The 144,179-nt window shown below is 37.6% G+C and overlaps 1 protein-coding gene across 1 annotated transcript; it reads right to left on the bottom strand.

The window, feature by feature from the left end:
* Window positions 1-69,495: 69,495 nt before the first annotated feature.
* On the bottom strand, window positions 69,496-142,755 carry LOC114652044 (tyrosine-protein kinase receptor TYRO3-like). The gene is made up of 15 exons (XM_028802215.2): window positions 142,375-142,755; window positions 117,881-117,942; window positions 113,535-114,171; window positions 113,200-113,355; window positions 99,488-99,817; window positions 97,638-97,785; window positions 90,780-90,889; window positions 87,100-87,195; window positions 86,420-86,500; window positions 85,975-86,067; window positions 82,201-82,322; window positions 81,475-81,584; window positions 76,980-77,139; window positions 75,547-75,683; window positions 69,496-71,572 (listed from the first exon to the last, which is right to left on the bottom strand). The coding sequence occupies exons 1-15, from the start codon at window positions 142,460-142,462 to the stop codon at window positions 71,329-71,331; spliced, it is 2,574 nt and encodes an 857-aa protein (XP_028658048.2). The 5' UTR covers window positions 142,463-142,755; the 3' UTR covers window positions 69,496-71,328.
* Between the last annotated feature and the right edge of the window lie 1,424 nt (window positions 142,756-144,179).

The following is a 144,179-nucleotide window of genomic DNA, read 5'->3' as shown; positions in this document are numbered from 1 at the left end:
TTTTAAATCTCCATTGGGCATTTCTTTGAAAATTGAACTAAAATTAGAAAAATACCCTCAACAACCAAAATCCAAGTAAAACATCAACTGATATGTCTAAAAGCTATTTCAGCTCCAACATACCAATTTTGTCTCCATTTTCAACAACATTATATTTTAAGGTGCTATTGAAAAAACACATACCATATATACTCACATATAAGTCGGGTCTTGAAATCCGAAAAATCAATCATAAAATCAGTCCCCGACTTTATACGCCCGTTCAAAAATGTGACACTTAATTTTCTTTTTTTTTTTTACACCTTCTTGCCTCCGCCAACCCCGCATCAGTTTCTCAGACACATCGAATTTTGTTGCAGTCACATAGTTACCAATGTCTTTCGCTACTTCAACAACATTTAATTTAAAACCCGCTTCATATTTTCTTCTTATTGAACACTCCATCATAGATAAGGGATGCTCGTACAATAAAGGTGTATGAGGGTGTGAGTTACAAAAAACACAAATCAGTGCAAACATGGCTGTGGAATACTTCGGGTATTACCTTATGGTCACGTAGGCACAATACATAGAATAAATAGGCAGTGTGCTCTGTGGTTACTCTCTCAGGGGGGCGTTAGCATATTATACTCTCTTGGACCAATAGCGTGAGTTTTCCGCATTCGACTTATACGACCGACATTATAACATGCCAGAAATTATACCATTAAAATCAAGTCCCGAATTATCCGGGATTATATACAGTATTTAGTGTACATTACTAACACATATAATTGCATTCTATTATTGTTATTTTTTAATATGACTCACTATTACAACATTTTTTAATAGACAAAATGTGATAAATAATTGATGAACTCACTTTCAAAACAGTTACCTAAGTCTCGATATGCACCTAAATGTAAGCCATGCATATATTTTCTTTCATTTTTTAATCTTTCCATGTTAAAGGCACATTTTATTAATGTATGCAACTTTTACATGAGTTTTAAAAATGTGTGCCCAAAGAAGAATAAACATATAAGGGGGAGGGGAGGACCCAAAAATTCCTGAAATCGGTCAATACCATGGAAATGTAAATCTTGAATATCTCACCAGGTTCTGTAAGCCTACAGTCTAACCAGTGGCATCATGTTGAGTTTATCAAATATGTTATTTCTGTCATTTATTCTACAGTCTAGCACGTGACATGAGAGATTTTGTTTTCTCTAAGCCACCATGTCAGATTTTCTAGAGACAATGACACCATGTGGTGACTTTGACAGGCGTTCTCCATTGACAGACTATTAATCAGTGAGACAACATTTAACTCCTCAGTGTCTATTGGAAATCATCTTGGAAAAAATGTCCAGAGAAGTGATGCTCCCAAACTGGATTCTACACCATGAGAACACACCTGCACACAACACTTTGTCAGTCAAGTTTTTGACCAAAGCAATGTGGTTGTTGCTTTATATCTCCTAAATTCACCAGACCTGATTCCATGTGACTTAGTTTTGTTTCTGAAATTGAAATCGAGACTGAAGGGAAGAAAATTTGCTACCATGGGAGAAATCAAGCAATAAATGTACGAGTGGTAACGAAAGATGAATCCTAGAAATGTTTCCAAGAATGGGAGATGTACTGGGACAGGTGTATTGAATCTCATAGACAGTATTTTCAAGGATATAAAAATAGAATTGCTGTTTATAATAAAGTTTTTTGAACAATTCTGGGAATTTTTTGCCCCATATACTGTATAAAGGGAATGTCCGTGCGTAAGGCTTTCTTTCACTTCCCTAGTTTTGCCCCCTCATTTAATTCTGGACCCCTAATTACACTTCTCTGAGTCACTATTACCTGATTATCCTCACTGATGTTTTAAGGACCTGTTCTTCTTCTCAGTTATATTACTTGCTACCTTCCTGGCAACAACAACAACATTTACTTCTATAGTACATTTACCTTAATAATATGTTTGTCAGTCTTACAAATAACCTAGTGGGCTTGACTGGGATCAGATCATTGGTCTCTGTAAAGACAGGTGGACAGAACAAAGAAATGCACTCCATGTTGGCTGTATGGATATAACAAGACATAATACTGGTGATGATGTTTCCAAAAAACAAAACAAGTATCAATGAGTATTTTTGTTTTATACCAGATTTATGGGTATCGCTCAGCAGATGCTGATGTGTTTATCACAAGTATATGCCAAACAGAAGTCATGCCAAGGCTATCCTATAAAGCTAAGAGAGAAGCTACAGTTTATTTTATCTACTTCAGATATTGATCTTTGTATGACATAATCAGGGTCATAATAGGTCATTTCTCAAGAACGGCGTGGTAGTAATGAAATACATTTACCTAGTTAAAAGGAAAAATTACATTACATATTAATTAACTAAATAACATACAGCTTCCAGTTGACAAGACCATGAATGAGACAAAAGATTATGAATGAGATGGAAGTGCTGGAGCAGTATTTCCCTTATAGTTCAGCGTATCAGTAGCTCCCCTCAATGCACCACCTGTCTGCAGTACAACAAAAGGTGTTGAAGAACATAATACCTGAACAACTGTTTGGTGCATAGGCTAGTCATGCAACATTGACTCATCATAATAAAGAGGTAACCTCCCCTGGTTCGCTCATGAAAACCTGTTGAGAATGCCTTCTCAACTTCAGCTAGTCTTTAATAGGAGCTGCAAAGTATGTGTTACAAATTGTTGAACAAGGAGTGATGCAGTTCTGTAGCACCATCCTTGAAAACAACAGCTAATTGAGATTCGGTGTAGATTCCTCTGAACTGGGTTATATTTCAACATTTGACCCTAGCCTGATGCCAAAGCTAGATGAGTTGAATAAGCAGCAATAGCTCAGCTCTGGTAGCTCTGGTAGAGCTGGCAGAGTTAGACAAAACCTCAGGCACTGTTAGAGCAACATGAGATCGGTTTTATTTTTATGTTATGCTATTTGGATTTTAAAGGGCTATTATAAGATTTCAGCAGATCTTGGATCAAGCATTAAGGTAAAAATAAATAAATATATGCAAGTGTGTAGAGTGACATTATATACAGTATAGTTGTTATTAGGTTATGTTTTATTATGTTTATTATTTGGACAATATATTCTATTAATTTAAATCAATGGGATTAAATCAATGGGTTTGAGTGAAATAGGTTTTCACTCAGGTAGATTGCATTTGTTACATTATTGATTAGGGATGTTATTAAACCTCACATAAATAAAGGTTACTGAGTCCAAAACTTATGTAAATAAAAAGTCTATTCTTTTGTCGAATATTAAGGTAGGAAGAGGACTTAAATTACAAAACAAAAAAAGGTTACTCTATTATGCATGACACAGCCTCAATCAAGAATGCAGAAGCATTTGCCTACCTACAAAATATAATGGTAAACAGTAGAGTATAGTGTTTAAAGATGTATACTATTAATTTCAATTAAATCAAAAACTGGTAATTGTTTTTTAAACAAAATGAACTATAAATGTAAAAACAGCTTTACCAGTCTGATAAATTTAAAAAATTTTCCTCTTCGTTTCCTCCAAAAAATATGAAAAACATTCCTTCATATATTAACATTCTACGCTATATATATAAAATCCTAAGCCTTAAAGTGCAACGGTGACGTTTTTATGTCACATTTTTTTGTCATGCTTTAAATCAGGCTTATTTTAAAACCTACATATACTGTATATGTTTGGTATCATTCTTTTCAGAATTTATCGAACTTTAATGTGATGTAATAAATTATAAACTAAAAAATATCGAGAACTCACGTCTCATGAGACAGGACTTTGTGGCAAAAGATTTAACCACACCCGGGGCCGGAAATAAAAGACAAAGAGTAGGACAGCTGCTGTACAGCCTTTTAAATGTTCAAAGCTCCACATAAGATGCAGATCACACGGCAGCAGAAGCAAGCCAGCAGCTGATCAAGCAAAGAGGAGGTAAAAAAAAAACTGTATTTGTTTCCCGTTGTATCGCCGTTTAAGAGAGGGTTTCAGAGGAGCTACTGCATCTCCTCGGGGTGTGTTCAGCCCCCCCTTCACAACGTGAGTGGCAGAGATGTGAAGTTGCTGGCGATCGAAGCAAGCAGGGGGGAACCTCCTAGTATATATATATATATATATATATATATATATATATATATATATATATATATATATACGCCTGATGAGCCCAGAATTAGGGCGAAACACTTTGCATTATTTGACAGTAAACTATTTCAACCATTCTATGATCTGCTTCTCGCAACTGAAGGAGGGCACCGTGGCAGATGTTAGCCGACTTGCTGACCAACCACAAGCGTTACCTGGTAGGTAACCACCCATACAATCAGCTTGTGACACAGACTACGAATGCAATGAATGTAATTACCCCGATCTACATACTGTCAAATAAACGAACCACACGCCATGGCGCAATGTTAGGGGCTTCGCCTCTAGCGCTGACGTCCGAGGTTTGATTCCAGTAAGGGAGTGCAGAGAGTGTGTATGCATGATGAGCCCAGAATTAGGGCAAAACACGTGTCGCGTACTCTTTGCATTATTTGACAGTAGACTATTTCAACCATATATATATATATATATATATATATATATATATATATATATATATATATATATATATATATATATATATACAAACAAAAACACAAAAAAATGGAGCCAAGACAAAAACAAAGAGGATTCCTAACACCGTCTTAGGTTTCTTTCTCCCAACATGACAAGAAAAATCCAACACTAGCATATTAAAACTGCAAGATACCATCTTTTATAGCAAGTTGACACACACCATTATGTGACCTCTGCATCATGTTGGCAATGGGTATAGTGACTCTAAACAACTTGGCCGTAAACATACAAAATGGTCACAAAATGGTGTCAAACTTCCAAAAACAGAACAGAAATTGAAATTGTTTTAATGCCACTTCCATAATCTGTATATACTGCATAGTATAAAAAAATGGAAAAGTTTGTGCTATATAAATAAAAGTGAGTTATTGTATATAGTGTTTCATTATTTAATAGACAGACCTTATATATATATAAATGGTGGTAGGAAATGGAAAATTTTCAATTGACATTCAATGCACGAATAAACACATTACAAAATACATTTAATGATAAAATGTATTGTACAGGATATGCAGTTAATGATGTTAATCAATATTCATTCAATGTTCATTTTATGTTTTGAAGAAAACATCATGAAGGTGTTGTCCATTTCTCCATACACATTCTGACAATGTCTTGTGGAAATTCTGCATTACTCTGTGTTTTTAGTTCAGCAATAGTAGCAGGATGTGTGCGGTTAACTTGGTTTTTAAGATGTCCTCATAGAAAAAAATGACAAACAGTGAGATCTGGGAATCTTGGAGGCCACGGAATGCCATCATTGCATGAAATGACGTGTCTTCCAAACAGTCATTGAATAGCTGCCATCAATTATCGGTAGCTCCACCTGGGGACTTCTTTTTTAAGGCTGAACCCGTTTCTTTGAAATCACACACCCATGTTGTTATCGCATGAGCAGAGAGGACACGATCATGACGTCTTAACCAGTAATGATGCCAAAATTCCCTTTGCACAGATCACACTATCACCATTCTTATAAAAGGCTTTCACACTTACTCACTCATCAACAAAAACAGTATTTCCTATTTAGACCAAAAGCCGAAATGTGGCAGAATGGTATATCAAGGGCACTAGTTATCAAATAAGAAAGGACATTTCAATATATCAATATTTAAGAGTAAACCTCTCTCTGAAGACCAGCCTCACATAGTGCCAGAAGTATAGTTTGAACATGCTTTATGTGACATCATCCAGATAGGCAGCACTACTGGAATTGTGGATTCGTAGCATTTTATGTACCAGACATTGGAAGGTGGCTGGTGCTCAGTGCAATCCAGGACAAGGTACTGCCAATGTCTACTGGAGGTGCTAAATGTATTTTTTTTTCACTAGGAGATTCTGTTAGAGGAAATTACCATTAACCTTTCATCATGCCAAGAGTGGCCATATAATGTGATTCTCCAAGGCGCTTGAGGAGTTTGTTCACTCAAAGCTTTGCATAGGCATTGAATTCACTTGACTAAAATGACAGAAATAATTGCTAAAAGAACCAACTACCATCAGTCTTTAGGACCAGAACAATAGGGCTAGTCCATGGATTAAAACTTTGCTTAATAACACCAAGGTATAGCATTGGCTTAATCTGATGCTCCACTTCTTGTTTTTTCTCTTGAAGTCTATACAGCCATTCACTGACAATCACTCCAGATTCCGCAACGGAAAGACTGATTATTAGTGTCAGCAAAATCATATGGTAATCACCCTTTGTTGGCCAATGATCTGTTGTTTCACCATGTAGTCTACCAAACTTTTTCTCACTTTGATGTCAAAGGGGCCTGCCAATGAGGTAGCAATTTGGAATGCAAGATGGAGATAAGGACCATGATATGATTATCAGGATTGAACTCACTGGGAGTCATGCCTTGGTTGTATAGGCAAGCAGCACAGGCTCGATATTTTCTTTAGCAAGGGGTTGAATTTTGTCAAATCTATTGTGTAAGTGTGCGGAATAACTCAAAAACAATTTTTTTTAAATTAATTTTATTGTAATCATTCCATACAAATAGATCAATTTTTACAAACGATAGGATTGAAAACAAGTCCCCCCACCCACCAGCCCATTTGAGAGAGAGAGAACATGGCCAGCAGAGTAAAACTTAAGGCTTGTAGACATACCTAAATTGATGAATTTAATAGGGCAATAGAGATAGAAAGGAGAAGAAAAAAAAAAGTGAAGATAATTGCTTCCTTGGTGCATTAAAAGCTTATTCTAAGATATTATTGATTAGATCCTGCCTGATTTTGAAAAAAATTCTGTACAGATCCTCTAAATAAATATTTGATTTTTTACAATTTCAAATAGTATAAAACATCGGTTTCCCACTGACTTAAAAGAGGAGAGTTAGGATTCTTCCAGTTTAGCAAAATAAGTCTGCGTGCCAAAAGTGTAGTGAATGCAATCACAGTTTGTTTGTCCTTCTCCACTTTAAGCCCATCTGGAAGAACACCAAACACAGCTGTTAATGGGTTAGGAGGGATTATGACACCAAGGCTGTCTGAAAGGCACTTAAAAATTTTGGTCCAAAATGATGTTAAGTTGGTGCAGGCCCAGAACATGTGACCCAGTGAGGCTGGGACTTGATTGCAGCGTTCACAGGTTGGATCTTGCCCTGGAAACATTTTGGACAGTTTTAGGCGAGACAGATGTGCTCGATATATAATTTTGAGTTGAATAATTGTATGCTATGCGCATATGGAGCTTGAGTGAATTCTCTGAATTGCTATTTTCCACTCCTTATCTGATATATTGATTAAGAGATCTTTTTCCAATTGTCCTCTTGGATCTTTGAAAGGAAGGGACTGCAAGATATGGGACTGCAAGATATGGTATCTAAGTCCTTGAAATTGAGCAATATTTTTTCCGGCATGAAGGAGGGTGCAACATGAGGAAAATTAGGCAGGTTCTGTTTAACAAAGTGCCTAATTTGAAGATAGTGAAAGAAATGTGTAGCTGGAAAGTTAAATTTGGAGTGTAATTGTTCATAGGATGCAAAGATGTTGTCTATGTAAAGATCTCTAAGCAATTTAATCCCAAATCTTTTCCAGATATTAAAAACTGCATATGTTTGCGAGGGTTGAAAGAGGTGGTTCTCTTGCAGAGGTGCCACAGATAAAAGATTCTCCATCTTAAAATGCTTTCTACATTGGTTCCATATTCTGAGTGAGTGAAGCACAATTGGGTTATTAGTATATTGCCAATACCTTGCATTTATTTGGGCACAAAGCAGGGAACATAAAGAAGTACTGCAGGATTTTACTTCTATTGCGGACCAAGCCTGTGTATGTTCATCTATTTGTATCCAGGTTTTTATAGCTTGTATGTTTGCTGCCCAGTAATAAAACTGAAAGTTAGGTAGAGCCATGCCACCTTCTGCCTTAGGTCTTTGTAGGGTCACTCTTTGGATACATGGGTGTTTTGAGTTCCAAATAAATGAGGTTATTGTTGAATCTAATTGCTTAAAAAATGATTTATTAATGTATATTGGAATGTTTTGAAATAAAAAAAAGTAGTTTAGGAAGAATATTCATCTTAACAATGTTAATTCTTGCAGCTAGAGTGAGATGAAGGGTTGACCATCTATGCAAGTCTTGCTTAATTTTCAGAGGTAGAAACCTCTGAAGATGTATTTGTCTCTAGGAAAAAACTGATTTGTTTGGATATAAATTCAGTAAAGTTCTCGTCTGCTAATAGAAGCGGGTTAAGGCGCCATCTGCGAGGTGAGTGTGTGGGGCATAGTGACTTTAGCTCCAAGATCAGAGGTGCATGGTCGGAAATAACAATAGCATTGTACTTGCAAGATTTAATTGTAGGCAAGAAATTATTATCTATAAAAAAATAATCAATTCTTGAGTAGCAATGATGTACTAGTGAGTAGAAAGAATATGTTCTTGAGTTTGGGTTTAGAAATCTCCAGGGGTCTGATAAACTGTGGTCAGTTACAAACTGTGTAATTGTCTTTGCAGTGTTAGATGTCATCCCCCCGTGACAGGAGTCCTATCTAAGAGTGGATTTAAAACACAATTAAAGTCCCCAGCCATTATAATTTTATGAGTGTTCACATTGGGAATGGATGCAAATACATTTTGCATGAATTCCTTATCATCGACATTCGGTGCATAAACATTTATCAAAATCATTTTACAGTTAAATAAGTTGCCCATGACCATCACATTTCTCCCTTCAGGATCAGATGCTACATCTGATGCTACAAATGAGACTGTTCTATGTATGAGGATTCCCACACCTCTAGTTTTCTTTGTAAAGCTAGAATGGAACATTTGGCCAGTCCAGTCCTTTTGCAGCAATTGAACTGATCCTTGCTTAGTAAGTGGGTCTCCTGTAAAAATACTATTTTAGCGTTTAAACCTGTTAGGTGAGAGAATACTTTCTTTCTCTTTAATTCGTGATTCAGGCCTTTAACATTCCAGCTCACAAAAGTTAACTGTCCCATCATGGAGACATTGATTCTGAATTTTTGATGTCATTTTAAAGTCTTAACTGGAAGTGAGAAAAACAATTATGGCTCATTCTTCCACCCTTCTTTTAGGATGATTAATAAACCGAAAGGTTGTCTTCCATGTAGTTTTTCAATGGGCGAGAACCCCATAGAATAGGGCTATTCAATTAGAAATTCAGTTGGGCCAGATTTTCAAACCAATAAACTTAGCTGGGCCAGACATTTTCAGTAGGCAGTAAGCAGCAGGTAATAACAAATTTTAAACTAACAGAAAAGAATGTACTGAGCAACAAGAATTATTTATTCATTGTTTCACTTTTTAAAATTTTGTCACATTTGACACTGACACATCAAAAAGTACATACAAAAACAATACAAAATTTATATCTGAACAGAATCTGAGGTAGTTTGTAATGCTTTTTTTCCACTTTTGAAATACAAAATTAAACATTTAAAGTATGAAGTTTAATGGAATGGAGATACTGTATATAAAACTGGTGGACTAAGGAGAAGAGAGGAGGAACAAATCTGTGTGCAGTCAAAGAGAGATCTTAACAGAGAGTTCAATGAGTGGCTACAATTTCTTTCCTTCTTCAGTTTTTATCAGAAAAGTGAACTCTGGTCAGTAATATGCTTTGGATAGGCGAAAGTGCAGTTGATCCATTTTCTAAAACCTTTTGCCATATTCTGCTACTGTCTGTGGATTAGTTGATAGGACTTATTTTTTCACTTTTTTCCTGGCACTGTTGAATATTTTCCTTTTTCCTGTCTTAAACACATAATATCATATTTGCCTATACTCCAATATTTGTATTCAACCTGGAATTTAATGCTTCATTGCTGCCTATAAGTTGTTATAACTGTATTGCTGTTTAATGTTAAATGTGTTGCAACAGATGTTTATATAACTGTACATAGATTTTGGAAACTGGAATTTTTGCGCAATTAATTTTTTAATACACCATAGAGTGTATCAGCTGTTCTGTTTAGCAGTTGATAACTCTTTGACTAGGGAAACTTTTTTTTGGCTTGATATTGGCTTTCTGACAATGAAAATAAATGAATTGTAAAGTATCCATCAGATGTTTATGTTAATCTTAGCTCACTGGAGTAGTATTACACCTGTGAGGTTACACCACTTTCAATGACCACAGTGCTTTACAAGGCATACTGTAAAATAAGGCCTGAGGTAGTGGGAGCTATAGTCTTTGTCTTTGCTGTCCTTTAAACTATAGCTTTATTACTGTTGTCCTTTTGACCATAGTACAAGAAGATAAGGAGCAAGGTGAAGAGAGAGGTGGTGAAGACTAAAGAAAGGCATATGATGAGTTGTATGAGACGTTGGACACTAAGGAGGAAGAAAAGGCCCTGTACCGATTGTCTAGACAGAGGGACCAAGCTGGGAAAGATGTGCAGCAGGTTAGAGTGATAAAGGATAAAGATGGAAACATACTCACAAGAGAGGAAGGTGTGTTGAGCAGATGGAAAGAGTACTTTGAGAGGCTGATGAATGAAGAGAATGAGAGAGAAGATTGGATGATGTGGAGATAGTGAATCAAGAAGTGCAATGGATTAGCAAGGAGTAAGTAAGGACAGCTATGAAGAGGATGAAGAATGGAAAGGCTGTTGGTCCAGATATCATACCTGTGGAAGCATGGAGGTGTTTAGGAGAGATGGCAGTGGAGTTTTTATCCTATTGTTTAATGGAATCTTGAAAAGTGAGAAGATGCCTGAGGAGTGGAGAAGAAGTGTAGTGGTACTGATTTTAAGAATAAGGGGGATGTGCAGAGCTGTAGTAACTACAGGAGAATAAAACTGATGAGCCACCGCATGAAGTTATGGGAAAGAGTAATGGAAGCTAGGTTAAGAAGGGAGGTGATGATTAGTGAGCAGCAGTATGATTTCATGCCAAGAAAGAGCACCACAGATGAAATGTTTGCTCTGAGTATGTTAATGGAGAAGTATAGAGAAGGCCAGAAGGAGTTGCATTGTGTCTTTGTGGACCTGGAGAAAGCATATGACAGGATGCCTAGAGGTCTAGAGACAAGTGGCAGAGAAGTATGTAAGAGTTGTACAGGATATGTATGAGGGAAGTGTGACAGTGGTGAAGTCTGCAGTAGGAGTGACGGATGCATTCAGCGTGAAGGTGGGATTACATTAGGGATCGTCTCTGAACCCTTTCTTATCCACAATGGTCATAGACAGGTTGACAAATGAGATTAGACAGGAGTCCCCTTGGACTATGATGTTTGCTGATGACATTGTGATCTGTAACAAGAATAGACAGCAGGTTGAGGAGACCCTGGAGAGGTGGAGATATGCTCCAGAAAGGAGAGGAATGAAGGTCAGTAGGAACAAGACAGAATACATGTGTGTAAATGAGAGGGGGGTCAGTGGAATGGTGAGGATGCAGGGAATAGAGCTGGCAAAGGTGGATGAGTTTAAATACTTGGGATCAACAGTACAGAGTAACGGGGATTGTGGAAGAGAGCTGAAAAAAAGAGTGCAGGCAGGGTGGAATGGGTAGAGAAGAGTGTCAGGAGTAATTTGTGACAGACGGTTACCAGCAAGGGTGAAAGGGAAGGTCTACAGGACAGCAGTGAGACCAGCTATGTTATATGGGTTGGAGACGATGGCACTGACCAGAAAGCAGGAGACAGAGCTGGAGGTAGCAGAGTTAAAGATGCTAAGATTTGCACTGGGTGTGACGAGGATGGACAGGATTAGAAATGAGTACATTAGAGGGTCAGCTCAAGTTGGATGGTTGGGAGACAAAGTCAGAGAGGTGAGATTGCGTTGGTTTGGACATGTGCAGAGGAGAGATGCTGGGTAGGCCTATATTGGGAAAAGGATGTTAAGGCTACAGCTGCCAGACAAGAGGAAAAGAGGAAGGCCTGAGAGAAGGTTTATGGATGTGGTAAGAGAAAATGCAGGTGATGGCTGTAACATAACAAGATGCAGAGGACAGAAAGATATAGAAAAAGATGATCCGCTGTGACAACCCCTAACGGGAGCAGCCAAAAGAAGAAGAAGAAGAAGACTGTTGTCTTTTTGACCTCTAAATCTGGGGTGAAGATGGAGAAAGTTAAAACTATGCATCCCCAGGAGGAAAATGAAGTGATGTTCTGCTCTTCTTTTCAGTCACTTCTGCCATGGAATAATCTATTCTGAATGCAGGTTTTCATTCAAATTAGACTAACACTTCAGATTTGTAATACTACTAATTACCAACACTATCTTTATATTAAAGTGTGTATGTCTGTACATGCAGCCATATTATGCTGCAATTCTGAAAACAGATTCTGGGCAAAATCGCTGTTCATTGTTAAATTTTGAACCCAAATACCAAGGCTGCAGTCATTGTGACATTATGTGAACCTCTTCCATTTTAATCAAGTTATCAAAATCAATACACTTATATAATATGAGACAGGGTGGCTTGGTGGCATCTTTGTGGCACTAAGCACAGAACATGAGCTAAACATGATCTTTGTGCAATTTGCATGTTTTCACTATATCCATGAGGATGTTGATTTCCTCTTCCATCTCAAAGACATGCCGGTCAGACTGGTTAGGGACTTCAAACTGGCCTGGTAAAAGTGAGTTTATGGTTGTTTCAAAGTTGGTTTCAGCTTTACAGTTGATGCTTCTAAGATATGCTCCTGCTTTGTATTGGAAGCTGGTTCAGAAAATGAATGAATAAAAGTTAATAAATAAAGAAAGTCCTTGTAACACACTAATTTCACAATATGTAAAATGAAAGCCAGAGTGACTACAAGTCTTAGTCCCCATCCACACTAGTATGTTTATGTATAAAAACAAAAACATTAATCTCCATTTTCGTATTTAATCCACACTAACCAATTATTTTCAACCATTGAAAATTAAGACTTTGAAAATGTTTTCCAGAGCTGTATACTTTAGAAAACGCTGCCCCAATGTAGTGGTGTAAACAGGCAAAAATGCAAATTTTCAAAAATGCAGCCTCCAATCATTTTCTGATTTGTTTCTGCTTATTACATTTCATTTACTTGATTGGACCCTGCTCATTGCAACGCCTTATTCCCTGACTGGCCACTCTATATAGAAAAAAACAAACAAACATATTCTCATACTGTATAGCGGAAAGAGAAGAGTTGCTTTTCAAGGCACTTGTTGTGTTGCTTTCCTTATGCATCTACATTGTGTTTTGAACACTTTGAATACTGCATACTTGCACAAAAGGCAAATAATTTATCAGTCACTGCTGTTTTTCAATAAATCCTTTTTGGAGGTATTGCCATCCCTTGGTGGATTTATCCGCTGATGCTTAATGCCCAGTGTAATTTAACGTCTATGTCATGCGTTTTAGATCAATTTAATGTGGACAGATATACCTTCATAAATGAAGTGAAAAGGCTGTCCTGAAGTTAAAACGTAGTAATGTGGATGTAGCCATAATCGGTGGCTGAACAATGGCTGTAGGTGAAGGCCATATTTGGTTTTCCAGCTTCCATTCTAACACCTTCTTGGTAGCATGTTTTCCTTCCTAGAGTATATCTAGGACGTTATTTTACAAATTAACCTATTTGGCTTGAATTACACCGTTATCTGTCACAAGCATGATCAGACATGATGTAAAGCAGTACAGATCATTAACTTAAAGTCCATTTCACATGTTTTTACTGTTTACAGTGTAAAATGACAAGAACAAGACAGCTCATTTAGAAAGCTAGTGCTGCCTTTCCCGACTGTACTTGACTTTTTTGTACTTTTTGTTTAATTTTTTACTACAGATTGTGGTGGATTGCCGGGGCCCTTACCCAGCTGGGATGCCTGTGACACAGAAGGACTGGGGTAGAGAACAAACACATGACAGTACCTCCCTCCTGCTGCTAGATGGCAGTCGCCCTGGGTTGCAGCAGTGCCCAGGATTCCCACAGGGCAACCTGGGACTTAGAGTTTGGGACAGCCCTCTTGGGTTCTGTGGGTGCTGCCAGGGGGAGCTGCAGGGCCCTATTTTGTCGGGCTTCCACAACACCTGCGAGTACTTCCGGATCTTGCTAATGAGCCACCTAGAGTACTCCCAGGTGCAGCATGAAAGGAGCTGCCTGCCTTCATTCCGAGATTCAGAGTTGGGTGGAGGAGGATGATGAAGATTGCCGAAGGAAGGACTGAAGGCAGAAGAAGAGAAAGAAAAAAGTGCTGTTTGATTATTATTTGAGTTTTATTTTGGGGACCTTTTTGTGTTACGTTTGATGTGTGGGAAACCCTGAAGGGTAGGCGAAGAATAAAGTGTGTGTCTGCGTCTGTGTCGGGTTTGGGAGGCTTGAGGGCCCCCTGCAGGCTACAAAATATATCCTGTAAACTGCATTTGTTGATTGCATTCAGTTTTGATATTTCATAATAATTTAAGCAGTAACATATATATTTTTTAAATATTTCCACAACGGCAGCACGATGGCACAGTGGTAGCGCTGCTGCCTCGCAGTAAGGAGACCTGGGTTTGCTTCCTGGGTCCTCCCTGCGTGGAGTTTGCATGTTCTACCCGTGTCTGCATGAGTTTCCTCTGGGTACTCCGGTTTCCTCCCACAGTCCAAAGACACGCAGGTTAGGTGCATTGGCGATCGTAAATTGTTCCTAGTGTGTGCTTGGTGTGTGCGTGTGTGTGTGTGTGCGCCCTGCGGTGGGGTGGTGCACTGCCCGGGGTTTGTTTCCTGCCTTGCGCCCTGTGTTGGCTGGGATTGGCTCCTGCAGACCCCTGTGACCCTGTGTTAGGATATAGCAGTTGGGTAATGACTGACATGATGACTCAGATTTATCACTTTTTAACACTACTTTTTTGCAAGCATAGCGCCGCCCTGGTTAACACTTCTGCTTCATGACCCTGTAGTTAGGATATAGCCGGTTGGATAATGGATGGATGGATATTTCCACAACAGAATGTGAACCTGGACAGGGAATAATATAAAACAAAGGGAGCTGCACTTGCCTTTTCATTAGCATTTGATAACTTATAAGTGGCACAGCAGTTAGTGCGACGTGAGCGTTCACATCCTTTCCTGTGCACTTGTCTGTATGCCATTTGAAGGCTCCGCCTGCGTCTGTGTAGGATTGCCTCTAAAACTCATGCATTTCAGATTGATTGCCTGATGAAGATTCGCTGTGTATGGAGCTGTTTATTTCAATTTACATAGTTTAAGTTGCAATGTGACTATTAGATGGTTAAGGGACAATAACTCCCAATCTCTTTATGCTATTATTTGTGTAGAGACATTTTTGTTGACATTTTATTGTTAATTTTATTTATGATTTATAAGTTAAAATACAACAAAAGGCCAAGGCTGGCCACAAACCAAATTTTGACAGTTTTCATTTCTTCCACTGCTTTGCAAAGTGGGGATGCCCCATCTGTGAGCATACCTTCAGCACACACAGACACACGGACACAACCACGCACGCACGCACAGTGACGCACAGACACATGCTGGCCGGTATCTGAAGATTTTTTTTGTTTTGTTTTGTTTTGTTTCAAAGTCCTGTTTCTTAATCATCAGGCTTATCTGCCTCTCTGCTTAGCAGCTGCATCCCCCCCTCCCTCCCCCTCGGCCTGCATTGTCTTTTTTGTTGGTGGTGATGGGGGGTGGAGGTGGTGCTGGGTGCAGAGGGTGATTGGGATTGTCCCAGCCTGCCCTTGGGAGCACAGGAATGTCTTTGATAAGTCAGCTTTTCATCGAGGAATGCGCTTTTTGCACCTGCCGGGACACAGACCGGAATGTTTCAGCTCATTCTCTCGGCAAACTTACGCTGTGCTTTGGGGTCAAAGGGCATTTGGAGGCGAGAACTCTGCTGTCATGTAACTGCTGGAGAGAACTGTGGAGCTGGGGCATCATTAATTGCAACTTTAACCACTGTAGACAAATTTTGTGAAATGAGGGAGGAGGGAAGAATGCATTACTGTATTGAATAGAAAGGATTCTTTATTATTTGAATAAATAAACTCGGTCTTCTTAATCAGCCACAAACAATTACAAATTCACTTTGTGTGTAAAGGTTCAGCAGATACTGCTTTGTTCCATTGTATGGTGGCCGAGTAGTTAGTTTGAATGATCAATTCTGATGTTAGTTTGAATGATCAATCGGTTTGAATCCCAATTCTGCTCACTGTTTCCATGGGCTTTAACAATCTCTGCGTGATTGCCGGTTTTTACAGCACATCTCTAAGATTTAGTTAATGGGAGACTCTAAACTGGCTCTGTGTCAGTAGTAGTCGTAGCCGTAGTGGTAGAATTGGTATGTGTACAGTGAAATTCATACTTGTATCCATCAACAGCTCAGCACTCCTCAGCGCCATGATAAACATCATACTTAATGTTCCTTTGTGCTCCCAGTTCATGAAAGCTGGGGAAAAAAAACTTCTGGATGTAAAAATTAAAAGGGAGTGCATTGAATTGGCACCCACTCCCTTAAAAATAAAGATGCCAGACTGGTTCCATAGGGAAAGCATTTTTGGTTTCCAAAAGAACCATCTACATGGAGATTCTGGAAAGATGCTTTGTTTATTTAGATCAGTAACAGGTTTAATACATAGCCATGAACAGATGATACTAGATTTGTAAAAATATCGATGGCTTCATGATTTTAAAAGGACTCTTGCTGCATACCTTAGCACAGACTAAGTTCAGGTTTTCTCAATCTGTTAGTATGCTGATATGCGGCCAACTACACATTCCAGGTTTCTGCTTTGTCCACATATCAGGTATATTTTCAAAGCCCAAGGGAGCAATTTCATATCCATCCATCCATCCATTTTCCAACCCGCTGAATCCGAACACAGGGTCACGGGGGTCTGCTGGAGCCAATCCCAGCCAACACAGGGCACAAGGCAGGAACCAATCCCGGGCAGGGTGCCAACCCACCGCAGGCAATTTCAAATGCAAAGAACAAATCCCAAAATGAAGAGGTTCTTTTCAAGCAGTTATTCCACGAAGAATCACACAACCCAGTAAAGTGCCATTTTAGAACTGTTACTTTATTATTTTTAAGAGGACAGCCCTCAGTTGATTCCTGCTGGGGGTCCAGAACAGTGTAAATAGGATGGAGCTCCTACAACCCTGAAACAAGACTCTGCAAATGAATTCATGTTTTATTTCAAGTTATTAAAAATTAAGTAAATAATGAGAAGATTGAAAACAAATTAATTTGAGGTAGGATTGATTGAATTCTGTGTGATTAATTCATTATTGGGATGAATTGCTGCAGTTTTCACTAAAAGGAAGTGAAATGGATGGAGGAAAGAACATAAAGTTGACATTTAAACAGGGAACATTCTGATATGGGTGGCACGGTGGTGCAACAGTAGCGCTGCTGCCACGCAGTAAGGAGACCTGGGTTCACTTCCCGGTCCTCTCTGTGTGGAGTTTGCATGTTCTCCCCGTGGGTTTCCTCCGGGTGTTCCGGTTTCCTCCCACAGTCCAAAGACATGCAGGTTAGGTGCATTGGCGATCCTAATTTGTCCCTAGTGTGTGCTTGGTGTGTGTGTCCTGCAGTGGGCTGGCGCCCCGCTCTGTGCTGGCTGGGATTGGCTCCAGCAGACCCCCGTGACCCTGTGTTAGGTTATAGCGGGTTGGATAATGACTGACATTCTGACATTATGACTCAGATTTATCACTTTTTAACACTACTTTTTTGCAAGCATAGTGCTGCCCTGGTTAACACTTCTGCTTCATGTATTCATCTTCCAAATGGTGTGCAGGCAACAGCTTTTTACAAAAGTGCTGCAACTTGTTATAATATTTCTATATTCTTGAGCTTCTGTGAAAGCTACATTTCCCCTTGGGACAAATTAAGTACTGTTTATCTACGTATCTATCCTTTCTGGACTTGAATGCTGTGCCTGGTCATTATCTTCATGTGATTTTCTCCTCAGTCCCCAAAGATGCCCTGGTTAGGTTAATCTGCGATTTTTAGGTTGGTTGTTCGTGACTGTGGGGATCTGTGTGTGTCAGAATGGGCACTGCCATAAACCGGGGTCCAGTCAAGGGCTGATCCCTACCTTGCATTCAGTTCTGCTGGTATACAACACGTAGTGTTAGATCAAGTAGGTTTAGGAATGTTACATGTTGTATTCATTTTTTGGTCTGCGTGTTATCATTTATTTTTCTCTTTACTCGAATGCCTTCCACTTAAAACGATTTATGTGATATAAACCCAAATGCTAGAAGAAATTTGTTACTGAATTCTTTAGACAAGTGCAGGTATATTAAGATTTTTCTTTTTATTACTCCACTTTACACTACAAACTGAAGTCTAAGAATCTAAAAATGAATCAGGCTGTCACTAAGAAGTGACACAAGTGCACTGTTGTCTGTTTTCATGTCAGTCTGTCTGTCCTAATTTCTATATAATGTATGACACCACTTAACGAAAACCTACACTCTACACTACTCATACTGTAGTACAGTATGTGTAAAATGTTATTAAACTAACAAGTTTTCTAATAAAAGATTGAAAGTCAATCTGCCGATGACTGCTATTCCAGAGCTGCACTTAGTGGTAGGGATTCATCAATAGGCAAAGCAATTATGCAATTGCACAGGATGAGGCTGCCCAGGGTGTTAAAGGTCAGCTTGAGCACAGGACCTCACACGCTCCGAATCGAATGCCTAATAGCTCCTGCGGTAAAGAGCCAGTCCTTCTTATGGGGGCAGTTCAAAAGCCTATGTCATTTTATTAGACCCCAACCTTCACCTCCCCTCAGCATGCACCCTTCTAATGCTGCTGCCAGTTTCCTTTTGAATGTCTTAACTGGTTACGGGGTCATAGAGAATGCTAAAAACATCAATGTCCACTTCAAGATGCAACAGCAAATCAAGCAAGTCGAGGCAAAGTAATCCGCAGAGGAAGAAGCCAGTCTTGAAAATGTGACCCCACACATTGTGACACAAGGACCTCATGGGTTTATTTCTAATAGCAGTCTATTCTAACCTCTGATAATGCACTTATTACCATACCACAAGTACTAATTGATCATGCACATTTCAGAAAAAAAGTCTCTTATTTATGCTGCTAAAGCTCTGGCATACTGTTAATATAATGATTATTATTACAAAAATGGCCAGTTAGCATTCAGCTCCTCAGCTTACAGCATGCCATACAAGCATCGATACAGGGTAAGCTTAGGATTTCCTATTCCTTCAGTATGTTTCGAATTAAATTTGGGTACATTTAATAACTTCTGCAATTTTGTTATTTTTAATTACAAGATTTTAAGTTACATGGCCAATTTTTCTAACAGATAAATTGCTACTGTGGCAGCAGACTTTCAGCATTGGCTTCCAAATTTGAATTCTTCAGGTTGCACCAGGGCGGCACGGTGGCGCAGTGGGTAGCGCTGCTGCCTCGCAGTTGGGAGACCTGGGGACCCGGGTTCGCTTCCCGGGTCCTCCCTGCGTGGAGTTTGCAAGTTCTCCCCGTGTCTGCGTGTGTTTCTTCCGGGCGCTCCGGTTTCCTCCCACAGTCCAAAGACATGCTGGTTAGGTGGATTGGCGATTCTAAATTGGCCCTAGTATATATGCATGGTGTGTGGGTGTGTTTGTGTGTGTCCTGCGGTGGGTTGGCACCCTGCCCGGGATTGGTTCCTGCCTTGTGCCCTGTGTTGGCTGGGATTGGCTACAGCAGACCCCCGTGACCCTGTGTTCGGATTCAGCAGGTCGGAAAATGGATGGATGGAGGTTGCACCAGTCAACCCAACTCCATTAAAGCAGAATTCATTTACTAAAACGGTACATTCTACTGCTGCACATGTTTTGCAAATTGTAAACATTCCCAGGTTCAAATGTCTTCTGTGTAAAGAGGTCTGCTTGATTTCTACAGAGTTTGGATTTCCTTCCACAGTCCAAAAACATGCAGTTTAGTTGACTGACAAATACAAAAGTGGCCCAATTGGAGTGAGGGTAATGCAGGAGTTTCTCTTGACATGGTCCAAGCGTCCAATTCAGTGATGTTCTTTCAACCATAACTGCTGTTGTAGGAGCTTGCTTCCTGTCATTTTGACCAGTGGGCATAGAAAACAGGAGACTGGAACAATAGCCTGAGTTCATATTTGCCAGCCTTGGCTCAATTAAGTGTGTGCACCCTCTATTAGCCTTCAACGCTCGCCTGGCCTCGCCTCAGTCCACTTGTCGAGTGTTCAGTCAGCCTTGTAATGACCCCTCTCCTCAGTTCTCTCCCTGTGTCTCTCCTTCAGACTCCATCTTAAAATGAAATATCAAGACTGACGTCTTCTGTAAAAGTTTCTAAGAATGTGCCGTCTTTACACCGGGACACTTCTTTTGTTATAATTCATTCCTTTTGTGATATCCTGCCCAGCTGACTTCTCATTGGTTTTTACTTTTATGTACTTAGAATAGTGGATTACATTTACTTTGGGTGATAATATTACCAGTTTAGTCAATGACCCTTTGAAACTGAGGATTATATTATATAAACAACAATATGCTATTGATTGTCTACATTTCTCAAAACATTCCCTAAAATGTAACGATTCAGGAATGCACAGTGATATGATCATTAAAGCAAGCTTGTAAAGAGGGAGAGGTAAGCTTTACATATAAACAAACTAGTTAAAACACACAAGTTCCTTACAATTCATATTAATCCTAATGCTCTTGATTGTTTTGTATACTGCTCGTCAACTGCAAACAATACAGAGTTCCACATACACAGTATGTCCGTTTCTAACCCCAGGCTCTCTCTAGAGGTATTACTAGGGAGCATTCCTTGCAAATCCAATATAATGTAAAGAAACCAACAGACTTCTGATTATAATCTTTGTCTTGTATACAAAACTTTAGATTTTGGTATTGTGGCTGTTATTTTGTGAAAGCGACGAGCATGTATTAGATAAATACTGATTTACTAAACATGCATTTTATTGTGTAATTTGCAATAGAACATTTGATATATTAATCTGTATTAAAAAAAAACAGTTCTAAAAGATTCAATGGCTGCTCTGTCATTTCATACTTCAGCCCATTCTGTTTAGTTTTGGGTGGCCTGGTGGTGTGGTTGTTAGCGCTGCTGATTCACAGTTCCTGGCTTGGTAGTAGTAGTAGTAGAAGTATAATCATAGTGAAATTCCTACTTCCGTGTCCAACTGGTATTCAGTACATTGCCACTATCCAGCCTCATGTTTAAATTGGTTGTTTGTGTGTGGAGTTTGCATGTTCTCCCAAGGGATTTTATCCTTCTACTTTGGTGTTTTTCAGTAATCCAACAATGTGCTTATTAGGTTAACCAGTCAGTATGTTTACATGTGCTTTAATAACCCAGTTATTCACAGAAACTTGTTCTCTAAAGTTCCATATAATACCTTATTCCGGTTACAGAAATCAGGTTATTGGTCTCTGAAGAACTTGATTAACACACGTAGATTTCTCCTTGAGTAACCATGTAAACTTTTAGCTGGGTTAAATTTAAGGATTATGTGTTCTGCACATGACTCTTGCACTCTGTTCACCTGCCTGTGGTTTAACTTCGCACACACTTTCTGCAGCCACAGGTAACAGCGTCCACAAACATCATTTTCCTGTAGCACAGGCTTTGGCAATCACATTTTTCCTTCTCCTGGTTGAAATAATCTGTCCAAACAGCCACGTTTCTCTGTGTTTTCTGTCACTGAAATGAAATCCTTTAAGATACTCATCATCTTTTGGTATTCCTATTATACAAAAAAATCACTTTCTTTCCCAGTTCTTAGTTATTTAGATAGTTTTGATAAATTACCGTGTTTTAATGAATGTCAATAGTGAGACGTGTAGTAATATTGATTGTGATTTTATGCTAAAACTAGCTGTGCTACCCATGTAAGACAGGCAGAAATCTAAGTGATCAACCTACACCTCAGAGTTAACGTTTGCATTGCATCATCTATTGGAATGCATTTTGTAATGTGTGTAGTAATAAAATGCATTACATTTTTCATTCCAACAGATGGCACATTACAAACATGTGTAGTAAGAAGATGCATTACTACAAATTTTTCCGATGCGCCATTTGTTGAAATGACAAATGCAATGCATTTCATTACTACAAATGTTTGCAATGTGCCATGTGTTGCAAAAACAGGGACATAGCAACTGGACGGACACACAGATACATAGACCCTTTCCCTTTTATTAAGGTGGATTTTTCATCTTCTTTTGTAAATATTTTTCTTTTAGTAACTTCAATTTTTTACATTACATTGAAATTAAGTGGGTAAGTGACCATTGAGGTATTATTACTAACAATGAGAAAAAGGGGAAAAAAGTATTTACTGCACTAAATACTTGATGGGTAGTTATTCAGGTTTATCTTAAAAATAAATAAGTCAAGTCAAGTCAAGCTGGGGAGCATGCACTGGTACAGTGCGTTGCCGCACCCACCACCCAACAAAACAATTCGGGATCTCGGTTGGCAACCCCCCAGGCAGGCACGCGGTCCAGTCCCACCCTCCGGAAATAACTCTCTATCTGCCACAGCCAGGTGTTACGTGGGTGACCCCTTGGCCTGGTCCAGCCACTCGGGTCCCCAACAATGAGGATCTTATGAGCCGGATCACCCTCGCGCCACATGGCCGTAGTGCCTTAACTGACGCTCCCTCACAATGCAGGTAATGTGCCTCATTCGGGACTCCACGAGCAACAAAGTCAAACCAACGATACCCAAGGATTTTCCGGAGAGACACAGTACCAAAGGAGTCCAGTCTTCGTCTCAGGTCACTGGATAGCGTCCATGTCTCACAACCATATAGCAAGACAGGAAGCACCAGGACTCTAAAGACTTGGACCTTCGTCCTTTTACATAGATATCAGAAGCCCCACACACCCCTTTCCAGTGACCTCATGACCCCACATGCTCTCCCAGTCCGTCTACTGACTTCATAGGAAGAGTCACCAGAGACATGAATGTCACTGCTTAGGTAAGTACTTTAAAAAAAAAAAGTATTTAAAAATAAATAAACTACAATCGAGGCTACGTTCACATTACTTAAATTGGAATCTTCTGTGTTTGAAAGCTATTGAGCTACCATAATCCTATTTTGTACTCCGATTTCTGTTGAAAAGCAAGTATTTAACGTATTCTACTAACGCATATAATTTCATTGTATTATTACTGTTATTTTTGAATATAAAAATAGTTAATGAACAGAAATGTGATAACTGGCTATTTGATTAAGTAACCAAAAAATGTAAAATGTACCAACTTTCATATGAGTTGACACAGTCTCCTGAACACACATGAATATTACACCATATAGTCCCAAATAAAGCTCATAGAAGTCAGTGCATACTGGTAAGTGAATTACTGTATACAGTACATCTATAAGAGCCAAACAGTGAAGGTGCATGAAATACAGATGAATCAAAAGAACCAACTATAAACCTAGAGAGACAAAATAGCAATAAGACTAAACACAGAATGCCTTGATACACTGTTTTTAAAATATGGATGCTCAATGCTTTTACATAACACTTTCTGTAGTCTTCTAAGGTAATGTTTAAAATAATGAGTAACTGAAAGGAATTAGACTATTTTTATTGAAATGTACAGTAATGAAGTAAACCTAAGATTCATTCAATGTTTATGATTTTACTTAACTTTAGATTTCAGTTTTGTTCTTTAATTTGGTTTTATATTCTACATGCTGAGTGTTGGGTAACCAAATTCCCTTTTTTTATTAAATCAGTCCTTATAGGGTCACAATGACCTTTCACTTTCACTTTATTGTGCCTCTCCTTCTTGAATATTTTTACAATCAGTGTGTTCAATTCAGACAAACAGACATGGATGCAAAAAATAACATCTGCAAAGTCACTCATCCATTGTTCCCCATACTTGAGTTTTTTCAAGACAAATAGCTAGATGTTTACAAAGAAAATGACAGCAAATTACTAATGAGAAATGTGAATATTAAACTTATAATTGTGAGTCAACATGTCGCCAACTTAATGTTAAGCTTTGATAGTGCAGGCTTACTCTAAACATGGCAATCAGAAGGAAGAGTGAGTTGAGTGAGGGGTTTACGAGAGTGTGATGGTCAGTACCTGTAGTGGATGTGTCTTTATGTCTAAGACTGATTTATTTAATTGAAGAGCCGAGAACTGGAGCTTTGAGTGTCATGATACCTTGACATTCTGATCAGAGCCTAGCCCCCTTGTAGTTTCGTGTGCCACAATGTACTTATATGAAGAATGAGGGGCAGTGGGCTTGGGTATGCAGGATGTGAGCCGGTACTCTCAGAAAATCTACTGGTACACAACAACAAACAGTACCGCTACGCGACTGCTAAAAACTGACAGGTATCAGTACACCGGTGCACAACGGCCCACTTCAAGCCCCGGTGACTGCAATAAAAACTTTCAGCCATAGTGGTCTTTGTTGTTTTTGTTTTGTTTTTGTTTGTTTTTTCCTCAGAAGAGGATAATTTTCTCTGAGTTTTGTTCATTTTGACTTGGGCCTCTGAAATATGTTGTTCCCTCCTTTCGTTTTTGCACTTATTTCCTAAATTTGCTTTTGCTGTTTTGTTCTGCCTCGTCTCTGTCTTGTTTTTCTGTGGGATTTGCCATTTTCAGCATCAGTTGTTAAGAAGCCGAATCGCACGGTGTCGTCTACACAATGTTAATTAAGCCAGTGCACCATAGAGATCTCCATCTTCGTCTGCAGAGTTTTGCTTACTGACATCCTGACTTCTTGTTGTTTTGATCTTGTTTTGCTTTCGCATATTGAGCTTTGCTGCAGTGTCGGTTGAATTCCTGCTTTTAACTCTCACTAGTTCGTTGATGAGTCTTCATCTCCTGCTCCTTGTTACTGGCCTTTGTGACCCTCCAAATTGTTAACATCTCTGGCAGAACAGGAGTGCACTAAGCAATTCTTTTCAATTAAAACATTTATTATAGGAGGAAAATATATGAGTAATTTTCCATTGATTATTTTTAATCCTTTAGCACATTTATTTTTGGATGAAGCATTTCACTTCTTGTGGTACATTCTGCTCATGTCTGTGTGGGCTTTCTTCCTTTGGACCAGTGACTTTAACTTAATGGGTAAATGAAACTGGCCCAGTATGACTGCATGTGTGTGCGAATGTGTCCACTGTGGGTTGGCACCTTGTCCAGGATTGGTTCTTGTCTTGTGCCTGTGACTCTTGGGAAAACCTCCAGCTCCCACCACCCTAAACTGGATCAATCAGGTTAGAACCTGGAAGGATGGATGGATAAATCGATGTATACTGAACTGCTCCAGATGATTTCTGGGTAAGTCTGATGTATTACTTCTTTAATACTTTTTTAATGTACAGAAGTAACTGCTTTTTCTAATTGTAACACTTAGAAGTGTTTGCACCATGTTACAAGGAAAACAACTACTGAAACAAATGTGTGTAATGTGCATGTAATTTCCAAAACAGAAACAAAATCTCCTGAACATCAATGCCTACCAACCTTAATCACAGAAACACTAAAGGGATTTTCTTCAGTTGTGTTTACACTACACCAATAAACCTGACAAACAGCTTCAGCATTAAGCCGTACAAGCACCTTGGCAGCAGCAGCACAGCATGCGGCCTTCTTTTATCTGTTACCACGTGAGAATGGCATATCAATCTGTCACCAAATGCTTTGGTTGTTTTAACTACAGCTTTGATCATGTTACATCTTTGTCAATGGATATTGTAAATACAGTAATTGTATGATACTCATCCATCCATCCCTTACCAAACCCTCAGAGATTCTGAAGGCCTGAGTCTATGCCAGCTGAACTGAGCAGAAGGCACACCCGTCACCTGATGAGTTATTGTACAATAATCGAGAATTATAACATCATCTTTTAGACTGGAGCAGACACTTAGGTGCTTAACTAATTAAGACCTCAGTGATGTCAGTACCAAGTCAATACTTTCACATGAACAAATGAACTGAACATTTGCAGGGTAGAGTGAAGTTTGTTGTCTGTTTCTGATGGTAGACCTCTTATTATTATTATTATGTTCTCCAGTAAACTGAAGATATGCTATTTTATCACAAAGGACTTATGTATAATGAGTACAATTCTTAGCAACTTCCATCGTCTGCTGTTCCGTCATAATGTATACATCTGTAAATTGCATCACCATACAGTATAACCTACAAAGGGTGCTTTAGATTTGCCCAAAAAATGAATGTTCATGATGCATTTAGATAAGGAATGTCCAGCTCAGATCCTGAAGGGCTCCGGTGGCTGTACGTTTTTCATTCCAACCGTTTTTCTTAATTAGTAACCAGTTTTTGCTGCTAGTTAACTGTTTTGCCTTCATTTTAATTGGTTTACTATTTAAAACTCAGGCCCCTTAATTATTTCTTTTTTTCCTTAATTAGGAGCCAAACAATAATGAGATTCAAAATGGGCCAACACATAACCAGCAACCTGTGTCCATCATGCAACATCTGAAAATAACGAAAGGAGAAGGTCTTAGTAATGTTGTTCTGCTCAGGTCCATTAACCATTTTGATGGTGTTTTAAAAAAAAATCAGCTCTTTTGAGAATGTCTCCCATGGTGGAATGCCAGCATCAAAAAGCCAAAATTAAATAACGGGTTTAATTGCCAGCAGGAATCATCTTCTGATTAAGAAACTTGAAGTTTGAAGTTTACTAGGGGGTTTACCCACTGCTGGCTTTGCTTGCCAACCCCCTCGGCCTGCGCTACACTCCAGTCACTTCATCTCTGCTGCTCACGTTGTGAAGAGGGGGGCTGAACGCACCCCCAAAGAGACAGGGTTGCTCCTCCAAAACCCCCTCTTAAACGGTGTCACAATGGGAAACAAATACACTTTTATTTATTACATCCTCTTTGCTCGATCAGCTGCTGGCTTGCTGCTGCCCTGCCGCATGATCTGCATCTCGTGCGACGCTTTGAACATTTAAAAGCCTGTACAGCAGCTGTCCTACTCTTTGTCTTTTATTTCCGCTCAGGGCGTGGGTAAATCTCTTGGCACTCTTGGTTAAGTCACGTTTTGCAGGAAGTGAGTTCCAGATATTTTTTAGTTTATAATTTAAAAATGGAATAAGAATCTGAAAATCTAACAACATTACATTCAAGTTCTATAAATTCTGAAAAGAATGATACCAAACTTATATGTTGGTTTTAAAAGAAGCCCGATTTAAAGCGTGACAAAAAACGTGACATAAAAAATCACATAAAATAGTTGCACTTTTAGGTTTAGGATTTTATATAGAGAGAGTAGATTTGCTTTGTTCTGAATCGAGGGATAATTAGGCTACTCTGTTTCATTTCCAGGTAGTCCGGTTGTGTTTCAAACTGCAATCTTTCAAGTGAACGAACCACAACAATAAACACCCTGCAGGAGTCTCCTGGACTTCTTTCAGTAGGCATTGCCGGGAAAAAATACGAGGCAGGGTTCACAACAGTTGTGATTGCCCACCGTCGCATTATACATAATTATTTAGTTTATTTCCGAACACAGCTCTGTGAGTAAAATAGCCTAATATCGAGCAACTGGAAAGGTTTGGGGAGCATGCGCTGATTACAGTGCATCGGCTCACGCACCACACGACCAACCACCTGGACTGGGACCCGAGGGCAGCGGGTGAATCCTCAGTACCACAGTGGGAGTTTTTTTTTTACAGTGGCTGGAGTGCCAATCCTGCCACCAACCCCCAAGCTTTCCCTGTAAATTGAAGGACCTGCTTACAGGGCTGGATGCATATTAACATCCAATCAAGCGCTACTACGCACGGTTTCAAATAGGCGAGGGTACAATAAAGGCAGGCGCTGCTGTGGGCGCACACTGATGTGCTTCAGTTTTACTACAGCAGGGTTTCAGTGAAGTTTCGTTTAGCTTTATGTGGTTGCATATTCACTATGCAGTAGCAACCATATGAACGTACCTTCAATTTATATCACATCACTGTCTACTGTCTTAACTCTACATAGTGTCTGTTAATAATGTTCATTTTGGAGTGTTTTAACATTTGCAAAGGTCAAAGTCAGTGCACATAGCCACATAGCGCCCGAACAGCACATGCGCTCATCGCTTTTGTGGTGTGAGATTAGCTGATGTTCGGTTCTTGCCACCTCTGTTGGTGTTTTGATCGACCTGCTCACAAGTGAATTTACATTTTGTTTTTTTTTCAATTGCAGTCCGATCGCGTCCTCAAAACGCTTGGATCAGGTTTAACCTGTAATTGTGCGACTTGTTTGATGAGATTTATGTTATATTTTTACCATTTTTTACCTTTATGTTTAACCCTATGACTCATTATGTTGTGAAATAAATTCCCTAAATATGTGTCACTTTGCCTAACTACCACAAACATGCACAATTCCACCCACAATGCACACTATCTCATGTAGTTCGGTCGGTCTGTGTCGGATCACATTTAACACTTCCTGCGATCCGCACGGCGATCATCTTTCCAAAGGGTCCCGGTCCGGTTGTTCTGGTCCACGATTAGCGTGTTCACATCTAACTAAATGAACGGGAATTTCGGAGAAATCGCACCAGAGTTAGAAAATACGTATTCAAACAAACTCGGTGTGAAAACGCCTTTAAAACCGACTTACTTGGTAATCTGTTGGTTTCGTATCTCATTTTTGTTCGGCTGCAATTTAAAGAACAAAAAGAAGCAATTCAGAGTACTGCGTTTTAAAACAAGGCGATTAAAATGAAGGGAAAAGAAGTCAATTATCAGCAGAAATTGGTAGCTGATTAAGAAAAGGGAATGAAGAAAACCTGAAGTCAGTGTGGCCCTTGAGTCGGACATCCCCGATTTAGATATTGCAAGCAGTCATATTTCATGAATAAAATACTGCATATCACATTCCTATTACAGTAAAACACCATTTGAATTATACATTTTGTATTTATATAATTAATATTTTAACTTGGGAACAATTTTAAATATTTTTTCTCTGTATATGTTTAATGTACACCATAAATTGTTTGCACTTCCACCTGATTATTTATTAAAGCCTGGTATTCTCTTACAGTCAATTTATATTGATTATATAAATCAATTTATATAAATTTATTTTTCACTATATGCTATTACAGTCTAACTTACAGTGAAGTGTTATCATTATAGTAGTTACACACTATTAAGTTATTTAATGTGGCATGGTGGCACAGTGATTAGTGCCTCAAATCCTGTGCCTTGCCATTGTCCTTGTGAAGTCTGCCAGTTGTCTTCATGGATTTCCCTCTGCTATCCCCAAAGAGGTGTGGGTTAAATTAATTAATGCCCCCAAACTGGCCCCACTGTAAGTGTGTGTACCCCTTGTGGTGCAATGGCACCCTGTCCAGGGTATTTTACGCCTTGCACATGGCTCCTTGTGGTCCTGAATTGGACTTGAGACTGAAAGTGTATGTGTGATAGCCGACGTCTTTATGATTACTTTAGGAGGACATACAAAAGCACTCTGATAAACATACAGAACCTGACCAGTAGGTTTTGTGCCCTCTTCCCAGCCCTCCGTGGCCTCACTGTGTGTAGAGGGTAGGGCACTCCTGGCACTTGCTGGATTTGTTTCAGTTTTAGCATCCTGGCACAACATAATGTTTTCCCACCATGACCTGCTTCATATGCAGTATTCCTGCTTTTACTTCACCAGGTCGTGTAAGAATTAATACCCCCTTAAGTCTTCATTGTGCCAGTTTGGTGGGTAGTGACTCTGTGTGCAGAAATGTAACCACATCTAAACCTCTTTCCACTGTGAAGTTTTATTAGAAGGTCATATCTCTCCGTGCTTACGACTGCTGCCTCACCATATGGCAATTCCAAGTTCAAATCCAGGCCAGCCAATTTTATGGACAAAGACTACACATTGTAAAGTAAATGTCTTGAGCAGTTTAATTCAATTATTAATTTAATTCAATGGCAATTAAAAGTGTATTTTTGTGCACACAGCTCAAATGAATAGCCTTATCATTTTCAATTTAATAAGAATAAATTGAATTGAGTTTGAATTTTGTACTCTGTCTTTGTCTGTTTGATATTTGCACTTTCTCTCTGTGTCTGCTTAGGCTTTTCTTTGGATACACAAAATTAAATCAAATATCCCCCAAACGTGTGTGACCCTGGGTCTGGGGCCTGATTTATAAAGCTGATGTATGCACAAAAAGAGGCTAGAAATGTATGGACACAAAACTTTCTACGAAAATGTCAGGATTAATAAAAGAAAACTGTGAATGCAACATTTTGGAAGCACTAGGAGATGACACCATCCTTGATCAAGTAGGGAAATACAGCCAAACCAAATACTGTAAATAACGACTTGCACGCATAACAACAACAACGTTGACTTCTATAGCACATTTTCATACAAATGATGTAGCTCAATGTGTATTACAAGATGAAGAAAGAAAAAAGAAAAATATAAAAATAAGATTAGGCAATACTAAGTATCCATCCATCCATCCATCCATCCATTATCCAACCCGCTATATCCTAAGTACAGGGTCATGGGGGTCTGCTGGAGCTAATCCCAGCCAACACAGGGCGCAAGGCAGGAACAAACCCTGGGCAGGGCACCAGCCCACCACAGCAATACTAAGTAATAAAGAGTAAAGTAGGATCTGATGGCCAGGAGGACAGAAAAAACAAAACAAAAAAACTCCAGAAGGCTGGAGAAGAAAAAAGACAAAATCTGCAGGGGGTCTGAGGCCATGAGACCACCCAGCCCCCAGTGGGTATAATAATACATACCACCAAACTGTTATTATGTGTGATTAAATGACAAACATATTACACCTCAAAAGTGATGAATATGATGTATGGACTGCATTTTAGCTCCCTTTTAAGAGGGTCAATGCTGTGTATTCGCAATGAAGAACTTTTTTGGTTATTCGTCCATTTACAATGACTATCTGCTGTCACTTCTCAGGGAACTGGCTGACTGTGCTAGAAGCCATTAACCGACTGGCAAGGTGCTACCTCCACTTTCTTATGGTGTTTGCACAAGGATAAAACTTGTTTTTGCCAGCATTAAAGGGCAATTTGCAGAGGTTTCTGGTTCTCCTAATGTATTTGGAGCAGTTGACTGCACTCCTATTGCAATGAAGGCACCTAGCAAGAAGGAAGCTGCTTTTGGTAACCATGAGCAGTTTACATTCCATTAATGCAGAAGTCATCTGTGATGCCAAGATGAGACTGACAAACAAGGTATCTCAGTGGCCTCGGTCAACCCGTGATTCATTTAGCTTTGATAGACATGACGGTCCTCTACTGCGGTGGGTTGGCACCCTGCCCGGGACTGGTTCCTAACTTGTGCCCTGTGTTGGCTGGGATTGGCTCCAGCAGACCCCTGTGACCCTGTGTTCGGATTCGGCGGGTTAGATAATGGATGGATGGATGGACAGATGGATGGACGGTCCTCTACATGGTGCCTGGCCTTTTGCTAAGGTAACTGGGCTGAAGCTTCAGTGTTTCATATTATCAGTACTATTCATTGTAGCAGCAATCACGTCATTATATGTGCCAGGTGATGTCGGCTACCCGCTCAGACACTGGCACCTTTCGCCTTTCCATGATACCCAGAATACTGAGGACAGGTGCTATAATGCCGCACATGATCTTGTGCTCTCAGTTATGGAGCACGGCCAGATACTCTTAAATACAGGTGACGGGGTCTCAATGCATGAGGTGGGAGATCTACTCTGTCAGGCAGTGAAGTTCGGCAGCATCGTGATTGCATATGTATGAGGTTGATTAGCATGCTCCATATATGGATATTTCAAGGCAGCGTTCGAGGCACAATCATGCAGGCACATTTACAAGGTGATTGTACTTCATAAGTGGGAATTGGGTAGAAATCTGATGATTTTTTTTTTTGGTTTAGGCATTTTCTCTTTTTATAGCGTGTGCATATTTTCATGTTCAAATCCATGTGAAGTTTTCTAAATGAGGCCCCTGGTCTGTTCCCTGCATCGTGTCCAGAACTGCAGGATTGGTTCCAGCTCCCCATGATTCTGAGTAGGATTTAGCAAGTCTGTCATGTTATAAGCTGAATTGAATAGTTTAGTATGAACACTTTTAAAAACACAGCATAGAAGAGTTAAAATATGGAAAATAAAATCATTAATGAAAAAACTTTATTTTTTTATTGCAGGATGAGTACAACTGAGATTTAAAATAGTTCATGCCAAGATCATCCTGTTTGTGCTTTACTCTGATGGAAATACGGTAAGTGTAACCGTTCACTCTAGTACCACATTCTGTTGATCCCATTAGCCTTCTTAAAAGTTATATTTAATGAATTTGAAAGGTGAACCATAACAAAGACAATCACATTTTAACAAGTTCTCTGATGACATCTTTAGAAAAGTGTTCTGACTTTGTTTGGCATGATTTGTCATTACTTCTTTATACTTTTTGCGTCATACAAACCTGAAAAAATAAAAAACGTATGTCTTTAAAACAGATTTTTAGCGTCTTTTTTGTCTCTTGGTAAATGGGAAGAGCAAAGAAAAATGCTAATCCATTGTCGCCGTCTTAAGGCAGCTGATTGATAAAGAGGTCATGGTCCCCCCCTTAACCTGTCCACCCGTGCCTTCGGCCACTATTCCTGACTGTCTGGGTCACTGTCTGGCCCCTAAACTCACTGACCGCCAGCTGGGAGACCAACTGACCTTGACAATGCGACAAAAAGGATCAAGGTCAGGGAGGAGGGGTCGGGCCACAGACCTGCTGTCTTCTTGAAAAACCCAAGTAACCCCGGTGTCAGCAGCCCACTTCTCTTAGCAGTGTTTTCATGTAGACGTGACCTTAATCCAACTAATATATGTTCAGACCATTGCCGGCATAGCAATGACCAGACACAAGTGAGTGGGAGAGTTCAGGCCGCAGAGTCAAACGAGCTCAAGGCCATTCTGATGATGAACATGGCCAGAAACGGTAGGCGAGCAGCAGAAAAGATTAATACAGCTAATGGCGTAATGTTCATTAGCAAATGAATGGCTATGGATTTTTTTTTTTTTTGTTGTCATTCAGAGTCCAAGTGCGAGTAAGTGGCCTTATAGTTTAAAATGAATAAATCTCAGCAATCAATGAATTAATGAATTTGTTCTGTTCCCCTTAACATACTTCAAACTGGTTTTAGTCAAAGGTGTAATTTTTTATATAACATAACCACATTACTTGCACCTTGATAATTTTAAGTACATCTAGAATGTCTATACAAATCATAAAATTATCTCTAGGAAGTTTAAGATAACTCAAGTCTGCTTTGTAGCATTAGAAGTAATTAATTATGAGTTCCAAAATATACTAAAGAATGTTATAAGACGAAATAAGCGAACAATAACTAATGAAAGCATGGAAAAAAATAGGTCTTATTTTAATACTTAATGTACTATGTTTAACCTTTTAAAGGAAGAATCTTCAAGTTATAACAGAGCTGAAACTGACATTCGGTCTGCAATGGCAGTTCATGGTGCATTTCCAGAACGTACTGTAAACTTGCTATTAAGTGTATGGCATCAATGGAGAGAATTTGTTTCCACAAACTATTCAGAGCGAAGTGTTTGCAATCATTTTCATCATTTCAGACACTTCAGTTTTTTCTCATTCAGAAACAGACAACTGTAAAATTGTGAGAGGTATTCAGTTTGAGGATCACAAGTGGTTTCAAGGCTGAGCTCCAACATCTTCCCATGTCCAGCATTAAAAAAATCAGGAACATGTAATGCTGATAGACTCAGAGAAAATAACACAACAACATGGAGGTTCTCAGAGGAGCCATTCAAACACGTGGGGTGAAAATCTCACTGTCCATATTCACCTGCGTTATCCATCCTGGGGATCTTCCTTAATGTTTATGAAATATGTGACACAGTACATTTGCGCGTGCCCCACAGGTTCAGTAAACTTTTCAATCCTGCTGGCCTGTTCTCACATTTCTTTCACACAGCATTGCCAGGATGGTTCTCCAACGGCCCTAAAACAGCTTAAGCATGTAAGACAATTAATAGATATTATATGTTTGCACAGGTAAGTGTACACATATCGTTTGTTGCAAGTTACCTAACCCTGCTGTTTGAAAGTTGCAGGAGGAGGACTTTCGAATTTCAGTTTTTGACATTTTACAGAAGTTTTAAGTGAATTGGAAATGACCAGAAATGTTTGGCCTATTCTTTTGAAAATGTTTCTTCTGCTCTAACTACATTTATTAGTACAACGGGTAGATTTAAAAAATCATTACTCTGTATCAAGTTACTTAAATGAATGGAAATCCTCTCAGTAGCAGACGCATATGTAAAAGCAATAGCTGGGGGCAGAATGCACACACCCTGCTCATGGATCTACCATGAACACAATGAAAGCACTTTTTTTTTTACACAATATTACTCCCATTTTAAATTGCTTAGAATAAATGTGTCAGCTAAATAAATAAATGTAAATTGTATCCTGAATATACAAAGCATAAAAAAAACACTCCTCTAAGTAGACTCAGCATATTAGTCCATCACAGTTTGACAAGCTGCTCACTTCAAGTTCAAGTCAGTTTTATTTGTTGTCTCATCACATACAGAATACTCAGGGAGACTAATTCCTTACTCTTTGGGTTTTCCTACTCAGACTGATGGCTCAGTTCTTATTTAAACAACGTACAACACAAACTGTTATTCAAAGGATGACTTTTTCAGTAGCGCATCTCCCTGTTTGTAGGATTTGTCTCCTACATACCATGAGGATATATCATTACTAAAAATTATAAAGACAAAAAACAAGCAGAATGATAAAGAGAAAATTACCAATCATCCATTTCAAAAAGAAGTCGCTAGTATGTCTTTTCTAGACATTGGACCAAATTTCCTAGTCCAGAAACACCTCAGCTTTCACCATGAAAAAAACACAAAGTTGTAACATCTGAGGTTTTTATATTAAATAAAATACTGTAGATTATTAGATTAGATTAGATAAACTTTAGGCTGTTAAAACTTTTTTCATTGTTGAATTTTCAAGTGCTCCAGAGAGAGAACACTACCTAAGTGAAATGTAAAGCCACTGATTATTTTCATAGACAATGACAGTTCCTGCCAGGTTTAAATAAAGAATTATACCTCAGAAAAAACACATAAAATTAGTTCATCCATATTTTTGCCATTTTAACACTTATTTTCTCATTCATATTTATACTGTGTGTATGTGTATGTACATGTGTGTGTATTGAATTGTAACATTTGTTCCTAAACAATCATCCAGCCTAATTTTAGTTGATTATATTAACCTCGTTTGTAAGTCACCTTGGATAAAAATCATCTGATAAGCATCTAAATGTAAATATATATGATACACATACATTCTCTGGGCATTCTGATGTGCCTTAACTAATTCAATGCTGTTATTTGTTTATTTAGCAGATGCCTATGTTCAAGGTGAGCTGCAGAAAAGCAATTATCAAAAGTAACATTAAATTATATGATTCGCACACATTCTGGCTGCCTTTGCTCTCCTAAGTGCTATAATTTCAAGGCCCGGTCTGTCAGGGGTGCTGAATAATTTATTTTATCTTCTAGCTGTAGCTATTACAATGTGTTAATGGCTTAAATACCTTTTTGTGCAATAATGCCCCAATGATGCAGACCCTAAAGCCTCTTTCACCCCCATTGTGACAGTTTAACTGTCACCATCATGTCCAGATTGGACCGAGCTAGTGGACAGATGTCAGCTCAGACTCCAGGGACTTGAATTACTAATATCTACCCTTCTCTTTACTGATGCTTGTAACTCAAGCCCCGTGCCTCCTCCCTGGTGGCTCTCAAATTAATTATTTACCAACGCAGGGCACGGCACTTCTACAGCCAAGCAGAGGCTAACAGATGTTGGCTCAGCTGCGCACAATGAGGATTGAGTTACAGGTATACCTCGGAGCCTGCCTGAGGGTCGAGGTCGTGCTGAGAATCATTTCTGTCATGTTGCTTTCTGTGGCATGTTAGTGATTTCTGAAGTGCTACTCTTTAAGCTTAAAAGACAGTGACTTTTCTGCATTTGGAAAAACATTTTCAACCTTTCCTGGATTAAACAGTGCAGAAAAAAAAATACTTATTCTCTGCTGTCTTTCTATTCCATCTACACAAGCATATGGGGAAAAGCTACATTGTGTGAAAAAGCATCCTAATAACCAACAATGTCCACTTTCAAATTTCACAACAGAATTACAAAAGAACACTTACAAGTATACAGTGTAAATATAAATATGGTAAAAAAAGATGAAAAATTGAAGTTTGTTAAGACATAACAAACTAAACTCCGGTAGGTGTCTGAAGCTCTGGTCACTTGGCAAACTTTCACAAGTGGCTACTTGGGTCCTGAATACGCCATGTTTGTAGCTACACTCAGTTACACATTAAATGATTTTAGTCTTAGTTATTTTGTCAGATAACTGACAGAATTACATTACTGAGGAAAAAATCAGGATCCCATGACGTTCTTCAGTTATTAGTTTTACTTGTAATGTAAACTTATTCATCTGAAGACTTGAAGGGCAATCATTGTACATGCCCACTTATAATACATTGTAAACTCCATGCAATTAACTGTTTTTATGCCAATAAAATATTTATATTACTTTAAAACTGGCTAATCGTCTATTAAATCAGTATGCATAACATTACATTCACCAATCCACCCAGTCAAGATCATGGGACGTCAGAGCCTGTCCTGGCAGCACTAGGCACAAGGCATTGAAAAATCCAGTCCATTACTGGTCACACACACACTCACATGGGCACCAGTCTGGAATCTCTAGTTAACCTAACATGTGCCTGGAGGAGATCTCACACAGGCACAAGGAGAAGGCACGAATGTCATAAACAGAAGGACCTGAAATTCTGAAATACACACCTGGATAATGAAAATATTATCAAATTCTGTGGGATAGTCTATTTTCTGAAGGCGTTCCTTTGTATTGCAGGTTCTTCTGGGAGCTACAGCCTGAATTTCTAGAACTGCTAGGAGCATGCCAAAGATGGGCTGTCAGTTCATAAAGTGACATGCACACACACACACACCCTCTCTCACATGCCAGGCTAATTTAGAATCAACAATTAAACAAACCACATCTTTCTAATATAGAGAAAAGTCAATCAACTAAAAGGTGAATATGCAAACTCCACACAGGCAGTGACCGGACCAGGGTTTAAAGTTTGGCGGTGTGGTGTATTAGGCATTGAACTATTGAAATGTATCCTTATTTCTGTGTTAAAGCACCTTGTAATGGTATATTGTATGAATTAGGCTGTGTAAAGATTTATTTGATTGATTGACTAAAATAAAAAACAAAATTTGCCAGTTCAACTATATGACTCCAAATGAAACATTAAACTGCCTGTTCTCCAATGTAAATAAATAAATGCATTTCCCTGCTTGCGGCACCTTGGATTGGATTAGGGGCTTTACTATTATTTGATATCCTGAAGCGGCAATAGTAGAAGCAGCCACATCATCTTGTGTGTTACTATGATGTTTTATTAAAGGAGCACTATTGTTCATTTCATCATTTATCTAAGAATGACATTTTCTGCAACTTAGAGTTTGTGCGACCACAGACCTATCTTTAATTTCTACTAAAAAAAATCTGACACCCAAGTTATTTAATATGATTTATTTAGTTGAGGTTTTTACACCAGATGACTTACAAAAAAACTAATTGTATACAGATAAAGTTAAATGGTGCTATTTAACTCATTTGTGAGTATAATATGCTGCTACGATAAGATTCAGCTCTCTGTAATCCTAAGAAGGTCATAAATGGACAGATGGGTGCATATATTGTAAAACACAGCATACATGTTCAAAGAAACATATATAGTGGGTGTAGATTATAAACAGTGTTGTAAACTGTATTCTGAGATTTTTCAGGTAAAGACAGAAGTTTAAAGATAAGGCAGTTATGCTCCACTAACTGTGGTGCTTTAGGATGTTAACATGTTGCAAGTTGATGAACACATGCAAGTAAGAATTTCACAGTACTCTATAAAACTATTCCTTCAACTCTCTCTCTCTCTCTCTGTATATATATATATATCTATATATATATATATATATATATATATATATATATATATATATATATATATATATATATATATATATATATATAGGGTGGCGCAGTGGGTAGCGCTGCTGCCTCACAGTTGGGAGACCTGGGGACCTGGGTTTGCTTCCTGGGTCCTCCCTGCGTGGAGTTTGCATGTTCTCCCCGTGTCTCCGGGCGCTCCAGTTTCCTCCCACAGTCCAATGACATACAGGTTAGGTGGACTGGCGATTCTAAATTGGCCCTAGTGTGTGCTTGGTGTGTGGGTGTGTGTTTATGTGTGTCCTGCGATGGGTTGGCACCCTGCCCGGGATTGTTTCCTGCCTTGTGCCCTGTGTTGGCTGGGATTGGCTCCAGCAGACCCCCGTGACCCTGTGTTCGGATATATATATATATATTAATGAACAATATAATGGCATAATAAACCATTTTGGCACTTAAGCTCTGTGTTTACTCTAAATCACTGATTTTATGCTGTTTTATCATTTATTTCTTATTATTTAGTCCCTGTGAATCCAAGACAGTTCTAAACATAACTGGAAAGTGCTCTTTGGTGTCAGAAGTGATAAACAAAGCATATACAGAGACTCCAAAACAGCTGTAAGACATCCAAACAACCTTTATTTAATATACTGTAGTACCTCTTTGTAGCAAACACACTTTCACATACAATGCTTTCAAATTCACCAAGAAAAGCTTCAGGGTATACAGAAGTACACAAGATGCAAACACATTTAAACTTAAATCAATAGTTTTTCACTGAACTCGTTAATAACACCATATTTCTTCAGCCTAGTAACACCAGAAGCCACACTATGTCTATCTATCTATCTATCTATCTATCTATCTATCTATCTATCTATCTATCTATCTAGAGTGTCTATAAAAGTACTCACCACTTTGAAATATGAAATTTTTCAGTGTTACTGTTATACAACACAATCACGGTTATAGGCCCTGTATTATCTTCCTGACAATATGTATGGCCTTACTGGGCAGCTCTGCGGCAACTGAATGCTTAAACCATGATTTGCTTTCAGTATGGGCTGTAATATGTGTCTAATTTGTATTTTCCCCCTATTTTCACATTGATTTTCATTATGTTCTCTGATATATAGGGTTAGCCAAAATAAAGTACCACATTTCTCAAGGTCATTGCACAAGGTAGAGGCAGCCGAGTGGTTTGGGGTGGGGGTCCTTTGATAGGCAATCCCTTGTAGTTTTCAATCGGCAACATGCCTTTGTCCGTTGCACACACTCCTTTCACTGTCAAAGCGTTCTTCAAAAACAGTGAATCCATCATCACTATGCAACACGCCTTCTGAATGCATTTCAGCATTCCTCCTAACGGTGACGTCCCATATTGGAAACAGTTCTTCAGTGGGTGGCTAAATTTAGACAGATGGGTACAACGTTGAACAGAAAATCTCCCAGCCATCCTCGGACTGTTTGAATGCCTGAAAACATACAAGCTGTTAGGGCATCAATTTTGCAGTCTCCTAGATGTTCATCGCGTAAACATGCTTCTGCCTTAGGCATTTCCAACACATCTTTGAGGAGGATTTTGCATGAGGACCTTAATTTCCATCCATACAAAATGATGGTAGTGCAGAAACTAGAGAGATTGGGATAGCCACAGAGAGTTGTACGCAAACATTTTGCAAACCATTCATCGAGATGCCATCATCATATGCAGTGAAGAGGCACATTTCCATTTAAATGGTTGCGTGAATAAGCAAAACTTTCGCTATTGGGCTCAAACCCATCCTTGTGAACTTCATCAGAGACCCCTGCACAGTAAGTGTGTTACAATTTGGTGCAATGTTACAGAATTTGACATTACTTTTTTTGAGGAAGAGGAGTAACAATCACCGTCACTTCAGAATATTACATTGAAATGCTAGAGAACTTTTTGCGGGCCCAACTGGAAGAAATGGATGTGTGGATGCCTGGTTTCAACAGGATGGAGCAACAGTTCATATGGCACAGAGATCCATGCAAGTGTGGCGGGAGATGTTTCCAGGGAAGCTGATCTCCCTGTGTGGCGATAGCAGGCGGTCTTCACATTCAAATCGAAGGCATACACACACCGACCTCAAAACCTATTTGCCACAAAATTGCCACTATTTCCCTTGAAATGGCTGAACAAGTCATGTGAGCATTCAGAAATCGTCTCAAAGAGTGCATCACTTCACCTTGAAGACATCATTTTTAAAAGCACAGTGAAAAAAAATCTATTTTGTATACACTTTCTTGTGTTGTAATGAAATGTATTTTATCTTGTAACATTTCTGTAGAATAAACGTTTGAAATGTGGTACTACTTTTTGGCTCACTCTGTACTTCTACAGTACAAACTAATTTGAATTGCAACCCACAGTTGACATTGTGGGCGGGTGTGTGAGAAAAGGTTATTGTGTCCCCTGTTACCAAATGAAGCTCAACTACAATTACCAGTCAAAACTTTTAGCAGCACAACTATTTTTCCAGTTTTTATTAAAATTTAGCAGAAGTTAATTAAGCCTTGAAAATTGATGCAAATAATTCATAGAAGCATCCAAACTTTTGTTGATTACTTATAAACATCCTCTCAGTATAAAGGTAGTGTTGGACCAAACTTTGTTGCTACACCCTATTTGGACAATAATGCACTGTATATTGCTACAATCACCGCAGCATTAAAAAGGAAGAGAGTAAAGACCAGCTTATTAAACAATAAAATTAATTAGATGGAAAATGACTCACTGATTGTGAAGTTGTTTTAACAAAAATCTGTAACCACCTGGGGGAACTACTGATATATATTACGTCCATGTACAGAACTGTACAGGAAGTGTGTATGTATATATACACACACATACACAGTATATATATATATATATATACATATAGATAGATAGATAGATAGATAGATAGATAGATAGATAGATAGATAGATAGATAGATAGATAGATAGATATCCATCCATCTTTTAAGCAGCCTTATCCAGAACAAGTTCATGGGGAAGGAGAGCACTACCCCAGCAAGCACCAGGAGCAAGGATGAAAAAATCCCTAAAGACATACATACTGTCATAGGTTAACACCACACACACTTCCAAATAATAGTAATATGCCATATGGGACAACCACACAAAATTAGCACAAAATACCATGCCAGTCTTCCCCTGTCACTTGCTGGATGGGATGGACTGCCTTCCTTGTTAAACCCTGTAAATGACTACAGGTGCCTTGTTTAGCCATTGCAGTTCAATATTATCTGGCCCAGTGGAGCATGCCTTTCATTCGTCACACTGTGTTGAACACCATGAAGAACCTGTCTCTCTCTAAACTGCTTGCTATTACGGGTACACATTTAGTTACTATTTCCTTCTTAATACTAGTAATCCAAAGATTTTTCTCAGTTTTTTAAAGGTCACACTCTAATGAGTAACAACCAAGTTGGGGGTCATACTGTATTCTACTGGCTTATTGACCATTTCTCCATCGTTCAGAAACCTTGTTGCTTTATGAACGTCAGTGTAATTACTGCCATTAACTGACTGCAGATAGTACAATCTGTTTAAAAACAAACTTAAGATTTAAAATATATCCTCCAGCATGTTCATTCCACCATTATTATCTTTGTCTGGTAGCCACAGCTTATCCCAAAGGTGCGAGGCACAAACTTTAGGAGCCAACTGTAGACAGCACAGCAGCCTATTTGAGAGCACATTTATACAAACATTCTCTGTTGGTCATCGAGCTTTTTGTCACAAACTAAACTAACATGCATGTCTTGAGGATTTAGAACCAATTTACCCAGAAGAAGGAATAGGAGTTGCAAATTCTACACAAACTGAGCAAACCCACTATAAAAGAGCCTGTGTCACACTCTAGTAGTAGTAGTGGTCATCATTATTTATTTTTAAAAATCTTCATTAAGTATTTTTTCAGAGGAGGGTGGGTTATGGTAAGTGGAATCTATTAGGCAAGGGATAGCCTTTAAGTAACATAATATCTTTATCTATGCAAAGAAATTCAAATGAATACAAGGATAACATACCCAACATACTTAGGAGACTTTTTAGAATGGACAGAATTTGATCTGGGGTCCATGTACTGTGAGGGAGGTGTGCAGACTGCTGCAGCACTCTGTTTCAAAAATCTTTTGCCCATTTCTGAATCTGCTTACCCAGCCCTGATTTATGGGGAGTTGATGCGTATCCCAGTAGTATAGGGCACAAAGTATTGACCAGCCTTGGACAAATGCATTCTGTAATTATGATTGCTTTATTTGCTAACTAAAACTAGCAACTTAAAAGTTATTAAAATGCCAGAAGGAAATGTAAACATCAGCTGTATATCAGCTGACTGTATATCATTTCAGTCAAACATTAAAGAATGCAGCAACCAACTAAAGTAAAAATGAAAAAATAATGAAAGCACAAGGACCATAACATCAATCACGAAAAATAATCCAAAAAGTCTTAGTAATACTGTCTCCAGCATCATGGGTTCAAATTCCATGCCTGGTCATTGGTTGTGGAGAGTCTGCATGTCCACCTAAGGAACTCAAGCTTTTGTCCCACGAAGTGATCAATTAACTGGTGACTTTTAACTGATTCTGCGTGAGTGGATCCTGCATTACACTGGCACCACATCCAGGGTTGCTTCCAGCCTTACCCCCAATACACTCAAGATTGGATCTGATCCATGAATTGGATTAAGTGAACATTAGCTGAGAACAGGCCATTCAGCCCAGCAAAACCCATCCATCTTAACCACTTAATTCCTCCAAAATAATATCAAGTAAAGTTCTGAAGGTTCCTAAAGTCATTCTGTCTACCACACGACAGTCTCTGTATGAAGAAAAACTTCCTAACATTTGCACAAAATTTACCCTTAACAAGATTCCAGCTGTTTCACAACTAACTCTCTTGATCCACTGCTAATTTGTTTCACAATTTTAAAAAGTTCAAACATGTAACCCCTCATTCTCCTTTTGCTTAAGCTGACAAAGTACAGCTTCTTCAATATTTCTTCACAACTCATTTCATGTAGTCTTGGAATCAACCTAGTTGCTCTTCTCTGGACTTTTTCTAGTGCTTCTATCTTTTTTGTAGCTGGAAGACCAAACCTGCACACAGTACTCCAGATGAGGCCTCATCAGTACATTATAAAGCTTAAGTATAATCTCGTTGAACTTGCACTCCACACATCCTGCTATATAACCTAACATTCTTAATGGCTTCTGAGCACTGTCTATTAGTTGATAGTGACAAGTCCATTACAACTCCTAAATCCTTCTCATAAGCTGTACTTTCAAGTTTCAGACCTCCCATTGTGTATTCAAATCTACAATTTTTATTTCCTATGTGTAATACTTTACATTTATTTACATTAAATTTTATCTGCCACAAACCTGCCCAAGCCTGTGTTCTGTCCAATTCCATCTGTAATGATTTGACACATTCTTGATTATCTGTCAATCCATTATAGACTTAACCAGCTTGTTGTTGATATTCCTATACACTATAATTTATGTATTTTAAAAATAGAGGCAGCCCTAGCACTTACCCCACAGGGACACCACTCTTAACATCACCCAATTCTGATAAGGTTCATAGCACCATAACCTTCTGTTTCCTGTGTTTTAGCCATATTCTGAACCCTTCTACACATTACACCATGATGCCCAACCTCTCATGTGGGACCTTATCAAAAGCTTTCTAAAAATTAAGATAAATAATATCATATCATATCATATGCATATGGTTGAATTGTTTTATTTTTTTGCTTTCTGTGATTGTTTGGGTTTAGCTCCCTCCACTGGTTTTGGGAGCCTCTTGAACCCGACACCGTCGATAGTCATGACCAGGATGAGCTGGACCCACACCATCACAAATGGTGGCAGTGGTGGGATAAGCTGGCAATGGGGACTGAAGAATGAGGACAGAACAGCAAGTGGGATAGGTGCCAGACTTTTTTTAAAGAACCCACGAACTCAAGCCGGAGCAGGACATTTTAAGGACTGAACTTTGTAATGGACATTTATTTATTGATTGTTTTTAATAAAAGCATTGATCACTTTTGCACCTTCCCCTTCCTTCATGTGGTGTCCTCATTTGTCCAGCTCATCTCGGTCATGACTGTTGACTGTGTTGGGTTCAAGAGGCTCTCAAAACCCGGAAGAGGGAGCTAGGAGCTGGACCTGCACCATCACACTTCCTCACAGAATTCCAGCATGTTGTAAAACATGAACTCCCTTGTCTGAGCCCATGCTGATAACTCTTGGACTTGCCATGTGTTGCTCAATCTTCTCCTTAATAATTTCTTTCATTAATTTACCTGTGATGCACATTAAACTAAATGGCCTATAGTTACTTGGATCTGCCCAATCACCCTTTTGATATAATGGGATAATATGCTATTTTCCAGTCCTTAGGAATTGTACCAGTATGCAGTAACTTTAGGGATTGTATGCACCCTCACTAACCTCCTTAAGCATTCAAGGGTAAATGTTATCCTGTCCTGATGAATTATTAGATTTTGTCTTATTTAATCTAAGCAGTATTTCTCACTATACAATTTCCAAATCACTTAGTACCTCCTTAGTAGTCCCTGTTACTACTGGGAGGTTATCTACTTCTTCACATGAGAAATTTTCAGAAGAAATACAAGTTTATAACATTTGCAGTTTTGACATCTATATATTTAAATTCCATCCTTACTATTCCCTATACAGTTCACCTCCTCGAGTGTACTTTTACTACTAAAAAACTTAAAATATTTTCTTTGGGTCCATTTTTGACTTATCTATAAAATTTCTCTCTAACTGCCTTTTATCTTCCCCAATATTCTTTTTAATGGTTGTCCTCAGGCTCTCATATGCCCTATGGTTCAAATTGGAGTTATTAGTCTTGTACACCTTACATAGCTGTTTTTCCTTTCGGAGATCCGTTCTATCTCCTTATTTACCAACTTCCTGTGTTTGAGAGTGTTTTGTTATGAAACCTGTACAACTCTTGATCAACTTAAATTAATCAAACAAACCAATCCTCAATGGACTGATATCCAGAGCCGTTCACCCTTGTGCCCTGAGTTACTAGGATGGACTCCATTCCCCCAACATCTGTGAACCCATAATCGGATTCAGAAGGTTTGATATGCTGTTCTAATTTTAATTCAGGCAATTATCTAATGTGTAGTTTATATTGAAAAAAATATTTGGTTATTTAATAGTTTTTTATATAAAAACTGAATTACCTTTAATATTTCATTAAAATGCCAAACACACCCAATGAATTCCCGCATGTTATTGTGCATTATGTCAAGCAAATAAGGGGCTACTGAAATACTCTTAGTGGCTTCAAAGCCAGTTCTCCTTTTTTGTTCACCTAGTACGTCCATCATCCAAGGGGCAGGACCACGCAAGGTGGGTACCAACCATTAAAGCAGTACCGTTTAAAAGTATTTTTTTACTATTTACAAAAAATCAGTCAAACTAAAGGTCACTGTTGCCTTTTCATAAATAGATGGTGCAAAAAAAATCATAAGGCTTTCCAATCTAAGAAGGCACTGCCTCTAGAAACGTCCGGGCCGCTTTAAAAACGTCCCTAAAATTAAGGTAAATATGTAATATGGATCCCTTCCCCTTTTATGGAGAAACAGACGTTGACAGACGCCACTTAGACAGAAGGCGGTAGAAATGTTAGCATAAGGGGACGGCCATTTTTGTGCTTTTAACGCACACTCAATGCGGAGCGTATTGATCGGCAGGGGAGGCCATGGATGAGCACACAATGAACAGAGACGCCAAATTGCAGCTGTACTAATGCAGAAAACCTCAAGATTAGCATTTTACAAAACTGACCTTCAGTTGGACATCATTGATTAGTTTTGAGGGACCCCGGGAAAGTTTTGACCCTGTGCCGCTCATTTATTTCCGTATACATTTATTTCAACATTGTTTTACGCCCGTTGAAAAGCAGCCTCTAGGGAATACCTTCAAAGTATCAATGACCTATCTCCATATTTCTTTCCAGACAGGTATAATGCAATATTTCATAAAACTGTCAAGAATCACGGACGCACAGTCACCCGCTGCCAGTGTTCAGGGTGAATGGACATGCCCGAGGGTGTCTGCCATTGCACGGGCTGTGATCAACAAGCGAGATCAAGAAATGAAAAAAACTGTTTCAAGTGTTAAAAAGTGCGATTCGCTCCCAAAAGAGTGCCTGTCCTCCCAAACACAACAGCCTTCTCAACTGTCCTGTGCTGGCAGGGGCCCGTGCGACTAAACAATGGCGCGCGTGTGCTGCCGCCCCGGGGCCCGGATTGCTGCCGCGCTCGGCTCTATAATAAGCTAACGAACCGTCCCGGGGCTGCCGCACAATGGAGGCGCACTGCCGCAGCTGCCTTCCTGTGTAAATAGAGCCATATGGCCGGCTCATTATCTCACCCCGGGAGCAGCTCTCTAATTCCTGTGTCATCACCATTTAAAATTCCTTCGGCAAATATTGACCAAGACTAACTTGCAGGCACAAGCCAGAGAGAGCGAGAGAAGCGCGTCAGGCGGCACCAGCGACTTGAACGAACTAACCTCCTGAGAATGAGCGGCGCCGCCCGGGGCGGAAAGCAGTTTGCATCCCAAATCGAAAAGGTGCGTTCAAGAGCAAATTGTATTAAAATATTATAACTTTAACCCTGCGACCAGAGCCAAAACAGATAGTTTCTTGCGGGTTGGATTTCTTCATAGATAGACAGATAGATAGATGATCATTTATTTATTATTACATGCAACCAAATAAAAAGAATTTGATAAGTGAAAAATTAGTCTGATACAAGTCAAGCTTTGACCCAGTCTGCTGTGGTGTAAGTGAAACTGGAAGAAGAAGAAAAAAATCTACATCTACTTTATCCATGACCAAAAAGCTCCGGGGGTCCACACTTAAGGAACACCCACCCAGGGTCCACACACAACATAAAGCATATGCTCAATCACTCTTTCAAAGTTACAGTGTTGAGCCCCTGGAGTGTGGCCTGGCTATAAATGTGGTTAATGACCCATTTAGCTCAGACTCTGTGCTCTTCTTCACCTTTATTTCATTATTCTTCGTGTGGCTTCCTGGCTCCTTGGGAAATGTCACAGAAAAATATACCATTGTTTAGTGTGACACACACTTGATGTGTCCGATTACGGTTTCTCACTAGTTTCTGTGTCTAGTAAGGATTTGTTGGTGTCTGTGGCTGCTTGCTTTGAAGAACGCCATTCATTCATTTTTTCACTCTTTAATCCAATTCAGGGTTGTGACAAGCTGTAGCCAGTCCTGATAGGAAAGCCCCAAGGCAAGGATCTGGCCCAGATATCACAGAGAGAAACGCAAAACTAACTGAATAACAAAAAAATAAAAAAATAAGGGGGCCACGAGTGAGTCTTTTATGTTGTTTTAAACATTTAACATAATCTCTAGACCAAGGACCAGCTGTGGATAAGGTGCCAGTCTATCACAGGGCATACCCTTTAATTTGTATTTTACCTGTAAACTTGTTGCAGCACATTGAACCTCTACTTAATGAAGAACGCTATACAGAAAAAAAATGACTTGACTGGATATTTAATCAAGTGCAAGTCTTTGGAAAAGTAGGAGGGAAACTAAAGGAAAAGTCCATAAATATAAGGGGAGGGCAACCCCTATACACAGAGGATATATGACCAGTATTTAAATACACTTTTTCATGAGCTGAGCCACTGCACTGCAGATTAATGCAATATACACTGTACCTTCTTTTTAATTTAATACCAATGGCATTTCTGCATTAAGGGCCAGCGGGATACTGCTCTACCAGACGTTATACAAAATACTAAGCTTCCCTCAGTAATTTAACTTACTATTAACATGTTCATAACAGCTATTAACGTCTTCTTAAGTATTTTCCAAATTTTTAATCAGATGTGCAATGCAGCTTCTTTATCTAGAAACACATTGCCTGTTTTCTTTTATGTAGCATTTGAAATTATCTTTATGCTGAGTGCTGCAAGCTTTTTTTTTTTAACTCAGGGGGTCAGCTCTATTAGCCCTGTGGTGTTCTAGTTGTACACTTGGAGTTTGGTGTTGTGCATGTGAAACTTGAACTTTTAAGTTTAGCAATCAACTAAATTCTCTGCAACTTTTTTCAATCACTTATTTGCACTTCCCATTCAGGCTTTTCTCAATAAAAGCTATACAGTGCAAGCCAGTGAAGTGATAATGAAAAGTCCAGTTCCATTTGCATCCTTAAAGGTAGCCACAGTAATAGAAAAAAAGATCAAAACCAGGAATGTATCAGACACAAGACATTGAACTGTTCCAAACCAGTGAGACACCTTGATTGTCACCTATCACTGAGGGAGACCCCCTGATGGTACTAAATTTGAAAAAGCCACCAAGGAAACATTACGTGTGATCTTTCCACCACCTGTGAAAGAAACTATCAATATGAAACCCCTCTTAAGAAAAGATCTCTGGTGATGATAGGAGAAGTAGAAATCTTGTTTTTATTTCTTTTGTTTGCCAGACTTGCACCGTCCAGCAGACACCTGGCTGCATGGTGGTTACCTCTGCTAAAGAACAACCCTGGTGTTCCAGTCGTGCTGTGTGTGTAGTCTGCATGCTCTGTCCATGTTATTGGGGCTTGTCTACTTTCACCTCAAAGCTGTTTGATTCTAAACTTGAGGTATTGTTGCTTCATTTGCAAAGGAATTTTTTAGAAAAAGAATTTATCTATTTTAAATATTTTTATATTTAAATATTGGTATTATACTGTGGTGGGTTGGCACCCTGCCCGGGATTGGTTTCTGCCTTGTGCCCTGTGTTGGCTGGGATTGGCTCCAGCAGAACCCTGTGACCCTGTGTTCGGATTCAGCGGGTTGGAAAATGGATGGATTGGTATTATATATACATATATAAATATTAGGACTGGGAATCAATTAAAAAAGTAATTAATTAAATATTTGATTGATCGCATCTAACATTAAAACATGTAATCATAAAATATGTACTTAAATCATGGAGTAAATACACACTAAATCACAAAAATAATATTCAATTAACACAAAGGAATTAAAAAAAAATAAAACTTAAACAATGAACTTAAACCTGAACTTTTACTGCTTGAGCAAGTACATCCTGAATTCGAATGCCTTCCTAAAAGGCAAAGTTGAAAAGAAGGCAATAAGAAAACAAGGCCAATGTATTATAAGCACCTGCAAAAATAACAAAAAAAGCTCTTGTGTTAATTCTCAAACTGGCATAATATATAAAACACAGATGTGTCAAAGTAAAACAAAATAATTGAAACGACTCTAAATTTTGAATGCACTACTAAAGACATATTTAATTAAAAGTATACGCAACTCCTAAATAGGCATTCATTAAAATTGTCTTAAAAGTGTGCCTATGCCATCCTTAATTGTTCATCACCATCAATGACTTGATAATTATACTTTACACAGGTGTTTTTCAAATGATGCGCTGAGGAAACACTCCTCAGGTGGTCGAGACCTATCTGAGAAGGACAGGAGTACCTGGAGAAGCCGACATAAATGCAGCTCTGCAATCACTGTTTTGCAGACACGACACTTATAGTGCACTGTAGTAGCCAGGAGACATGTCGGGGTTCAGCTGCCAGGGCATGTGCTGACCAGTGACTCTGAGGGACAGTGGGCATATAAATGTCTATGAATGCCAGTCTCCAAACTGAATGTTTTGACAGTGTCTCCAGTTGTCAAGACCCTTCAGACAGATTAGCACATGTATGACATTTAATGTTTTTGTAGTTGGTAAAATTGTGGTGTGCCTTGGGACTTTTTGGGTTACAGAAAGTATGGCACCACAGAAAAAAGTCTGGTAAACACTGCTGTAAACCTTTGCTTTTGGCATGCAAAAAGTTCTATGTAGCAGCTATCTTGCCTAAAAACTGACACTATGCATTACTTGGGTGGTTATGTTGCATTCTTTGCATACATTAGTGAAGATACTGGAAATTGGAATAATGTGTAGGGATTATTACACTTCTATTTCATAGAATTTTGTCATTATATTAGGGCAGTCATCCTTGCAAGCTATCTGACAGACTGGCAAGTTAAATACAGAGGTACTAGAGACTTATTTTGTTTTTTGTGCCACTCAAAGATAACTTATTTTGTACTTTGGTATGATATGACATTGATTCGATCTTATTACAGAGACATATAATGAAAAAAAAAGAGCAAAATCTTTAACTTTGTGACTTTTCTCTTGCATTGCACCAGGATTGCCATAACCCCCTCACCCCATCTCCCCTGTATCTATATCAGTATGTATAAATCAAGAAAATGAACACCAGTATGAGGCAATCGATATATTATATATATATATATATAAAACCATTCTATGATCTGCTCCTCACAAACTGAGGGCACCGTGGCGGATGTTAGCAGATTGCTGGCCAACCACAAGCGTTACCTGGTAGGTAACCACCCATACAATCAGATTGTGACACAGACTACGAATGCCGTGAATGTAATTACCCCGATCTACATGCTGTCAAATAAACGAACCACACGCCGTGGCGCAACGTTAGGGGCATCACCGCTGACGTCCGAGGTTCGATTCCCGAGAGGGAGTGCAGTGGAGTGTGTACACCTGATGAGCCCAGAATGAGGGCGAAACACGTGTCGTGTACTCTTTGCATTTATTTGACAGTAAACTATTTCAAACCATATATATATATATATATATATAGATAGATAGATATGTAGATATATATATAGTCACACATGATCATCTGTGGATCACCTTCCAAACTCATCTGATTCTCTTCTTTTCCCTCTGCAGCACAGAGAAGACGCCCAGTAAAGACCATTGACTCCATCCCTTCCAGTCTCTTGTCTTTAAAGACTGCCGCTGATGGAAGGAGGTGGTCATTTCTGAACTAAATGAACCATAAAGTGGAGCTCCCCAAAACCTAACAAAAAATACCAGAAAATCATGGTACTTGCCTTGCTTTTTTGCTGTTGTTTTCTTATAGAGGAACGTATAGCAGCCCCTTTTTTGTTCCATTCTTTTTACTTTAGTAAATGGGATTGACTGGGTTGGTGCCCCAATATTTCCCTGTGGGAACCTGCAGTGCCTTATTTGACCACCATATACATATAGTTTGTTACAGTACAAATGATTTCTTTCAGCCCTGCTGAAACATGGCACTGCTTGAATCAAGTTGTATACTTTAAGTCACTAACTTTTCTAGTAACTTTCTAAAGTTTACAGTATGATTTACTTCTTGTTAGCTGTATTTTGTGTCTATGTCTTTGTAATATTAGGAATATTTTTGTCTAGTCAGAGTGGCAAAAGTGGAATGGGGAGTTCACTGACTTCTCTGCAATAGATCAATTAAGTAAATAAAATATATCAAGCCTTTTGAAGAATGACATTGGAACATTTATTTAAAAGAAGTACATGTTCATAACCAATATCTTGTTCTGGTAGCAGGTTACTGCAAGGCTCTAGATTTACTGAATATTTAAATCTATTTTGCTGTATTTTGTCAAATGATGATGTCAGAGGGTATCCTAATGATTTGATGCTAATTAAGACAGAGCAGGCACCAGCTTTCCATTGTTTGATTGATTTTTTGTTATCAGAATGGTACATGAACTTTTACGTCATGCTAGTTATTAGCTAAAGAAGGGCAGATATTATTAGTTGGGTAAATTTGTGTTAATATTGGAGAAGTCTGCACACATACAGAAACAAATCTGGCATACCACAAATCTCATGCCAAAAATGCCACTGTTCTAAATATCTTTCCCATATCCTAACCTATCCCTTTCTCCCTTTGCCTCTTTGTCTTACCCCATGTAGAATATATGTGTAAAGTCCATACAATTTTAAATATAAGTAATATAAATATAATGAAACATATAATAATCCCTTGACTTTATCACTGTTTTACATTGTATATTTTAGTTATCCACCCATTGCCTGAATCTGCTTTTTCAAACTGATTAAAATGCAGACAGAAAATTAAAGTATAAATATGTTAACACGGAAGTCTCAGTCATAATTTGTAAACAAAAAGTAACATCATTTTAACTTTCTACACAGTAGATCAAGAAAAAAGAAAAATGCAATCTAAACAAGGCATGTCATGATGAATGCCAAAATCCCACTTGATCCTAAAGCATGCATTATGGGGATAAATTCTTTCTGCCCTTCTCTCACTTCGTATTATTTATTAGAGTAAGCAAATAAGTATTAATTGTACATAACAGACACTATTGAAAGCTTTCTGGCATAAGGTTTAACAAACGAAACAAAATGGCATCTGATGTGTATTTTTGTTCAATTATATTTATTTGAAAATAACTTCTTAAGATTACAGGAAAGTGATATAACAAATTTCTATAGCTGTACATTAAATTATTTGGCAATTGTAAAGATATACCTATATTACCAGCAGAGGTTAGTTGATGGGGACTAATCTCTAAACTATGACTTGTCTTGTGCTCTAAGTCTTTGGCTCATTAAGTAACAACTAAACTGACAGACATACTCTGCACAACCTCTTGTATTCAGATTAGCTTCCCAGTTAGCAGAGAAGGAGGTGCAGAGATGAAAACAGATTTTCAAAACATTGTTATTTTAATTTTTTAACATAAATTCATATTTTTGGAATGTTAATATGCATTTTAATCTTTTCTAATGTAAAATGTATGTTTACATGAAGCAAATATTTAGTGATAAGGTCTTAAAGAGCTCTTGGTACTTATCAGAACAAATACAATAGGTAAAATGCATGTCTTTGGATAACACATAAGCCAAATTTATATACTTTTTATATTCAAACTACAGTATATACACCCATTGGCGACTTTCCCAGGAGTATGTTTGTTAATGGAGCTGGTCTGCTTCCCCAAACAGCCAGTCATAAAGCAGCTACTCAATATATGTAGCATGGAGACCTGAGGCCTCATATATAAATGGGGCATATGCACAAAAATGTTGCATACACCTATTTCCACGCTCACATCACAATGTATAAAAAGTACAAAGCTACACTAATTCTCATGGCAGCATCCCTCCCCCCTTTGCATACGCACGTTTCTGTTTGGATTTGCAAACTGGCGGCACCCAGCGTCAAAGCAGTACTACTGTTTCTGTGTTGTCTCCCTTTTTTCAGATTCACATCAGTGATGCGGGATTTATAAAATATATTGAAATTAATTCTGTATCGTTTACAAATTTAATACATTTGATTGTAATCATTCTGTAACAATATAAAGGTGCACAGAATGAACAAACTATTCCAAATACCATGGCTGCTTTAGCGTTTTTACTCTCAGTGCACCAATGGGTATTTTAACCCATTGTATATGTGTGTGGAATCATAGCTACAGAGCAGCTGATCGGAAAACTCAGAAGCAGGTTGTGTCGAGAGTGCAGAGGATTATCGGGATACAGCTTCCAGCCCTGGAGGACATTTATAGCGCGCACTGCCTAAAGAAAGACACCATCATCTGCATGAATTCCACTCAGCCATGCTGCAGTCTGTTTGAACTTCTTCTTGCCTTGTCTGTTTGAACTTGTTCCTGCCTTGTGTTTGATGCTTGCTGGGACTGGCACGGCCCTGGATGGATGAAATACTTAAACATGTATAACAAAGATTTTTCAGTATTCCATAAAAGTTTTGAAGAATTGGCTTTCTAAGCTTACAGCTGGCTTTACATGTATTACAGATCTCATTGTATGGTGATTGATTGCATGGAGAAAGAAAACAGGAATTGGGGGTTAGTACGTTTGACAGAGACAGTAATGCTGCATTAAATTATTCCATTCAGGGTTGCACGTGTCCCAGCAAGTATCTTGTGGGAGGAAGGAACAATCCCTGGACAGTAAAGGTATTAACAATCCGTGGATAGGGCACCAGCTCATCACTAACGTTGCACCACCAAGTCCCCACATGTTTAATACATGCTTTAATGCATTTCATCATGAAAATGATATCAAGTATACATCTTACTATTCTAAATTGTTAAGAGAGTTGTAATATCATGAATGTAATGTATTTGTGTGGCGAACAGTGCCTGCAGGAAAAATGTAGTGATTAGTGACTGGGTTGGGGAACACAAGCTAGTTTAGTTACGATGGAATTTGAGAAACTCTAGTAAACATCGATTTTAAGACGAAGTTTATGACATTCTACTTTAATGACAAATTAAACTATGAAATTAAAGTGAAATTTTGAGATTAAAGTTGACATTACAACCTTTTTTTCTACACCGTGTCCCCATTTTTTTTTTCCCTGTGGCCTAGTACACTTCTGTATGACACTCTGATTGTGGCTAGGACTCACCTTTTCACCTTGACTTTGACATCTGACCACTTCTTTTTTATTTCAGGCACTGTGCGACTTTCTGAAATTGAACTTTCAAGTGTCTCTGCCATGCTGTATCACTTCATCACCTTTCTTTTGTTGCTTATAACACTGCTTAAGCCAACATATAGTATGTTTTTCCTACCCTCCACTTCATATACACTGACTGAAGTTTTTTTTTTCCTGGGCTTTTGCCATTGTCTTTTCACAAAATGCTGAATGTAACAGGATAGTTATATTGATTTGCATATTCAAAGGGGTGTAATTCTGGGAGGGGCAGCAGGTGTGTTCACTTGTGTTACTTTTCACACTGACCAGGATTTATCAAGCTGAAGTGCATGGAAGTTGGCTTATACATGTTTTTGTGTATCTGAATTTTTTTGTGCATACGCACATTTCTACTTTTCTCCATGTGCCATGTTTTAGTGTAAATTCTATGCACAGTGTTATACATGAGGCCTCTGATCAGGAGGTTTAGTTTTTTGAGCAAACATGAGAATATGCAAAACCTTAATCTAAGCAACTTTCACAGCAGTGTAATTGTTAGTGCTAGACATGATAATTCTAACATTTTAGGCTATGCCCAAACCACTACATTTTTGTTTACAATTGCAGATATCAGTCTCTGTTTTTGCCTTTAGTCCACACTACCACAGCATTTTTAACCCCTGAAAACACAGACTTCTAAAAGTGCTCTCCAAATCCATACGTTTCTGTAAATGCCAACACAGCACTGCAAAATGGATGGATGAAAACAAAGACTTTTGAAAATACAGACAATAATCACACTCTGATTGATTCATGCTTATTTTGTGGCCCTTCCTTGAGATGAAGCTTATTCTGATAGCACACAGACAGACATCAGTCTGGGGGATACCTTCGATGAGGTGATAGTCCATATTTGCACTTGGTCCTTTTGGGGAGCCAATAATCAACTCAACAGTAGGAAACCAAAGCCTTTGAAACTTCAGCTTTTATCTTTCTTATAAACAGATGGCTAATATTTGTTAATCATAAAAGTAAATTGTTCATAATAACTCCTAAATTTCTATATATCTTTAAATTATCCTTTCATATTCTGGGAGCTGTCTTTACCTCATGCTTGACCGCAGCCATAGCTTTGAATCCTAAGTCTTGTCTGAAGGCAACATTTAATTCACTAACTGACAAAAGCCATCCAGAATGTAATATTCCCCTGCCATCTTATATATGGTAGTACTTTGTCACACCTTTATTATGCCTTTTTGTATTAATGGAATTCTCTTTTCAGTGAACAGAGTAGGGAAAGCTCAGAATTCTGCTGGGAGATCTGTGATGAACCACTCTTAATGGCTATTTGAACACTGATTTATCATCTGTTTTGAAATCAAATCATATATAATAATTTCTCAGCTATACTGTATTCAGATACATCAGCTAGCATTACTTTTGTTTCCATGCTAATCTGTGCAACACCTGAACTCCTGTATCATCAATGCTCTTCCTATCCAGCAACTTTCAATAAATGCGCATTATTTTCCTTAAATCATTCTCATATTGTTTTCCAATCGCACTAATTAAATTCTGTCTGAAAGGCATACACTGTTGTTATTCCTGTATGTATTTCTAGCTGAATAATCTGTTTCTTTATGGCATAGAGTGTGTCTTAAGTAGAATGGGGTGCATGCTTTTCCAGTGATTTCAAAAGTTTGAATATCTTGTCTAACCCACAGCACAGTGTGAATATTCCCATTTCTCCAAAATTTGTTCCACCTTATTTCACTAAAAATCAGCAATATTTTACGAGAAATTTCAACACTTGCCAATGGTTCACTGGAGTATTATGGCTAGAACAAATGGATGCTTTCTGACTTCCATATTTTCATACTAACCACATTGAAGTTCACAACTGTACAAACAGTATTACTGTAGTAACAGGCTGCTGTGTCAATGACTCAATGACCTTTGATGCCTTGGGATTACAACCACATATGACATCTCATTTCAAGGTGGCACTGGCAGAATAAAACAGAAAAGGTGTAGTAAGATCGTTACACTTTTATTTTTAGAAAACCAAAACAAAATATAAAAGGATTACCTGAATGTTCCAATTAAGAGAATAAACTGAAATGCATGTAAACCCATTTTGCTTTATGGCCTCCACTCTCTGTAAGGCATCTGTCCGTGACTCCTTTTTCTGCCATAGCAAGGCTGAAGATCCACCTCTTGCATACTTTTAAATGTATAGAACTTATACTTTTAGTTGTTTTTAAAATGATCCAGCAGTATCCTGCTGTGCTAAAATTAATTTTCTTGTACTGTCTATTAGTTCTAAGTATCAATCAAGTCTTAAGAACATTTACTACTTCAATATGAATTTTAAATAATGGCAAGGACATTCACAAACTTGACGTTTTTGTATTGATTAATTTACTTCTAATATGGAGTACTATAAAAGCTGTCAAGCATAAAAAAATAAAGATTAATTAATGTTAAGTTAATTAATTATATTTATTTAACACTGTTCCAGCTACTCAAAATGTTTTACATAGGCAGTGAGGAGCCACTTCAACCACCACCAATGTGTAGCATTCACCAAGATGATGCAACAGCTGCCATTATTGTGCCAGTACACTCACCAAACATTAGCAAATGTGGTGAAGAGGCAAGAGAGATTGCCAATTAGTGACAGGGGTGTTTAGACTGCCAAAATGGACAAGGCTGTGATGGGTAATTTAGTCAGGTCATTAGGGGACATTTTACTCTTTTCAAAAGATGCCCAGATATCTTCTGTAGCCACAGAAAGTCATGGCCTCAGTTTTACATCTCATCCAAAGGATGGCACCAAATTTTTTCAGCATAGTGTTCCCATCAGCACCCATTGATACCCTCACCATCACCTCTTCCAGCAGCAGCCCAAGCTTTCCTGGTTGGTCTCCCACCCAAGTACTGGCCAGGCTAAACATACTTAGCTTAATGTGGATTATTTGTTCTGAAGTACATGTGGTGTGGCTGCTTACCATTAACTGACTATTAATAAAAGTTATCTGTAAATCATGTGACTTGCAATGTATTGCTATTCTGCTATTTTCTTTATAAATTGCATTATTAGAATGCTCAGTGCTAAAGGTGTATTTGTGTGGCTGCTATAAATTTCCTTGAGGATATCATTCTGATAGGATGGAAACCTAAAGATACAAGTCCTCAGAAAAATGTATCCACACTGTTGTATTGTATTGAAAAATTCATAGATCAGCCATTTACTGTTTCCAATTAATTGGTCTTTTCAGATGAACTGTGTAGAGGTCAATCTTTAACCATTCTAAAGTCCCAAGACTTTAACTGGTAAAAACAGCTGTTTTGATCCCATTAAAAGAAACTATGAGATGCCATAGAGACTAAAAGCATATTCCAATGTGCAATATGCAGAAATTCAACCATCCACTCCTTGTAAGTAGTTTTGTTTATGAGATCACTCATAAATCATGGCATCATCCATTTATTTTATGACTTGCTTATTCAATTTCATAATTGTGGAGAGCCAGAGCCTCTCCCTGCAAAACTAGGCACCAGGAGGGAACCAGTCTGGAGCTCTAGGTAAATTCCTTAACAGTTTAATAATGTGGTAGAACTCTACACATTTAAGGCTAGTGGGGAGCTGAAGCATACGAGAGATGCTTTGTAAATATACTATTATTATTTTTGTTTAAAATCATATAAAATTGCTTTGCTACTCTGTCCATTCTGTTCCTATGGGAAATAGCAACGGGCCAAATTTGGAGCCAATAATTTGGTTTAATGGCTAAATATTTAGACTGTAATCTACAAGCCTGCCATTCATCTCACCACATAGACTCTTTGTAACACTGAAAATGAACTGATTTGCTCAAGGATTTCAAATACAAAAATAAATAAGATGAATAATGAGCTATGATGAACACTTTGAATGGTTTTCACCAAAGGAAGATGCCATATAAAATAAAAATCGATTTTTAATTTAGTGGAAAAATCAGTCTATATCTGTCCATCCATCCATCCATCCATCCATCCATCCATCCATCCATCCATATTCTAGCACTCCTGTGCAGTTCTGGGCAGCAATGGGCAGTGCCTGGACAAGGGGGGCTGGGATAAAAACTGGGATTTGAAGTATTAATTTTTGTATTGTATAGAAAATAATAATAATGCAAAGAAATTCTGAATGTACAGAATGTACAAAATTCTTAATTTATAAGAAAAAATAGAGTGCTATATAGCCTTGCAATCCAATATACAGAACAAACAAGTACCAACTAACTGTCCTTTTCTTTTAAATTAGTAGGTTGATGAAGAATATGGAATTTTAATAAACATTTGTTTAAGGACTTGAAAACAACACAAATGATTTGGAAATATAAGTCAACAAGTGAAGGAGGTTAGATAAGTTACTCAAGCATGCCACTTTTTAATACTGTAAGTACCTTAACATTCCACTAACTGGAAAGTACCAGAAACTTTTCACTGAAATGTAATAAGAGATATTAGTTTAATTGATTTTATAAATGCAGATAGATTTATGTAATTGGTGCTTTCAGAGGTATCACATCAATGAGTTAATGGAGGGTCTTGCAGGATTTCTAGACATTTAGTAATAATAATAATAATAATAATAATTCATTTTATTTATAAGGCGCTTTACATTTGTAGTAAACCTCAAAGTGCTACATAAAAAAAAAAAATAAACAGACACAGCAAGATAAAAACAAGGATAAACAATAATTAGAGGTAATTTTGTTAATATGTTTTCCTAAATAGAAAAGTCTTTAACTGTTTTTTAAAACAGTCATTTCTTTACAGATCATCTAGGAAAGTGTCATATTATGGTCAAATGCACAAGTAATATTGTAGTTTCACTGTATTCTGCTCATATAATAGTATTACTAGTACTGCTCTGTCAGTTTGGTGCAGACTATTAGCTTATGATTCGAGAGCAAGCAACATTTCCACCTTGTTGTAAGCGTATTCTGTATTTTGTATGGAGTTTGCTTTTTCTCCCCATGCTAATGTGAATAATGTCCAGGTTCTTTTGATGTTTTCACACAGTTAAAGGAATACTCCACCTACAAATGGCATTTTTTTTAAATGTTACTTACCCCATGTAGTTTGTAGTGATGGCTGAGAAAAAAAAAACACCTCTCCCCCTCATTCACTGGTGAAGAGGCCTGTCTTCAATTCAAAAAGTCAATTCAATGTGGCTTTAGTTTCCTGTTTGTGATTATTTTTTTATTCTGGAAGTATCTATTTAACAATATTTTAAAAAAACTCTTGTAAAAAATCATTCGGCATACAACTGGATAACCGACATGTGAATAGCGTGATATGAGTAATATCCTTTTTTCTCTTTTTTTCCATCTACATTTTTCACATTATTTTCTGTAATACAGCACTTATGGCTTCTCTTATCCTAATTATTTTTTTCATTCCATTCTGCATGAGATTATAATTTTTTCTCTGGCTATCTCTACAAACTTAACATATAAAAATATTTTTGGGTGGAGTATTCCTTTAAGCTGATAGGATGAATGGTTTGTAGTTCAACAGATAATTTTTTTTGTGCATCTAATATTGCTATTATAATAGTGTAAATGTGAATTCACATTCTGCTTTAGTCAGTGCATTTTATTCATCCTAACATTTTAAGTCACCAACTCAATCACCAAGAGACAGACAGATTTGTACATTGTTTTGTTTGAGCAATTATTTAACATGGAGCAAAAAGATACAAAACTGTGCTCTTTTAATTGTAGTAGAAACATAGTCAGTTGGTCAAATGCTTTTCCACTCACATTTAGGGTGACTGTCCATGTCTAGAACACATCATTTTCCAAATACTTTCATACTCACTTCTATGATTCATCAGGATTTTCAACAAGATGGTGACCCCTGGGGATTCCTGTAGTTACTGTCACAGTCAGGCTTCGTTTTGTGATCTGTCACACAGTTGGAGACAGTGGCAGGTGCTGCATTTGAAAAGTTTGCCATGCTGGAAGTCAGCAGAATGCAGACTGTAAATGAGTGAGATGTGACAGGAAGAAAACAAGACTTGGAAAGAACAGCTCTACTCTGTATGCTATGGATTATGATAGCAAAAAAAACTATTATCCTTCTTACAACTTCTAATGTTATTTTTGAAATGCTTTTAAAATAAATGCAAAGTTAAATACATCTTTTTCATTGAATAAATATGCAAATTCAATTTCTATGCTGACAGATTTTGTGTGCCTCTTAATAAGCAGGACAAGTGCAAAAGCACAAATGAGACGCACGGCACATGTCTCATTGAATGCCACAGTTACTTCCCCGGTCTATTCATGTGTCATTTGAAGACTGGTCTTTGAAATCAGATATCCACCATTTCATGTGAACAATAATTATATATACAGTACAAGTACACCCCATCACGTGTATTCAGGGGTAAATAAGATGGGGGTATATAATGTAGCCCTCCACCTTTAAAAAAAGAACACAGGAAAAAAAATTTACAGGCCAATCAAGGAAAAGGTTCTGTACAACAGCCCAACAAATTAATCAAAAGCTGTCGCCTTGCTGGCTTTGCATCACAAAAAGAAGAAGTTTTGTTTCAAACATCTTGCGGAATGACCATCCGCTCGTAACAAGAAAGTCTTTCGTATCCCCTAGAAACCCCACTGAGAAGAGAGCCAGCTCCTTTGTCCGGGGCTCTACCGTGGCTCAGCTTACATCTGCCACCATTCCACTGCACCCCGACTGTAAGACAGGTCTGTTTCCCACATGACGAATTAAGATTGGGAAGGGGGAGGTTTGATCAGAATTAAGCTCTCTAGGACTTTTTTGTAACAGAAGGTAAGATATAATTATGAATGTATTTTATAAAACAACACATTGCCAAGCACAGAAGAGGTTTTATAAACACATATCAAGTCTATCGTTTATGATATAAAGTACACTTTGTAGTGAGTGATTAAGAAAACTTTACATTTTTATAAAACACAGATTGTCAGTCTATTGTATGGAAATAATTTTCTGTTTTAAACACAGCATTGTAGCAGCATAAACAGAAAAGACTTATGTATTCAAAATAATGAAATAAATTGTTAGTTCATATTGGGTGCTTAAAAATATGATCAGAATTCAATTAGTCTTTGAAACATGAGCAGAATTATTTTTGTTCATACAAAACGTAACTGTCAACTTTGGCAAAATAAAGAATGAATGCCATGAATGAGTCTGGCACCTATAAATACAACACAAGTAGATGTCTACCTGGAAAGACTGCCTCAAGGCTTATTTGAAAGTTATATAAAAATTAAACAAATAAAACCCTCAGCTTTCTGTTTTCACATAAACATCAACCTATGCGTTCATTCATTTCCTGATTTTTCCCAGTGTTGTGTGCACAGGCAGCCAGGGCAAAATCAGGCCTCTTTTTATATAAAGTTATAATGTAAGGGCAATGTAATAATGATAATAATAATAATAAAAGACTAAATCTTGCAAAAAAATGGGGTCTTTGTCTTTACAAAACACACAAATGTACGAGTGCTTACTGACAGCTGAATAAGGAACGTCAAGAAATAGACTTGCTGCAAGTACATGAGGATAAATGCAAAATAAACATAACTTTTTCAAAAGAATATTTCATAATTTAAGGTAACACAACATGACACAATCTTACATTAATTTGGAAAAGTGTACATTTATAAATAAAATGAAAACTTAAGTCAATGTTTTAGCATGTCATCTCCGAACTTGCCTAGTCATTTGTTCCACTGTTATACTAAGACATCCAGAAGAAATTGGTGTCAAGGCCCTAATGCCAGAAGGTTAGTGTGATATACATCAAATACATCATATGAAATCGTTTTGGTGTCACTTTGTACAAAGAGACCAGAAATGTTCACGTATCGTGTTATAACAACTGACAAGGACTGATCAAAATGTAACATGACTGTTGGAGGATACATCTCTACTAGTTAAGTGGTACATCAGGTAAGATGATTTGTGAATTCTTTTAAACAAATTAAATCATGTATTTTAGTACATTCTTGTTTATCATGGCACAGGAGAGTGGAAATATGTTTCAGGTAGGCCAGACTTGCAAGTAAGATTTTTCACTGTACACTTTAGAGGTGATAACACTTATTCTACTACTAGTCAGTTTAAATTGTGTTTTTGACATGCAGAAATCACATCACACTATGTCCTTCTATGTTTGACCATGTTAAAGTGACAGTGGCAGCACTAGACACTCAATAATCACACCTTCTTATAGTAAGACTCATAACCTTGCATGATGTATTATAGACTATGAATATGCAGACAAGTCCCAAAAGTGTATAAATTCAATAAGTATGTTACCTTATTTTTTTTAAATGTCCTTTAGTCATTTAGTCATCACTGCATGCATTGGATTTCAATCATTATGTGCTTAAACAAATATTTCTGACCTTATATATCGAAAACAACACACTTTGCATCTGTGGGGTACCACACAGAACCTTTTCTGGGCATTCAACTTATAAGTAAATGCAAACATACAGGATCTCTGTAAAGCAAAATACCACAAACAATGAAAAAATGAGGTGTACAATTTGCTCCAAAACCACAAAAGCATTTGAAATAATATACTGATGTAGAAGTAGAGAGCAGAAATGCAAACATTTTTTCATGCAGACCTCTATGAGTATAGTGGAGATCTGATGCAAATTTGAAGCATAGATAAATGAATGTGAAAGGATGCAAACATCAGTCATGTTCAGCCCTAGTTAAGGAGACAAAACAAGAACAACAAAAAACAGATTGTGAAGTGTTTCGAAAGGCATGGTTATTGCGTCATTGACTGCCTTTGACTAGTACACAGTGTAGAGTAAAATAGATCTGATAAAGAGAAAAAATAAGAAGCTGCAAACAGTGGCTGACAAAATAATGACTAGCAGCTTAAGAAACATTGATGTTCACTCTGTTAGCTTTACATTTTATATATTCATATTGTATTTATATAGGTATAAACATTTTTCAGCACAGTGTAGTGCTGTCATCAATGCACTCAAACTCTTGTCAGTGTTCAGTCACAGAACTAAGGGTGGTCCTAGAGGCCAGCTAACCTCCATGTCAAGTTCTTCTTATGCTGTGGGTTTTTTGGTAGTGCCAAGTCTGGATAAGTATGATGTATACTAGGGTACACAAATATAAACTGCCTCATGATTTATAGTTTTGTGATTTATTTAAAATTGATTCTGTGAATAAATTTGCATGTATATTAAATTATTTCTTTATGTTTTGGGAAGTTAACAAGACAAGTGCCACCATCCCCCAATAGTATGTAAGCTGACTGCTGTAAAAATAATAATAACAATTAATATCCAAGTGTAAAAAATTTTCCCTTTTAAATTGATTTGTGCCTATTTTATTACCTCAGCTTGGGTTAAACATATTATACAGTATAAGGACTGAATGTATCAGGCTGAGCGGTTAGTTTTCTTAATATAATCCAATTATATTTTCAGAGTAATCTACCTAGCTCTTTTTCAAATACTATGAGTCATGACAATAGAAAACACCTTCTAATGCATATTCAAAGAACAGAGGTCTCAGACTTGAAGTGATAATGACCTGAAACATGTATGTTCATGTAATCGTGTTTTATTTATCTATTTTGTATGTTATTGTTTAATTACTTCTTCATCAAAGAGGGTAGCATGGTGAGTGTTGGTTAGCATGCAAGTCATGTGACCATCTTACCTGCTTGGAAAATTAGGTTATTCCTCAAGAATTTTGTATAGTATGTCACCTTGCATTTTCATAGATTTCCTGCATAGACTACTACACCCTCTCACAGTCCAAAGATGTGCTGAGAAGTTGCTAAACTATCCCATCATATAACACCTTCATTTCCTTTATACTGCTTCTCTTATGTCTATGTGTACACGTATTTGACTCGTGTTGAATGAGCCTTGCATTAGGCCTATGCACCTGTCCAGCTCTGGTTTCAAGTTTACATTTGTTGTGCCTAAGACAATGCAGATATACAAAATGTCATGAATTAATGATACCGGAAATAGCAGGTTCAGAAAATGGATGGGTCTTTGATGATTTAGACACTTCAAACAAAACAATTAATCCATAGTGTGAAGATCTTCCAATGCATTTTTCATATTTAAAATTGTGAACAAAGTTAACACAATGAAAGAGTATTTGCAGTTTATATATCATGGATTGTAAAAGTGTTGAAACAAAATAAGGAAAATATGACAAATGAAAATGTTTGCTTTATCTTCTATGTCAATATCATTTTTCAGTAAAAGTTGGTACAGTAATTCATACTTTAAGGAATCAAAGCAAAAAAATGTAAAACGTGAATATGGCATTCATCCACTTCAGCTGCAAGGGTAAATTCCATTATTCTATTTTATGGAGTCCCAGATACCAATTTCACATATCATAAAATATTTAAGCTAGTTATATATACACTAGTGATCAAACTTAATCTTAATTATCTTATCCAAAATATTTTTTAAAAAAGCGATAACGTACCATTTGCTTCTCTTTGTTTTTAGCTTTGCACAATGCTTGTGTTTAAGTTTAACCTGGAATTTTTACTCTGTCCCTTTGGTAGCATGCTGAATGGTCAGCGTTAATACTGAATATATGATTTTGTGAGGTTAAGGTAAAGTACATCTACAAAAACAAAGTGTTGATGACTGAAAACTTGAAAGTCTAGTCTGGTTTTATGAGATCCTCTTGATTAAAATTCTTAGATACAAAACCTGTGCTTCATTTTAGTCCTGTGATGTGCATCACCCCAGTCAAATTTGCAATTTTTATTTTTGAACTTTTGTTTTATGTCTTTTGTTTATTTTTCAATGAATATAATGTACATGTGCATCTTATTAATTTATTAATCCATTGTTTAACCTGATTATTTCGTTATGGGGTCACATTTATAATTCAGTACTCAAAATTTGTATATTTCACTCTTAGAAACTGAACTTCATCAATACAAACCTACTGCCTCTTATTTTACTTCTCTTATATTACATAAAGACCATTGTAGAATACCAGTAAAATGGAATGTTAACAACACTACTTTGGAACACTTAAAAAAGTTATATTCAACAGGGGAAAAAACTACTTCTCAAGCAAATTTCATAAAAACAAAAATCAATTATGTTGTATTTGTTTTATTGAAAATGTTTCTTTAGTACATGTGCATGTAGTAAGTCCTGTTAGCTAAGAAATTGCAAAGCTCCTGATTCAATCCTCACCACCAAATATCTGTATATCCCTAAACAAGTCACTTAATATGCCACTGCTCTTGTTTGTGTGAAAATAGATATGCACCTTACCTATAAAAAATCGAATTATTTATGGGAATGTAGTAATACAGGTTAAGAACATTTTTTCACTCTACAATACGTATTTTCATATGCATATATACTTTCTTTATACTCACAGTATCATGTCTGGCACCCGAACAGTTTTAAATTTACAACATTGCTTTGCTGTTAAGAGGAACTGAATTCGTTCAGTTCAAGTTGTGTTATTAGGACTGCTGTTCCTTTTGCAACACTCCCACCTAGTGGTCAAAGTTCGAATTGCAGGAAGGCATCAGTCATTTTGTCTGACCATCTGAAATTGGCTAAAACATGAGTTCTTGTAAATGCTTATCTATTAGCAGGAATCATGACGCATATTCGGGTAAGCAAAATTCTCCATGTATGTTACATTCAAGGTTAAAACCAAAGGAAAACACTCTAAAGCGAAAATAGGCCTTTCAAATAAAACACATCAGTAATTGGATCACATTTCACTGATGTAACAGAACTACATAGACAATAATAGTTACAAATACACTAAGTACATTTTTAATGCATTTCAATATACAGTCCAAGGAGGAACAGCACCCCATACAGGAAGCATGATGTTAGCTTAAAAAAATCGAAGGGCATAGTGAAAAGTTCAATGTGCAGGTTCATTTGTTTTACATAGCGGAGGGTTCGCCTACATTGGTGAGTAAAATACCCACCTCTTTTCACCTTCCAAGTGCACAGTGAGAATTGAGGAAACATTTAACATATGTTTCATTGAAGTTTAAGATTTTAATATTGCAACAAAAGCTGTTGATATGCATGTTCAGGTCAAAGAGAAACCACAAATTGGTTGTATTGGGAAAAAAAAATACAAATAGTCCAAAACACAACTTTCAACATGAGACATCTTCAGACAAATCTAAAAAACATCCCAGCATCTAGAATCTCTGCCAAAGTTGGTTTGTTTCATTTTATGATAGCTTTACATACATACATTCATTAGTTCTTTATAATAATCTTGATAGCATTTCTGTACAGTACAGCAATAACTACATGTACCATAATAATAATAAACCAACATACTGTATTTTAGATTTTCATGATTCTACAGTAGCCCAGAGTAACCTTCTGTATCCTGAGAAGATCTGCCTCCCAATGCTGCTGAGATAGGTACCAGCCCTTCCTGTGACACTGAACATGATAAGCCAGTTAGAAGGTGGATAAATTTCAGCCAATTTGTATGTTCAACCAAGGTCACACTGGGATTCCCAAAAGTATTACTCAGGAGACCCAAACTAGACTTAATTTTAGGTAGAACGTTCTAGTAAGCAGCACCTAAATAACTTCAGTATTTCCACATCACTTACTCTCATTTCACTTGAACAATGTTAGGTGAGATTTGTTTCAAGATTTAAAACTCCACTGAATCATCCTTTAGAGTTACTTATAAACATGTTATAGAATTGTTGTATTTTATTCCACTATTAATACTTTTCAAATTTTATTTTTATTACTTTCCTCAGATATTTCCTTCATACAGGCAAATTACTGCAACATTCATTTGCTGAGCACACATAAGTGAATGGAAGTAAATGGGATGACCTGGTTTAAGACATAATGCCATTTGCACTAGTGTCTCCCATTTGTTATCATTTTAAAGGAAAACTAGTGCAATGAAAATATCCCATTTTTAAAATAATTCTAAATTTGTAAAATATATCGATCAATTATTTTTCTTATCCCAGTCAACAAATCTCGATAAAGAAAATACAGTGTTTCAAGTCTGTTACACTGTTGCCTGTTTCTACACCTACATCATAATAACAGTAGTATGTTAACTATGTAGACAATGACAAAGATTAAAGAATAGTGGAAAGGTAGTCAGCACTACTGCCTCACAGCTTTAGAGAGCTGGGTTCAATTTCCAGTCTTGCCAGTGTGGAATGTTTGCTTAATCCAAGTTTTATTTTTAATTATTTAATCAATTACTTAATTATTGATATATTAGATGTAATATAATACATCACTCCAAAATTAATAACAATAATTAATCAATATGCTCTTTCTGTTGAATTCCTTCACTGAAACAGGTTTACATGAACTCAACTAAAAACCTCCACTTGTGTCCTTGACCAAATCCCAACAGGCTTTTCCAAAGTCCACAGTGCTGACAGTACCTGACATAGTTAATTCATCATTATTTAAAGGGGTCTTCCCAGATTTTCTGAAGACTGCAGTAGTTAAACCTCTGCTGAAGAAAAGTAATCTAGACTCATCTGTCTTTGAAACTTTAGATCTATTTCTAGCCAACTTTTTAAGTAAACCTTCAGAAATAGCAGTTTTTCATCAATTAAACAATTCTTTAAACAGACATTTTATTCTGGAAAACTTTCAGTCAGGTTTTAAGAACAATTTATTGTATAGAAACTGCACTGGTTAAAGTAGTAAATGACTTGCAGATTAATGTGGACACAGGCAACATATCCTTTCCTGTTCTTTTAGACTTTGGAATGCTTTAGAAATAGTCTTAGACAATGGGTGGGTTTCTGAGGGAGTGTTTTAAACTGGTTTGAGTCATAGTTAACAGACTGAAAATTCTTTGTTAGTTGTGGTGATTGTAGTCTGGGAATTCTTGATACTGTATATGGTGTGCTACAAGGATCTATTCTGGCCCGTTGTTATTTTCAATCTACATGGTCCCATTAAGACAGATTATTTAGAAACACAAGGTGAATTACCACAGCTATGAAGATGACATGCACTTATACTTATCTTTAGTACCTGATGACACTGAAGCTTTGGGCTAAGATGATCCAATAAATCTCAGAATTAATAAGTAGTCTTTTTCTCAAATTAAATAAGGAAAACACAGAGATTTTAATGGTTTGCAAAATTGAAATAGTGAAGGTCATAGATGTAAACTCGATCCCATAGCATTAAAAGTCAATGTGGAAGTAAAAAATTAATCATGTTCTCTGACCTAAACTTTAAATCACACATTAACTATATTACTAGGATTGCATTTTTCCTTTTAAGGAACACTAAAAAAGTTAGACCTCTTGTAACATTGCAATTTGCTGAGATTTTATTCACTCCTTTGTTTTAGTCAACCAGATAACTGTAATGCACTCCTAACAGGGCTACTTGAGAAAGACATCAGTTGCAATTAGGTCAGAATGAAGCAGCTTATTCAGAAGAAGAGCATTTGAGCACATCTCACTAGTTTTAGCACACTGATTACCTTTACAATTGAATTTAAAATACACCTAATGTTATATGAAGCTTTAAATAATCTTGTTCCTTCCTATATTTTGGAGCGCTTTTCCCCCTGTATTACAAGTTATAACCTTAGATCCTCTAAAGGTGGTCTGCTTATTATTCCATGAGTTAAGTATAAAAGAAATGTTGTGCACCAAAAAGTCCTTTTCCAATAGAAAATGTGTCATGCAAACATCATGGATCATTTTAAAAACTCATAAAAACACATTTTGTTAAAATTTGGCTTATTCTTGGCTGCATTTTAGTTTTACTTCTAAAAGATTATACATGCAAAGAATTATAATATTCTTCATTAGATTTGTAATCATTATTAATCTCAACATTTCTCTGCTTTCTTTTCTGGTTTTTCAGTGGTGGTGTTTTGCTCCACTGTCATTTGATTAAGGCACTGTTTAGCTGGCTGTGATGCTTGAATGAAGGTGGGTGCCCAGGTTGTTGATGAGACGCACTGCATCAAATCCACTAGGACAAAGCCTAAAAACAAAAAGTAACAACTTAAAAGAACATTTATGTTAGATAGAATTCCAAGGGGGGGCTGAGTAGTCTTTCAGTTTTGGAAGTTGAAACCCTTGCAGAATGTGTTTTTTCTCTAACTTATCTGGAGTATTTTTTTTATTTCTTCTGTCCTCCTGGAATCTGACCTTATCATTATACTCATCTTTAGAGACATAGAATAGGATACTATATATAAAATTATACCTTTCTACTAAATATGTAACTATTTTATGCAAGTCCATATTGATTTTTTTTGTTATTTATGCATATTTATTCTTACCTAATTTTAATTTGTTTTTCTTTACTTGTAACTATTTCTTTCACATCTTGTAAGGCACTTTCGAGTTACATCCATCAAATTGTGCTATAGAAATAAATGTTGTTGTTGTTGCCACAGTCGGTGTGGCCTTTCTCTTGGCAGCCAGGTTTCTTATGACATCCCAAACCACAGCCACTAAACTGGCCTGTTATGTGTATATGTAGCTGTGTGGAAAAATGTGGCTCTTGATGGACGGGTGGAAGGGATTCCACCTGGTGCCATTGTTGCCTGAATATGTTCTGGCTCCCTGTGCTCTATAATAGAAGAACCAAGTTCAACAAATGGATGGATCATTGGATGAATTAAGATGTAGTGACTGGTCATGGAATAAGAAGTGGATTAAAACAAAATCATCAGGTATTGTATTGAGAACCATTGCTTCAGAGCAACTTTATATTTTAATGCTGGGCCCATGGATAATAACGATGATGGATTATTACTGAATAATCAAGTTGATTACTACATTATGTTCTTATCAACATATGCCCTCAGTCTTCAAACCATGTGTCCTCTGTTAGCTATGCAAAGGCCAGAATAGTAAAACCAACCTCCTCAGCTGGCAAGCAACATCTCCAAAACAGTGGTTCTCTCCCTAGGAGGGCGCGAACTAACAAAAAGGGGGGCACAAAGATGTGAAAAGAAGAAAAAAAGTACATCTATTGAAACCAAAACAAATGAACTTAAACTACATTCTGATAATAGAAAAATAAATATAGAGTTATATAAATGTGGATAAAAGTTATGTAGGTATAATAAAATATGCAACTATGATATATCATTAATTAAAAAAGAACAAACTGGAATTAGTGGGCTCAAACCAAAAAAACGTTAGGGGGGCGCGATTAAAACTGTTATGAAAACTCGGGTCGCAAATACTTAAAAGCTAAGAAACGCTGTCCTAAAAGCAGATGTATATATTCTTTTAACACTTTTCATTTGTAAAACAAAAGGTGTGACAAAATAACACACTGTTTACAATTCAAATTTTAAGAGTATGTTTGAGTACTTGTACCCAGTTTGGATTTTGTTTTACTATAACTATGATTGTAGATTATAATCATTTTCATAGTAAGCACTAACAATATGTATTAGTAGTTAAAGGTAAAAAAGACACTGTTTTAAAAAGTGCATAACTAAAAATTCAAAACCATCCTGAAAAAATACTTTTCAAAAATATGTGTAAAAAATGAATTTAAATTTGATTATATGACCAGCAAAAATTCATTAAATATTAAGTACTGAATGGCGACCCATATATTTTTAAATACATCCCCTTCTTTTTTCTCTCTCTATCCAGTAGAGCCAGCAACTGGAAAAGTAAGCTGCAAGCAGGTATGTGCCTAAATGATCCACATTTGGATTTACATGCATCTGCCCTGAAAGTGTCAGTGTCCTGCCAACCGGTTCAGCCTGTGCTGTTCGGAGAGGCAGCTTTGGGTGAGGGCAAGTACATATTTCCCATATCTCCCTCGTCTAAACTTTCTCCACCATATGCTGCTGCTTCTAGGCCCATATTGATGTAATATGCTTCTTCTTTGGCTAGGACAGGAGGCAGAGCATCTAGTTGTCTCCTAAGGTTCAAGTTCAGGTATGTGAAGTCAGGTCTCTCCACCGCATCTGCTTGCCAGCAAGAACACATCAGATCATATCTGAAATGCAATTAAAAGGAAATTTTCTTTTAAGTGTAAGAACACATGAAAAAGCCAGTGCCACACCTTTATCGTACTATAAAAAAAATCTTTGACATTTTCAAGAAAATGTAAAGTTTATTACACTTAAATGTGATATTCATTTAGTAATGTATGTTGCAATTAAAGAATAATAACCATCAGACAACAGAGAAAATATACAGTAAAATAAAAGATAAATCATCACATATATACTTTACAATACAGTACATGTCTAACCAATTTCAGGAGTTGCTGTGCTGAAGAGGTGTGGGTGAGGCCATCAGGGAAACATTTACCCTGTGGTCTGTGTTGGATCCTAATACTCCAGTGCAGCGACAGGGACACTGTTCTGTAAAAACTGGTCCACTGCTTCAGATGAGACGTAAAACTGAGGTCCTGAATCTCTGTGGTCATAAATGCTCAAAAAAGAGTAGAGTGTTTCCCAATGCCCTGGCTATATTACCAACTAGAGCCTGGTCATTCTGGCCCTCTAATTATCCCATCTTTAATTGGCTAACTATTTCTCTAATCCCTGTATTTTCTAATAGCTAATGAGTGGTGAGCGTACAGATGCAAAAATGGCTGAGTTGCAGAGTCCAGGGTGGTTGCTGCATGTTAGTGGTGATAGAAGTGGTTCCTCATTGTCTATGTAAAGCTCTTTGAATAGGTTCAGAAAAATGCTGTATAAATGTAATTAATTCACTAATTAATTGCTCTGATTAACAGATTTTTCCCACAATTTTTTGTGATGCAGTCTTTTTGTTCTGTGCTGGAGCAATGTATCACTAGTCAAACTCCTAAACATTAAATTTACAGTGGAGCTAATGAATGGGATCATTAAGGGTCTGACTGAGGCTTTTTTAAGACAAGGTCTGCATATCCTTTAGTCTGTTCATCTAGACCACCTACAGAATACATACATTTGAAAGGCATTGCAGTTATTGCAGAAGTCATTCAGTACATAAAAACAGTCATGCTGGAATTTCTTAACCATAATCAGGACACATTCAAAAAACCTCAACTGGTTATCAACCTAATTTCCCAAATATTTGTAAGATATGTTAAATCAATTATCCAGTGATTTCAGTAACTGAAACTACTCTCTTTTTTGTTGAAAATGTACATTTTCTTCACATTTACTTTGAGAAAGTTATAAGAGAACCATTAAAAAGCAACATCATACTTTTAAAAACACTTACACTGTGTGTGTAAGTAGATAACAATATATCAGTTATAATCAGTGGACAACAAACACTCTGCCGGGTGGTCAAAAAGTCCCAGCAGTGACTGCATTTTCTTGACTTCTCCGGAAAGTGGAAATGAAGAGGAAGCTGCTGTTGACCTTCTACTGCTCAACCATTGAGAGTATTTTAGCATATTGTATTTCAACATGGTGTGCTGGCTGTACAGCAGCAAACAGGAAAGCTCTGCAGAGGGTAATATCCACATCAGAGAAAATCACTGGCTGCTCTCTGCCCTCCCCGGTAGATATCTCCTGTGTGCAATGCCTCCGCAGATCCAGTAAAATCATTAAAGACCCTTCCCATCCTGGCCACTTATTGTTGACTCTACTGCCCTAAGGCAGGTGGTACATGAGCATTAAAAGTAGAATAAAATGATTTGCATAGTTTTTTATCGCTGGGCCATAAGTATTTAAAAAACTGTTATGATTTTTTTTTCCAGTATGTACGATAATTACTTCAGTTGATAATAATTTCCATCGCTTATTTATTTAGGTGAAGTATTTATTTGTTATAGGATGTGTGCTTTTTATATTATTTGTTTGCCGTTGTTTGTTGTACTTGCACCATTTACAGGTGTAGCCTGTACAGTTTCATTGTACTGGTACAACGACAATAAAGGCTTTCTAATTCTAATTCTAATGTAGACACCCTTCAAAAAAGCGTTGCTGAAATTTGTCTCATTATATTAATGTTCTCTATGCTTTCGTTAAGTAATCTCTAAAACAGCCACCACTTCAAATATATCAGTACATGCTAATTCAGTCAAGATAACATCGAAACTGAATCGAATCGGGGCATTGTGAATCAGAATTGAATCAAATCAGGACGTCATTGCCAATACCCAGCCCTAATTCCTCCATGATGTACCTTCTAAAATAAAATGAATATTTATACAACATGCATTTACATGTAAAATTGATGTGAGGAAAACTTTAATCATCATGCTTCACTTGCCTAGTGATCAGCCAACACATTTTAAATATCACACAAAAATGCACAAACTTATACAGTACCATTTAAAATGCTTTTTTTGCTACCATTGAAAACACAAGAGTTTTCTTTGTAAAAATGTTAATTTCTCTTTCTTGAATCAACTAGATGTCTCTTGAAGGGGACATAGGATTGCTGAAGAGTAAATCCAAAGTAAACTGACAGCACCAAATAATGTTGTGATACCAAAGATAAGGTGCAACTACCAGAGTTGCAGAAAAATTTTTTTTTTATTAATTTCTTTCCAAAAGTTTAGTGAGAGGTAAGATGAAGCTCTCAGGATTCAAGTGACACACAATGCTATAATACTCATGCTGAATAACTATTTACAATATGTAAACAGCAATGTAAACAGTTAAAATTTCAAGTTATTAATATTATAAAAAGGAATAAGTGAAATGGACAATGCTATTGGCCGATTCATGCATTTAGCTATCTCTGTATTGTCCTTTTTCATGTTAATTATATATTATATGTTAATTGGCTGATCCATCTAATAAATGTATTTTGCTCAAACTAATTTAACTGTTAACTACTCACACTTATGCATTTTGTACACCAATCTCAATTATTTTTGTCTAATGTCCTTTTACTTGAACATATCAACAGCATTTGCCATCTATCCTCAGCTTGGTTCACTACAAGTACAGCGTCACAATGGTTTTTCTCCAGTGTGCCCCCAGCTGGTTTTATGAGTGGAAGCGCAGTTGCAAGTTCTGTATGGTGCATATGGTACATTGCGTGGGTACTTATGACAACAATGAGATGCTCTTCTCACAATCACTTTGTCTGCAAAGAACATTCAATAACTGAAGTGAAATGTGATACATGTGCAAATCCTGCAGTGGATGAAAGTGTGACAATTGATGAATGAGCACTGGAGAAGTGGATCAAGTTTATTTTCAGATAAGCCTAGACTGTGTCATACTATTCAGTAATATGGTATTAAATTATATTAAAAAATGCAATTTAAAGTGCCTGCGGTGGGTTGGCACCCTGCCCAGGATTGGTTCCCTGCCTTGTGCCCTGTGTTGGCTGGGATTGGCTCCAGCAGACCCTCGTGACCCTGTGTTCGGATTCAGCAGGTTGGAAAATGGATGGATGGATGGATGGATTTAAAGTGCATTTTAAAACTATTGCAATATTTTATATTACAACCTCACAGCATTAATATAAATAGCCATTTTAACACTGGTGCATAAAGTATATCGTGCGAGTACTTATGAGATGAGAAATGATGCAAGTAGTTATGGGTTAATGGCATAGACAACCAATGATTAGCTTGATTCCCCACAAAGTTAAATTAAGCAAGGATGCTTTTTCTTTTATATTTTTAACTGTCAGAACCATTAGAGAAATAAAGCACATATCAATGAAAATAAATTGGTGCTCCTAAATGAAACTTCAGTTGCTTTTAAAACTGCGATCTTGTGACGATTGTACAAAAAATAAATAATGCAACTGATTTCTTTTTTCCACAGTCTATTCTTTATTTTCAACCAGTTTCAAGGCAGACATATAAACCAAAAATTAAAAAAAATGACACCACTCCCTCAAGCTACTGAGAAAAAATAGAATATGGCTGCTGTTAATCTTAACAATAGAGTGTTAAGTTACCTGTGGATAAATAAAACCTAAAAGTTGATTAAAAACCAATACTTTAGGTGGATGTATGTGTGCATTTTTAAAATTTTGAATGTTCTATAATTTCAGACTCACAGCTTTTGGTCACAATCTGAAGGCATCTTCAATCGATTTCCTGCTTCTAGGTATTCAAGCAATTCATGATTCTGTAACCCGGGATATGGGATTCGTCCTCGCGATACAATCTCCCACATGGTCACTCCAAAAGACCACTAAAAACACAAAATATAAAGTTAGTCTCCTGGAAAGTAATTAGAAATGCTGAGTAAACTGCTGTGTGTCATCCTGTATGATGGTGGAGACTCAGTAATTCTTTAGGGATACAAGTTAACTCAGCCTAATGTGATTTTACAACGAAGTCTAGACTGTAAAAACACATTTATTCTAGTTAACACTTGTCAACAAACCTAAAACACTAAAGACACCATTCAACCCCTTGCCTAATCTTTTCTTTTTCCTCTTTTCTTTTATTTTCAGCAAATCACTTCTAATAAGAAATAATAATCGGTATACAGTAATCCCTCGCTATATCGCGCTTCGCCTTTCGCGGCTTCACTCCATCGCGGATTTTATATGTAAGCATATTTAAATACATACCGCGGATTTTTTGCTGGTTCGCGGATTTCTGCGGACAATGGGTCTTTTAATTTCTGGTACATGCTTCCTCAGTTGGTTTGCCCAGTTGATTTCATACAAGGGACGCTATTGGCAGATGGCTGAGAAGCTACCCAACTTACTTTTCTCTCTCTCTCTCTTGCGCTGACTTTCTCTGATCCTGACGTAGGGGGATTGAGCAGGGGGGCTGTTCGCACACCTAGACGATACGGACGCTCGTCTAAAAATGCTGAAAGATTATCTTCACGTTGCTACCTTCTGTGCAGCTGCTTCCTGAAGCGACATGCTGCACGGTGCTTCGCATACTTAAAAGCTCGAAGGGCACGTATTGATTTTTGCTTGTTTGTTTTTCTCTGTCTCTCTCTCTCTCTCTCTCTGCTCCTGAGGAGGGGGTGTGAGCTGCCGCCTTCAACAGCTTTGTGCCGCGGTGCTTCACATACTTAAAAGCCAAACAGCCCTATTGATTTGTTTGCTTTTCTCTATCTCTCTGACATTATCTGCTCCTGACGCGCACTCCTTTGAAGAGGAAGATATGTTTGCATTCTTTTAATTGTGAGACAGAACTGTCATCTCTGTCTTGTCATGGACCACAGTTTAAACTTTTGAAAAAGAGACAAATGTTTGTTTGCAGTGTTTGAATAACGTTCCTGTCTCTCTACAACCTCCTGTGTTTCTGCGCAAATCTGTGACCCAAGCATGACAATATAAAAATAACCATATAAGCATATGGTTTCTACTTCGCGGATTTTCTTTTTTCGCGGGTGGCTCTGGAACGCAACCCCCGCGATGGAGGAGGGATTACTGTATATCAAAAACAGCAACCTACTTAATCCTTATTGAAAAAACCTTTGTGTTGATGCCATCTCAGATCACCTGCCAAATATTCTACTCACCACATCACTCTTACTGCTGTACACAGACTCTGCTAAACTCTCTATAGCCATCCACTTTATTGGCATCCGAATGGCTATTTTCTGGCGGTAATAATTGCCACTGTAGATTTTTTTGGAGAGGCCAAAATCAGCAACAAACACCCTGAGGTCATCTCCAATCCTGTGTGGAATAAGTAAAAAAAATGATTACACATATATAGGGCAGGCTCTGACCCCTGCAAATTTAATCCCTGAGGTGGATTGATTACATTTATACACAAATGACTGTCAGGTCAGGTCAGGGTGCATGAATTGGTACACCGCGTTGCCACACTCACCACACGACAAAATAGCTCAGGATTCCAGTTGGCACCCTCCAGGCAGACACACAATCCCCTCCCATCTTCCGGAAATGACCATCTATCTGCCACATCCAGGTGTTATGTGGGCGTCCCCTTAGTCTGTTTCAGCCGCTCGGATCCTCACTTTTGAGGATTCAGCGAGTTGGATCACCCCCAGAAAATTGCACCCCATGGCCGCACTACCGTAACTCACAATGCAGGCAATGTGCCTCATTCGGGACTCTGTGAGCAACTGCTTGTTTGAGACAAAGTCAAACCAGCCATACCAAAGGATTCTCCAAAGAGACACAGTACCAAAGGAGTCCAGTTTTTTGTCTAAAGTCACTGAATCCATGTCTCGCAACCATATAGCAAAACAAGAAACACCAGGACTCTATAAAGACTTGGACCTTCGTTCTTTTGCAAAGATTTCTGGCACGCTACACACCCCTATCCAGCGACACCTCATGACCCCATACTCTTTCAATCTGTCTACTAACTTCATAGGAAGAGTCACCAGAGACATGAATGTTGCTGCTGAGGTAAGTAAACCTCTTGACATGGTTGACACTTTTTCCACAGACAGACACACTGCTGATGGCTGTGCCCATGAGGTCATTTAAGGCCTGGATCTTGGTTTTTATCCCGGACACTAGCAAGTCCAGACACTCAGACTCCTCACTTGTCTCTCAAGAGTCCTGATCAGAGCCTCGATCGACTCTGTAAAAATCATGGCTTTGTTGGCAAAGTCAAGATCAGTGAATCTTTCTTCACCAACATATACCCCATGACCCTGCCAAACACCCAGTGCATGCAAGCATTGCTCAAGGTAGGAGCAAGAACACACCCCTGAAAAACCCCAGAATCAACTGGGAAAAACACAGAGGTTCTGCCTCTGCTCTGCACAGCACTCATGTACCAGTGTACAGGCCGGCCATGACATCCAGAAACTTTGGGAGGATCCAGTGAAGTGTTAGGATATTGTACAGGGCAGTTCAATCAATTGAGTCGAAAGCTTTACAAAAACTGACAAAGACTGCAAAGAAACTTTTCTAATATTCGTGTTTGTGATAGATGAGAACTCTCAGTGCCAGGATGAGGTTGATGGTAGACTTATTAGCCGTAAAACCAGACTGCTCCAGTTGCTGGTACGTGAGTAAGTTATAACGGATCCAGTCGAGGATGAACCTAGCAAGGACCTAGCTGGCACCAAGGACAGTGTTATCCCCCTGTAGTTGCCACAATCCAGGCGATCACCCTTCCCTTTCCAGATAGGGACGATAAGTCCCATTTCCCAATCAGTTGGGATGTTGCCTGTCTCACAGAAGGAAGTAAAGATTACTTGCAATTCCAGAAGGATAGCCTTACCACCACCCTGGAGAAGCTCACCCTGGATACCACAGATCCCTACAGCCTTCCCTATCCTCAGCTGGTTCACCATTTGTGCAATCTCAGTGAAATCGGGTGGTTTACAAGTACAGGTAAAATTACATTACAACAAACTTCCAGGGACCTAAAAAATATTTCGTTGTAATGAAAATTTCATTGTAATGAGATTCTGTATTTGTAGCTATAGTGCTTTCTTTAACTTGCATCCAGGAGTCTGCAATCATTTCAATTGCTTCTTTCGCATTAATTTTAATCTTCTCCTGTCTACAAATTATTCTGACGAGAATTTTTCTCAGCATTTCCTTGCAATAATACACTTTCAGGGTGCGAATGATGCCCAAATCCAATGGCTGAAGCTCTGCTGTGCAATGGGGTTGAAGGAATTCAACACGAACATTATCTAAATGCGGAAGCATGTTGTGGGCACATAGTTATCAATCAGAAGTCAAATCATCCTTTTCTTCTTCTTCATATTGTGAGGTTTCTGAACTGTTTTTGGGATCCAACCAAAAGCCTCACATTTTCTTGAATGAGTGGCACATTAATAGGAATGTTTCTTGAATGAGCATCACTGAACCACATAAAAACTGCTTTTTCGACATCTTCAAATGCAGCAGTTCGCATACATTTGCAATCTGAGATTTTTCTTCTTATTTTTGCTCAAGAAAGTTGACAGTGTCGATGGCAAAATTCTGAATTCACTGGTAACGTCTTTTTTTCTTTTTGCCGCAATCGAGAGCTGCACAAATGTAAAGTTTTTTTTCTAATATGAACTGTTATCGTTTTTTCGTGTCTGCCGTTTCTATAGGAGGGTGACAATGAGTTAAATTCTAATGGATGTTTTTCAAATGTTGACGAGCAATAAGCAAAAGGTATCACTGAAAACCACCGAAAACAAAAACAGTAAAAAAACAGTACGAGCAAAGTTTGAAGAAAGAAATTTTTTTACAATGTTTCTGTTTGGGGATCGTTGTGCACAACTGAGCTGCGACCACAGAAAAACTGCTCTGTGGATGATCCATTCAGGCATTTCAAGGTCTTTTGGGCACTTCGTTGTAATGAAAGTATCTGCTGAATGTACTTCGTAGTAACGAGATTTCTATAGACTTGTGTCATATGGGGAAGCTGTCGGGACCATAAAAATACTTTGTTTTAATGAAAATTTCGTTGTAAAGATATTCATTGTAACGTAATTTTACCTGTAATTGGAGGATCAGCCTTAAGAACTATGGAACCAGAGATGTGTAGTGTCCTAGTCAAAGAATCAGCTTTAAACAGCTGCTCGAAGTAGATAGCCCAGTGGGTCACAACTACAGCATCACCTGTAAGGATCATTCCATCACCCGCCCTGACTGCGACTCTCCAAGGAACTATTTTGGATGTGGGCAATGATTCAATTACTCTGTAAGCAAGATGTGGGTTGCTAGACCATAGACAGTATGTCAGTTGCTCACAGATTCCTCTAGAAAATGCCTCCTTATCTGCCGTCAGAGCCCTCGAAGCCATCCTTCTCAGTTCTTGGTACAGACCAAAGTTGCTAACAAGCCATGTGTTGGGATTCCTCTTGATAATATCCAGGGTGCCCTGTGAAATTAAATACCTTCTTCTGGGAACACCGGCGATACCAACACAGCCCTCCGGAACCTTCAAGGTCTTGTTACGGAAGGTCTCCCACATCAAATTAGGATCGGGACTGACACCCAAGTCTGCACGTTCCTCACACAAACTGTGTGCAAGCTTATTAGAAATTGCCTGATCATGGAGTCTGGCCAGGTCTAGGCTCATTCTCTTAGTAGGTGGTAGTTATGTAATTGACTAGTCTAACTGACTGTACTGTAATAGTAAATAAGCAGTTTGTTGAGCAAACATAATGTAAAATTGTGTGTTATGTGTTGAATCTAGTTTTTTATTATTATCACTTATACTAAGTTCAAATCATATTCTAGCAGACACGCAAGAATCCAGAACGTTACAAGAGGTAACAAGCTTTTTATCACAGCTATAATAATATATATATATATATATATACAGTATATATGTATAAAACATTTTCAGACCAATTATTCCATTGTCTCACAGACAGTTTAGAATAGCCAATCAACCTTGGAAGAAAACCCACACAGACACAAGGAGAACACGCAGTCTCTACAAAGACAAATGGTTACATGCAGGATAGGTTGTGGAAACACTGCCCACCCACTGTAACATCATGTTACACTTAAAGATACGCTTAAGTATGCAAATGACTTTCAATATTTCAGCAAATTGCTTGGAACAGTTTAAAATACTGTTTAACATTATGAACAGCACTTGTCATGTGATTTGTATCTTTTATTTAAAATGTGGTCTGGATTAAAAAAATAATGATGACACAGAGTCAGTAGTAAATCACTCAGTAAGGCAAGATGACATGCAAATATAATGCTTTTGCTGGAGCTGTCTTTTTATTTTTATTAAGAGCTGGAATAAAAAAATAAATCCAACAAAATAAGTGCACAGAAATACTTTGTTATTAATGTTATAATTCCAAAATTTTATAAATGTGTTAAAGTGGGAGTCATTTTGGATCTCTGTTAAATCTGGACATATACACGACAAGTATATTTTCATTTTAAATATTTTTATATGTGTATATTAAAATATAACTTTTCTGTAACACTTTCTTTTTATTTGTTATGAACTCTTAGTATGAAGGCAAAACAGACCTTAGCGATAAATTTCCAATAAAATCTTAGAGATATCAATGCAACTATAACATAAAACAGCATTTTTAATCTTGTACTCACATACAGTTTCGTGCAGCCAAATCACGGTGCAAAAATCCCTTGAAAGAGAGGTACTCCATCCCTGAAGATATATCAATCATAAAACGCAGAAGTGTCTGATAGGGTACAAACTGTAAGAAAGATGTAAAAAAATGTAATCTATGGAATCTCTTTGATTTTTAAAATAAAAAAACACTGGTTAAAAACTCTTGAGTTAATTACGTAGAAATATACTGCATTAAATAAGCAATGCAGTAGTACAGTGCTTTATGGATTCAGCATCCTAGATTTTAGCTCAGTACCTGGTCATTATTCGTTTAGACACTGTGTTTTCTTGCCAACACTGGTTGTGAGGGAGTTTCTTGGGGTCATCCAATTCCCCTTGCACAACCCAGATGATGTGGTGCCTGTGTGGGTATGTGTGAGAGTAGGCCAGGAAATGATCTGGCACCATGTCCAAAGCTGCTTAGTGCTCTGTGCTGTTGGGAAAAGCTCTGGCCACCTACAACCCTGAATGTCATGTTATGACACAGTATGATAAAAGCTGACAGTGTGGCATAAAAGCCAATGCTTCTGCCCTGAAAGACCTGCATACTAAGCACATTTTTGAACAAGGCTGAAGTCTGGGTTACCTCTGGGTCACGACTGCTTTACACTAAACTTCACCTAAGATGTCTAGTTATATTTCTGGACAAATACAGAAGAAGTAATATAAAACAGAATTGTAGCAAAAGATATCAAGCTCACCATAGGAATTTCTCCATGTCGGGTCGCTAGTAAAAAACGTCGCAGATCTCCATGATTCATGAAGGGTAGAATGACCAAAGGAATCGGGATTTTGCTTTCAGTTCTTGATTCAAGTGAGACTCCTATAAAATATATTTTGGTTTTACAGTGTTCAAGCTGCTTTACAATCAAGCATTTGTGACTATAAAAGAAATCATAAATGCTCTAAAATTTTATGTCACAAACTACTGTATGCTGGTGCATTTCTATCTTATTTGCTTTCCATGTGCACTTCTGTGCCATTTCAGTTACCTTAAGATCTCTTCAGCTGGTTCCACAGAATGTTTGCTTCTTTAACCTAATCAAACTTTCCTTTCTTGGCTGTTCAACTTTAATAATAAGTTAAATTACTGAAGGAAGACTATTACTTGTTTTTGCACAAAATCTGGTGGGGATATACCCCACTAGTCCCTAATGCAGAAACCCCACTGATGTCTCATAAGCACTGCATTTTATCTCATTTTGTTGTAGTAGTAGTAGTACAGTCACGCATACAATTAAATTCTTACTTGCGTGTTCAACCAGTATGCAACATGTTGCCATTCTCTGGCACAATACTAAACTTCATTTTATGAAACAGAAACCACAAATTAGCTTAAATTAAGTTCAGTTGTGCTCCCAGATAATAAACCCTTAAGGAAAAACACTTTAGAAACACTTTATCCATCTCAAAATCAGTGTGGCCACACTAGGCTCTTTGCTGAGATCCTCCACAAGGCTGTCTTACCAGCATCATAGGCCCTGGACAAAGTAGTACTATGAGACCCCCGTTTTGATAACATAACAGAAACATACATGGCATCATAAATATCGTGGGCTTCTGTGCTCCCGGGGTCCCCAGCTAGTGAACAGGAACACATGTGAATGGCCAGGATTGTTTCCCTTACTCATCCTTTCAGCAATAAAACAGTGAGGGTCGATTCAAAATCTTACCAGCTTAGTAACACAAATCCACATTTCCAGCTCACTTTTGTATCATTCCTTTATACTAAATACAAGAGGAACTTTTTAGCAGCTAACTATCCTTTGCCGTCATTGAAAGACAGGGCTACAACACAAAATACTATTAACAACAATAGGTTTTAATTCTATCATTCACCCTAACAAGTCCACAACCTTCCCTTTTCACCACACATGCACAACAAAAACATCTCACTCCAGTCTTAGTTAATAAAAAACTTTAACTTTGATTATGTGATTCTAAATATTCAAGATAAGCATTATAGGAAAAACAACAGTAAGAATAAACTAACACGTTAAAATTTTAGCAGTAAAATATTACAGACCAGTGTGTGCAAAAAAAAAATATCTGTGTTTAGGAAAATTGTATAGAGTGATTCTGTTGAAAAATCAATCAATCTAGCATTTACATTGCTAATAACATTGCAGTGTTTAATTTATTAATTATTGGGTATAAAGATATGGACAAATATACACACATCAGTCCAAAAATGGTCAAATGGTGTTCAGAGATACCTAAACCTGAATGTATAATAAATCTGTTTAAAAGTTAAAGTTAATATTTTGACTACTTTCCCTATATATACTATATATAAAGCTAAAAGTTGCTGTTGTCACTTGGTATATTGAGTTCCACTTTTACTGAAAATTCACACGCACTGATGTGGAAGATAAATATTTTGGCAATGACATTTAAGGAAAAATCCTTAAGAATTTACTTTAATATTGTTCACAAACAGAAAGATAAGATAAACAGACAAATGGAAGTAACACAAAAAATGCCAAACACATCACATAATCTGTTCTCTTTGTATTGTATACTGTTTACCTCACAGTCAAAAGCATTTCTTAATTCTTTCCAAACATAATCAGATGAGACATTATCCAGTTCTCAAAACAATCTTCAAGTGCATCCAACACTAGAGTAGACTTACCGTGTTTCCCCTGTGGGATATGGCCGGCCATTCATCCCGGCCAATAACCCCAGGCCGCCAGGTGGAGCCCTTCCGGCAGCATGGAGGTGCCCCGAATTCCAGCAGGGCATCATGGATATTGGAGTTTTCCTTCACAGCCCTGCTGGATGCCTTGGGGGCCAACAGAGGACGCTGCAGGGAGGCCCGGAGACTCTTACGTGCCCTATAACCCGGAAGTACGTCTTAGTCACAGCGACGGGAAGAATGACGTGCTTCCAGGATGAAGAAGAGTTTTTATATGACCTGGAAGTGTTCCTAGTCACATGGACAGAAACAGCGAAACACTCTGAAAAGTAAGGCGCCTAAGGCAAGGTTTATACTTCATGCGATGCGACGTGTGTGCCCAAAACATCCATCAAATTCCAAGGACACCTTGCCACAATATCTCTGAAAAGGGTGTTTAATGATTACATCCATCAATTCGGGGATGTGCCCATTCCAGCAGCATCGGCGCAAGACAGAAACAAAATTTCTGGTGAACACAAGCACACACATACACTGGATTCATTGTAGCTTCACCAAATCCACAAACCGTCATGTCTTTAGATGGAAAACTGAGCACACTGTGGAAACCCACCAGGAAAAACATGCAAACTGCAGGCAGGGATCACAAGGGGCGTGACTCCCTGCGAGACATGTACAGAGAGCTGGAATATCATAAATTTAATGTGTTCTGTGTGGCAATCTATTGGTGCTGTCAGGTCAGGAGGAAGCCCCAGAAGCACGTAGCAATTTAACAACTGGGTCGATTTTAAGATGACGTTTACAACGGTCTGCTTTAATGATAAAGTAAACTACGAGGTTAAAGTGGACATTTCGAGGTTAAACCCGAAATTTTTACTTTAATCATAAAATAGACATTTTCATTATGTCCTTATTTTTTTCTCTGTGGCTCAAAAACGCCACCATACATTCTGACGGTATTGTAAAGGTGCAAAAAAAATAAATAAATAAGATGGCACAGAAGATGGTATGTGAGACTTTTAAAATGTATTGTGTCATTACTTTGGGGAATATGCGATGCTTGAATATAAAAGCACCACAAATGCATTTGTATGTCGGCATTTTGCTTCACTACATCGAACCCTTAATCAAACATCGAAGCGTGCACCTCAGTCCTGTAGGATCCTTAAAACAGCTGATGTAGCAAGAAATTCAGTCTGGAATTCAGAGTTTGAACGTGGAGAGTTATGACGATATTCCAGAAGAAGATCACATGACTGTATTTAGATAAATGTATATTGTTGTACATGAATAAATATAAGACATCCTCTGAAAATAAGCCCTAGTGCATCTTTTGGAGCAAACATTAATATAAGACCCTGTCTTATTTTCGGGGAAACACGGTATCTATGGTGACTTTGCATCATGAGCAGAATTTCAAAACCTACACCATCAATGCCATGAACAGCACCAATTTCCAAAAAGTAGAACATGTAACATATTAGTTTCTAATCTTTCTGTGCCTTGGGTGAGTAGAGTGCAGATGTTTAGACATCCCCTTAAATATTACAAGAAACTGCTGGACAAAAAATATCAATAGCATAACCAGGCTAAAAAACACTTCCATAACAGCGTATGATGCTTAATTGCTTGTTGATATCCAAATCAGCATATTGGATAAACTTAAATCCATTAAAACCAGTTTCAATTCTTATAACAGCCTGGTGAAATCCAGGCTTGGCAAGAGATAGTTAAACTAGTCTTTGAACAGGGCCAATGTTCTGGACCCTACCTTTGATTCTAAGATAGAAGATCAAGACATGGTTTGATATTTCACTTCAAAAACGTGCTATCTTACCTAATAAACTCATCACATTGGGATGGTCAAAATTCTGCATAAGCTCAGCTTCCTTAAGGAATGACTCCAGTTCTTCCAAACTGTAGATCCCCACTAGAACATTAAAGAGAGGGCTCTTACAGGAAAATGTGCCCAGTATATTCATTACATTATTATCATGTGTACAGAGCACAGAGAAATTATTACTTGCACATGCTAATCAACTTAATAATAATAATAATAATAATAATAATACATTTTATTTATATACCACCTTTCCCATGCTCAAGGAGCTTAACATACAATTAGTTTCTGCATTGAACAATAAACATACAAATACAGAATATATAAAACATTAAACAGAATAAAAGAAAGAATAAACCAGAGTGTAATACTAATACAAAACATAACCATTCTCCAGTGCCAAGATTAACACAAATAATAAATAAAGAAACAACACTAATACCTTTCATGGTTTTCACAGCCACTTCAATTTGATGACTGTTTTTTGCTTGGAATATTCCTTTGTAGACATTCCCAAACTCCCCTGCAAAGTAAAGAAAATAAAACAGAACTGCTACTGCAGATTCATTTATATATATTTTAAAAGCAGAACTTTTGTTTTTTCTTTCAGTTATACACTACCATTACTCTAATGTGTTGATCTTGCTTCTTAAAATCTTAAATTTTAATGAATTTTCTTTATGTCTTTGTGTCTTCCTCTGAGTCTCATTTATTTTTACAGTAATAATCTCAGAGAGACAAAAACATAAATCTTTATGTAAATATTTGTACACATTTTTTAAACATATTTCATTTAGCATCATAAATATTATTAAATCTATCTTATGTTCTATCAGAAGTTATACATTTATACTTCTCTATGCATGAATGAAAATAAAATGAATGTGCAAAATTATTAATTCATCCACATATGCATTTTATAAAACCAGTTAATGGCATACTTTTCAGGGATCAGATCAAGTATTCCCTGACCTCAAAAGGAAAGAAATAACACTTGCATGTTTTATAATATATTTTGAATTACCTTGATGTAATGCAGTTTTATAGAAATGTTACATTGCCTTATTATAAATTTAACATCCTCATCTTATTTTAGACTGCCACTAGACTATACCCACTCACCTGCTCCCAGGTCTCTTCCCAGAGTCAGAAGACTGCGATCCACAAGAACCCCTTGAAGTTTTGTTTTTAGTTCCTCACTGAGGCCAACAGTCTGAACTGTTCATAAGACAAAGAAATAATATGAAATTAAAAAAAAGGGTTGAATGACAATTTGCATGGCATTTAAAACACAATGGTTATAACTTAATTCTCAAAGCTGCTAATTTATGTTCCAGCCCTTTCAGCCCTAAATAGGGTTAAACAAGTTTGAAAATGGGAAAAAAAACAATAAAACAACAAAAAAAACCCAAAAAAAGCTAAACTTGTTAGCATGCAGGCAATAACCTTCATAAATACTGTAAAATGCATTAAATTAATTACTTAATTGGAAATAAACTACATATTTTAGTCTTTTTACAAATTTTATGACAGGGAAAGAAAAAAATTCACACTGAATATTATATAAACCATAGGTACATGTACAGTACATTTTGTAATACACAAATAATGAAAACTCAATAAAACACCTTTTTGAAATTATACATCAAGTCCCATGACTTTATATTTCCTTTAGGAAATACTTCTTGGGCAATCCATTGAACTACTTTTGGGGTCTAGAACATCCCCCAGGAATTTCTGTGGGTTTCCCTGAAGAATTCCATCTCTCTGCATTCCATGGTCTTTCTTAAAGGGAGTGTCCCTACATTTTTAGGGGAGATCACAAGATTCTCACTACATTGCCACCCTGTGGTTTGTAGAACCACTTCTTAATTCCTGAAGATTCTGTACATCCTTTCTCTAGTGCCTTCAGAGTAACCACCGCTCAGAGAATGTTTTTAGTAGTGTAAGGGGTGACATCTACAAACAGATGCGAATACATATAATGTTGCCTTCTCTTTATAAATGGGCAAAACTTTAATATAATCATGATAATAATTATATATATATTATATATATACTATATTATACTCGTGGTTTCTGCTAAAATTCCCTTAAGTTCCCTTTCCCTGTCCTTTTTACTCCTTTTACCATTTTCAAATGCTAATACCTTGACACAATATATAGATACATATAAATATATTTTTTCTCAATTCATTTCTTAACAATGAAACACACTCCTAAAAATGTATTAGATGCCGCTAAATGACTCTTGAAATTTGGCTCAGGTGTATCCTATTCTATTGAGCATCATTATTGAGAGGCCTTGATAACATAAGGTCAGGGAGGGTGTGACGAATAAGTGACTCCTTTCCGTGGCAGAACCCGGATGTGAGAGAGCTGCTACAACACTGAGGGAAGGAAGCCAGTAAAAGGTACACACTATTGTAAATAAAAGCATTTGATTTGAACCCAGGACTCTGTATGTGTAGTTGTGTATGGGGTATGAGGTGCTGGTACAGTCCCTAGAGGTCACTATATATAGTTCTGCTTATTTGGGAAAGAGGTTTCAACAGTTCCTTTGTTTCTACTAAAGTGTCAGGCATTTTTGAAAGATTACAGAATTGTTGGACCCAAAATCACAAAAATAAAGGATAGATGCTTTCAATTGGGTGTAGAAAGCATTAAGTACACACAGAAGAAAAACATGAACATTATTAAATTAGACTTTAGTTAGAATGCAATTTGGATAAGGCATCTGTAAATTTGGCCAAAGTGCATGTACATCAGGAATGTTACTATGCTCAGTTTCCAGCAGCTTTTTTGCTTTCTTCAGCTTGTACATTAATTCTTTTATATTTCTACATTGCTAATATAAAATACATTGCTACAGGCCTTTGGTAACTTTCAGATATCACTGGTAATTCACAATTTCTTATTAATAAATGTGGATTGATTTTAGATGATCTTAGCAAAGCTGGTCCTTGTAATTTTTGCTATAAAACACATAAAACTTTTATCAGTAGATACAATTTATACAGTATACATGAAAACTATCTAGCTGCACTGCAATTTGTTAACAGTGGTAAAAATAAAATTATCATTAACTGAGGTAGAAACCAAAAAAAATTACTTACATGCAAACTTATGGTTCTAATGCAGTGGTCTCAAATTCTGGTCCTGGTGGGCAGCAGTGGCTGCAGGTTTTCATTCTAACCATTTTCTTAATTGGTGACCAGTTTTTACTGCTAATTAATTCCTTTTCCTTTCATTTTAATTGACTCGTTTTCTAAGATTTGTTCCCCTGAATGTCCTTGTTCCTCTGAATTGCTTCATTTCTTTCCTTAAATGGCACCCAAACAGAAATGAAACATGAAGTGAGCAAGCCAACAGAAGACCAACTAAGTCAGGGTCTTAATCTCCAACCAATTTCACTCCAATCAGTTGCTTAATTAGGTGCCAATTCTTGTTAATTAAACCTGTTCTCTAATTCCATGGCTTGTTGCTACTCTCATTGTGCAAAGGCATACATTTCCAAAATGATTGATTTTCTCTTTTCTACTATTTTCTTTTTTTCACTATTAAAATGTTTTGTGGACCTGAACATATCAGCATTCCTGATACCTTCATCTTTCTTTATTTTCAGATATTGTGTGATAGACACAGTTTGCAGGTTATGTTTTGGCTCATTTTACATCTCATTATTGTTTGACTTCTAATTGAGGAGCCTGAGTCTTCAAGAACAAGTCAATTAAACTTAATTCAAAAGAAGTTTATTAGCAGCCAAAACAGGTCACTAATTAAGAAAAGGGTTAGAACGAAAACTCTGCAGCCACTACGGCCCTCCAGGACCGGAGTTTGAGACTACTTTTCAACATAACACATGTGCTCTGATCAAGTAGAAAGGAAGAGTATTAGATTGCTATTGCCTCCAAGGAGGTCCACAGTGTGTCCCATAACTGAACCTGCTCTTATAATTAGACCGTTGATTCAGGGGGCCTCTCTTGAAGTGATGTTATCAGGCCAGCACACCAAAATGTAGAATATCACCCTGGCCATCACAGAGTTGTAGAAGATGTGAAGGAAGTCACTACTCACATTAAAGGAACGCAGACTTAAAGGAAACGAAGAGCCTTATCTGCCTTTTCTTATATAGTTCTGCTGTGTTATGAGAACAGTCCAACCTCTCATTGATGTGGACCACTAAGTACCTGTAGGAGTGCACTACCTCTATTTCCATTCCTGAATAATGACCAGACATTTTTAGCGAGGCAAAAGTCAATAATCATTTCTTTGGTTTTGACAATGTTAAGTTACAGACAATTCTTTCTGCACCAAGAAACAAAGTTCTTCACTCCAATACCCTGTCTCATCCCCCATATCAAAACATCCCATGCACTGTCATATGAAAATTGCTGCAAATGATATGACCTGGTGTAAAGAGAAAATTCTCAAAATATATATATTTATCAAACAAACAATAACTATCACTGTAATAATTTCATTAGTGTGTTTTTTTTAGGAACAGGCATCCATTCCACTATATGTTGTTTGATCGATAGATGGATTATGCTTTCTTTGATTTATCAGTCTATATAAAAATGTAGTATACAGTAGCTTAAACACATTGAGTAAGAAGAATTTGTAATAACATGGATTAAATGAAAAAGATATGCAAAATTATTTTTGGCTTAGTTTGAATAAAAGAGCTTGTTATCCCAAAATGACAGTTTTTCTTGCATCACTTTGCTTTGATTAATAGGTTTGTTAATTAGAAATGCAAAATGAACACCTTTATAATGGGTTTCAAAGTTAAAACTTACAGTTTTGGATTTGTTGACACAGCTCTTGAGAAGATGCCCTATTCTCCTGAGGATGTCGTCTGTAGGTCCGCCCAGAGTTGAGGAGCTGCAGCTCCACTTCCCCTTCAGACCTGTATCAGACCAAGAGTTGCAATTAAACAAGGACAGGATATCAGAATTATTCATTTTGCTCATTTTGGTTGTTTTGGTTCAGCTTCAGGATCATCTCAAAAATTCAATCTGTTTGAAAAATTTCAATCTGGTTTCCAAACTTCTCACAGTACAGAGACAGCCCTGGTCAGAGTCACCAATGACCTCCTGATGGCTGCTGACGAGGGCTCTCCATCACTTCTTATCCTCCTGGACCTCACAGCTGCATTTGATACGGGAGGTCATAATATTCTCCTTCATCATCTTCATACACAATCGGACTTTCTGGCTTTGCTTTGGAGTGGTTTGAGTCCTATCTTACAGATAGGGCTGAGTATGTGGCCTTGGGGGATGCTAAATCTCGTACCCACACTGTCACCTGTGGGGTCCCACAAGGATCAGTTCTTGGGCCGACCCTCTTTATGCTCTATATCTATATGCTACCCCTGGGTCACATCATCCACAAGCATGGAGTTTCATTCCATTGCTATGTCGATGATACGCAGCTCTATGTGAGACCATATTCGACTTCAACTCTTTCCTCTTACTTGGATGAGATTGAGGCCTGGATGTCCATGAACTTCCTCATGCTGAACAGCACCAAAACTGAAGCTCTTTTAATTGGCACCCCCAATCAACTTCGTTCCTCTGTAAATTGTATTTCCTTTTCTGACCATACCCATTACCCTCTCCCCTTCTGTTACAAAAGGTGTCAAGTTAGACTCCCATCTGTCATTTGATACACATGTCCATCACCTTTGTAAAATTGCATTCCTTTATCTCCGAAACAAAGCCAAACTCCGTCCCTACCTCTTCCTCTGTGATGCTGAAAAGCTGGTTCCTGCCTTTGTCTCATCCAGACTGGACTATTATAATGCAATCCTCATCAGGATACCCAACAAGAGCCTTCAAAAGCTACAACAAATTCAAAATAGTGCTGCAAGAATCCTGATGAGGGTGCGGAAATATGAACACATTTCACAAATCCTTCGGTTGCTTCATTGGCTCCCTATCCATCTCCGTATCGAATACAAACTCTGTTTGTTTACTCACCAGTGTATCCATGGAAATGCTCCACAATATCTTAAATAACTCCTTATACTACAATCCACTACAAGAAACCTCCGTTTTGCAAATATCTTCGCCCCCATGTGACCAAACTTCATGCAATGGGTGACCGAGCCTTTGCAGCCGCAGCTCCATGATTTTGGAACGCCCTACCAGAGAGCCTAAGAACACAGCAGATTGTGGGCTGTTTTAAAAAACAGCTAAAGACTTTTCTATTTAGGAAAGCTTATTAACAAGAATACTATAATTATTGTTGTTTTATCTCTGTTTTTTGTCTTGCTTTGCCTTTGTTTAAACTTTTATGTTGCACTTTGAGATTTACTGCTAATGTAAAGTGCCCTATAAACAAAATGCATTATTATTATTATTATTTATTATTATTATTATTATTATTATTATTTTGTTGCAGCATTTTCCTTAAACCATTTAATTTTTACACTAGTGGTTCCCAAGTTCTGCGTGGCTTTAGGTTTTTATTCCAACCAGTTTCCCTCATTTATTTTGCATTCAGAAAAATGTGCTAATATGATATTCACATTTAAGAGAAATTCAGAAATTTGAATTTTTGCCATAGTTTAATTGTTTAACGCTTTATGCAATTTTTGTAATTCACAATTTCTAGTGAAGTTTGCTCCCCTAATTGTATGCCAAAACTAACAATTAGTGACAAGCAGTATACAGAAGAACGAAACTGAATGCTAATGGGGAGAAGTTACTTCACTATAATATTGTCTTGGATGTTAAAAAATAAGAAAAGACTTAAATAACCAGGGGTCTCATGTATAATGCTGTGCATAGAATTCACAGTAAAATATGGCATAAGGACAAAAGTGGAAATGTGCATACACACAATACAATTCAGATGCACAAAACCATGCATAATCCAACTTCCACACACTTCCACTCCATAAATCCCAGTCAGCATGAAATGTAATGCACATGCACGTGCCTACCACCCCACCCTAATTCCTCCCAGAATTTTGCATATTTTAATATGTAAATAAATATAAATAGTCCTTTCAGTTGAGTGTTTTGTTAAAAGATAATGTCAAAAGCACATATAAAAAAGAACAATTTTACCAACTGTGAAATGGAGGTCCTATTCGGTGAAGTGGAGGCAAGGAAAAACATACTTTTTTGGTGGTTTGGCAATGGGATGAGCAACAAAAGGAACTTGTAGCGCTCAACAGAAAGTCACATAGCGCTCAAAATAAAAAAGAAGTGGTCAGAAATCAGTGGTCAAAATGCAAGTCGTAGTCCACTGAGTGTCATATGGAGACATATTAGGGCACAGAGAAACAAAAAGGGACGCAGTGTAGAAAAAAAAGGTTGAAATGTCGACTTTAGTCTCAAAATTTCCATTTTAAACTCAAAGTTTATTTTGTCATTTTGTAAACTTAACCTTAAAATTGATTTACTAGAGTTTTTCAAATGCCAACATAACTAAAGTAGTAAGTTTTACGTGTGTTATTCACTACGTGCTTCTTAAATGGGCTTTCTCTTTTGCAGTCAGGAGCTCGCAGCCACTGATTGCCACACAGAATACATTACATTCATGATTTATAGTTCTCTGGACATATTAGAATACTAACATGTATATATTAAGGCATGTATTAAACATGGGGGCACGGTGGTGCAACGGTAGTGATGAGCTAGTGCCCCATCCAGGTATTGTTCTTGCCTCTACCGTCCAGGGATTGATCCTGCCTTTTACAAGATGCTTGCTGGTACGCGCTCGAACCTCGATGAAATAATTTACTGCAGCAGTACTGCATCTGTCAAACGTACCAAGCCCCAATTCCCATTCTTTCATTTTCTTTCTCCACGTAACCAACAATGCTAAAGCAGCTATGGTATTTGGAATAGTTTGGCCATTGCATGCACCCTTATATTGTTACAAAATTATTACAATCAAATGTTTAATTTTGTAAATGCAAATTACGCAATTAATTTCGATACATTTTATAAATCCTGTGTCATTGATGTGAATCTTGAAAAAGGGAAACAACACAGAAACAGTAGCAGTGCTTTGACGTTGGGTGCCGCCAGTTTGCAAAATCAAGCAGAAATCTGCGTACGTATGGAGGAAGGCTGCCGTGAGAATGTGCATGGCTTTAAGCCAAGTTTAGTTTTTATACATCTCGAAGTGTGCATGGAAACAGGCATACGCAACATTTTTATGCGCATGCGCCATTTATACATGAGGACCCTGAACATTAAGAAATATTTTTATTATTATGTATAATTTTTAAGTGCCTCCTGAATATTATTTCTCTATTTTTGAGTATTACTTACATTTCAGATTTTAGTTAATTTAGATCCATCTTAGTTAAATTTAGAATTTTTAAAATTTCCTTTTGTTATAATTTGCACATAATCCCTATCTGAATACATATGCTGTTTGTCTCTTCTGTTGATTTTTGGTTTTAGAATACTAGCAAGCAGTTTCTAGCTATGAGTTTTGCCTAGTGTTTCAATTTTGGCACCTGCATTTCTAAGCTTCTGGCTTTGATTTTTGCTACATTGAAGGTTTTGACCTGTCTCCTAATCTCTTTATGCTAGCTTCTTTACGTAGCAAGAAAGTTTGAATTTAGCAGGTGTGCTTAGCCTAATGTAAGCTATGACACAGCTGAACTAATAGTGTGCATATATTTGTAGCCAAAGGCAATGATTAAATTTTTTTGCCTGAAAGGAACACATAATGCAGGTCGCTTGGCTGAAGTACCAGAATTTGGCTCAGGAGGTAACACAACTATCCATATTTGCAGTACATCAAGGCTTCATCATACAGGTTATACTTTACATACACACACACACACACACACACACACACACACATATATATATATATATATATATATATATATATATATATATATATATATATATATATATATAGGGCTATTTAAAATGAAAGAGCAGATTTCAAAAAATTATTTCAAACAAACTGTATAAGACAGAAACACATTCCGCACATCACTGGATAGAGGAAACTTCAAAGACTGGTCCTATGGTCCTTGAGGTTGTATGCACTCAACATGGTAGGTCAATTTGGCTAGCTCCATTGGCTTTGGGACACAGGAAACGATCTTGTTACAAATTCCTTGAAAATTCAGCCATTAACATCAACCTGTCTTCTACTGTTAATATTAAGAAATAGCATTCTGACATGGGCGGAACGGTGGCGCAGTGGGTAGCACTGCTGCCTCGCAGTTAGGAGACCCAGGTCCGCTTCCATGGTCCTCCCTGTGTGGAGTCTGCATGTTCTCCCCGTGTCTGCATGGGTTTCCTCCGGGTACTCCGGTTTCCTCCCACAGTCCAAAGACATGCAGGTTAGGTGCATTGGCGATTCTAAATTGTTCCTAGTGTGTGCTTGGTGTGTGTGTGTGCCCTGCCCAGGGTTTGTTTCCTGCCTTGCGCCCTGTGTTGGCTGGGATTGGCTCCGGCGGACCCCCGTGGCCCTGTAGTTGGGATATAGCAGGTTGGATAATGGATGGATGGATGGATTCTGACATCAATTTTGTATGCTGGTATCCTCAAAACAAGTGATAGACAGAATTAAATTTCTTTAAGGTCAGGCCATTTTATTGTTCCCTAATAAAACTTAGTTTTATTTGGCTTTGTTCTGATGCCTGCACAAATGTGCTTCATGTACATCTCTTACTGACATTCTTAGCATTTTCAGGTGGTGGTTGCCAGGGCTAGGCAAGGTAGATGGGGAGAGGGGTTTGTGGTTATGCCTACTTACTGTATATTGGTTTTGTTTTATATTTTTTACATCAAATATTTGATAAAAATGCACTTAAATTTGAAACAGACTGCCTCTCTGGTGAGACAAACAAAACATGATGAGGGGAGGAAAAGACAGAGAACTTAGTGTTACAGAAACTGCTCTCAAATGGTAACACCACTGATCACTGTAATCTATGATCTGAAGACTGGACTCCTCAGCCATTTAAGGATATACAAATAACCTTACTGACAATAATTCTTGTTTCAAGTGACCATTGATGATGATGCCTTAAGAGGTTTACACACAGAAATGTAAAATATCACATCTAGTGGAAAATAATAACTTGTTAAACTAACAATTTTGCTTGCCAAAATGGAAGATCCTCTGTCATCTGGGGTTAATTTGTCTGTCTGTGGACATTTATGTAATTTTAGAGACTTTAGAGGATGACAGTGTGTTCTGAGGAATGTTGTTTGTACAGCATACAAAATACAAAAGATGCAACTGAATTCATAATTTGAAAGGAGTAACGTCTTAGGGTTCAAGCTCAGATAACCTCTCTTACGTGAATGAAGTAAGTTATAGAAAATACAGAAAAGGCAAGGTATAAATCACACTATAGATCGACATATGGAATTGTCATGATTCAGATGGAAAAAATGTAATTAAATTTATTTAAAATATATAACAATATAGTTCAGAGTTATTTGACATCTGGAAGGCATTGGACATCAGCAAATCTCCTTATATGGTTATTTTTTACTTTCTGTCACTAGACACAGGTTACATCTTGTGATTGTTATGTTTTTGCTTTACTGAGATATCATTTTGTTTTATCATGGCAAGACCTTTTTTTCATGGTCCCACTGTTACAACACAATGCAAGATTGCTTGAAGGAGAGTCCAGGAAGTCATATAATGTGATGTAATTGGGACAACACTTTGAAAGTTGGTGCTTCATGCTCATTGGCATCTGGGAGTGTTGGTAGTAAGGTGTTTGTCTCTTCTGTTGATTTTTGGTATTAGAATACTAGCACGCAGTTTCTGGCTATGAGTTTTGCCTAGTGTTTCAATTTTGGCACCTGCATTTCTAAGCTTCTGGCTTTGATTTTTGCTACATTGAAGGTTTTGACCTGTCTCCTAATCTCTTTATGCCAGCTTCTTTATGTAGCAAGAAAGTTTGAATTTAGCAGGTGTGCTTAGCTTAATGTAAGCTATGACACAGCTGAACTAATAGCACTTCTATCTGGTTTTCTTTTTCTCTGTGTTTTAGGCTTTCCTCTGTGTCAGTACAGAAATAAATAAGATGTATATCATATCCTGAATTTTTTAGAAACTAATTTTACCCTAAGAATGAACCCTGTTTCTTGATCGACTGAAAGAGCCTTGAACTTTGCATATATGATGTTCATTATTAAAAAGGATGAAGGAGTCAAAGCAGGTGTGGCAGTACTAAGCTCTACAATTTTCTGGACAAATAAAAGCCAAACAAAATGAAACCTTTAATTGGCTAACTAAAAATATTACAATATACAAGCTTTTGAGGCAACTCAGGCCCCTTCTTCAGGTACATCTTGTCTGAAGAAGGGGCCTGAGTTGTCTCGAAAGCTTGCATATTGTAATCTTTTTAGTTAGCCAATAAAAGGTGTCATTTTGCTTGGCTTTTCTCTACATTCATAATGGCTAACATGGTACAACACCCTAGTACTACTGGACAAATAAGATACAAGAACAAAAATAATCATTAATTAATCAATAAGCTGAATCTAAAAGAATGGACTGGTCAGAATGATTTACTATTTACTTACTGAATTTGTTCAATTTGATCTCACTCTCTTTTCTGTTTCAGGAAATACAGATTTGACAATGACAATATGACAATATGTTTGCTTAATGTGATTTGGGTTATTGGGGTTAGAAAAGTTTACCAAAGTTTCCTGGACTTCCGAAGGGCCGCTACCAGTGAGATCACAATCAGGACTACTACTAGCAGAAGTCCCACTCCACCAATAATATAGTAAAATATTCCTCCTTCTTTTTGCTGCACTACTGTTGAGGATAAGATGGAAGACTCTTCTGAAAAGCACAAAGGGAAAACAAATTACAAAAGAAACCATACATGTCTGATCCAATTTTAGATCTTCAATCATTTACTATTTCCTAAAAAATTCTAAAGACAGATACAAATGCAAAATGTGAAGAATTATATATTAGTCATTAAACAATATTCTTTAAGAAATGGTACAATCATTGAAGTGGTACACACACTGCTGCCTAACACCTTCTGTGACCATTCAACTTCCAGTGGTGGTACCATCTAAAGTGTGTATATTTTCTCTGTATCTAAAAGGGGAAAGCTGGATTCCTCTCACAATCCAAACACATACATTAGGTTAATTAACAACTCCAAACTGGATTGAGTAGTGAGTGTGGGTGTGTGTTTGAGCATGGACTAAAATAGACTGGTCCTCCATCTAGGGTTTTGCTCTGATATTGTGCTGGGATCACAATATTGAAGTAAGGATTCATTTCTGGCAGCAATCCAAATTTTTCTCTTTTTTTAGCAATTGCCTAATGAGGCAGCACTATACTGTACATGTTGAATGTACAATACTAGAAATGTGGCTCACTGGAATCTAATATTTCTAAAATCTAAAATAAAAACTTGCAGCATAAACAGTTATGAAACAGGCAGTTATGTGAATGTTCATTCAGAAAACATTTGCCAAATGGAAGAACACAATCAAAGGAAAGTGTCAGGCATCTATTACTATTTTCTGATATTTTTTGCTTTAATATTTATTTATTTTTGCCATTTGAGTTTTTATCATTCTATTTTTGACACAGGTGATATCAGCATGGCTGAATTACTGTTTTTGAATTTTGCTTTGTCTTAATTTTTAATTTTTTTGGTTATATTATTTTTCATTGTAATTTTGGTTCACATGATAATTTGCACTTATCTGTTTAATGTTCATAACTCCTGACTAGCAATTTCTAAACCTCTGCGACTCATTTCTTATCACAATAGCACATGAATTTTATATTCAGATTAGAGATTTGCCAATAAACACAACATTTAGGATTCAGTGCCTATGGCTGAGTTTAAGATGACAATTTCAAAGCCATCTGTAAGAAAAATCTAATCCAACAGAGACTGTGTTCATACATGACTGTCTGACATTACAGAATGGAAAAACTCTGTACAAAATTATTATATAAAATGAATGTATTAACAAAAACCTGTAAGGGAGGGATAAGGACAGAGACAGCAAAAAAATGTAAAGTAAACCTTATAAAAGTAAAAAAAGAAGCAAACCTTGACGCCTCTTACACCTGCCTCAAGTGGTCCCAAACTTCTCCTTACTCATTTGTGTGGTTCACCCAACTAACCACCCCTCCTGTACTTTGAAAAACGTTTCCTTCATCATTCTCTCATTCCTGCCTTTTTAAAACTCCAAACTTTGAACTTCTTTAATCCATGCTTCATTCTTCTTTCTTATCCTGCTATGACAGTGCATGCACATATGCTCTTTGTGATAGCAGATCTAGAAAATGTCCATCTACGGATTCTTTAAACATATTATGATAAACTTCTTACTGCAAATTAATTATAAACTATTAGTCATTTTAATTTTTGATATTTTAACTTTTATTTTCTCATTTAAGAATTGTATTTAGTAAACATGATTCAAACTGAAGTGAAGCCAATATATTTTGCTTTTTGGATTCATTTTTAATAATATTATTCATTCAAAAAATAGCAATATCAACTTACTATTGAAGATGTTAATAGAAATTATAGAGCTCCCCCTGGACTCAAAAGTTGATAATCCATTGGCAGCTTCAACCTCAAAATGGTACTCATACTCCATTTGAAGACCAGTGATCCATACAGTAGTGTTGATTAAATTTTGTCCCTGTGGTGAATACTGGATAGTATTCCCACATGTCTTCCATTCAATGATCTCAGGCTGAGCTATAAACATACAGGTAACATGATATTCCAAGTCATCTCGCCCTCCGGTGTCTCGTGGAGGTTCCCAGGACAATTTTATAGAAGTTGGAGTCCGTATGAATGTAAGATTGTGAGGTGGAGACGGAGGCTCTGCAAAATAATAAGTTATGACAATGCATGTAGAAATATGATTCTGTTGTCAAAAATTATTTTGTTAAACAGACATTATATTTATAAAAAAAGCAGCCACACAATTTTTTAACTATACCTGAAAAATGCAAGTAAGTCCAAATTCCTGTACAAGAGTACATTTAATTGTAATGATTATTACTATTGACGTTCATAAAAACACAAACTCAATGTACAAAATGAGCATATAATAATAACAATAATGCCAGTCTACCTTTACTCTTTCATGAGGAACTAAACCCCTTACAACTTTAATGGATTTTTCCTATTGATGCCTGTTGGACCAGAGGAGATTGCTTAATCTCTTGCCTGTATTCCTGGACTTTCTCTCTCTGGCGGCTTTACCCGAGAAGTTACAACAACATTTATTTGTATAGCACGTTTTCATACAAATGATGTAGCTCAAAGTACTTCACAAGATGAAGATAGAAAGAAAAAGAAAAAATATATTAAAATTAAAAAGTAAGGTCCAATGGCCAGGGAGGACAGAAAAAAAAACTCCAGAGGGCTGGAGAAAAAAAAAAATCTACAGGGGTTCCAAGGCCATGAGACTGCCCAGCCCCCAGTAGGCAGTTACTTCCCTAGAAATAAACATCTTTCTACACTAGAATACAGAGTTGACTCAGATTAGATTAGAACCATACATTTTCCCTTATTTCTTATCCATGCTAGGCTTTTCCATGATTCAGTGCCACCTTTATGTCATCTGCACCCCTTGCAACACTTTGCCAACTAAGCAATTTTCTATAATTCCATCTTAATGAGGATCTGTCAGTTTCAGACCATATTATAATTCTTTAGGTGAGTACCCTCCACTGAGCCAGCACCTTAATATGGCGGTATGGTTTGCAGGATTAATGATCCCCTGAGTAATGCCGTTGGAAGTTGTGTACTCCTGGTAAAGCCACCCATGGTGGCAAGGTCAAAGGTGAGGTCCTGACTAAGGCTGACTCCATCACTCCCCCCACTGTCCCACCAAGGGCCCATCCAAAGTGGTGCAACTTCCTGCCATCCCTCATTGCATGGCACACGGCTTGCCATGTGGAGTCTCAATAGGAAGTAAAGTGATGTGATTGAAGATTGTGCATACTCAGCTCCACTGATATCAACACCTCCTTTGCACAGGCTCTTCCTTCTATCCATCTATCTCATCCGGAGTGACTAGGCAGCCTTTTATAAGGATAACACTGCGCATCTCTGATGGGGTGGGGACAATAAAAGGCATCCAAAAACAAGGCCTGTTCCACCAGTACTTGGCCAGGAAAACGCACCTACATGTGGTCAAAAAAACTTCAAAATCTCTCATTCTCACTTCTTGGAGCTTCTGCACACTGTTGGGTTGAACACTGCCAAACAACCACCTTAGAAAACAGCCCAAGTTGCCTCACAGCTAAAGTGGTATAGGATAGTCATCTGCATCCCAAGTCTCACTGATGAATTATCCATTACTGAAACCACTGGCAGGTATACGTTGTTCTGGAAAGGCCAGTCTTAATCAGAAATCCAGATCCATGAAATTGGCTTTGCTGTCAAGTATGAACTCTTGTCCATTACCAACACAACATTTCAGCTCCCCGACAAACAAAAGACAACATGGATGTATTCTCCATCAAAGAACGGGTACATTCTCGACTACATTGCTGTCCATTGGTGTGATCTCTAGCATTTTTTGATCACATGAGCAATGCAATGAGCAGAATGTTGGACAAACCATAAACTTGTCCAGTACATCCTCCACACTGTACTCATACCACCTACTAGTAGACAACCCTCCAAGCCACACATCAACGTGGCATACCTTGCACCATCGACATCACAGACACATTGACAACTCATCTTTACACTCAGCTTGAACACTAATCAATCCCAACTATGGATAGTGACATCACAATTACCAATCCAGATGTTAATAAAGTGTGGAACTCACAGCTCACAACTCTCCAAGAAAAACAAACTGACGTCCAAGCCTTGAGGAACAAGAAAGTTCCCAGGGAAGACATTGTACTTGCCAAAATATATAAATTTGGGGGACTTAATCATCTTGTCAAGTTGACAGAATTCTTCTGTGTTGGAAGCTCAGCAAGATTCCCGACTCATGAAAACATGCTACCATCATTGTCATCTACAAGAGGAAGGAGGACTGATTGGTCTGAGGAAAGAGACTTGGTATTTCACTATTGGATGTTGTTGGAAAAGTCACTGCATGTGTCATGCTTCTCCAGCTAATCTGTCATGCTGCCTACAGGGTACATCTGGAGTTGCACACTGGTTTTTGGCCCAAACACAGAACAATTGATGTGATCTTCATCGCTCAGCAACTCCTGGGGTCTCATGTTTAAATGGTGCGTACACACAAAAATGTTGTGTATGCCCATTTCCAGGCTCACATTGCAGTGTATAAAAACTAAACTTGGCGTAAAGCCATGCACATTCTCACGCCAGCTCAATCCATTGCATACGTAAGTTTTCGGCTCTGTTTTGCAAACTGGTGGCACCCAGCGACAAAGCAGTGCTACTGTTCTTGTGTGGTTTCCCTTTATTTTTTAGATTTACATCCCTGATGCGGCTTTATCAGATACACTGAAATGAACCACATATCGTTCATTAGTTTAAGGCATCTTATTGTAATTAACCTGTAACCATATAATGGTGCACGGAATGGCCAAACTATTCCAAATACCATAGCTGTTTTATCATTGTTACTAGACATTAAGCCCATTGCAATAACGGGTGCTAGAACAGTAGTGCATAAACATTAATAGGAACAGTCTATATTAAATGGCAAGGGACCTTGACCTCATTCTGTTTCTTGTCTTAATTTTTTTTTGTCAAAAATATTTTTGCAAGAAGCCTAAATAGATAGAAGTAAAATAATAATAAAAATAAAATAGAAACGTATATGACAATACAGTAAGTATAATTAATATTACATTTATCCTCTCCTCTGTGGCTGTTGATTGATGTGTTGTGTCTGTTTGAAGATCTCCTATCCTGCCTCTCTTTATTTTAGCTTGCTGTGGCATCTCTCCAGCAAGTACTGTGCAGTTCCCCAGCAAGTATTTTAATCTGTGTTGGCGTGCAGCTGATTATTGTATGCGTGGCGTCTCCCCAGCAACGGATTTTATGTGCGCGAAAATAAATCTACTTTTAAAAATCATCCTATTGTAATATCATGAAAATTCGTATATTTAGGAAAACCCCTTCAACGACTGACACTTTACACTTTACTGGGCCAAGCTTCTTAATCGCAAATCTGACATCCTCAGAGTGAACACTTGCACAACAACAAACACTAATCCCACCTCTTTGGGGAAGCTGGTCTCCGCGTCTCAGTACCCAATTGGATTTTTCGTGCCTTATGTTTTAGGTGTTACCTCATTTACAGAAATCCGATTGGATCGGCTGCGCGATATTTTATAGGTCCCGCCCTCTCTATCTTGTGTGACGCGTCAGTCGTCTTTTGAAGCATCTGCTAGAGGCCGGTGACTCTGCCACTCATTCCGCCCTTTCCTGTACTTCCGCCTTGTCCGTAATATGCGTTTAATTTTCTGTCACAACAGTAGGCAATTAGCAGAGTCTCCCCAGGAACTGATGTAATGTGTGGAGTGCAGCTGATAATCGTGGCTGTGACGTCTCTCCAGCAAGTACTGTGCAGTTCCCCAGCAAGTACTTTAATCTGTGCTGGCGTGCAGCTGATTATTGTATGTGTGGCGTCTCCCCAGCAACGGATTGTATGTGCACGGCCGTGAGTATCCAATCAGCACTCTCCCCAGCAATGATGTCCTTTATTAAAGAGTGCCCCGTGCATGCGCACTTCACCAGAAGACACACAGTCACGGACACACACAGGGATTTTATTAAAGAGGATTCTCAGTGCACCACTCAGAGTATTTTAACCCACTTTATCTAAGTGTTGAATCACAGCTAAACAGCAGCTGATCAGAAAGTTCTACGGCAGACTGTGTCGAGAGCAGAGAGAATTATCAGGATACAGCTTCTAGCACATGCTGCCTTGGGCACAGTCTCTTTGAACTTCTCCCATTTAGCAAAAGGTTCAGAGCCTTCTCTGTAGGGACCTCGTGGTTTAGAAACAGTTTCATCCCAAAAACTATAAACGCACTCAATCAGTCCATCAAGTGCTCCTGGTAGAACTGTTTGTACTTATAAATACAATTACCTCACTGTAAACTTGCACTACAGTTGTAATATTACACAACCTGAGCTACTTATGCTTTCATATTGTATATTTTTTATTGTTTTCTATTGCATTACTAGCTGTTCCCCACGGCTCCGCCCGTGTAGCAGTGGAATAGGACAATGAACAAACAGGTATCGCTAGCTAGTGGGGGGGAGGTACACATCAACACATGGTGATACGTACAGCGACTCGAACGGAGGCTGGCATGTGAGTGAGGAGGGTCCCATCCGGCTCCCTACTCCTGACGTCAAGCTTTCCCCTCCCCTCGGCCCACAGCCTCTGTCTTGGATTAGTGCAAATAAATCGCTGTCGCAAGTGAACTATGATACTTAGTGTGATGAGGGAAGTCACAAAATCAACTGGAATGTTCAAGCAAATTATAGAAAAAAAACGAGATCTAAATCCGCTAAGTAGTTCCCTTGTGAAAAGCGGACAGACATACAGACTTTGGATTTTATAAATATAGATTATTATTATTATTATTGTTATTGTTGTTATTTTATCATTTTAAAGGAAAATAAGTTTATGGAGGATTTACATATTGAATCACATTGTACCATACAATAGCAATAAAGAAATTCAATTCAATTCAATTCAATAGAAGAGAGCACGTATTTACAGATGATGACGACTGGCTTCTAAGTCGATTTAGATTTCCAAGAGTATTCTTCTTGGAGCTCTTGATTTCATTTTTAAGATGAAATGCAGTAAAGTATGTATAGTACATTATACAGATACACTTTTAAATTCATTTAAATAATATATACTGTTAATAATTAAATGTGTGGGCATGGTGGCGCAGCAGTAGCAATGAGCTGGTGCCCCGTTCACAGATTGTCCATGCCTCGCGCTGTATGCTTGATGGGACTGGCGTGACCCTGGATGGATAGATGGATGGAATAATTAAACTTATACTATGAAGATATTTCAAAGTTCCTTAAAATTTTTTGAAGAATCAGAATTCTAAGCTTATAGATGGCTTGACATTTATTACAGAGCTGATTGTGTGGCGATAGGTTACTTGGAGAAAGAAAAGGAAGGACAGGAATTAAGGGTTAGTACGTTTGAAAGAGGCAGTTCTGCTGCAATAAATTATTTCAATGAGGGTTGCGCACGGAGCAGCAAGCACCTGGTGAGAGGCAGGAACAATCTCTGGATGGGTCACTAGGTCGTCACTAGCACTGCACCACCGTGCCCCCATGTTTTATACATGCTTTAATTCCTATCATCATGAAAATGATATCAAGTACATCTTAGTATTAAAATTGTTCAGAGAGCTGTAATATCATGAATGTAACGTATTCTGTGTCCTGTCGGTGTAAGAGAAAGCCTGTTTAAGGCCAGGTTTATACTTCACGCGACGCATGCTGCAGCGGACGCTCCTGCTACGCAAGCGTTGTAGTGTTTATACTTGTGCGCATACTTTACGTAAATCTGGAGGAATCCGCCAGGTGGAAGTGCGAGATATTATTATGGTGAGAACAAGTTCGGCTTCTCTGTGTTGTGAATTGCCTAGAACACCCATTAAATTCCGATGACACCTTACCACAATATCTCTGAAAATGATGTTTATTGATTAAATCCAGGGATGTGTCCATTCCAGCAAGCATTGGGCACGAGTGAGAAACAATCCCTGGACGAGGCCTCAGCTCATCGCAAGGTGAATACAAGCACACACTACACTAGCGTCATTTTAGCGGCACGAAATCCCCAAATCTGCATATCTTTGGAAGGAAACTGGAGCACACTGAGGAAACCCAGCAGGAAAACATGTAAACTCCAGACAGGGAATATCAGCAATGTGACTCCCTGCAAAACAGCAGCGCTAACGCTCCGCCACTGTGTCACCCCCATGTGTGTAATTATTAACAGTATTCATTATTTAAACAAAATTACCGATTTATCTGTAAAATGTAATATACATACTTTAATGCTTTTCATCATGAAAGTGATATCCAGTATAAATATAAGGATTTTAAATGTGCAGATTTGGAATATCATACATTTAATGCACTCAGTGTGGCGATCTATTGCTGGCGATCCGCTGCTGTCAGGACCAGAGGAAGCCCTAGAAAAAAAGACAGCACAGAAGACGGTATGTGAGATTTAAAATGTATAAAAATTAAAATGTATTGTGTCATTATGATCTGGAATATGCTACGCTTGAATATAAAAGCACCACAAATACATCTGTATGTCAGCATTTTGCTTCACCACATCGAACCATTTATCAAACATCGAAGCGCGCACACCGATCTCGTAGGATCTGCAAAGCGGCTTTCTGTCACATGTAGATAGTAAACAGAGACTCTGACGTCACATTTCAACTTTTAGCACACTGCGCCCCCCCTACTTTTTGCTGGTACTGCAACTCATACACGCGTCACGTTAATTTCTGAGGACCTGCTCAGAGGACGCATCAAATGAATGCTGAGAATGCGTGGCAGCCATGATGCGGGCGCATGTGTGTTCTGAGCGTTAAGTATAAACGAGCCCTAAGAAGCAACAACAACATTTATTTATATAGCACGTTTTCATACAAAGTATGTAGCTCAAAGTGCTTTACAAGATGAAGAAAGAAAAATATAAAAATAAGATTAGGCAATACTAAGTAGCAAAGAATAAAGTACAGTCCGATAGCCAGGAGAACAGAAAAAAAAAAAAAAAAAACTCCAGAGGGCTGGAGAAATAAACAAAATCTGCAGGGATCCCGAGGCCATGAGACCGCTCAGCCCCCACTGGGCAAAGTAGTGTGATTCACACACATAGAGTACATAGAAGAACACATAGAATACGAAGCATTTAAGGTGCTACTTTTGTTACGATGGGATTTGAGAAACTAGTAAATCAAATGATGTTAAGATGAAGTTTTACTTTAATGACAAAATAAACTACGTGATTAAAGTGGAAATTTTGAAATTAAAGTTGACATTTCGACCTTTTTTATCTACTGTGCCCCTATTTCTTTTTCTTTTCTCTGTACCCTAATACGCTTCCATATGACACTCAGACGGTGAGCTACGACTTGCCTTTTCATGGCGATTTTGATATCTGACCACTTCTTTTTTATTTCGGGCACTGTACGACTTTTTGAAGTTGAACTTTTGACTTTCTCCGCCACTCTATGTCACTTGATCAACTTCCTATTGCTGTTTATATCACTTCTTAAACCAACAAATAGTACGTTTTTCCTTGCCTCCACTTGGTATTTGCTGAAATTCTTCTATTTTCCCTGTGCTTTTGCCATTGTCTTTTCACAGAACGCTGAACTTAAGGGGCTATTTATATTGATTTGCATATTCAAAGAGGTGTAATTCTGGGAGTAGTCGGGGAGGGGTGGCAGATGCGAGCACGTGCGTTACTTTCACGCTGATCAGGATTTATATAGCAGAAGAATGTGAAAGTTGGCATACGCATAGATTTATGCATCCAGATTTTTTTTGTGCACACATTGCTGTTTTTGTCTGTATGCCATGTTTTAGAGTGAATTCTACACACAGCGTTATACATGTGGCCCCTAGAAAAAGCCCAGTAAAACTAGTGTGACATCAGCTTTGCCTTCAATTGGCCTATGGAAAGGAAATTAACACTGTCAACCATAAGATGCTTTGGGAAGAGCTCTGTAAGTTTGGATATCACCCAAAATTCCTTACTGTGCTCAGCTACTCCCTTGATGGAAAGAGTGTTCTAGTTGGAAGAGAAACATTTGCTCCCTTTGAAATCATAGTTGGTGTTGGGCATGGTTGCATCCGGGGTCTTGCATTCTTCAACATATGCCTTGTCACCACCACTCTTCTCTCCAGAAATGTGTTGAACGTCACTGATGAAGTGCAGATTCAGTCCCAACTGAATGGCAATATTTTCAATCCCCAAAGATTGTCATGCACTTGACAACCTCTCATGCAATCATCTATGAGTTCCACTATGCTGATGCTGTTGCTGGTATAGTTCTTCACTCAGAAAGCCTTCAGAGAACTGCCAAGTCCTTACACTAGACCTATTCCTGGATGGGCCAAGAAATCCGCACTTCCAAGATGCTGACCCTTCAGACTGTTCCAGCACATAAATCGGCACCTCTGCAAGCATGACTTCTCTAACCAGAATCCATGCATGGCAACCAAGATTCTAGTGTATTACACATTGGGTATATCAGCTCTTTTATGAATGTGAGTCCTGGACTCCCTACAGCAATCAAATCCGTATCCTAGAAGCATTCCACATCCACTGCCTCAAGAAGATCCTGGACATCACTTAGGAAGACAGGATTCCACTCTAAAATTCCAGAATACTGCTCATCAATCATAGATGAAGCCATGATGCTCAGCTGTGTGTACTGCTGGACTGGACACGTTATCTACATAAGATGTAGCTTCCCTAGATGGTCCTGTATGGTAACTCACAGAAGAATCCTGACCTTGGGATCACCTGAAGAAACACTGGAAGGACCATTTAAAGCGTTCTCTAATGTCCTGCTCCATTTCACATAGGCAGCTCAAGACATTTACTCGGGATTGTGTGCTTTGGAAGAAGACCATCATTGAAGGGTCTGTCACTTCGAACAGCAATGGACTCATCAAAAAGAAAAGATAGTGGTAACACATCTATTGATACCAACTACTGCACCTGTAGGGGGGGGTGGACCCGTTGTGTCCCTAGGTCTTCCTTTCCTGAATTGGGCTGTTCTCCCACCAGCTAACACATAGGAGGGGGAGATGTCAGATCTGATCACTGTCAGATTGAATGACAGCCATGACTGATGGGTGGGTAGCACAGACAAAAGGGATATGTTCAGATTTTTAACAAACATTAATTTTGAAATAACTTACAATATTTCTATGGGCAGGATAATTGACAGCATGTGCAGAAAAGCTCAGTATGCAAATGATTACATTGTATTTGTAGAACATAAACTATATTACACTAGTAAGTCACAGAAAAAGGATTTAATAAATGACAGCTTCCTAGACACATTAGGAATTTCTCATTACTATTCTATAATATTTCAGTAACTATTTACCACTCTGATGCTGATCTTTCTGATCATAAAACAGGTAATAGCAATTGACAAGAAGATTAATTAATGATTAATTAATCATAATTAATTACAGAATTATGGTATTTGAGGGTTCCTCTACAGTTCAAAAAACTGTATCAAAAACAGTTATCAAAAAACTGTGACACACAGGCACACACACACACACACACACACACACAGAGAGACAGACACACACCCATCATTACAGTATCAATGTTTTCGGTATCAGGGGACCCTAAAATGTTGAGATCTGTCGAAAATTGAAGATCAAAATTTTTGACGAATCTAAAGCTTTTGCTACTCCACCATAGGTGATAGGTTATGGTGGGGGAAGGCACGAAGCAAAAGGGCCGTCTTCACTTAGTACCCAGCCCAGTCTAAAAGGAAAAAAAAAATTACAGCAGATGACAACTTTTTAGACATAAACCTAAACTCAAATATTACTCAACTCAACTATTACTCTGTAAATATGACTGCTCAGAAGGTCTTTACAATAACACTTCAAATGTTAACATGCCAACAGCAAATAATGTTTAAAAAAATAGTCTAGAAAACATTATTGAAAGTTCTTATACATAATTATTTGGAATATTGTCTCTTTGTGTGATTCTATGCTGATAGTCAATATTTCCTCAGGAAAACCTTATACTTTATACATAAACCGTTTTAGTAAATAATGCTCTTTCATCACACAACCAACTTATCTGATCCATTAATTTGGTTACATACAGTATGTCAGAGCAGGTCTGTGTCAGTATGCTGCTGCCACATGGAGATAAAAAATAAGAAAAAAATCAGAAACAAGCTGTTATGGCTATTGACCTATTATCATATGTGTATCTGAAAATAATCAAGCAAATGAGATAAATGTAGGAATGTATGCAAAGAAAATGACCAGAATGAGAGCTTGAGACATTAAAAGATTAGTCCTAGAAAGTTGATTCAGTTCATCTGGACATAGTTCTTTTCCAGGGAGATAGGTTACATCACTCATCCAAGTGACTTCCTCAGTCTCAGTTGACTGCAGGCTTCTCCAACCTTATAAACAGTACCTTTGCATAATGACCAAAACTAGCACCATTGACTAACAATGGGCCGTGTGATCAATGATATGCAAATTGTCCATTGGTCAATGGCCATGAGTACCATTCACAGAGAGTTGGGGAATGCCTGCAATCACAGCATTGTAAGGTGAAAGATGTACCCTTAGGCCCCCTCCTTGGTTCAAAGATGGTCGTTCCTTTTTCACGTAAATGGCCTCCTTGACTCCTCGCTCAAACCAGCGTTCCTCCCTGTCCAGGATTTGCACATCTTCATTACTGAAAGAGTGACCACTGTGCTGTAGGTGTAAATAGACTGCAGAGTCCTGGCTTGATGAGGTAGCTCTTCTATGTTGTGCCATCTGCTTCGCCAGTATTTGTTTGGTTTCCCCGATGTATAATTCACGGCAATCCTATTGGCACTTAACTGCATAAACTATATTACTCTGTCTGTGTTGGGGCATCCGGTCCTTGGGGTGGACCAATTTTTGCCGTAGCGTGTTTTGGGGTTTGAAAGCCACCGAGACCTGGTGTTTTCAAAAAATGTGTCTCAGCTGTTCCGATACACCTGAAATCATTAGGGATCACCAAAGGTTTTCGCTTAGGCTGCGGTTGTCATTTTCTCAGGGCCTTTTGGATGTGATGTTCTTCTGCTTCCCTGGCCGCTGCGTCTGTGGGTATGGTGTTTGCTCTGTGTTGTAGAGTCCTGATGACACCTATTTTGTGCTCTAGTGGATGGTGAGAGTCAAACCTTAAATACTGATCCATATGCGTTGGTTTACAATTGCATATCATTGATCACACTGCCCATTGTTAGTCAATGATGTGAGTTTCAGTTATTATGCAAAGGTACTGTTTATAAGGTTGGAGAAACCTGCAGTCAACTGAGACTGAGGAAGTCTCTTGGATGAGTGATGTAACGTATCTCCCTGGAAAAGAACTATGTCCAGATGAACTGAATCAACTTTCTAGAATTTCCTTACCTGGATTATTGAGCATGCATCGAGACATAAAAGATTAGTCATTTATTCAGAGCTGAAGGAATTTGGGCCAGAGTTTGAGGATATGTTTAGTTTCTTCCATTTTTTCTTTAACGTTGTCTTTAAAACCCTGTGAAAGGGTAATAACAGAAAGATCAGTGTAGCTATGATAATATGTAGGCAGTTCTAATTTTACGTGATGCATTTACTGTGAATCATTTAACCAATTAAATTATACAGGTATTTAACCTGTATTAACAATCTTTCCCGTAGAAAAATGTTATTAGTGAATGGCGCTGGTTGTTAATGGGCTCCCTTTTAAAAATTAACAACGATGTTTCAGGTTTAATAAATGTTTTGCTTTGCAGTGACGAGGCACACAAGGTCCACATTTGACTCTTCCGTTATAAACTCAGCACCTACAAACCTGGGTAGAAGAGCAGGCTTTTTCTCAGTTGCAACGAGCCCTTAAAAGCAGGTCACTCTCTTTTTATAAAAGTGAAGTTAACCTTCATCTCAGAAGGAGGCATCAAACTAGTAAAAGGTCTTATGATTCTGGAGGGCACTCACTGTCCTACTGCAATCTCAGCATACAGCATCATGGAGGATCTGGGCTCCTACCTTTTGGATAGAACTTTAAAATAAGGCTCAGTTGTTCTAGTGTGGAATGTAAAGTGCCATTTCATTATTGTTTGTTTTGTTAAAGAAAAAAAAATTAGAGGGGAATTGAACAACGATAGGAATCAATTAAAACAAAAACATTAAAACAAAACAACTATATTCTGAATGTTTTGCCAAGTTTAACCATGGGAGTCGGTTTCACTGTTACAAAGGCAGTAGGGTCTATAGTAAAGACAACTGTGAAAGTAAGCTCATTTTTAATAAACATCAGTTTCTAATGATGGAAAGATAATATTAGGATTTAAGGTAAAATGGCACAGAGGAGAAAGAAGCATTAGCTGTAACTAGGGAAATATTCAAAATATTCCTTAAACTGTCTTCCAGTGTATAAGCCAACTCCAAAACAATCATCAATATATGTTTTTACACAATTCAGCCAGAAAGGCTGAGTAATCAGAAGAAAATAACAATCCTCTGGCAACTCTGTGGATTTGGTAATAAAAAGCATTAATAATAAGAACTAGCTCTAAGTGTAATAAGAGTACACATAAAATAGTCCTTAACCTGATGTCTGCTACATAACCCTCCCATTCAACTTTACTTTCTTAAAAATAACCAACATTCTTTTTACTTTTTTGGGTCGAGGTAAGTTGTACTTTGCAAGATGTAGTCTAATATTATTGTTTCTTTAAAAGTAGGATGGCCACCTGGGGAAACTGATGCTTAGACAAGCCTTTTACAACAAGTGTCTGTGAAATCAGCAATGACCAGATGGAGAGAGACCCACTGGATCAGATAGACAATGTATATATTTCACTCAGTGCAGTAGAAAATTACTTACTTAACTATGATGATCTGGCCAACATTAATCTTTGTGTGCAGCCATATTTTTGTTTATTTATTTTATTGATGTTAGTGCTTTCCTTTGATGTGTATGCCCTTATTTAAATAGTAAATATGCTGAAATCTACAAGAAAGTTAAATTCAGTCCTCAACACAATGCACATCTTAGGTAAAGTAAATCTATAAAACATATACAGTATATTTTATTTTATTAGATAGAAAATGTCTTATTCAATATACAGTATTGCTGACTGCTCAATTCAGATTATGTGGCTTTTACTGTTAATGGCATTTTAATTGATGATCTGTTTCTAAGCCTGTCCATGTGGCTAATACCTGCCTTCTTTATATAGGACTATTACCATGATACTTATTTTACTTGAAAGCCAATGAAGTCAAAGTAGTTTAGAATTGACATCCATTAATCTGTCATTTGATTTTTTTCTGTTTCAGACAAGACACCTCCACTTCAGTTGCTTGATTTGTCCCATGAATAATATCTTACTATATTTGGTTAAAAAAAAAACAAACACTCCAGTCTTTCTATAGCCATTTGTGAGTGAGACTGGGACAAAGAAAAAGAGAAACAGTATAGAAGGTTATTCATTATGTACACATTGACTTACTAGTACAGCCCATATCTAGAGGATCAGTGTTCAATCGGCTGAACCCTGTAATGCAAATGCACAGCTCTGCTCCATGTTTTGTTGTTATGGTGTTTGGTGGACATTGACGACATGGGCCAGTCTCATTTGCTGGCTTGTAGAACCCCATCTTGCAAGCTGATAGAAAAAGATGCATTGCATATGTTATTTCTTAATCTTATTTTTGGCAAAAATCAAACTAGCTGATTTTTTTGATATTCAATTTAAAAATAAATCAAAGCAAAACAATTATATGGTATTTTTTCTGATAAAATGAAAAATGTTTTATAAAAATTCATATAATTTTATATACGGACCTTGACAGATATGTTCTTTTTGTTCAAAGCCTTTGTCACAGGTACAGTATCCTTGCAAATTCCCCCAAAGCCCATCTATTTGACACTCTCTAGTTGGGGGTGAATCCTCCAAGGCATTTTCTACACAGGTACCAACAGTGTTACCAGTTCCTCCAATGCTGGTCTGGAAGGTAACCAGGTTCTCAGTATATGCGGGACACTTTTTATAATACAGCCTTGACCTGACCAGGAATAGACATGGTCCATCATATTCAAATGCCAAATAGAATCCTGACCTGGAAAGGGATCCAAGATAAATACCAGAAAAAATGTTGATATGTTCAAAAATCGTTTGTACATCAGCATTATACGCAACATATTTTTCACTGTTTACTTCAATTTTTTTTGCCTTGGTGAAACTAATTCTCTCTTCATTTTCTGACTGAATCAGGTAGACATGCAGTTGATTAGTGCAAACTAGAAAACCTGGTTCACAGGTTTCAATAGCAAATTCCAAGTCTAGAAAGAGATGTTGTGCTTCTCCCTTATCTGTCCAGTCACTCCAGAACCGCTTGTTCTCTTGTTTGTAGAGAGAGTTGCACACTTGATAAACTATTTGGTTATGCACTGATTTGTAGGACATCTTTGTGCCTTTTACCTAGGAAAAAATAAAGAATATATTGAGCTTCTGTAAAATTTTAATTTTGCCTTGGAGACAAATAAAATATCTATCTTTCTAATACTCTTCCTTTGTACTTGATCACAGCACATTTGTTACGTTATATATACATTAAAACCATAAGTTTGCATGTAAATAATTATTTTTGGTTCCTAATTACAATACCTCAGTTAATGATAATTTTATTTTTACCACTAATAACAAGTGGTAAAAAAATCCAAGCTTTGGTTTTGCTTCCTTAAAAAAGAAAAACATTTTTAGTGACAGTTGTGGGTAATTAAGCTAGTCATTATGTAGTCCTTTTTTAGTTTTTAATTCTTGCTCTTCCAGTTTGGTCTTGTTGATTGAGTTTTCTTGTCTTCACTTGGTATTTAGATCCTTTTGCCTGCAACTATATCTCAGTCTACCCCATTCAATTAATGTCCATCTCTTGGTCTTGTTTCTCTTTCTTCTCTGCCACGTTGGACTTTAAACAAATCATAATAAACAGATCCTAAGCACTTAACCAAAAGATTACACCAGGGGGGTATTTTTCGTATGTGGATTAGTCGTTTAGCCAGATGTAATTGTTGATGATTTGGTTTGACTCTGAAATATTTCCTTCGGGTTTTCATAGTGTTTCCTGGACACCTGTGTGTGCAGACAATAAAAGAGGCGTTTCATGCCATTGCAGGTAGGTAACACACAGGCTGAAACACCCACAGTTCCATGAAGAATCTCAATCAGCCTAACATTCTCATTACCAGGATTTCCAAATGTGATTGGGGCACATGGGAGTTTGATCAAACATTATTTGGAAAATGTACCTCTCCTCCTGATGAATAATCAGACACAGTGTCTTTATCAAATATTTGACCTTCGTCAATATCTCGTTGGTCAGACACAGGTTCAAGGGATATGACATTCCCTGCAACTGACCCAACAAAAAAGAGGGCTATATGAAACATACCTATGGCACACATGGAGGACAAATATATGCAATGACCATCCTTTACCTGACATTAAGTGACCACTGCATCTTGCCACTGGTTCTGAGGAGGAGCTGGAATGCCCTCAGAAACAGGGCAATGGGCATTTTGCTGGAGAGCCAACTCTTCTGCAGGGGTTAGGTGTGGACCGCGTGGACCTCCACCTGTTTTTTGCTTGTCTGCCTTCTTTTTAGCTTTAAAATTAATGTTTTTTATATTATGATTATTTATGTCAACAATTCTTTAAATAGTTATATACCAATATTTACCAGTTTGAAGTATATTCTTGTACTTCACTTTAACCTGTTCCCATGTTCTCCTTGTGCTCACGTTTGATCTGGAATTATGGTATATTAAATAATAATTAATCTGACACATAGCAAATGAAACGCTGCTTTCAGTAAGTACAATGCACACTACTTAGCGTTTAATTTGTCGGCCACTTTTTGCCACCCATCTTTTCTGGTCTGGGCGGCTTTTGCAGTGTTACCCCTTGTGCATATTAAATCTTGACATTCTTCATGTCCTTCGAATAAAAGGTCTTGCGCCGCTTCTGTGAAAAAAAAAATGTGCCCGTTCTTTCGTCATTTTGTTACAGCCTATCAAAGACTTGCTGATCATGTTTGCTAGACTCAATATATATGGGCTTTTCACTCAACGTGGGCGCGCGCATTCATCTCATATGATTAGATCCAGCTAGATTAATCTAATACACGGCTGCATTTGAAAAACCGACCTATCCCGGATGAGTGTCACCGGCATTAACTTATCCAAGATGAGGCACCTGATCTCGGATGATTTAAGCGATGTACGAAAAATACCCCCCAGGTACTATAGATATCCAATAACCAGAGCTGCTCACAATGAAGATAAAAACAACAAACAACAATGTTAAATTTAAGAGAACAACCAATGCAAAGAAAGTTTTGAGGTTTGAGGAGCCGATTTTATTAGAGTTCAGGTGGCTTCCATCATTGGTAGCATACTTGATGAATTGGTGATAATCTGAGACATTGCGTAAAGGGCTCAACTCACAAAGGGTTAAGGAAAAACAATTAATAAATTAAAGAAACATGAAGATAACACAATCAAAAAACTGGAAAAAACAGTAGAGGAACCTGAACTCCAACTAAATTATAACACACCCACTGGACTGCTTTGTACAAAATCATCAATCCTGCTATATGTATATATTATAATGAAGAGTAGCTAAGCTAGTTCTGTAGCACTAACTATCAAATAACCTTTAATTTACCTTTAGGTAGATGGTTTCCTTAAAAAAAACTCACTAGATACCTATGATTGAATCTCAAGCAATGACTTAAACGTAAAAGGCCAAATAAGAAATAAACTGAAATTATCTTAATATCGAGGAACATTACTTATTAAAGATTTCTTTGATTTAAAGAGAATGAGAATACACCTGAAAAAGGGAATATACAGTATATGCATCAGTTCCCAAACTGTAACCCACATTAATGCTAAAAAGAACTCTGTCTATTCCTGTAGGAAAGATTAAGAAAATATTTAAGAAGCCAATTCCCCTCACCAGTTAAAGTTACCATAATTAGTAATCAGCTAGTAAAGTAATTTCTTTGCTTAGATATGTATGACCATTGGTTCTAACACCATTAAAAAGACTCTGATAAAGACTTTTTAATGGTGTTAGGTTTTCTAATGTATTGAGTTACATTTTATGTAGCTATATGAACTCCAGTACAATAAGGAGAAACACAGTAACAAATAGAATGCATTAACTTTGCTGTTCTTAGCCACAATTCCGTGCATCACATTAAAGTCTGACATTCACTTACACTGAATTTTACGAAGTTATTTATTAGTTTACAAGATTTAAAAGTAATTGGTAACTATTTAGCCAAGAGCACATGAAGAAAGACATCAGAGGTACTCGAGTCAGTTTTATAATACTCTAGGTTATCTATGTAGATCACAGGATTACAAGAACTGATACCAATGGTTAAAATTGTTCTGCTCTGTTACACCTATAATAGAGGTGTAGCCTGCAAACTTAAACTCAGATGTTGAAAATGTCTTAACTTCACTATTTGCTTTGTTATCCACATGTTTCCTTATTGAACCAAAAGGATCAGTAATTTAATTTGAAAATGAGATTACAAAGTGTATATGGTAGAACATCCATCCATCCATCATCCAACCCACTATATCCTAACTACAGGGTCACGGGGGTCTGCTGGAGCCAATCCCAGCCAACACAGGGTGCAAGGCAGGAAACAAATCCCGGGCAGGGTGCCAGCCCACCGCAGGGCACGCGCACACATACACACACCACGGATAATTTAGAATCACCAATGCACCTAACCTGCATGTCTTTGGACTGTGGGAGGAAACCAGAGCACCCGGAGGAAACCCATGCAGACATGGGAAGAACATGCAATCTCCACGCAGGGAGGACCTGGGAAGCGAACCCAGGTCTCCTAACTGCGAGGCAGCAGTGCTACCCACTGCGCCACCGTGCCACCCATGGTAGAACAACAGACTAATATTTAAAAACTATTTTAAATAATAGACTTCAAAACATAAGCAGTTCCACAAAAAAGAAAACCAATCAGTCCTAGAGGCATACTTGGTGCATTTGCTCATTCTCTGTGGAATTTCATAAACACAATGCTTATAATTCTTGTACAAAAGGATATTGCTGCCTTCAGGTTTTAAAGATGCATTTAGGTAAAAGGACTTACCACTCTTGGCATTTCAGTATTCCATTCTTTAAGAGGTTCTTGACTGAAGTCAATAAGAATGCCTACAAGAGAAAAGAATACTATCAAATACGTATATACTATACACTAGCCGACGCCCACTGTACCATACGGCGGTGTAAGAATAGGAACGGAAAACGGTGAGAAGGGAATTCAGAAATCAAGAAGAAATAAATACTTTTGGAAAGACGCAGTTGTGAATAGGTATTTTGGTGGAGACGACAGATAATGAGTCGAAAGATCTAACCCTAGAAAAAGCCATGTAAAACTGATGCTTCTGAAATTCGATTACGGAAATATAATCAATAACAACCCCAAAATGATGTTGTTGTAGAATGTCTCTAAGTAATTCCTGCAGCTTAATCCAAAAGACTCGTACTACAATATCAGGTATGTGCTCTAGTCTTTGGGTATCCAACAGTGCATGAAGAATTTCCGGCCAAGCAGGATTACATGTGAAAGTGATAAATAAATCAGGCTTTCTGAATTTACATACTATGGCCATGGCATCATGATAGTTTTGTTGCATGTATCTTGGACTTCCTGGAAATGTGGACGGTAATATGATCATTTTGCCTACACGTACATTGTTATTTTCAGCGTTTGCTTGTAGTGCGTCTGATAGTCCTTTGTATTGTTCCAGGCGCAGATCTTGTTGATGTAATCTGAGATAGTTGAGAAGCGCGCCCACTGTTTTAACATACACATCTACGACGTACTGCTGGAATAGTTTGCAGCTGGAGTGCAAAATACTAAATGTATTCCTCATTGCTAATCTGTACGCGTAAAACTGGCATTGAGTAAGCCTTATTCGCTTGGCGGTTCTTTTATCGGGAACATGTTGTAAATCTTTGTGCCAGCCAATGTCTCTGTAAGGGAATAAAAATGGGTAAACCATAGGATCGCAATTCATATTGAACGTGGAAATCTGTTTACAGGAGTTACCTATGGGATAGATGCAAATGTCCCTTTCATCAGGTGGTTCGCCATCTTCTCCAACGAAAATTGGTGTGACATGTCGTAAATCCTGCTTAGGGTTTTTCTAGAAAACCATTCGTACAGATGCTGTTGGATTGGACTGAGCAATTTCATGCATGTGTTTGTATGATTTAGTGAAGGTGGTGAAGGTTCTCAGCATGGAATCTAGCTGGAGAAGTAAATTTTCGCTGCATGCAGAGTTTGCTTTATTTTGTAAGCGTACTTCAGCAGCTTGCGCTGTGTCAAAAACATACAACTGTCCATATCCTGGAGAGGTAGAAGTGTTAGCATATAGTGGAGAGATTTGGTGATAAATTTGTCCGTGTATTTTAAAACAGTATGGTCAGTGGCCAGGAGGTAGAGTTATGTGTGCACCCATGGAAGCAAACGCTAGAGAAGAGCTGTATTCTCGAATGTGTTCACAATAATTTTTAGCTTCTGATGTTTGCTGTGTAAGAAGCTGTTGTAAAGACACAGGTGGCTACCGCAAAAGGTGGTAAAGCTACTTTACCATTGTGGCAGCACCTCGAATACTTATTAGATGTATTATGCAGGCAGCGTGGGGAAGGGTTTGGAAGAGGACGAATAGGAATCGAGAAATGCTGTGTCGGCTGCGTGTGGGCGGGACCGGTTTTGAAGTGGAAGCAGGATGAACCAGAAGAGAAATATGTATGAGATTATTTGTTTCCTACCTGTGTTACTATATTTACTCTAATCTCAAGTCAAGTGTCCCTAAACATCATGAAATTTTAGAACAATATTTCACATTAAAAACATAATACTTTTCATTCTTCATCTAAGAGTCACTTTTAAAATTCTGAAGTTTACATTTTAGCTTTGATTATTTCATACATAACTAACATAACATAACTACAAATATAACAAACTTGATTATAATGACCATAGCAAGAGTATAATGAGTATTGCCCTTACAGCCAATGAAGCATGGCTAATTTGCATGCATAATCAGCCACATGCAGCAAATAGACTCAAAACAGGCATAGCCCCCTCCTCCTCATCAGAAAATCCGGACCCTAAAAAATAATACTAATAATAATAATAACAATAATAATAATAATAATAATTAATAATAACAAAATACATATTACTGTTTCTTTCTTCTTGATAGAAGAAAAAAGTGTAAAGCATCTGCACATATACATGGGAAACAAAAAAGAAATTTTAGCTACGCCCAGTGCAAAACTATGGAACAAGCCATACCAACATTGCCATTTTGTGGCATGGCCAATATGTACCCCAGGACTGGAACTCTCTGAGCACAATAATATATATTTTATTTACTTATTGTTAGTTTGTGGACATTTGTGGTATTTGTTACGCTTGCATCTTTTGTTGTTTAAGGCATAGTGATGCAGTTGTTAACACCGGTGCTTTACATCATGGATCACATTTTTGGCCACAATAATTGATCCAAAATATTTAGCAGATATTTCCCTAGCTCTCAGAGACACTTAAAAGAACTTTACACCATTATAATCCTTACTGCAAAGCAGCAGCACTACCACTGCGCCACCTGTGAGGACATTCCCATTGCCTTCCCCATTGACTTCAATCCCTTTCACAGAGTCCGGCCAATCTCACAGTGAAGCAAACTCCACAGGGTTTGTTCATCATTAGTACTTATTGGAGTTTATCTCACAATTTTTTGTTTTTCCTGACTTTCAAATTTTTATCTGTTTGATTGGTCCCAATTATTCATTAGAAAAAGTATTTAATTTGTTTGCCTTTTGTGATATTTTTATTATTCTCTATGCTCTTTGAAAATTATTATTCTATCATTAAGCTTTCAAAATTGTTCTTCTCAATTAAGGTCATGTGAATTGAGATGCAACTGATGTATTTTCTATTATATGTAGCTTATTTATGTACAATATTTTAGAAAGTTTTGTTTCAAAAAGCTTTTCAGTGCATGACACCAACAAACAAAATTCTATCTGTGTTGCTGCTGTTTTCTTATTTTTCTCTTGAAGAAGATTTTTCTTCTGAAAAAGACTAACACTGTGAAATAAAACATAAAATTAAGGATCATAACCAACAGTGCAGCTGAGTGTCTCTTTTGTAAACTGTGAGATGGGTCACATATGTTTAGAGCTAAATGGGGAAGTTTACTTACCAGAAGAAGTGCAAACTGCTAACATCAACAAAATGTTGTCTTTTGCAAAAAATAAATATGACTGAATTATCAGTCACACGCACATTTTTAGAAGGGAAATGCACATTGTGTAAAAAAATTTCAGTGCTTATTAATTATTGTAAGTAGTATGAATCTAGTATAAGTTTATCTATATTAATGTTCTTTATATTTTGAAAAACATAATAAAAATGACAAAAAAGTTGATTTAAATTAAGATTTTTTATTCTTCTCAGTTATAAATATATATTCCCTAAGAGTTGGTACAAAGATGAGAAATGATTATAAGGAAATATTTTTCTAATGTGGCAAACAGGAACAAAATAAGCAAAAAACACACACATCCCTTCTCTGTCTAACCATCATCCATCCATTTTCAAAACCCACTGGTATTTGAGTTGGGTCTCAGGGGATCTGGAGCCCATCCTAGCAAGCACAGAATGCAAGGCAGGAACAAAGAAAGAACACTAGACCTTTTTAGGGTAAGCACACAGACTCATATATATTGGCACAATTTCTCATTGTCAATCCACTTAACCTGTATGTCTCTGGACTGTGGGAGGAAAAAGAAAAACACAGAGGAAATCCACTCGCACATAGGAAGAAAATATAAACTCTACACATGGAGCATCCTTGTTGTGAGTCAGCAGTGCTACTACTGCATCACTGTGCTGCTCTGTCCTTTATGTGATACACTAATATAACAAAGACATTACTGTAATACTGGAAACATACAAAGTGAGCACTAATCTCAATGTATACTATCCTGAAAGTTTATGTTGCCATCCCAATTGCTTCTCTCTTCTGAACTGAACATGGTTTATTAATTATGATATAATGAAAATGTTTAGTAACTGAGATGGCACTTCAGATTAGAACCTAATACTATAGGTACTACTATGGATGTCACTTAATAATAATTGTATGAGATATATCTAACATAAATCATATATCATATACAGAAAATGACTCAGACGCCGCAGCGAGTGGCAGCTATTCCAGCAGCTCCGTGTATGACTTTATTTTTCTACCTTTTTCTCTATTTCACTGTTAACTCCTACCACTTTCTTTTATGTGGACTCGTTCCCTGGACACTTTTCACTACTTGGACATGGATTTTTACACGCCGAGACTCGTCTATTCAAGTAGTCATCTTCAAGTGCTGAGAACAAATGCCCGTGCCGGTGTGGTTCCCTATTTACCTGACGAGGTAAGAAGGCCGTATCGTGGCAGCAGAGCCGGTGCTAAGATAAAAGCCATGCGTTTAGCGAGAAAGTGGCGCTACAAACCTTTGGTGCCTTCTGTGATCCTGGGAAATGTGAACTCGCTACCAAATAAAATCGATGAACTGGCTGCGCTGGTGAAAAATGTCAGGACCTACAGAGAATGCAGTTTGTTGTGTTTTAGTGAAACGTGGCTAACAACTAACATCCCAGATGCTAACATGGAGCTACCCGGGTTTAGCACAGTTAGAGCGGACAGAGACACAAATACCTGCGGAAAGCAGAAAGGATGTCAATACAAGATGGTGCAACTCTGGACATGTTAACGTTAAAATCTCCACTTGCTGCAGGGACATCGAACTGTTGACCGTAAGTCTGCGTCCCTATTACTTGCCCAGAGAGTTTGGACACATCATTATTGTTAATGTATACATCCCTCCTCGGGCGGATGTGGAGATAGCGGGTGACATCATCCATTCCGATGTGGCTAAATTACAAACACAACACCCCGAGGCATTTGTTCTAATCGCTGGAGACTTCAACCATGTAACGCTGGACAAAACATTACCTGCCTTCTCCCAGTATGTGGATTGTAACACCTGGGGAAATAGGACTATTGACCTACTGTATGCAAACATTAAAGACACATAAAGCGCCACCCCGCTGCCTGCACTTGGGAAAGCAGATCATAACCTGGTTCTGCTTCAGCCTCACAACAAACCAAGAGTGAGGGAGCTACCTACAACCACACGCTCATTCAGGAAGTGGTCCCCTGAGGCAGAGCAGGTTCTGAGAGACTGCTTTGGAACTACAGACTGGGATATCCTGCAGGGATTTTATAGTGAGAACATTGAGGAGGTTGTTGACTGCACTACTGACTACATCAACTTCTGTATGGACATTGTAGTTCCAGTAAGAACTGTACGCTGCTATGCTAACAACAAGCCATGGATTACAAGTGACATCAAGGGCCTTTTGAACCAGAAGAAAAGGGCTTTTAAAGGCGGTGATCAGCATGAGCTCAAGCGCATGCAGAAGGAACTCCTAGTCCAGCTCAGGGCGGCGATGAAGCAGTACAGTAGAAAGCTGGAGCAGAAGTTGCAGAATAACAGCATGCCAACAGACCTAATCAAGGACTTTGTTAAATGGTGTGACTCAAACCACCTACACCTGAACACAAGCAAAACCAAGGAGCTGGTGGTGGAGTTTAGGAGGCCCAGACCCCTCATAGACCTCGTGATCATCAGAGGTGACTGTGTGCAGAGGGTGCAGACCTATAAATACCTGGGAGTGCAGCTGGATGATAAATTGGACTGGACTGCCAATACTGATGCTCTGTGTAAGAAAGGACAGAGCCGACTATACTTCCTTAGAAGGCTGGTGTCCTTCAACATCTGCAATAAGATGCTGCAGATATTCTATCAGACAGTTGTGGCGAGCACCCTCTTCTACGTGGTGGTGTGCTGGGGAGGCAGCATAAAGAAGAGGGATGCCTCACGCCTGGACAAACTGGTGAGGAAGACAGGCGCTATTGTAGGCACTGAGCTGGACAGTTTGGCATCTGTGGCAGAGCGACGGGCACTGAGCAGGCTCCTGTCAATAATGGAGAATCCACTGCATCCACTAAACAGTATCATCTCCAGATAGAGGAGCAGCTTCAGCGACAGACTGCTGTCACTTTCCTGCTCCACTGACAGACTGAGGAGATTGTTCCTCCCCCACACTATGCGACTCTTCAATTCCATCCGGGGGGTAAACGTAATATTTTCTTTATCAGTATGCTGCTGCCGGAGTATGTGAATTTCCCCTTGGGATTAATAAATTATCTATCTATCTATCTATCTATCTATCTATCTATCTATCTATCTATCTATCTATCTATCTATCTATCTATCTATCTATCTATCTATCTATCTATCTATCTATCTGTCTGTCTGTCTGTCTGTCTGTCTGTCTGTCTGTCTGTCTGTCTGTCTGTCTGTCTGTCTGTCTGTCTGTCTGTCTATCTATCTATCTATCTATCTATCTATCTATCTATCAAAATAGAAGAATGTGTTTGTGCTCTAGCCCTTTCATGATGACCACTGTCTACACTTCTGTTCTGTAAGGATCACTTATTATAAGTGTTCTTTCTACAAATACATTGAACTAAATTAATTTTTACAATAAAATATCAAAATAATATTTTCTTTGCTTTCTGCTACAAGTTTATTGGTTTTATTTTTTCACCATAGGTAGCTGTGGCTAGTATAAAAGTGTTCAAATATCTCTCCTCAACAACAAGTGCAAACCTCTTCCTAAAACATTGGCCTAATTACTAACTCCAAATTCAAATGTGTCAATAAAAGCCCTGTCACATTACACACATTTTCAGCACTTTCTAGTTGTAGACTTTAATTACAAAATTTTAGTAAGTCTTAGGCAGTCATGGCATAATACTGTGCCCACCTGTCATATAATCTGACATACCCAGTTTCTCAGTTCTGCGACTTTCTCCAACAAATAAGTTATAGGGGTAGAGACTGTGTGTGAAGGTTGAGAACCAATGAGTGCTCACTGGAAGCACAATGCATATAATGTAGTGTAGTGTAGTGACAAGGAATAAGGAACATGGGTGTTTTGAACCTCGCAAACAGAAGAGAGGCTCATGTCTCATGTTTTATATACCAGGACAGAATGAAAAAACGAAAAAAAGGGGAGAGATTGCAGCTGAAACTCACCTACTTGTACACCTTTAGCATGGGCACCAGATTTGATAGGCAGCATGTTATTGCCTATCAGAAAAAGGGGGGGAGGTTGTAAAAATGTAGAAATGTGAAAGTGTGAAGCAAAGTCTTCACATATTCACATAATTTGAGAGTGATTTCTAATCATGTATTCTGACATATTTAGACAAAGAGATCTGCAACTCCGTCGTCAAATTTGACATCCCCTCTGAGTTGCCAACTTGAAGTAGTGTAATATGATATCGGATTAACCATTATCATTAATTTTCTTTTTCATTATAAATATTACATAAATTCTGAAATTCCCACTCAGCTTCTGTGACCACCAGTTTTTACTACAACTGAATTGTTTATTAACTCTTTCAGGACTGATGTCGACTTTTGTCAAAATTCAGGAGTAGAGGATGGTAATCAGCTGTAAACTGCAACAAAACTCACCCTTATGTTTTAGTTCGACTCTCTTTGCTAGAAGGAAAGTTACATAGCTTTGTTGATTTTACCTCGATTCCCTATGAGTGCATGAGTAGCGAAGAGCAAACAACCTCTGAAATGGCACTAACATCTGGCGAAAGACCAAAGCGACTGTGCAAAGCATAATACTCCATGGACGTTTTACGTAATTTCATTGAATAGGACTTTGACTTGTTGGACTCCGAGTTTGATGCGAAAAGTGGTGGTGAACACTTTTGTGTAGCTGATGCGCCTACAGCAGCATTTGCCTGGGAGGACCACCAGTTATGATGACAAGAGGTCCAAACCAGAGTGCGTCACACTGCGACCGCCACTGCCACCCACCTGCTGTGCGAAGACAGCCAGGCAGCTGGCCCACCATGCATTCTTACTGATCATCGGGGTGCCCCCACGCAGCCACTGCTGCCAGAGATGACGAACATGCACCAACAGCAGCCACAGCACATAGCAACAGACATTTTATGTTGACTTACGTGTGAAACCATTGCTTTGTGCGCTTTTCAGAAAACTGAATTTTTTGGAAAAAATATTCAGCCCTCAAAGAGTTAAAAAGGATAATCCTGCCTCAGTTAAAGCTTGGTAAGTATACTGGAGTTCCTGAGTAATGAAATCTGAGCTTACCTGTTTCACAGGCCTAACTCTGGCACTTCCTTGTTCTAATGTAATTCTTACAACTACTAGTCCAATTTTTTATTAATCAAAGGTTTGATCTGTTCAATCCCTTCTAAAATAGACTAAGCCCCAATTTGACATTCTTGTCATCATAAATACCACTATTACTGTTTGTGTTCATACATTTTAGATTTACCTGCATCAACTTCAGGGAAAGCTTCTAGCATTATACTAAAATGTTTGAAACTTGTTTTCCTATCACTGGGGTTATGCTTTGTTTTTTGAAAGAACTGAAAACTAATAAGGTTTAGAATTTTATACAAGTAGATTTTCTGGTGTACAATCTGAAATGATAGGCTGCATACACAAGAAAATGGTAAATAAAGTATATAAGCTGAAATTCTGAGAAGAAATAAAACCTTCCTTCACAAATTCCATTGGCATTATCTATGAAGCAATAATTGGCACAGATTTCACTTCCATAACATTTTAATATCAATATATATGAACATTCTCACATGTATGCTGGAACAAAATCAGATCTCATATTTGTTTAGCTACTGAGAAAATGTCATCATTCTGCATTCTGCCATACTGTAGAATGTATACAAGCAGAGCCCAACAGTTGATGCTGATCAATATATGGCTTTAACATCTTCGCTGTTAATGCAAAATATTGTCACAATTGACAGAAAGGTACTCCAAACGTAAAAATGCAAAATAAATGAAATACAGATTTGGCACTATGTATTTTTGGGAGCTACTGTGGAGCCTGTGTAGTACATAGAAAGAGGTTGTAAGTTGAATGTTTATTGTAGACTAAGCTATGAATCTGATAATAGAGACAGACATAACTGAGAAAGAAGAAAACTAATTATGATGTTTGTCAAAAACATTTTTCATTAAAAATTGTTAAACAGAGGAAAAATGATACATGAAAAGACTATATAGTATTTAGACATTGCTCATAATTTTATGTACTTAATTGGTACTTAACTTGATTCATTTTTTTAGCTGCTTTATAATACGTTCAAAACAGATTCACATCGGACAGATGTAAATCAAAAGAAGCAAACCTTTTCAGTGCCAGAAAATATAGTGACTATTCCTTTTACAAAATTATATAACCTTTCATGCATTTGGGCATATTTACATGAAGAAACCACCTAAAGAAGACCAAGGTAATCAATTCAACAAAGGTGAAAAGAGTAATAGGTGAAAAATTAAATTAGAAGCACAATAATTGTGGTGACAGTGGCGGCGCGGCATGGTGGCACAGAGGTAGTGCTGCTGCCTCGCAGTTAGGAGACCAGGGTTCACTTCCTGGGTCCTCCCTGCATGGAGTTTGCATGTTCTCCCCATGTCTGTGTGGGTTTCCTCCAGATGCTCCAGTTTCCTCCCACAGTCCAAAGACATGCAGGTTAGGTGCATTGGTGATCCTAAATTGTCCCTAGTGTGTGCTTGGTGTGTAAGTGTGTGTGTGTTCTTCAATGGGCTGGCGCCCTGCCCGGGATTTGTTCCTGCCTTGCACCCTGTGTTGGCTGGGATTGGCTCCATCAGAACCCCGTGACCCTGTGTTAGGATATAGCGGGATGGTTGGATGGAATAGTTGTGGCACAGCTGATGATGTTAATTTTTATCAATATGCAATTACTTTTTACCTATTTTTCTATGTGCAAATTAATGCAGCAGTAGTTCAGTGTATGCTATGCTAATAATTAAGGCTTAATCAAAAACATTTAGAAATTTGCACAGAAAACAGTAGCTATACCTTGATGCCGAACTGCTACTTTAAAGTCATAATGTAGGGATTTAAACAAAAATTAGTTTCTTACCTTGCATATAATGGATAATTATTTCAGATGCTAAGAGTTTTTTGCTGAACATCTTTTTTTCTCGTAATCATACTGACAGAATAGGCAAATTGACTTGACTATAAATGATATACCTATAGCTATAGTTTGCTGTCCCACAGCAGACATAATATTCATATTCAAAAGTCCATGTGTCTGTCATGAATATGACTTAGAAAGTGTCTTTACTAATTATGTTTTCTTATGATTGGGTTAATGCTGAGGAGGCAGCATGTGTGGCTGTAATCCACAAAAACACAAATCTCAAAATCATTTTTAATACTCTTCAGATGGCCTACTAATAAAAAAATAAATTTCATCATATATATGTAACAGAAGGGGGCATGTTGGTGCAGTGGTAGCGCTGCTGCCTCGCAGTTAGGAGACCTGGGTTCGCTTCCCAGGTCCTCCCTGCATGGGGTTTGCATGTTCTCCCCATGTCTACATGGGTTTCCTCTGGGTGTTCCGGTTTCCTCCCACAAGTCCAAAGACATGCAGGTTAAGTGCATTGGCGATCCTAAATTGTCCTTGGTGTGTGTGCGTGTGCCCTGTGGTGGGCTGGCGCCCTGCCCAGGGTTTGTTTCCTGCCTTGTGCCCTGGGATTGGCTCCAGCAGAACCCCGTGACCCTGTAGTTAGGATATAGCAGGTTGGATAATGGATGGATGGATGGATGGATGGATGGATATGTAAAAGATGCATTTAATATTTACTTTCAATTAATTATAATGAATACACTTTGGTGTACCATGTCCTGAACATATAGGCACAAAAAAATTAAAGAATTAAAATATGATCTTCTCACAAGCCATCATGTAATATGATGTAATTGTATTCTTTTTATAATTACTGTTGCCAGTAAAGTTGTGAGTGTTGATAACTTAGCAATATTGTTCTAAAGAGGTTGTACGTGTCTTTGAATTCTTGACTCCTGTGGGTTGTATTTGTTTATTTAACTTTAAATGTGCTTAAAAAAGGTATTTTAAACTAAGTGCTAAGAAGGAGAAATGTGTGTATGTTAAATTAAAGAGGTAATAAAAATCAGGCTGCTCTGGGCACATTACACTGGGAGGTGTCCCTGCAGAATACTTAGGACACGTTGAAGTGATTATATCTTTCAGCTGCTTGAGAAGGCCTGCGATTTCCCCAGGAACAGCTGGAATGTGTAGCTGGGAGCAGAGAAATCTAGGTTGACCTGCTTAGCCTGCTACTGTCATGATCCTCAACAAGAAAAGGGGTTTGAGAAGACGAGAATTATGTTTCATTCACCATTGATCATTTAAAGGGTGCAGTATGTATCTTTTATATTAAAACCTGTAATATAATAAACTATTTTCCCTTACTACATTATTCTTATGGTTTGTTTTGAAAACAACTGTGAAACTAAAAGTGTTGTGTCACATGGAAATTTTCACATTATAGCAGATAAGCAGAAATCAACTTTCCTGTTAACATTAACATTCTATGAGTCATTTCATATTTACTGTATAATTAAGAAAGATTTTGTGTGTATACTTTTCCCAGAAGAATTACATCTAAAATCTATTTTGCATCATAAAAATCTTCATAGACACCATTAGTTCAAAAATACTAAGAAAACATTACATTTCTAAAGAATATTTTAACAGTAGGCAATGTTATTTCCTCAGCACTCCATTAAAGTTAATTTGAATCCTAGCCCAAGTACTGTGTGTTAAGTTTCCAATCCTATATTATGAATTACTGACATTGAGTCTCCATAACATACAGAATATTTTTTACCTGATATATACAATTTAAAGCATTATAGTGCATTGTCAGAAAGTCGAATCCATTGTTTAAGGCAAATAATGAGAATCTCATGGATTATGGTATCAAGAACTGCACCCAGATCTAACAGGACAAAAAAAGAGATGCTGTTGGCATGTATAATATTTTATTTGGCAAATGATTATTTAGGGTGGTTTCAGTACTATGATTAGATCTAAAAATCATGTGTGAAAATTATCAAGGATGATATCAAAAAATCATTAATGTCTAATTTCTTGAGATTCAACATAAATAAAGCCAAAATGTTGCTTTTTACTGTCTAATTTGGGTCACTTAACAGTAAAAACTAATGTTACCACTTTCCAGGCTTCTGTTCTAGTTAGAAACTTGGAGTTATATTTGGTTCTTCCTTGGCATTTGAACCACAAATTAATAACTTGCCTCATAGATTCTAAATTGAGTCCCTTGTGGGTGTGTATATAAGTGAGCCCTGCAATATACTTATAGCCCCTTCCAGGGTAAGTTCCTGCCCAATGCACCAGAGTAGGCTAATGGATAGGAAATAGATTAAGCAAATATGACGTTATATTTCTGTAATCTTTGTAAAAGCTTTATGTCTGCTTTCTCTTGGACACAAATAACAACTTAATGGTAGTTTTTGAAGAGAGATAACATGGGCTTGTAACTACTTTCTGTCAAGACAGTACTTACCAAAACCACATTTAAACAATATTTATTCAGAAAGGGATTTCTGAGTTAATTTGTCAGTAGTTTTTGTGTTCTTTATATTTTATTTCTCAAGCAGCAGTGTGATCTGTCAGCCCATTGCCTTCTTTCTCATGCTCTCCATTGCTTTCACATTAGTCCCTGATTCAATAGCCAACAGTACACTTCTTGTTCTCTAAATGTCTTTTTTGTGCTGCCCTAAATTGTCTGTTCATTATTTTGTGTTTGATGTAATGACTACTCATTCTACATACTCTCACCAATCACCTCAAAAGTGACCTACCCCAGAAGCCTTTGTATATTTATACAAATTAAGCTTGGCATTGGATGAATGACACCTGTAGCATCCTTTATTAACTAGCATATTGCTCAAAATGCTGATCTTAATTAAAATATGCATTTAAAACACAGAATCACATCCAGTTTTTGAGTAGGACAGATTAATCTAGATAAAGCCCTAATATCCTGCCACATACATTTGTTTATGGATAAACAAATGAAACTCCTGTATACCTATTTAAATAGATAAACCTGCCAATTTTGCCCATCAATTTACACTCAATAACTTATAATGACAAAGTGAAAACCTGTTTTCTGAAAGATTTGTTAATTTATTAAAAATCAAAAACTGAAATCTCTTATTCATATAAGTATTCAGACCTTAAATTTGGTACTTTGTAGCAGCCCAATTGGCTGCAATTACAGTTTTGAGCCTTCTTGGGCAGTCTCTGCAAGCTTTTCATACCTTGATTTGGGCATTTTATCCCATTCTTTCTGGCAGATCCTCTGAATTGCCATTAGATTGGATGAGAAGTGTCTGCAAAGCTGCTATTTTCAGGTCTCACCACTGATGTTTTATGGGTTTTAAGTCTGGGCTTGGACTGAGTCATTTTAGGACAGTGACATACTTGTCCTGAAGCCACTTGCATTGTCTTGGCTATATGCTTCACGTCAACGCCACACTGACAGATGAACTGTCACCCCAGTCTGAGGCTGGTGCACTCTGAGGAGGTTTCTTCAAGAAACCCTCCATATTTGGTTGCATTCATCCTTTCCTCAATTCTGACCAGTCTCCCTGTACCTGCTGCTGAGAAGCACCTCTATAGCATGATGTTCCCAGTATGCTTTACTACAGTTCAATTGCTGTCTCATCAGACCAGAGAATCTATTTCCTCATGTTCTCAGAGCCCTCTAAATGTCATCATATGCTTTTTACTGAACAATGGCTTTTGTGTAGCCACTCTACCATAAGTGCCTGGTTGACAGAAAGCTGCTGAGATGGTTAGCCTTCCAGAAAGTTTTTCAATCTCAGGAGAGGACTTCTATTAGTGAGAAGCTCCACTGGTGTGGCCATTGGATTCTTGGTCACTTCCCTGACTAAGGCTCTTCTTACCCGGTTTCTAGGTTTGGCACATTAGCCAAGTCTAGGAAGAACTCTGGTGGTTCCAAACTTCTTCCAGTTCACAATTATTTAGGCCACTGTGCTCATGGGGACACTCAAACTTTTAGGAATGGTCCTCTATATTGTCCTGATTTATGTCTCAGCACAATTTTATTGCAGAAGTCTACAGAGAGTTCCTTAGATGTCATGGCTTGGTTTTTGTCCTGACATGCAGTCTGGATTATGGGACCTTGTATACACAGGTGTGTGCCTTTCTAAATGATGTCCAATCAGTTCAATCCATAAGTCGATTCCAATCAAGGTTTAGATAGATAGATAGATAGATAGATAGATAGATAGATAGATAGATAGATAGATAGATAGATAGATAGATAGATAGATAGATAGATAGATAGATAGATAGATAGATAGATACTTTATTAATCCCAAGGGGAAATTCACATTCTCCAGCAGCAGCATACTTATACAATAAACAATATTAAATTAAAGATTGATAATAATGCAGGTAAAAAACAGACAATAACTGTGTATAATGTTAAATGTTAACATTTACCCCCTAGTTAGGTTTAGCACATCTCAAAGATAATTAAAGCACATAGGATTCATCTGACCACAATTCAGAGTAGCACAGCAGGGATCTGAATACTTATATAAATGAGAGATTTCAATTTTTGACTTTAAATAAATTTCCAAACCTTTTTCACTTTTTCTATAAGGATTTTTGAGGGTAAACTGATGGGTAAAAATTGCAGTTTGTACATTTAAAATGAAATCTACAACACAATAAAGTGTGAAGAAAACGAAGGGATCTGAATACTTTCTGAATCCACTGTAAGTACATTGTAAGAGTGTGTGATGTTCATCTATTTGTTACTTTTTGATCATGTGGCAGCAGCTAGAAAAATGATTCAGCAAAGGATATCCAAGAAAGTTTTCATTTGATACACACACCACTTCTTGGGATGTGTGTATCAGAAGTCTGCAAATTATACTTTACTCATATTTGTACATATGCCTTAATGATAGCAGTGGCCATCTATACTATCACCTTCAGCAGTAGCTGTTGCTTAGTATAGTTTTTTTATATAATATTTTATATCTTATTAAGTTTTTAATCCCAAGTCATGTCCACATAATTGATGAGGTGCTTTTTGTCTGAAGTAATTCCTAATCCTCACTTGAATGTGGATTGAAACCAACTGTGGGATTTCATTTTTTTCCGTTTTTGTACTCTTTTAGTCAAGGCTGTGAAGTCAGAGTCAGATTCGGAGTTGGAAGCAATAATTAAGTTTCTGAAGTCCAATTCGGTAAAAATTTACTGACTTTGCCTTCAGGAACCCAATAACTGCTTATTGTAAATTGTAATATTATGTGTTAGAATTTCCAATTTCACATGTACTAATTAGATTAACCTATTTTTGTCTCTTGTTTAATGCAAAGTTTGTAATTACTTTAATAAATTAATATAAAAAGCCACAATGGCTTCAGCCTTTAAACTCAAAACTTAACAGGTTATTATACTAAAAAGTAGTGTAAAGATTCACAATGGCAGCAATGAAATGCCTTGTAATTTGCATGCTTTCAGTCAACATAGTAAACATATAGGTCTAATTACAAATAGAGGAGGCAGAGTTGGAATCGTTGGTGCCATAAATTGAGAAATCAAGTCAAAGTTAAATGTTTTGTGCACAGATGTAAATCTGAATTGATAGATTTTTTAAATTACTTTTCAGGTTAACCCACAGGTGATTATGCAAACCAAGTTTTAATCCTCAAATCCATGGTGTAACTTTGTATGTAAGTAATTATTGCAAGCATGAAATGTTTTCCTGATGTACTGTATAAAATGCAATATCAGTATAAAGACTGGAGGAAAATCCCCAGTGCAGAAAGGATCTTTATGAGTATGATGGTTAAAAACACAGACTTGAACCTGCTTAAACATTTACAGGAACCAACTATGGCAGGAGCATGTCAAAAGATTCACTCAAATTGAGCTATTTAAGGATATCCAATTAATTTACCTGTGGGTGATAGAGGCTTACACATACACAGGTCTAGTTTCCATGATCTGGAAGACAGCAGCATTAATAACTGGACCACTTGGCCACCTTGATATATGCTAGCTGCAATTACTTATCAACAATAATAACCTGTTAAAGGCAACTTCCAAACAAACATATTACATGTTAGATTCTGGCTTCTACTCACCTCAAACTAGCAGTCATTTTCTTTAGAGATTATGCTCTGGCTTGTGGAGATATTACACAAAGCGAGATGATGACAAGAACAGCTGTGTGGTAGATTTTAAAAAGTATACCTTTTGTATTTTTTAGCAGCTAAGCTTTAAATTTGTTTGTAAATATTAAATGTCATATTTTTTGAAGCAACACACTTTTTTGCATTTTACTCACAGATCTGCAGCAAAGGAATCTGGTCCTAATTAATAATTTGTTAATTTCTATCAATATGTAATAGAATCTCTGACCTACCACACTATTTATGTGTTAAAGCTGTTATATTGAATTTTACAAGTTGAAAATGGAGATATTCTTATTTCAAAATCTCATTTCAAAATTCAGCTTACAATTTTTAACACTCATCAAAAATAAAAAAACACTTAATCCAGACTACAATTTTAGGCCTTTAGCATGACCAATGGCTTAGACACATAAAACAGTCTTAGTTAATTAAAGTTGTATTAATTGTTTTTAATCTCAGCAAATAGAAACTGTTCATCTGCTTTTAAATCTTACCACAGCCAAGTATTCCTATCATTTTGCAATGAACTTATAGTTCTTACTCTCTTTAAATTAATGTATTTCATACAAAGAAGATGAAGCAGAAGAAAGTCATGCTTTCAGACTATAAAAAAACCGGCGGTAGTGTGGGGCACGTATTCCTGCAGGGGAAAAAAAAGATAAAACAGATATTGATGCTGTGCGGCTGTATATTAACTAGTTACATGTTTTGCATGGCAGCTGTTTGTCTTTAACCTTGTTTTGATTGACTTCTGTGAGGTAATAACAAGTTATTTTAAAAAAAATTAACTTCGCCTGATGTTTTTGTGGAAACATCTATGACCCAGATAATAGAATTGCCATCTGGTGAAGCATCTCTACTTTAGAATGTATCTGGTGCTTCACTACAGGAAAGCAATGGTATTAACCACTGGCAGGCTGAATAGCTAGGGACACCACAGGAATGTGGGGAGGTTCATATTTTTCCTTTGCTTGGCTTAAGAGCTATTTCACAACTAGTAGAAGGACAATAATAAGGTTTTAATTGTGATATTAGCTATGCTTTTAATGACAGACACATGCAGAGGGTTATGACTATTGAACTCATTTATCTACTCGTCTATGTAATTATTTAGTTGTTTATTTTTAATGAAAAAGGTAAAAACCCTGAAAAAACTTTAAAATAATGGTAGTAAAATGTATGCCGTTCCTTTACAGAAGACACTTCAAATTAGATCTATTTGTAGCAACATGCTATCACAGCAGTTAATGCTGTCATTTCACAATGTTTGAGCCTTTGGCTTAATCCTCAACAACAGAACTGACTGCACCAAGTTTAGGTTTGTTTTTATTGCATGTGAAAAAGTCATCCCCGGCTGCAAAGCCAACCTATCATTGTTTGTGTTGCTGCAGAAACATTCACTACATATTTTAGCCTAAAAGGCCATACTCTTGCCTATAGGGCAGGTGATGGCCCTTCTAAACTATATGTGAAAGCTAACTCATTTAATGTTCTTTTGTGTTTGTGCATGATCACTCCTTCATACTGTCAGTGTTGGTTAACTGTACTGGTTTAAATGTGTCTGTATACACCCTTGCATCACATTCAAAAGGCTTACACACCCATTTAGGTTTGAGAAAAATGAATGGGTTCTAATATATTTTTCCAGGAATTCCTGGCCCATCAAAACAGCCTAATAGTTTTAAAAATACAAAGTGTACAATGGCCGCAGTAATTCTGAAGAATACTTCCTTTATTGTTAAGCTATCACTACCCAAACACTTGTGCCCCCTATGATTAAAATACTGTCCTTTTTAAGGTTAATTGATCTGACCATTACCACAAAATCTTTGGAGAAATTTTGACCTCAAATTGTGTTTTGAATAATTTTACAGAGCAAGTAAAACAAAACTGCAGGAAATCGAAGAAACTGTTCATTGGCTTTTATAAAAAAATGTATGTAAAAAAACAGTACCTTTAGAAATACATAAGGATATGAAACTACCTGTATAATCAGGGAGTCCAAATAAAATATTATACCAGTACATGGGTCCAAGTTACTCTTGTAGGAACTATGATACACTTATCTGTTAATAAATGTGTGTGATTGCTTAAACTGAGGGAAAATTAAATTCTCTGAAGCACAAAACCAATTCAACATGTAAAGTACATGCAAGGTAGCTACATGTTTCATGAAAATAGAACACTTTAAAATGAAGTTAATGCCAACAAATCAAATACTGACTGCTACTCCCCCTTTAAATGTTGACTTATCTCCTTAAATTTTGTACCTTACTAAGCCATTAAGATCTACACTTGATCTTCTCCTTCTCAGCACACACTTTACAATGACTCATAGTGCCTTCATCATTATATGTAAATTCTGGGTTTTGTAACAGGCTTCCCAGTCTCTGAATGAATCTTTTTTCTGGTCATGTTCATTGTGGAGATAACACTGTGACTCCTTGGTTATTGTTCCTTGCCTCACAAAGCCAAGCTGTTGGATTTAGATCAGTGCCAGAGTGCTGCCTATGTGGCGGTGGAGTTTGAATGTTCTCCCATTGTCTTTATGGGTTTTCTTAGTTACTACCACAACTCAAAAATCTGTATTACTATAACAACAACATGCAAGTTACGCTGACTGGTGACTCTTACTTGGCCCAGGCGAATGTGTGTGTGTGTGTGTGTGTGTGTGTGTGTGTGTGCACAAGTGTGCCCAGTAACTGACTGGACACTGAACACCACCCAGGACTGGTTCTCACCTTGTGACCACCACTATAAGGATAACCTCTAGCTTTCTGAGACTATGACCTGGATACACAAACTGGAAAATAAATTAATTTTTACACAATAAGCTTCACATTAGTGAACTCATGTATACTTGTGAAAGACCTTATCTGTTGCAGGTTATCTGCTTTTGACCCCTTCATTAGGAATAATTAAAGCACTGTTTTTATTCTTTTTTTACAGCTTTTATATTATTATGTTATTTTATTAAATTGGTAATTATATTTTAAAGAAAAATAAAATTCTGACAGTTAACTGTACATTCTTAAAGAAATAAAAATATAAATTTAGAAATTACAACCCCAGAAAGAAAAGTATCACCTTAAAAATGTATTTGAATTAAATTCAATTATTATCATCTTGTTTGTAAGCAAGTGTGGCTGAAATGTATGTAATCCATCCATCCATTTTCCAACTCGCTGAATCCAAACACAGGGTCACGGGGGTCTGCTGGAGCCAATCCCAGCCAACACAGGGCACAAGGCAGGGAACCAATCCCGGGCAGGGTGCCAACCCACCGCAGGACACACACAAGCACACCCACACACCAAGCACACACAAGGGCCAATTTAGAATCACCAATCCACCTAACCTGCATGTCTTTGGACTGTGGGAGGAAACCGGAGCGCCCGGAGGAAACCCACGCAGACACGGGGAGAACATGCAAACTCCACGCAGGGTGGACCCGGAAGCGAACCCGGGTCTCCTAACTGCGAGGCAACAGCGCTACCACTGCGCCACCGTGCCGCCCAAATGTATGGAATGCATTGCTAAAATATACAAAAATATTTTTAAGTTTGTTCAAAGATGTTGCATAGCTTGGCTAACAGGACTGCTTGAAAAACGTAGTAGTTTGGATTTAAAAGATGTGTAACCTTAGGGACAGTACTAATTTTCTTAGCTAATGTTACGCCTGACACAGACTAGAAGATTTTTTAAACTGAAATTGTTACTTTTTAAATTGGAAATGCAAGTGTCCCACATATAATGACAGATTTCATTATTTTTTCTGTCCTCACTTATTAGATCATACAAACTAGAAAATTTTGTCAACAAACAACATTGCATATTTGCTTGCTGAAAATATATTACAGTGCCAATATAAGGGATACCTGAGATGTTGCTGTCAGTTGCTCCCATGTATGATAATCACATATTCCAGCCATTGGTAACCTATACAGCATTTAATGAATAAAAGTCACTTGGTGTCTAGACTTTCAGAGATCTCTGGATTGACAATAATTTGTATCCTTTGAACAACTGTGCCACAGATATAAAGTTCCAGTAACATGCTACGTTCATTATTTCACATTAGAAGAAATGTGCCCGTTTTCCCATTAATAGCTGCAATATAAACTATACTGACAGGTAACCATGATAATGCAGGCAGCATTTTTAGACCCAATCAACTTATTTCAGAGGGTTAGATGTATATGTTCCAGTGTTCACCTTAATATGTCCTACAGTATATCTTGGAAATGTCCTACAGTCAGATCATACTAGGGAAATGTGTGGTGCCAGAAATACACCATAGGAAGATTATTTTAATAAATGTTCAAACTCACAATAATGAACTATGCATTAAAAAAATTTTAAGATAGGAGCTTGGACTGCAGATAATTAATACAAAATCCAAATCTAAACTATGAATTATACATTTCTTCCATCTTAGATGGAATTTCATAAAATTAAAACTACAGGTAATTAAACAGCCAGCACTCAGGACACTTAGGCTTTTATGTTTTCTAAAATGAAGCTTATTTAAACTATTCACAGACAAACCATATTGACCCACAGACTGCTGAAATCTAAATCCCATTTCAAACAAACTCTTATGCTGGATTATTTGCATTTCTTAAATGACTACTATTTATTCATTTAATTGCTGTATCCTTATTTATTCAAACCTTTTACAACGTTCGTTTAGAATACTAAAAAAAAAGTTGCTTTACATATTTCTGGAACCTATTTGCCTGAGATAAATTAGGATCTGAAGGAACATCAGCCTGGGAAAAAATATTGATACAATGTAAAATTGATATCAATATTAAGTAATATTTGGATTACTGATTATTCGTCTAATTATTAATAAATCTACACAAGGAAAGGTTGTTTTAAGTGGAATGCATGCTGCACAAAAATAGGGAAAAGAAGATCAGGAGGGAGACAAGTGTCACGCAGACAAGACTTCTACATTCCCAAAGAAATTGGAAAGATACAAGAGTCATCAGAAAAATCTGAAACAGCTATGCACCCAGACTTGAAAAGACTCTAGCATCTTCTGTGTCTTTACAGGGAGTATCTTTAAAATAATCTTTTAAAATATATTGCCTACTTTTGCTACCATTGATTTTATATTGTTTGATTTGGTCAAGGTATATTGTTTAAGAGCACTCAAGCCATATTCTCACAATGGTTAGCAGCTGAGGAGGGACACCTCCAATTGGAAGAAGCACATTGAGAAGGCACCTGCTTTGGGGATTGGCACAGGTACACAAGTCTGAAGGCAACTATTTAGTCTGCTTATCAGTGAAACAGCTGTCTATGTGCAGGAAAAACTGTATAATGGGCTGCTAAAAGCATCTATTTTAAAGTACAGGTAAATTTCTACAGTAATACAGGAAAACATTTTGCTTAATTGTCAAATACTTTTGGATTTACGATTAGTACTGTTAGAGAATTTCAAATATCTGTAATTATACCAGGATGACATTATGGCACAAAAAATCACATTATATTGCTCAGTCTTCATCTCATTTTACTCATTTAGAAGAATCCTAACATTCTCTCCTTTATGTAATGGGAAAAGAATGCCTCATTTTATGTAAAATTAGAGAAACAAAATTCTCTTTGACTAAGTGAGGAGGGGTGTTGGGTTTGATTTCATATGAAATAAAAGTTTGGAATGGAGTAGTGTTTACGTATTTCATTGAACTATCCATCCATCCATTTTCCAACCTGCTGAATCCGAACACAGGGTCACGCTGGAGCCAATCCCAGCCAACACAGGGCAGGAACCAATCCTGGGCAGGGTGCCAACACACCACAGGACACACACCCACACACTAGGGCCAATTTAGAATCACCAATCCGCCTAACCTGCATGTCTTTGGACTGTGGGAGGAAACCCACGCAGACACGGGGAGAACATGCAAACTCCATGCAGGGAGGACCTGGGAAGCGAACCTGGGTCTCCTTACTGTGAGGCAGCAGCACTACCACTTTGCCCCCATGCCGCCCTTCATTGAACTATTTTTTCTTATTGCAACACAATTCAACAAATTACACAAAAAAGAACTAGTACATGTGATAAAATATATAAACATCTGAGATGTATCTTCTCCAAAACCCAAACACACTTCAAGCAGGTACAAATGATTTGCAAATGGTTAAAAAGTATATTTGTAAAGATGAGAAACTTAGTCTACTTTTTGTTTGTTCTAACCATAAAGGGGAGAGGAAGGCAGCATTTAACTCCATAATAAATTGTGCTTCACGGGACTTCAGAGGGAAGATTTATGGTATTCATGTGTCTGGGAGAGGCTACAATGCAATTTTCTAAAGAATTTACAGGCAATCATTTCACAGCATGATAGAGGTCTCCCAATGGCCACCTATGTCCAGAGAAACACTTCTTTTTTTAACCAATGCCACTCTAAACTATCAACTGTCAGAAAGAGATAGCGCAAAATACTAAAGCAAGCTTAAAACATCTTAAAACATTCCAAATGAGAGAATGTGATACTTGTTCTCAAAGGTGGCAATACCTGTTGTTCTATTAGTGACAGCAGTAAATAAAATACAAGGAATTATTATGCTATGTTACTCGCAAAATGTACGGAAATTAACGGCACAGTCAAAAATGGATGAAAACAGCATCAAAATGACAGCAGCCAGTAAAGGTTGTGTAAGAGCAGGACAGCAATAAGAGAAAGGATCTGATTATATGATTTGAGTTAACAAATAGAAGGGATGAAAATGAGTGAAATGAGAATAGCCACTGTTTAACCAAATCACAAAATTGGGTGTTATGAATATTAGGCAAAGGGAAGATGTGCTGAGAGCGCTACATTATGTCATTAATTTTGACCCTATGAAGTAGCAGGTTCAGTGGTTACGAGGACACAGAAAAAAAAAGAAGTCACTTTTTGCACCAGTCAACACAAAAATATTTCCAGCCAGCCTAAGTAGGTATGCCTTAATGAAAAACAATAATTCATAAAATACATTAAGTGTGAATTTAGTCTTGCCATCTTCAATCAGAATACTCAAAACTAAAATGTGCAATAAAGAACAAAACTACAGTATATGTTTTTGTTTGTTTTGCTTGTTTCTGTCCTGCTCCACTGACAGACTGAGGTGATCGTTCCTACCCAACACTATGCGACTCTTCAATTCCACTCGGGGGTGTTAAACGTTGACATTATACAAAGTTATTGTCTGTTATATTTGTTTATTATCAATATGCTGCTGCTGGAGTATGTGAATTTCCCCTTGGGATTAATAAATTATCTATCTATCTATCTATCTATCTATCTATCTATCTATCTATCTATCTATCTATCTATCTATCTATCTATCTATCTATCCATCCATTTTCCAACCCGCTGAATCCGAACACAGGGTCACGGGGGTCTGCTGGAGCCAATCCCAGCCAACACAGGGCACAAGGCAGGAACCAATCCCGGGGCAGGGTGCCAACCCACCGCAGGACACACACAAACACACCCACACACCAAGCACACACTAGGGCCAATTTAGAATCACCAATCCACCTAACCTGCATGTCTTTGGACTGTGGGAGGAAACCGGAGCGCCCGGAGGAAACCCACGCAGACACGGGGACAACATGCAAATGTTTATCAAATAGTGCGGCTTGGGAGAATTTTAGAGAACAGGAAAGTTGTTCATTTTGTAAGTAAATATGAATCCACATTAATTGCTGAAAACTATAACCATTCTCATTTATGACTTAGGATTGTGGCTAATTTAACAAAAAAAAAACGAACCTACTAGGATATTAGTCGTAAGTGATTTTCCTCTCACAATACACAATAAAAAACAAGAACACATACTAATCTAATTAATGCAATATTTCATTTTAAATGAATAACAGAGCAGTAAGTTTTACCACAGTTTTCCAGTGTCCAAGTGGTAGCCAAATTAGTTTAAAAAACTTGGATGGTTCAACTATATTTCTATCCTAGGTCACTGCCAAAATATTTAAGGAGAACACTGCTATGCACAAACATATCGTCACAATTGGGGAGAGTTAAGGAGGTGAAGAAATTTGTTTAGGGCTTCAACCGAGTAACCCAGCAGTTGTTTTTGAACCGGCGATGCCCTGCGCCTTCCAGTCCCACTCATCTGACTTCAGGCGCTGTCTAACAGTGACAGAACTGAACGACAGGACAGATATGCAAACACACAGTTGCTTCACACACACGCAGATATGCTGCCCTGGAATGTTGTTTTTTGGATGCCCTGATACCACGAAGACTTCTCACGCGGCACCTGCTCTGTAATTATTTCCATACTTTCCGTCCCAGAAAACTTACCCTCGATGGCTGGAGGCTGGCATCGGACACACAGTAGGCATAACAGCCAAAACTGCACAACAATCCCTGTCAATCTGTAAAGATCCATTGTTTAAAGATACATTCGAATGTGGCTGTTACTTCTGCGTCTGTTAAAAAGCACCACCAAGATTTTAAAAAACAAGTCATCTTCGCCGAATGCGGGCAGTCCAAAGCACGCCGATGACGTCAGCCAGAGTGTGCGCACGTGCCCGCCCGCCACTGTCGGGACGAGGATACAGTTGTAGTCACAAGGCGTATAAAAGGCAATCCCACTAAAAGACTGCCACTGCCTTCAGAACGTTTACGCTCAGTGGTAGGTATTGTCTTTAAATTATTGTAAGGCACAATTGAACGGGCCAGTGCGCAACATAGCCTTTGAAATGTCCCTACAAGCCCTGTATAGCAGAATGACGATCATTGTGTGCTAGCTTGATGGCTGTATTTAGTATTTGAACATTTTAACAGTACATATAAATGTTCAATCTGAAGTGCCCTTCGGTGCTGATCCTTCCCTTATGTCGGATGCTGATGGAACAAACTCCAATCCTACGCCACTTTCAAATTGTATACACCGATTTTAGCGATTACTGTAAAAAAAAAAATAGACTATTTGTTATATGACGGAGTCAGCCTTATGACTCACATGATTGTATCATCGTATCGACCCTTAAAACAACAAGCCTAAATCATTCGCGCATTTACCAACACCGCTCTCTATTTAGTTTTGGCTGAGTATTACACAGGTTTGCTAAATTAAACTTGCAACAATTGTTTAAATTGTGAATAGCTATTATTTGGTTTCATGAACACAACACAACGTTTCAATTACGGCACATTTATGTATACAATTTGAAAGAAATTTAAATCAAACAAATTACACTGATATTTCATGTAGGTAATATTGCTCTGTATCAATTTAACATGACAATATTTAGTCTATATGTGTAAACGTTCCTGTGCCCTAAACAACAATACATATTCACTGGATTACATTAAACCTCTCTAGTTTTTGTCATATATTAGTTTGTTTGTTTTGTGTCCAAAACCTTGTTTGGTGGTCCCTCGTGTGTACACTTTTTCTGATGAATCATCTAGCAGATATCTGGCAACAGACTGACATCCCATTGGCCTTGGTATGCCCTATCCATGTCCTTGATATCCTGATGGATCTTTCACCCTGCTCTTCACTCACCGCTCCAAGATTTTTAGGGAGAAATACCAAATGTGAATCCCAAAAATCAACTTTGTTGCAACCCATTTCTTTAAACTTAAGTGATACATTTTTCACAATTTTTTTTAATATTTGGATCTTTATTGCTACTTAAAAATTTAAAAATTACTTCTTTGTATGATACCCAAGCCTTCCAGACTGTTCATCAAATTCTGTATCATAAATAATTTCCTAATATTAGGTCCGGCAAATATTGCCCTATTTCAATTTAGTATCAGACAAAACAGGAAACATTTGGCACAAATACATCAAACAGGCTCCATCGTTTGATACGGCTTAGACAATATGCTTCAATACACCAGGCGTAATATTGAATAGGTGGTAGCAACACCTTCTCTGCATCCACCAAGCTGGGTCTGATGATATTTTTGGTACCACGCTGCAACTTTTTTTCTAGCTTTCCATTCCTTCTGAACCCAATGTCAATTCTTGATGCTGCTGTTCCACTCACTGAGAAAACGTGGGAATTTTGTATTCCCTGATATTAGAAAATATTCATTTTAAACTAGGGGCTCTGCCCCCTGCTCGCTTCACTCGCCAACCCCTCTGCCTG

The sequence above is a fragment of the Erpetoichthys calabaricus genome, chromosome 1, assembly GCF_900747795.2.
Source record: "Erpetoichthys calabaricus chromosome 1, fErpCal1.3, whole genome shotgun sequence".
NCBI classification, from domain to species: Eukaryota; Metazoa; Chordata; class Cladistia; order Polypteriformes; family Polypteridae; genus Erpetoichthys; species Erpetoichthys calabaricus.
The sequence above is the reverse complement of the archived record's forward strand: the minus strand, read 5'-3'. Positions and strand labels throughout refer to the sequence as shown.

Excerpts from the sequence above, each read along its gene's own strand:
- LOC114652044 (XM_028802215.2), bottom strand. The coding sequence starts at position 142,462 with ATGGATCTTTACAGATTGACAGGGATTGTTGTGCAGTTTTGGCTGTTA. Across the intron at positions 117,943-142,374 it reads CCAGCCTCCAGCCATCGAGG|GCATTCTTATTGACTTCAGT; the intron begins GTAAGTTTTCTG and ends TTTCTCTTGTAG. Across the intron at positions 75,684-76,979 it reads ACAGCAGTAAGAGTGATGTG|TGGTCTTTTGGAGTGACCAT; the intron begins GTGAGTAGAATA and ends TTGTGTTTTTAG.